We start from the raw sequence: 144,179 nt of genomic DNA on the forward strand, positions 1-144,179 counted from the left end.
CATTGTTCAAGTGAAATTGAAATCCAAGTCTCCCCTACCTTACTTTCATCAATTTTGTAAAAATCTTAATTCCCCTAAACTTGCGTAAATCTCACTTTATTCTCTTGTTACTACATTCTTCACTAGATCCACATATTAGTCCTTAAACGAGACTTCCCACACATTCAAGTTAAAAGAAATTGATTAACACTCAAAATGCATTTTAAAACTCAGATTTTAAGTATGAAAATAATTCAATTTTGAATGTTAATCAAGTTCTATACCAAATCTCAAATATACCATCATAGTTCATCCCTAAAAATTTTAGTATGCCCTAAACTCATTTATACACATCTTAATAAGCCCCTTTGATCCCTATGGAAAAATATTTTAGAGTCATGCTTCAACTATTCTTGTTTATGAATATATTGCAATAGAGGTACAACTTAGACTAGTTTAACCCAACTTTACCTAACCTAACCCGATTTTAGACTAGGGCAGACCCTTTTATAATCTAGGTTTAGGTGAAAAAAGAAAAAGTAAAAACTAACTCTAATTGAATTCATATAGGGTTTGGGTTAGGACATTGAGCAACCCAAACCCAAATTAATTATTTTAAATTTTTAATTAGATATTATATTTTATTATATATTATTGATGTATTAGGCGTAATTGACCATTTTATTCCATTTCATATGGATTAGGATGCAAAATAGTCCCCTAGGTCTTACAAGGTTCAAGACAACTTTAGCTTCATCCGAATTGAGTTTGGATTACTTTAAAGTCATCATTTTCAAGATAAGTAGGCATTCAAGGTTGGTAAAGCCTATGGAATGGATAAAATAAGAAATTGGTATAGAGATTATGAAGAATATATATATATATATATATATATATATATATATATATATATATATATATATATATATATATATATATATATATAAATGCAAAGTCCAAAATGGAGAATGGGGTGAGGGTCAAAATGTCCACCAAGATGTTCGAGCATTCCTTAGGGATATTTAAACATCCTCTCCTAAACATTTAAAAGTCCACTATGGGGTGTTCAAGCATTTGGTTTTGAAAATTTAGTTTCCAAATCATTTTAATTACAAAATTGTTTTGATAAGTTTTTTAAAATTGAGAAACAAAGTAAAGATTCATTACATTAACCTATTATTAAAAATGAAGCAAGACCTATTTTGTTAAAAATTTGTAACCCTAAAAAGAACGTCATTCATTAACCTTGAGCTTCCATCTCTTAGAATTTTCAAGATCCTTCTTAATAGTACCTATTCGCTAAAACAAAAAACCGAGACTCACATCACATAAACTTTGATAAGGGTTTCAAGTGATTTGTTAGGGAGCATAGGGTTAATTTCTATCGAGGATGTGGAAAAAGACTATAAGTTCTATTGATATAAGACTCTAAAATATAGACACATTCAATCAAGTAATTTTGTGTATCTTTTTCTTAAAATTAGTCAATTATTTAGTAATCAAGACACCAATATGGTTTTTTTTTATACCTAAGGGTTTTCTAGGTGGTTTTTCCACGTTAAATCTTATGTCACTTTATGCCATTGATTTTTATATGCATAGGATTGATGCATACTTGCTTATAAATTGATCATAAGAAACAAACAAATAAGTGGAATAAAAATTTGAAATTTAGGGTTATATATATGATATTTAAACTTTAATTAGCTTTAAGAGTTTAATTAATACTCAAACAATTTATCTTATATAAAAATAAATATATCAATTTCTTATCTATTAAAATTAAATAGTTTATCTTATACCAAATTGTTAAATTAGATTGATGGATCATATATTGATGAGAATAATTAAATAAAAAATAAATGAAAGATATAGGAACTCAAATTCGTTCTAAAACTTAAAATCAATTGAACTTATATTGAAATTAAAATGAAAATTATACTACAATAAACTTAAAATGAACAAAGAGAATCAAGACTGAAAGAGAAATTACAATTAAAATTGCTTCAAAAATAAAGAAATTCTAATTTAAATATAGATCCTAAAACTAAGAAATACTTACAACTAAAAAATGAAACTGTTCAATAACTTGTTTGTTACTCTTTATTGTGTCTTCTCTTATTACTACTAAAAATTACTACTATTGTAGTTGTTCTTGCTTTTCCATTCAAGTTCTCATTACGCCTTCTTTTTTTTTTCCCTCTTCTTTGATATGATCCTTTGAATACTCCCCTCTCCAACTATCTAATCCTCTTCTTACCTTGGATTTCTATTTGCATAATAGAATTCCAATTCTCCTTCCCCATATTATCCCACATCCTAATTGGTTGCAACTAACTTCGACTAGCATTCCTTGTGGTATGAGATCTATAACGATCTTAACTACTTTTCATAGCCAGATGGCTATCTTGTGGAGAGGACGATGGTGCTTTAAGGCCATGTGGAAAGTATGGAGTCACCCATGTGCCTCAAAAATAGTGTCTAGAATCTGCAAAAAGACTATACCAATTTTGCTTTTCTGTGTAGAAGATTGTGGTGCCTTTGGTGTTACGGAAAATTGCATGTGGAATTTACCCAATGATGCCTACGCAAATTCATGATACTCCATACGTTTAGAAGACTCGCATAGGAACTTGCTTAAGGGTTGCACTCTATGTAGAGCGTGTTATGTAGGAGTACTTATGTGTATTTGAATGTTGATCTAAGGCTTGACGACTTGTGTAGGCAACTTATGCCCTTTATACACAATTTCAATATTGCTCAAGTCTACCCATGGTTGCTCAATAATTTTCTAAGCAAATTCTCTACTCAAGCCTAAGTAGATTGCCTATAGAAATCCTTCTATTCTTCTTAACTTGAACTTTTAAGCTTTTTCCTAGCTTATATCCTCCCATTAATCTTGTTAAAACCTCAAGTACTCCCTTTTATTTAAATTGGAACATAGATTGCACGTGAAACCCTATGAAAAAAAATACAAATTAAACTATCAAATGCAAATGACTAAAGTACTAACAACAAGAGTCGGCAATGAATGAGTTTTAAGCCCCTCAAACCCATAAAAATAGGTTGCTTAACATATAAATAACCTAATAGAAAAGGTCTTACCCAACCTATCCTTATGGGAAGTTCACATCTATTGAGTAGTTTGATACCCCTAAATAAACTAATCAAATTATTGTTGGAATAGCCTTGTAAGGCAATGGAGACTTGATTATTTTAATTTTTTTTTTTGTCATATATAAGTTTTCATGGATGTTTTGATTAAATTATCATTATGAATATTCACACTAATCAACCACATTATGCATAGTATAAATATAGGTAGATACATAGAGGATATAACTATGGAGTCCTTGTGGTTTGATAAGTACATTTATATTAATCATAAATTTGGGTGAATCAATGGTGGTTATAGTACATCAACTTCCTAATTGGTGGAATAACCTATCTTAGTTATTAAAGTGGGATTCTAAGGTAGATGTGCTACTGTGCTTGTGTTGCACATTGAACAAATCCTATTGAGATAATATCCCTTATGCTATAAGGTTGACATATTAAATCTCTAATGAAAAACCAAAGTCTAGTAGGGTAACACCTAGAGGGGGGATGAATAGGTGTAACCAAAAAAATTAAATAAATATTTCTATATTATACCTAATTTTTCCCTAGAAGTAGTTAAGGCTAATCAATTCTTTCCACAATAGGCAATACAAACAAGATAATAAAGATATGCAATGAGGCACAAGGATTTTTATGTGGAAAATCCTCACACTAATTGTGGAGATAAAAAAAAACTATGAAGTTTAAGACCGCTAATCTAAATCCACTATATGAGATCAAGTTATACAAATTTACTTGACTGCTTTACCTTAAAGACTTACTCTCCAATACCTACAACTTGATCCACTTCTATGACGCAATAACCTTTGATTACTCTAATGAATCTTTAGCCTCGTTAAAGGGATGTAGGTCTTCAACCCAAGATTTAATGCTTGAATCCTTCAAATAAGAGATGAGGAATGGTGTGGCTCTTTAGGTTTCCTCCTCAATGAAATTAACCCTTTCAAAAATTTTAAAATCTTTAACCTTAGAAGGGTTGTAAAGAGGTATTTATAGGAAAATATGTCGAAGAGGTTTAGTAGCATAATGTTTCGAAATAAGATTTGTGTGAAAATTTTAAAAATATCTTCCAAATCTCGGTAGAAAAGGCATGAGCACTCGAGTGCATTTAACCACTACTTGAGTGCCTCAAGTGCTTGAGTGGTGCTAAGTGCTTGAGTAGTCCTAACGCTAGCTTGAGTGTTGCTGCCCGCTTGAGAGTCCTTTGTTTCTTTTAACATTTATAAAATATCAATTTTTATTTATTTAAAAAAAGTACCATTCCTCTTTATACCTATTAGGAGCTTAACTTGCCACAAGCCAAACCTTCTTAGATGTACTTATGACTTCCCGATTGGACAAACAACAACCTTTGATCTTCAATAAAGAGTAAGATACTATCTAAAAAACCTTCTAAAGCCAAACATTAACTAAAACAAATTTTCCAACTTACAAAAAAGACTCAATGTCCTAATATATATATATTTTTTTTGACAATTTTGTGACAAAACATAGTTACATAAACCCACCCGAACTCTCATAAAGAAGTTTACATAACACACATTAACGCTCAATTAAAAATAACTTAAAGGAATGTTATGCATCATCTTGTAGTACTTATCTTTCAATCTTATAACCTGCACATATAAAGAAAACTATACCTAAGGTAAAACAATGTGTGGGATAAAGTAATGTCAAGAAAGCAAAACAAGATAGTTGGAGATTTTGCTTGATACATTGTATAAGAATGAAAGAGAAATCAATACTTGTAGTGACACCAATGTACAAAGCAGAACTCGAGAGGAATACAGATGCATGCAAATTAACCAAACATAAAAAAAGCTTGATAAGACATAATAGATCAACAGTAAAGCACAATGATATATGTAGTGAATAACATGGGAAGAAGCTTCTATGACTTATAATAGTTTTAGAAAGATAGGCAAATCTAAAAGAAACATTTGCTAAGAAACATCCATGTCATGTATATCTCTTAAACTTCTAAGATATGTTTTCAATAGTTGATTTGGTTTTCTTCAATGTCTTAGGATTAATTTCCTCCAATATTTCAATTAATTTCCCTTAAGAATTTAATTTATATAAAAATGAATTAAATATATATAACAAAAAAATGAATTCAACCATTCAAATGAAATAAGCAATTTAAAAAGAATATCTCAAAAAGAATATCTCCCCCTAAAGAATGTCTTTATTTTTCTCAAAGAAAGTCTCCCATTTTGTCAAGAATGATCTCAAATATCTCCTTTCAAATGACTTTTAATAGTTTTGTTTGTTTTAAGTGTATCAAATGCCTTGTCAATTATGAAATGATCTTCCTCTTTTTGTCACAAAATGACAAAGGATATAATATATGAATTGGAAAGCACACAAGAGAAAAGAGAGAAAGATAAAACATCAACATCATATATATATATATATATATAATAAAAACCGATTCTAGATACAAGAGATATACAAAGTAAAACAATCTAGATCAAAATATACAAATATAATTAATCTAAGCAATAGGAAGAGGTGGGAGAAGAGTTGAGCTTGAGGCGCCTAAGAGTAGATCCATGAGATGATATGAGTAAGATGACCTTGGATCTCATGGAACTGAGAGTTTTGTAAGTCCATCCTCAAGTAAAGAGGGGTCATCGAATCCTAATATCTTGGGAAGTTCAATCGATTGATGTTGATGCAACATGAGAAGCTCAGGATGAACTAGTACGATCATGACTAGAGCAAGTCCTCAAAGTAGACTCTGGAAAGTTGGCATCTAGAACTAGAACATCCTACTCCATCGCTTGGATCTCATCCTCCTTTGCGATAGCCTCCTATGCTACCTGTTGAGCTAGAGTGACATCCTGAAGACCATTGGAAGCATAGGGTGTCATGGAATCGTACACATGACTATAGTGCTTGACCTAAAAGCTTCCATCCAAAAAGACATGAGAACCTTAGACCCTTAGAGCAGGATCGGTCTCAAATTCGACATCTTCCAAGATCCAAGAAATAGGAAGGACAAATGGAAGACCATTGTCTCGATAAGAAAGATCATGGTAAAAGGTCATAACATCTAATATAACCTAGCTCATGTTAAACTATTGGTCAGTGAGAATGATATGAATGAGCTTAGCAGGCGAGCAACGGATTTAGGTAAGGTGAGTGGAAAGGTGAAGGTATAAGTGAAGAAGGTAGCGAGGAGCCATGTTAGCTTGGAGAAGCCAGCATGGAATATAGGAAGAAAAATGGCAAGAATCATCATAAAAGGAAGTTGGAATGACATCAAGCTCCCCTCGAGTAAGAGATTGTACTTCCAAAAAGAAAGAATGAGCGTGTGCATCAAGTCGAGACATGCTAATCACATGCCTAATAGATTAGGAAGAGATGATGAAATACTGGTCGTACATCGTCACTTTAAATATGACATTGGCAACGATAGAGTGCATGTTCATGTAGAACATCTACACCAAGTGGGGGTAATAGGCCCCTTAAAGAGAAAAAAAAAGAAGTCTCCCACATTTTCTCACAAATAATGGTAGGGAGAGGAGTATCTTGGAATGCAAAGGGGTCAATAAGACACTCGAACTCAATATGATGATCATGGAAGAAGGCATAGAAATTATCTTGAGCCTCTTAACAATGGAAACACTCCACTAAGAGGTCTCCTAAGTCGAAAGGACTAGGAGAGTGATGCCTTGAGTGGGCTTAAGTGACCTAGTAGGGATCATCTCACACTGGTGCCTATGACTAGTCATAGAAGTGCTATGGAATGTGAAAAGACATAAAAACCAAGAAAAATTGAGAAAAATATGAAAGAAAACCAAACCTCTATAATAGATCTAAAAGATGTACTGAACAATACTATGTGAACGAAAATGTGAAAAACAAAGCAAATTGACCTCAAATATTGAAGAAACGAAAACCCAAAGTGCTCGAACTAGCTAGGATGGACGAAAAATGAATATGACATGTTGGAAAGGCCTTTTATACTCTACAAGAGCACTTGATGTAGATTAACACTTGAGTGTTGTGGGAGATGGAAGCGACATTGGAAATGACTTATAGCACTTGAGCAGTTAGACTGCTCGAAGCAGTGCTGGATACAACTTATAGAGCTTGAGCACTTAAAGTGCTAGAAAGGAGCGCTTGATGCATAAACTTAGCACCAAGAAAGAAAGAAACACATACCAAAAACTTGAAACTAAATTGATTTACAAAAGAATTGAAAGAATGTCAAGAAAAACATCTTTGGGATAGAATCGTAATGCTCTTAAACTATCAAAATTGGATTGATCAATAATATGCTAAGTGAATTTCCTAGATAGTATACATCAATCCGTCAAGAATGAAGTTTCAAGTCAAAGATCAGAGTTAATTGTAATTTTGATTTAGAAACCTAATGTATAACTATTAGTGTATAAGAGGGCCAACATAGAAACATGAGCATTGATGTCCAAGGGAATACAACTTATTGTCTAGTTCTATATTTTGAAATTAATTACTTAGAAGAAATCCAATCATGCCTTTGGTCAAATTAAAGTACACATCCAATCAATTTGTTCTGAGATCACTAGATTTTTGTTTATCACGATCTCATTGATCTACATACAACACTACTTGACTTTCCCTTAATTTGATATCATGTTTTTCTTTTTCTTTTTCTTTTGAAAGTGGATGTATTGTACACCATGATCTCTTTTGATTTTTTATTTTATTTTCATTCATGGCTGCCTTTGTATCCACTTTGGGGGTGTTTCCAAATGTTGCAAGTGAGCAACTTATATGTAAGAGCATGAATCTTGGCAAGTGTATAAGAGTTTTGCTTAACCAAAAATTCAAGTATTTACTAACTCACCTTGAGAAACAATTATAATGATCTTAGTCAAACAAGGCATGTGGATAATAAGATTTGAGCATGACACATGATCCTTCCAAAGAGTTCTATGAATTAAACTTAAGAAGTCTACCTCTTGATCAATCACAAGATGTAACTAAGGTTGAAATTCCACTATACAAAGACATTCAATTATTAGGAATCAGGTATGTCAATAGTGATTAATAAATATCCAAGAATCAATCCACATCAAGTCTTGTAGACATAGCATATTTCTTCAGTTCACAAACTCTAGATATTATGAATAATGTTAATCTATCAAATAGATAAACAAAAATTGTATGCCCAAAGTAAACCAAAAGAAGGTAAAAGAAAAGCAAACAATGAAACAATTAATCTTAACACCTTTTAGGCCTAAAGTCAATATGATTTAATTGATTAGGCATATGTATAGGGATTTCCTAAGGAACTCAAGTCTAAGAGAATCTAAGGGCTTTGTAAAGATATCTACCAGTTGATGTTTAGTAGGGACAAACTGTAGAGAGACAACCTTTTCTTCAACAAGATCCCTAATAAAGTGATAACGAATTTCAATGTGTTTAGTACAGGAATGAAGAACACAATTCTTTGATATATTAATAGCACTAGAGTTGTTATAGTGTATGTTCATGATCCCTTAATCTCATAGTCTTTCAACATTTTTTTTCATCCATAAAAGTTGCGTATAACAACTTCCAACAACAATGTATTCATTTTCGGTAGTAGATAAAGATACAAAATTTTGTTTCTTACTAAGCCAAGCCATAAGACAATCACCAACGAGAAAATAAGCACCAAATGTGTTTTTTCTATCCTCAACATTTCCGACCCTGTCAGCATTGGAATAACCAACAATAACAAGAAATGAATCATAAGGATACCATAAACCATAGTCTAGAGTCCCATTAATATAATGAATAATTCTTTTAACATAAACTAAGCGTGACTCTATGGGGTTTGCTTGGTACTTAGCACAAGCTCCAACACTAAAAGATATGTCAAAAGGACTTGCAGTAAGGTATAACAAGCTTCCTATCATACTTCTATAGAGATTTTGCTCAACAACTTTTCTAAATGTATCCTTGCTAAGCTTAGTGGTAGTGCTCATAGGTGTCCTAGAGTGTTTAGTGGATTCTAGACTGAATTTCATAACTAACTTCCTAGCATATTTAGATTGTGAGAGAAAGATTCCATCTTTAAGTTGCCTAATTTGCAAACCTAGGAGGAAAGTTAGTTCACCAACCATACTCATCTTAAATTCAGTCTTCATTTCCTAAAAAAAAAACTAAAGGTAAGGTTGCTAGAGGTGGCTCTAAAAACAATATCATCAACATAAATTTGGGCTACTAATAACTCATCCTTAAACCTATGTATAACAAGGTTCTATCTACTCCCATTTTCTCAAACTTTTTCTCCAAAAGGTAGGTTGTGAGCCTTTCATTACAAGCTCTAGGAGATTGCTTTAATCCATAGAAGGCTTTCTTTAACTTATAGACATGATTGGGGATTTTCAAATCCTTGAAACCCTTAGGTTGTTCAACATAAACTTCTTTGCCTAGAATCCCATTTAGGAAAGCACTTTTGGCATCCATTTGATAAAACTTCTTTCTTAAGGAGCATGCTATGGCCAAAAGTATCCTAATTGATTCTAATCTGGCTATGGGTGCAAATGTCTTTTCATAATCAATCCTCTTTATCTGTGAGTATCCTTGGGCTACTAGTCTTGCTTTGTTCCTCACAATGACCCTATTTTCATCTTGTTTATTTTTGAAGATCCATATAGAACCTATGATATGTTTATCTTTAGGCCTAGAGACTAAATACCACACATCACTCTTAATGAATTGATTTAACTCTTCCTAGAGTGCGGTAGTCCAAAACTCATCTCTTAAAGCTTCTTCCACATTCTTTGGCTATAATTGGGAGGTATAGCATGCAAGATCCATCTCATTTAATCTTGATTGTCTCCTAGTAACCACACATTCATTCATGTTACCTATAAAATTTGAGATAGGGTGGTTCTTGGGTCCTCTGGACTTATGTTTACTCCTTATTTCTTTAGATGTGTCTTCTTGAGGTATATTTTCATCCTTATTAGGGTCAATATTACTTTCAAGGACACCATTAGGGTTATCTTTTACACTTTTCACATTTTTTAGAGTTCTCACCGTCTAAATCCTAGGTTGAAATTTGATTTTCTATTATATCCTTATCATACCTAGTGTCATTTATAGCCATATTAGAGGATTCCTGGACAACTTGTGAATTTTGATTATAAAATGTATGGGCTTTACTCTTAGTAAAATAGCCCAAGATGATACCTAGATTAGATTTTGCATCAAATTTCCCTAGGTTCTCCCTATCTCTAAGTATGTAGCACTCACTGCCAAAAGTCCTAAAGTACTTAAGGTTAGGTTTTCTCCCAGTTTATAATTCATTAGATGTTTTATTTATTATAGGCCTAGGAAAAATCCTATTGGCAGTATAACATGCTATATTTATAGCTTCAACCCAAAATTGCATAGGTGTATTATGCATATGAATCATCACTCTAGCCATTTCTTATAACACTCTATTTTTCTTTTCAGCCACTCCATTCCATTGAGGAGTTCTAAGGGTTGAAAATTCATGTTTGATATATTTTGACTCACAAAAGTGGTCAACATCCACATTGTTAATCTCTCCTTCCATCATTCCTAATTCTTGCAATTAAATAGCCTATCTCCACTTGTATTCTAGTGAACAAGGACTTCAAGTGCATTATGGTTTTTGACTTCTCTCTAAGAAAACGCACAAAGGAGAATCTTGAAAAGTCATCTACAACAACTAGGACATATCTCTTACCACCTCTACTCTTAGTACGTATGAGACCCATAAGATCCATATGAAAAAAGTCTAAAGGTCTAGTGGTCCTAATTTCCTTCACCTTTTTGTGTGAACATTTTGTTTGTTTACCTTTCATATAGTAACCAGAAATGGGTTTAAGTTCACCACTTAGTTTAGGGATGTCTCTAACTCTTTCATTATTCACGAAGTGCACAGGATCCTTATAGTTTATGTGACCTAACCTTCTATGCCATAGCTCAATATGGCCTAGCTTTTCCATACCGCACACAAAAGTGTTTTAGAGTTAGGATTTATTGCATAATAATTATCAGTTGTCCTATGTCCTATGATCATGATTTTTCTTTCTTGGTTGATTACTTCACATAAGTCTTGGCAAAAGTTTACCCTATGTTCATTGTCACATATTTAACTAATACTTAGGAGGTTTGCCTTGAGTCCATCCACATAGAGAACACTATCTAATTTAGGACAACCGAATATAGATATACTTCTCTTGCCTTTCACACAAGCTAAGCTTTCATCTCCAAAGGCAACTGTACCACCATTATAGTCCTTAAGAGATGTGAAAAAGGACTTGTCTCTTGTCATGTGTCTAGAGTAGCCACTATCAAAGTACTACCCACAAGAAGATCTAACTTTAAGAGTAGTAAAGATAACTTGACATTTAACCCTATCTTTTTTCATCTAAACTTGTTTAATCCTAGGTGATGACTTAAAGAGCTTTGTTGATTTCTAAGCTTTTGATTAGGTTTATTCTCTTTCCCATTATTCAAGATGTTATTTTTAAGAGAATTAAAGTCATTCATTAACCTACTCATTCGAGATTCAAATCTCTTTAGGAACTTAGTATAAGACCTATACTAAGTGTGTCCTATTTTCTTGTAATGTGTGTATAATGATGGAGTGCTAGAAGATGCTACATGGTTAGGGATTTCTTATTTTCCTTTTACAAAAATAGTTTTTCCACTTGAAGGAGTTTCATTTTTATTAATGTACCCCAAACCTCTTTTGTTACCATGGGTTTTGCATTTATCAAGTATTTCATTAAACACTTTAGTTCCAAGGTGAAAAAACTCACTCATAGATGAAGAGGACTTATTACTTTTCATTTCCTGAGAGAGCATTATTCTTCTCAAGAAGAGAATGATGTTTAGACTCAAGAAATCTAACTTTTTCAAAAAGATTGGTTATCTTGTCTTTTAACACATCAATCTTGGTTTTGTGATTTTCAATAATATCATGGTCTCTTAAATAATTCTTAATTATTTTTTCATGCTCAACAACAAGATTATTCAGAAAAACAACTTTTTGATCATCAATAAATTCATTATATTTATCACTATCATGCACAAATTCTATAGATGCAACAAACGTTAAAAAGTCATTATGATCATACATTTAATCTTCAGAAGTTGTGGAACTACTTTCTTCAGAATTTGTGTTACTCCATGTAGCCTACAAAGACTTTTTAATATCTTTATGACAATTAAAGCATTCTATTTTCTTAGCCTTAGAGGAACTTTTATTCTTTACTTTGGATGATTGTTTAGGTCTTTTTCCTTTTCCACATTCTAGATTTTTGTAAAATTTTCTATTAAATTTCATGACCTTTTTAATCATTTTAACCATAAGAGCCAATTTATCCCTAGTTATATTATATAACTTTTTAGTATCTTTTTTCTCATTCTCAAAATCCTTAAAGGTAGAATATTTAGGCTTTTGAGAATTAGGTAAGGTAATTTCATATGTTTGTATGGAGCCAACAAGTTCATCAATTCTCATTGAATTAGTGTCCTTGCTCTCCTCTATGGTAATAGCTTTGGGTCTAAATCTCTTTAATAGAGATCTCAAAATTTTCCTTACTACCTTTGAATTTGGAATATGTTCTCTAAGGTTAAATAAAGAATTAACTATATCACTCAATTCAGAATAAAAAAAAAAGAAAAGTTCTAATTTCCATGTATCCTAATATTCTCAAACTTAGTAGTAAGCATTTTCAATTTAGAAACTTTAACAACAAATGTACCTTTGTGAGTGACTTGAAGTATATCTCATGCTTCCTTAACATGAGTTTAGTGTGCTATTTTGTGAAAATTATTTGGACAAACTCCATTAAAGACACTAAATAAAGCCCTAGCATTGATTTCACTCATTTTATCATCGGCTTTGTCCCAATCTTGTTTAGGTTTTAATTCTTCAGTTGATTTTCCATGGACGTTAACAATCAATGGGGGTCCTTATCCATTTTCCATTGAATTTCATACTCGTTCACCTTACATTTCAAGAAAGAATTTCATCTAGGCTTTTCAATGGGGATAATTACTCCCATCGAAGTAAGGTGGACTATTCAGAGAAGCCTTAGTTTTTTATTGTTTCATATTAGACTCACAGGATCAATAAAAATTTGATTTTTATCCCGCTTTGATACCAATTGAAAAACCAAAGTCCAGTAAGTTAACACTCCGAGGGAAGATTGGGGGGAGGGGGGCGGGACACTTGATATTATTAGAAAAGCCCAGAAAATATCATATTCGTAAAGCAGAAACATAGAAGCACTCCTATGAATGTGGAAAATATACTGGATTAGCCGACTCAAATTGGAATTGTCAAGTCATCCATAACTGTTTAGTCAAAACAAGAATTCATTTTATTTTGATCGAACCGACTAGTTTCGTTTGTTTGCTGTGGTACGTATCTCCTTTGAAGATTCATTGACTTGATGTAAATGGGTGTAACAAAAAAATAAATAAATAACTATTTCTATATTATACCCAATTTTCCCCTATGAGAAGTTGGGGATAATAAATTCTTTCCACAATAGGCAATACAAATGAGATAATAAAGATATGTAATGAGGCACAAGGATTTTTACTTGGAAAACCCCCATACTAATTGTGGAGATAAAAAAACCATAAGGTCTAAGACTGCTAATTTAAATCCATTATATGAGATCATGTTACATAAATTTACCTGGTCACTTTACCTTAAAGACTTATTGTCCAATACCTACAACTTGATCCACGTCCGTGAAGTAGCAACCTCTAATTGCTCCAATGAATAATCTTCAGCCTCATTGAAGGGATTTAAGTCTTTATCCCAAGATTCAATGCTTAAATCTTTTAAATGAGTGATCGAGAATAGTGTGGCTTGTTAGGTTTCTTCCTCAATGAAACCCTTTAAAAAATATTAAGATTTCTTACCCTAGAAGGGTTATAAAGAGGTATTTATAGGCAAATATGTTGAAAAGGTTCGGTATCATAAGGTTTCCAAACAAGATTTTCATGAAATTCTCAAAAATATCTTCCAAATCTCGGAAGAAAAGACATGAGTGCTCAAGTGCACTTAACCACTACTTGAGCTATCCTATCACTTGAGTGTTGTTGTATGCTTGAGTGTTCCCTATTTCTTTTAACATTTATAAAATATCAATTTTCATTTATTAGAAAAATAGGTATTGTTCCTTTTTATACCTCTTAGGAGTTTAACTTGCCATTAGCCAAGCCTTCTTAGACGTACCTATGACTTCTCGGTTGGATGAACAAGAACCCTTAATCTTCAATGGAGAGTAATTCACTATCTAAAAAGACTTCTAAGGCCAAACATTAACTGGAACAAAATTGTAACTTACAAACAAGACCCAATGTCTTAGCATCTAACCTATTATCTTGTATGAATTCCTAAACCTAAGAGATATTGAAGCTAATGCTTGAATTGGTAATCACTTTAAGCCTTAGACAAGTGAGACTCATTTATGGTTATATTTGCTTATGATCTTGGGTGATTGTTTGATTCATCATGTAGTGAGATTACACTCAAGATGAGTATCAAGATATCCCAATAGGATAATAATATCCTCTTTGAGTATCCTAAAGTGTATGATCAAACTTGAATCTTTAGCTAGGGTAATTCTATTAAATTTGAAGTGATATTAATATCCTTGTATGATATTGTACCTATTAGGATATAACCCTTAAAAGCTTGACATGATGTGATAAATTTGGAATTCATTATTTATTTAATGATATTGCAATTTTGTTTTTATCTATTCTTATTCCATGTATTATACTTTATGAGCTTTTTTGTTTGCATCTTTTGCATTGTACTTGACTTGGGTGGATTAGAAGTTGTAAAGAAGATCCAAGTCATGGGTTCCTTACAAATAAATGACTTGTTCACAACTAGCTCATAGGTCTAGGAAACCCATTAAAGGTTGTAGTGCACCACCTCCTAATTGAAAGGATGACTAGTCTTGGGTATCGAGATGGGTTTCCCATGGTGAGTGCACTAATATGTATGGTTACACATTGGACAAGACCTACGGTGAGTCATGACTTAAGGCTATCAAGAAGTCATGACCTCATCAAGTTGCTTCATTATGTTGTCTCTCAAGCTTGAGAGAATATTGAGTTTGTGTTAAAGTTAGCAATGGCTTTGACCTACGGGTAAGATCGTAAGCTGATCATATATTCCCTATGGATTATGTCATTGTTGATGAACGCCGATAGCAATAGGCATTTTCAATAAAGGCAGTATGATATCTCATGGGATTGAGATAGTGTGTCCCCTTAGGTGATCCTAAGAAGGTGTGTTCATGGAAATTATGGGCATAGTAGTTCTTTAAGTGGAACTTGACATAAACTCTTTGAGAGCTAAGACATGTTAGTTGAATACACAATAGAAGGATTTGTAACTTAAGGATAGTAAAGGTCTTGAAAGGTTGATAGCTTTCACCTTATTAGACCACAGACATCAGTTCATGGGGAGATTGAACGCAATGGATAGTAAGTCATGGACCCAAGTACATAATGTCTTATTGTTATTTATATAGGATACTAGAGTTCAGTTGATTCTCTACAGTAGGATGTTGAATTAACTTCAAAATTGAATTCTAAGGGAGCCAATACTCCTATAGGTCCAAGTGGTCCCTGTTTTGAGCTCATATACCTTGTTGGCACGGATTGTGAGGATCAGATTGGTTTTAAGTTCACTTTTGTGCATAAAGGCGTTTTGGTAACTACATAAGGTTGCATAAGGGTAAGTAAACAAGGTCTTTGGATTGGGTAATTGATTAATTAGCCTACCCTATTAGGTTATTTAATCAATTAGGACCTATGTGGGTTTAAGTTACTTAAGCCCAATTAGGAACCCTATAAATATCCTCTCGAGGTTAGAGTTTTCATCACTTTTTGTCTTACACCATCCAAAGAGAAAAATAGTCATAGCCTCCACCTTCATTTCCTCCCTACTAGAAGTGTGCCAAAAACAAAGTTGAATCATTGGGCGGAAGATCGTGGGTTTACAAGACTTCCAACAACTTTAAGGTTGTCTTCAACACTTGGAATTTAAGGTTTAGGAACATCCAAACATAAAGGTTAGTGCTTTAACCCTTAAAAAAAAAATCAATTTTTTAAAAATTGGTATTGCTTCCATTACTTAGATCTAAGATGCCAACAGTACCATCAATTAAAATAACAAAGTTTGATTTGTAACTCAAATAAACAAGATATAATTTACTTGGATGAAAGATTAATTGTAATTAAGTTATGGATACCAACTCATGGGGAACATGTGCCAGGAAATAGTAGGACATGAGACGAGATTTATTTACCTTCATTTAATTTGCCTAAAGTGGTAGAGTGACTCGAAACTTGTTTTGGCTTATTTCAACTTGTGTTGGTGGTTCAACCAATTTCTCGATTGATTGATTGGGTTGTCTCTTTTGGCTCCATTTTAGCCTCTTTTTCAGTTTTTTTTTTTTTTTTTGTTCTACTTTGGGGTTTCCTAAGGATATTTTTGGTTTTTATAGGCTTTGACCTTAAGTTAAAGGCTCCTTTGGGTTAGGTTTTATTTGAGAGATTTTTAAGTGAAATTAAGCTTTGGTGGAGATTATGATTAGTGTCAAGATTCCAATCATTCCTTACCCTATAAAAGGGTTTCTTGGGACCTCGGTTTTAGGAGGACTTCTTTATTAGTTTTTTAGGGGAATTCTACCCATTATTCTATAGGAGGAGAAATTCTTAGAGATTTGAAGAAACCTTACTTGGAGGTGGGATTTTAACTTGCAAGAAGCTAACTGCTTGCACTTGTGAGGAGATTTCTTGGTAACTTCAATTTGATTTCATTTTTTTTTTCTTCTTATTTTCAGTTTATTTTCATTCTCTTTTACTTCTTAAAATGATATGTGTATTGGGTGTGGATATTGGAAATCACACACTTGATTGTTAGATATTTATTCTTCATCTATGTAGTTTATTCTTTTTTTTTTTTTCACTTTATTCATCTTGATTGCTTGATGGTATTGGAAACCCTGGATTACTCCACTTCCAAACCTTGGATCTAGTATGGTGCATGCATTTATCTCTAAGCACCTCTAAATCTATCGTAATGGAATAAAATGGAAATAAAAACCATTATTAATTATATATTTAGAGATATGGTACTCATACCTGTGATCTGGATACTCCCATATTAAAATCCATCTGATGAAGATGAAGCCTATAGTCTGGAAGGTCTTGTACACCTAAAGTCTTCTACCCAATGACTTTAGCCACAACCTTGGCACTCCAAAGTGCAAACTTTGGAAGAGAAAATGTTTTTACTATCTCTATTTCTAGAGGTGGAAGATGATTTTCTAAAGCCATGGAAACCTAACCCCAACTCCTAAGAGGCATTTATAGGGTCTTCTTATTAGGCTTAAGTGACTCGAGCCTACCAAGGCTTTGGTCACTTAATCTAGCCCAAAATGGGTTTTAATTAATTAATTAACCCAACAGGTTTGTCTAATTAATCAATTAGCCTAATCTAGAGACCTTGTTCACTATCCCCTATGCAACGTTGCATAATTACCAAAACACACTTATGCACAAGAGTGAACCTAAAGGCAATCCAACATCATAAACCATGCCAACATGGTATATGAGCTTAAAGTAGGGACCATTGGAACCCATAGGAGTACTAGGGTCCTTTTAATCAAATTCTGAAGTTGATTCAATATCTTACTATAGGGATCAATTGTACTCTAATACTCTATAAATAACAACAAGATAAAGCTTGGGTCTATGATCTACTATCTACTTCATGTAGACTCTCCATGAACTAGTGTCCATAATCTAACAAGGTAGTGCTATCACATGTCAAGATTACCTATCCAATCCCTGAGTTATAGATCTCACTTATTATGTAATCAATTAAAATACTCTAATTCTAAGGAGTATATATCAAATTCTACTAAAGAATTTTCATAGCCATAGATTTCATGATTGCATGTCCTTTGGATCACCCAAGGGGATACGCTATCTCAATTTCATGAGATGTCATGGTGCCTTATTTGAGAATACCTGTTGCCATCAGCCTCCATCAACAGTGACCCAATCCTTAGAGATATATGACCAATTTAGGGTCGCACTTAAGTCTCCTATTGATTTTAGCGCAAACTCAATATTCTTTTAAGGTTGAGATTCCATGCAACATAGTAGCTTAGTGAATCATGAAAACTCAATAGCCTTATGTCATGATTCACTATAGGTTCTGTCCATTGTGTAAGCATACACACTAGTGCACTCGCCATGGGAAACTCATCCCAATGACCAAGACAAGTCATCCCTTCAATTAGGAGGTAGTGGACTACAACCTCTACTGGATTGCCTAAATCCATAAATTTACTATAAACTACTTAGCATGTTGCAAGGAACCCATGACTTGTATCTTTTGTACAATTTTTAATGCATCCAAGTCATGTACAATTAAAATTATGAGATTGAATATTCAAATCAATATTAATGCATATAAAGGATAAATAAGTAGAAACTCAAGTCTAACTTTGTTACATCATATCTTGCTTTTAAGAGCTCTATCCCAACAACCTATGTTATCCTTATGTCCATCAATGATTCTACTAGATAAAGATTTAGTGAAAGGATTCGTCAGGTTCTCTGCACCAAATATTTTCTCCATAATGACACTTCCTCTCATTACTCTCTCAAGTATCAATTGATACTTCCTTTCTATGTGTTTACCCATTTAGTGGTTTCCTTATTTATGCTTAACATGTTTTCTAGTAAATATTTTATGGATAACATAATTAAATTGGTATTTTTGGTATTTCTTTTGGAAATAAATTTTCATGAAAGTATTTTTCAAATAACAATATTTATTTAAGTTGGAAAGTGCTTAAAATAAGGAAATATTTTATGGAAGAATTTTTTTAAAAAGGTTTAGAGTATCTACTTTCCTTTTAAAAATATCCTTAAAAATTATTTTCCATAATCTTCTCAATTTTTTTAGATCTTTAAGGATCAATTTTTTTCAATTTAGGTAAGTGTTCTTATTTTCTAAATCTTTATAAAATGGTATTTTACTTATAAAAAATGAGATTCCAATTTAGGAAAATAAGTATTATTTTGGAAATTTCATTATAGATAACTTATCTTAAGAAAGTTAGAAACTTGCTAATAAAGCTATTTTTTCTAGAATATTAAGTGGAAGAGGGCCCTTGGCAAGCCCGTAACCTCTAAAATCAAGCCCATCTTGATTTGGCCCATCACCATCTTAGAGATGGGTTGGGACAATGGATCAAGTGGTATGGACTTTCCTTTTTAGGACTAGACTATATATGTTAATAAAGGGAGTGGTCAATTCTAAAGATGAAACTCCTTACTTGGTAACATTGTGCTCAAGTTACTTTTGTCACTTAGATATAAAGGATCTTGGTTATACACTTAATTAATTAATTGGAGCCCAAAAGTTGATCATATATTTCCTATGAATTGGGTTACTATTGATAGAAGTCGGTAGCAATAGGCATTCTCAATAAAGAAACCATGATAGAGTGTGTCCCCTTGGGTGATCTTAAGGAGGTGTGTTCATGAAAACTATGGTCATAGTAGTTCCTTAAGTGGAACATAACTTAGCTCTTGGAGCATTAAGACATGTCAGTTGAACACACAATAGTAGAATCTATAACTCAAAGATAATAGAATTCATCTTGAAAGGCTGATAGCTTTCACCTTGTTAGACTATGGACATTAGTTTATGGGGAGACTAAATTCAATGAATAGTAGGTCATGGACCTGAGCACATGATGTCTCGTTGTTATTTACATAAGATACTGGAGTTCGGTTGATTTTTTGTTGTGGAATGTTGAATTAACTTCAAAATGGGATTCTAAGGCAGCTAGTACTCCTATGAGTCTTAGTAGTCCCTACTCAGAGCTCATATACCTTGTTGGCAAGGGTTAGGAGGGTTGAATTGACTTTAGGTTTAGTTTTGTACATAAGGAGGTGTTTTGGTAATTACATAAGGTTGCATAAGGATAAGTGAGCAAGGTATCTAAATTGGGCTAATTGATTAATTACTAGGCTCTGTTGGCTTAATTAGTCAATTAGAACTCGTTTTGGGCTATATTAAGTGACTTAAGCCTTAGTAGGCTCAAGTCACTTAAGCCTAGTGGGGAACCCTATAAATACCCCCTTAGGAGTTATTCCATTTTTTTTTTTTCTAGAGAGTCATCTTCTACCTCCAAAAAAAAGATAGGCATAGCCTCCACCATCTCTTTGATTCCCATTAGAAGTGTGTCAAGATCAAGGTTTGAGTCATTAGGTGAAAGACTCCAGATTTATAGGACTTCTACGACTTTGTTCTTCATTTTCACCGTATGAATTTGATTTGGGAACATTCGAATCTGAGGTATGTTTTTCATTAGCACCTTATAAATCCATTTTATGTTTAAAAATGCAACTTTTCTATCATGCGCATAGGATTTAGAAAAGCCTAGGATAGTCAAGCATGTTCCATAGTTGATATGGGCTTGGGAAATATAAATATATGGGTTTTTCCCATCAATATCAAGCAATCTTTTATTGTTGATTCAACTATGGAAGTCAAGTATGTGGTAACTTTTGAAGCTACTAAGAAAGTTGTTTGCCTTAGGAAGTTCCTTATGAAACTTATGGTAATACCCCATGGTTGCATTACCCATGATACTATATTAAGTTAATAGTGGGCCGGTGGCACATTCTAAAGAACCAAAAAAACACTAGAAAGGAAAACACATTGAAAGAAAGTATTATCTTATACATAAGATAGCATAGAGAGGAGATGTCACTATGGAGAAGATAACATCTAAGGATAACTTGACATATCCTTTTACTAAGACCTTGTTAGGTCGAGTATTTGATACTCATAGGCATGGTTTTGGTGAAGATACACTCCTAGTTTGCTTTAAAGCTAGTGGGAGACTATTGGAATAACCTTGAACAAGACTTTTTAAGACTTAATCATTTTAATTGATAACTTATTTTAGTCTTTTTTTTCCACGCATACATTTTAATGGATGTTTGTTTGCATTATCTCATGATACTTAGCCTAATCAATCACATTGTTCATATTATAGGTATAGTTGGATACATAGAGGACACAAATTTGGGGTCCTTATGGTTATTTCATGAGTTTGAGAAACTTTGTAGTGGATGTAGTAAATCACCTCCATAACTAGTAGGATGACTTATCTTAATCATTAGAGTAAGACTCTGAGGTGGATGTGATAGTGTGCATGCGTTGTACATTGAACAGAACTTAAGAGGATAATATTCTCTATGTTATAGGTCTACATATGAAATCTCCAAATTATTATTTTGCATGAATTCTTAACTTTGAAAGTTATTGAAGCTAATGCTTGAATTGGTAGTCACTATAAGTCATAGATGAATGAGACTTTTCAGTTATATATATGCTCATAATCTTAGATGATTACTTGATCTAACATGTCATGGGATTAAAACCAACATGGGGATTATGATATCTTAATGGGATAGTAATATCCATTTTGAGTAATCCCAAAACATATGATAATGTGGAAGGGTCCATTTTGACCATATTCAAAATCATTACCTAACAAATGGGCAACTCTGATATTACCTCAGGTAAACCAAATAATTTGTTAACCCCGACCTGACAAATTATAACTACTCCTTTGAATAACGGACAACGAACTACTCAAAAGCTAGAAACTCCTATAGGACGCCCTTACGAAAGTTGAGCACTACTAAAAAGGATCCTGCTACTAAACAACAAGAGACATGTGAACATCAAACTCTATAAATAGGAACCCTTCTACTCAAGCATATTTATTCAACTCCTTCCATTACAACTCAACCACCTATAGCAAAATCCCTAAGGAGCATTTATGCATCTTCACCTTGATTATAGGAAAGTTAGATTTGTAGCTCAAAAGAAAAAGAGATTTTAATTGGATGATATCTTATTCTCAATTAAATTATGGAAATTAGTTCATGGAGAACAAGTGCGATAAAATAATACGTCATGGGACAAGCTTCATTTGGCTTCATTTAATTTGCCTAAAATGATGGAGTGAAATCAATACTCTTTAGTGGAAAGAGTAATTGATTTATGGAATCATGTATGATTAATTCCATGGAAGCCACACACTTTTAGGTTTTAGTAGTCCCACTTGAACTATCAAATGGTTTATGCAATATTGGAAGAAATTGGATGAGAGGTGGGTGTGCCTTGTGAGATCCATTTAGAAGAAAGGTGGTTGCTAAAATTAATGGGCCAATTTAACATCTTGAGGGTATTTTAGGTTTTTTCTTTCTTTTATTTTTTTACCTCAAGGCTAATTTCTATATAAAGTACTTAATGCTTCATTTATATGATATGAACTATTCATATTTTAAAATTAATTGTCTCTTCTCAATAAGCTATGACAAGGACTTGTGGCATGAGGACTTTGCAAGATTGTACATTTCTAATAAGTTTATTCAAAAAGAAGTTGTTAATTACGATTATATTTAAAACAAATTATAATTTTGCCTAAAAAATAAGAGATGCAAGTAAGTTCCCTACTTACATTCCATTATAAGTGTCACCTCTTATAAATAGTCTTTTGAAAAGCAAGTTAAAAAATTATAATGTGCAATATACTATAGATATATATACTTTGCAAAAGATTCTTGAAAATAATTTCTAAATTGATTAGCCAATACTTGAGTCCAATTTTTATGTGACATGCATAATCTTGAATATTTTCTTGTATCATAGAATTAATAGATCCTTTATCAAATATACAATAGTTTTTATATATTATTTATAAAACTTAATATATTCATATATCAAAGCTATATATAAAACTTGGTCACATCCTTAAGTCAAAAGACTTTATGTAATATTAATTAGACAAAGTCTTAACATGATAATAAGGTGCCCAAGAATAATCTTTTAGAGGTCCAGTTTAGTGACTGTCACTTTATAATCACCCTAAAAGTTTAAGTACTACAACTCATAATAAATTTTAATAAGCATATTGTTTATGACAAATTTTAAGATTATAAGAGAAATAAAAATCATCTCTTCATTAATAATCTCCATTATCAATATAATTTCTACATACAATTCTTTCACTATATTTACATGCCTTGTTACTCCCTCCGTTGGTTTTTGACAAAATGGGGAGGCACAATGTGGTTTGATCTATTTGGGTAATGAACGAGTGATAGATTGGCCCTTGGGGATTGATTTATGGCTCGATTGTCAGAATCTACTTTAGCTTTTAAAAGACATGGACCTTTCAAAACAATGGGAGATGTGAATGAAATTAACCTCTATCATGAAGCATTCCGAATAATAATTTGATGTTTTATTCTTTTACTAGAAAGAGTTACTTTAATTCAACTTTAAAACAGAACACTGGAAATAATAACCACTTAGCATTGCATTGCAATTTGAATGTTCAATATTTGAACAGACAAGGTCTGAAATGCAGCAGAAGTCATGTCATCAAAGTCTTTGCAATGAAGTCTTATCTATACCAGGGAACCAGAAAAAAGGAATATCCACTGTTGCTAAAATATTAAGTTGTTGATCATATGTACAAACACAAAGGAATTTCACAATCCTTTATTATCAGCATTTATTTGGCCCCCTCATTTTCAATTTCCCTTCTCATCTCATCAGTATGGAATAACCACACTCTGTATGAAGCTTGAGAGATGGTGTTTTCAAATTTTATTTAAAAAAAAAAAAAATTGCCACCTTTAATCTTTTCCACTGTTGCAGACCGGAACAAGATTGGAACACTTCCTTCTACTATACCCAAATGCAGCAAAAGATGGAACCTGAACGTCAGGCCGTGGGCTATGGAATTGTCACAAGCCTTGGATTGCATCTTTCCTACAAAAGCTTTAGAATCAGACCTCATCTCAAGGGCAGACCCCCATTATTTCTCTCATCTCCCAAATGAATATAATTGTTTTAAAGAGGAAACTCCTTCTGCAGAATATCAAGATTCCGAGCATCACAAGCTTCCATCATGTCATTTCGGGACGCGCAGCTGAAAAGGATGAAGAATATGAGAGGAGCACAAATTAAACAACAGGCAATAAAGTTTATTTTTCCATCAACATACCTAAGAGAAATTCTCAAATATTGCCAGGCATTATCTGCCTTTGGATTCATCGCAAGTGCCCGGACATAGTAACGAATAGAATCCTCATGCATACCCTGAATAGAAAAAATATGCTTACACTTCCATTAGTTTAAAATCCTGATACCCTGCATGATAATAAATGGCATTAAGCTTGGAACATTGAAAATGTTGGGGATGAATTTGTTTGTATATAGGGGTTGAAAATCTCCAACACATAAGATGTTCCACGCTCAGATAAAAAAGGGATATTTATCAAATTTACCCAGAATTAGAACAAGACAGTTGATTAGAGTAGTTAAATTAGTTAATAACTTGACATATATAATATAAATTAAAACCTAAATACCATAAGCAATGTCTTTTAATCCTTTTGAATTTCAACACTAAGTTAATTGAGAAGCAATGCTTCATGCTCAAGGAAAAATAAATAAATAAATAATAGCACAGTAAAGTATGTCCTGTTTGTACATCTTAGATTTTCAATCAATGACTGTCTTCAAATTTTACTGTTGTCTTCTTGGTGATTAAAGACTGCATTTGATAAACTTGTATGCTCTTGTATCATCAGCACATCAGATCTCCCGTTCATTTTTAATGCACATCAACATTTAACACCTAACTATTGTTTACATCAAAATATCAGCTATTATGCTATCTGAGTGTTGTGAGGAATCTGCCTGCTTATATAAATGAATCATTGAAACCTCACGTTACTCTGATTCACATACCACAGGAACCACAAAGAACATAAAACATGTTGCAAATTGTAAATTCAACTTCTATGTAATGAAAGCCAAAGCTGGAAAACAGTATGAAGGATCTAGTGTAGGAACAAACCTGGTTGGCATAACTGATACCCATGTTCGCCCATGCACGGACATAATTAGGCTTCAAATCCAGTGCCTGGGAATCAGAGATAGAACAAGAAACGTTAGTTTAAAGTTGAAAATGATACACCTCAGAAAAGAAATAAGGAAACTTGATTATAGAAGTACAAGAATGCATGAAAGAAATGAAAGGTTATTATGCCAGTAGGAAATCTAATCACTGGTATGCTTATGCACATAAAATAAGGGCTAATGTCACTAATCTACCCTGAGGCTTGTGTCAAACACCTCTAAAAACCATTAGTTCGAAAATTTTGTAAAATACCTTTCTTACCCTTCGCATTTATTATTTTTACTCACCTCCCCTTTAATTTAAAATAAGGTAGGTATTTAACGAAATTTCATACTAATCATAGCTAAGTGTATTTAGTCCAAACCTGAAGGGAGGTGAATGAAATTTACCCTGTAAAATAAATACATGTGCTTAGCCCATTCAACATATATATCACAAATTAAATGGTGTTTGATTCTTCAAAATGCCAAGCTTTTTGAGGAGTTTCATACGCAGAATTCCATGACTCGTAGCCTTAATGCAGCATTTTTAGTTCTCATCCCTAAAAAAGGAGGGGCAGGTGACGTGAAGGACTTTAGACCAATCAGCCTGCTGGGGAGCCTTTATAAACCTCTTGCAAAAGTCCTAGTTAATAGATTGAAAAGGCTGATTGGCAAGGTGGTGTCAAACGGTCAGAATGCTTGTGTGGGAGGTAGACAGATCTTGGATGCTACTTTGATTGCAAATGAGGTGATTGATTCGAGGAAGCGTAATTCCACTGCAAGCTTAGTTTGCAAACTGGATATAGAAAAGGCTTACGATCATGTAAGCTGGAAGTTCCTTTTTTCAGCCTTAGAAAAAATGGGGTTCAACCCCAAATGGAGACAATGGATCCACTTTTGCATTTCATCTATGAGAATGGCATTTCTTGTTAATGGCAACCCCACAAATTTTTTATCGATCTCTAGATGATTGAGGCAAGGGAACCCTCCTTCACAGTATCGCTTTGTGTTGGTAATGGAAGCCCTCAGCAGCCTAATTGCAAAGGCTGAACAGGGAGGATTCATTAGGAGTTTCAAGATTGAGGGAAATGGGAAGAGTAGACTCAAGTTTCACACATTTTGTTTGCTAATGATACCCTTCTTTTTTGCAATGATTATGTAGAGCAACTGAAATATTGGAAATGGGTTGTCATTTGTTTCAGATTGGTGTCAAGTTTGAAAATAAATTTGCAAAAAAAAAAGTGAAATTATTCTAGTAGAGGAGACAGAGGATGTAAATAGAGTAGCTTCTCTTTTTGGATGCAAAGTAGGAAAGCTTCCTACTTCTAATCTAGGTTTACCCCTTGGGGCCCTAAGAAGCATTGTGGTGTATGGAACTCAATTGAGTAGAGATTTAAAAGGAAATTAGCTGCTTGGAAAAAAATAATACTTATCCAAAGGAGGAAGACTAGTCCTTATTAAGAGCACTCTTTCAAATCTCCCTATCTATTTTATATCCCTCTATGTAATTCCTAGAAAAATGAGAATTAGATTAGAGAGAATTTAAGGAGACTTTTTCTGGGGAGATTTGGAAGATGGGAGAAAGATCCACTTAGTAAAATGGCCTGCTGTGTGTAAGGCTAAAGATTTTGGAGGGTTGAGGCTAAGAAGATTTGACAGTCTCAATCAAACTTTGCTAGGCAAATGGTTACGGAGGTTCTTTGTTGAGCATGACAGCTTGTGGAGGAAGATCATTTGCGGAAAATTCAAGGAGATGGAGGGGGGTTGGACTACTAGAGGGAGGAGGGATTCCTTTAGGATGAGCCTTTGGAGGGACACTAGAAAAGCGTGAGAAAAATTCAGTGTCAAATCTTCTATCCATATAGGAAATGGTAGTCGTATAAGTTTTTGGTGGGACATTTAGGCGGGGGATTTTAAGCTGAAAGATGTTTACCCTACTCTTTTTAGGATAGCATCCCATAAAAATGCTACAGTTGCAGATTTATGGAAAAGAGAAGGGGACAAAGGGGGATGTTGGGAGGTCCAATTTAGAAGACCCTTCCAAGATTGGAAGGTAGAGGAGGTGACCCACTTTTTGGTATTTCTTTACCCGTTAAAAGTGCAAGAAGGTGAGGACACTTTATGTTGGAAAGAAGATAGGAAGGGAATCTTCAGTGTCAAGTCTTGTTATTGTTCTCTAAGGATGGAGAATAGTGTAGTTTTTCCTGGCAAGGTGATTTGGGGATCCTGTGCTCATCTTAGAACTTGTTTTTTTGCTTGGGAAGTTGTTTGGGGGAAGATCTTAATTGTAGATACTTTAATGAAGAGGGGATGGCAAATGGTCAACAGATCTAATCTTTGTAAAGATAGTGAACAATCAGCCGATCACATTTTGATTCATTGTGCCAAGACAAGAGAGCTATGGACCTTTTTGTTAGCCCTTTTTGGATTTGTTTGGGCATTTCCAGACTCAATGAGAAGTCTCCTTCTACAATGGAAAGTTAAGGGGTTTCAAAAGAAAAAAAAAAGAGCAGTTTGGCGTTTGGCTCCCATTTGCTTATTTTGGTGTATTTGGAAGAAGCGCAATCAAAGGACCTTCAAAGATGAAAAGCTTTCCGACCAAAGATTAAAAGATCTCTTCATTCAGACACTTTTTGAACAGTCTAGGGATTCTTTGGAGTTAGAGCTCCTCTCTATTTTGAATTTCCTAGATACTCTTTATTGTGGTTAGCTTTGCTTTGCTTTGCTTTGTTTGTTAGTGTAGTCCATCTTTGTTTGAGGTGTGCCTTGGGCTGTTTCTGTGTATACTGCCAGTATACGTAAGGCACGCCCCCTCCTTTTTGGCACTTCTTAATACATGATCTTGTTGTCTATCAAAAAATAAATAAATAAAAAATACAAGTGGCAGGCATAATGGCCAATAACATATGAAGGCCACAATTGAAAGTTTCCTGGAAGCATAATTGAATTCAATATACTGCAAGGGAGAATTCCTGAAAGACCATATCCAGACTTGAAAAGGTGTTCCAAATAATTCCAGATGGAGAATAAAGAAACTGAATAGATGGGGCCACAGCGTTCCCCAAGGAACACAGGAACTTGAAAAAGGTTCTAATTTGATTGCTTTAGAAATGGAAGTAACTTCTTGAAATTTACCAATGTTCAACAAAATTTTTAAAACTAATTCTGTGTATATGCATAAAAGGTTCACTCTTTGGGCTAAACTTTTGGTATGAAAAAGTGGCAACCACCTGTAAGAGTTAAGGCATCAAAGATTAGACTCTAAGGCCCAAATTCTGATTTGGCATACTTTGGATGATAATTGGCCTAGTTGAGATTTTATATAATGCAAGGTGAATATACTTGGGCAGAAATCTACCTTGAATTATATAAAATCTCAACTAGGCCCATTATCATCCAAAGTATTCCAAATCATAGTTTGGGCCTTAGAGTCTAATCTTCTATATATATAAGTCCAGTCAAAGAGCCAGAAGCATTCTTACTTTCAAAGCCATTAATGTTTTACATTTTCAGGAGTCTTTTAACTTTGTTTATCAGTTCATGCTAATTTTTTAGTTTTATTACTGTGATTACTTCCAAGGAATCTTAAGAGTTTAGGTTTGTAGCATATAAAGTTGGTCAGTCTATCTTCTAATAAATTGATGGCCGAAAAACACAAAACTTTCCAGCTTTTATTGATTCCATTGTGGAAAAGAAAATATGTTCAAAAACAGAAAAGTTATGCTGAAGCTAATGATTGATTCTGAAATGGACGAATATCGAGTGGCAAAGCTAACAACAGTTGCAGATAACATGAAGAATTCACCTCACATTCTTACTAAGAAGTTTTTCAATCAGAAAGCAAGCAAAATGGGGTTATATATTCTGTAATAATGAGAGAAGTGAAGAAGACAGCTGCTCATAGTGTTTCTTTTCTACATACAGAGGGGAATGGCCGAAGAACTTTTCAGATGTTGCTCCCAAAGAGCTACCTAATGAACATCCCCTACTGTGCACATTGCAACATTTAACATGCTATAGGGCAGCGGTGGACAAGTATAGCAAGTGGGCAGCTTTGGAAGAAACTAAGTGAAGACAAAAATCATGGGGAATTCTGGTTAAAGGAGAGGGGGATAGAAACACTAGGTTCTTCCATAAAATGGCCTCTGCATGCAATAGAAGGAATTACTTTACAAGGGTAAGAATAAATGGAGAGTAGTTTTCTGAGGAGGTAGCTATTAAGGGAGAAGGAATACAAAGCCTTTTATCCAAAGTAGGGGGTTAGAGACCTGATATCAGTGGTTTAAGTTTTGCAGCACTGGGGAGTGCAGGAGCTTGGAGCATCCATTAGTAGAGAGGAGGGGGGATTCCTTGTTTAACTTGTGCAGGCACAAGCCTCCAGATCCAAACGGCTCCTCCATGGCTTTCTGGCAATTGAGTAGGGATTTTGTTAAGCAAGAGGTGATGGGTTTCTTTTGGGATCTTTTTCATAACAGCTCCTTAGAAAGAAGTCTTAATGCCACTTTTTTGGTCTTGATCCCTAAGAAAGGTGGAGCAAAGGATTTGAAGGATTTCAAACCCATCAGTCTAGTAGGGGGTTACATTAGCGAAGGTCCTGACAAATAGGCTTAAAAAGGTAGTTGGAAAAGTGGTGTCTAACCAAGGATGAAATATCGATTTTTACGGATATATTGGTAGTCGGATTTTATGAATATAGGGGGATATATTGGGAAATATCGGTGGATATTTTGACAAAAAATATCGACAAACAAAAATTTAATCAAAACCCCAAAAAATGAGAGAAAAACATTACTATGTATGTTGAAGTTGTTTTAAGAAAGAAATTGAAGTTGTTTTAAAGAATAAATTGATATATTTATGATAAATTTATAACATTAGACAATAATATATTAAATTTGAAAACACATTAATATTAAAATGAGAATGTATTTAGTATTTTTTTTATTTTAATATTTATAAATGTATATTTTTCTTGTATTTAATTATTGTATAAAATACATAATAATATAATTTTTTTTTTATATATAAGCACAAAATATAATAAGGGGCAGAAAGCCACAAAGCATACAGGGAGTATACATAGTAGCCTAAACCAAAAAACACAAAAAACAAACAACCTCACCAGCCCTTAAGTAGCCGCTAGCCACTCCAAAAAGCCTAAGAGCGAAGAGGACTCCTCTTCCATATACACCCTAGCCCAACTCCACAAATTACAAATAAAAGAATTTTTGAGTTTCTGTATAGCTAAAAAACCCCCCCTAAAAGCTAATCGATTCATTTCCCTCCATACCGTCCAAAAAAATACACAACGGAATGGAATTCTAAATCTTTTTCCTCTTTTTCCCCACAAAAGGGCCCCTCCAACTAAGTAACACCTCTTTGACCATCTCTGGGAACACCCACTGAACCCCAAACAAGGCAAGGACGATCTCCCAAAGGACCCTAACCATTATATAGTGTAAAAGAATATGATTTACATTTTCCTCTTCACAACCACACAAAAAACAACGATTAGGGAGCTGTCACCCCCGTTTTTTAAGCCTATCTAAGGTGAGAATCTTCCCCCACGTGGCTTCCCAAGCAAAAAAAAGCAACTTTGGTTGGGACCTTATCCACCCAAATGCACTTTTTCGGGAAGGTGGGGCCATTGGGAGCAACCAGCAAGTTATAAGCATCCCTAACCCCAAAAGTGCCATGACCCCCTCCTTTCCATAACACTGAGTCCTCTTCTGAAGAAATCCTGAAGTCCCTTAGCATATTAAACAAATCTCCAATCAAATCCAGCTCCCAATCATTAAAATCTCTTGAAAATCTGAGATTCCAACCTCCTTGACCAAGGCTTGAGTCCCACACTTCATTGACCGTTGCATTCCTATGGACCGCCAAGGCACATAACTGGGGAAAATTTTGGGACAACGCCACATGGCCACACCAATGATCAGTCCAGAACTTGACTTTAGTCCCCTTACCCACCTTGAACTCTATGTTATCCCAACACCAATTAGCCTCCTTCAGCATCATCGCCTCGTCCTTCTGGCTTTCCTTTCCTCCAAAAGCAACACCCAAGCGCCGTAACGTCTCCGCCATTGAAGCCTAGCCACCCTTTACTCCTATTCCTCTCGGGATAAAGATGTTAAACCTTTTCTTCTCCAGCTCCACAACTCCTAGCCGAAGGAAGCACCCCCCCTTGTTTTCATCGCACACCAGCGAATAGGCCCTCCCTTTTTCCTTCCATTTTCTTTCCCATTTTCCAGTTCTCGTGTCCTTAATGCATAGAACCAGACATTCTACAAAGAGCCCTAGGCTCTCCAGTCCTAGCTTGATCCACGAAGAAATCCCTCTTTTCCTCTCCACAATCGTGGCTTGCAGTTTGCCTTTCTTCTCCTCTACCTCGACCTTGAAAGTCTTCGACTCCACTCCGAAGCTACTCTTCCTCAAGCTCTTCCAAGACCCCGAGAGGACATCGCCCTCTATACCCTCGCTCGCACACAGAAGCACTCGCTCTCCTCCGTCGCTCTCGCTCTCTCTGGCCCTCTCTCTCTTGCTCTCCTCCATTTATACATAATAATATAATTAAAATAATTTAAATTAACTTATACATGAAGATAAGTTAATTTTAATTATATTAAAATTAACTTATCTTCATGTATATATATGTGTGTGTGCATGTGTGTGCACATGAATATAAAATATATTATTTATATATACATATAAATTACATGCGCATTTTTTGTATCAAAAGCACACTTGGTTCAGTGGCAAGGGCTCACATGCTTCACACCCGAGGACCAGGTTCAAGTGTGACCAGCTTCAAAACTTGGCCTTGCAGATTTTTGTGCCTTTCTTTCTTTAAGAAACAATCCCACATCAAATTCTCAAAGGAAACAAATGCCTTATTTAATAGGGCTGAGCATCAGCAGAGATCATCAGGCCACAATTGGGCCCTAATATTACATATTGTAGGACTTTTGAACTAGGCTGGGTTGTATCCTGCACCCCACAGCCCAATTAATTTTGCCATTAAATGGAAAAATGGTGCTGACACTGAAAAATCAGCGATAATGCCAAGATGTTGCTAAAATATTGGGATATCGCCAAATTATCAGTGATGAATGGGGAAAAAATCAAAAACATTGGGCAAACAGTATCTCCACCCCATATCTCGTGTCGAGACCATCTGATACATGATTTTTCGGCAATATTTCACCAAAAAATTTCAACATGTTCGTCCATGTGTCTAACTACCAACACACGCTTGTGGAAGGTAGACAAATCTTGGATGTCCTCATCTCAAATGAGGTCATTGACTCAAAGGATGAAGGGCAGCATCAATGGTATACTTTGTGAAATGGATATCAAAAAACCATATGATCATGTTAATTGAGACTTTTTAAAGTTGGTTTTAGAGAAGATGGGATTAAAGTAGAGATGGATCAGATGGTGCAACTCCATTGGAAAATTTTTAGCACTCATAAATGGGACTCCAACAGGCTTATTCCAAAGTTCTCAAGGGCTAAGGAAGGCCCATTTCCTTATTTGTTTATTTTGGCCATGGAGGCACTTAGCCAAATTTTGTTGAGGGTAAGAGAAGGGGGTTTCATTTCAGGTTTTAAGGTGAGTGGTGGAGGCAGCAATGGGCAAGAAATGACCCACTTGTTATATACTAACGACACTCTTGTTTCTATGACACTAGGCAAGATCATTTGGAAGATCTAAGTTGGTCATTAATTTTATGAGTTTGAAAATTAATATGGAAAAGCACGAGCTCATTTCAATTGGGGTTGATAGCAATATGGAGATGTTAGCTGCTTTGCTGGTTTGCAGGGTAAGCTCCCTTATCTAGGCCTTTCATTGGATCATTCGTTTAAGCCATCTATGACACAAGACTTGGAGAGGTTTTCAAAAGAGCCTCACTTTGTGGAAGGCAATATTAATCTAAAGGTCATAGAGTCACTTTGATTGGAAGAACACTTTCTAGTCTCCCAATTTACTTTATGTTCATTATCCCGAAAAAGGTGAGTCGAAGGCTCAAGCAAATCCAAAGAAACTTCCTTTAGTGTGGGGCATAGCTTGCAAAAAAACCACATCTTGTTTAGTGACCTATAGCTTTCTAGATATTAGAAACCTCGTTGTTCCAAACAAGGCTCTTCTCAGTAAGTGGTGTTGGATATTTGCAACTGAGAGGCATTCTCTTTAGAAGCAAGTTATTTCTCAAAAATTTAGGGAAGGGGGATAGTGCTCAAGAGGGGAGAGATAATTATGAGGTGGGTGTGTTGAAAGCAATCAAAAAAGAATGAGAATCCATGAAGGGTAGAGTTCGCTTCAATGGAAGGGTCAAGTTTTGGAAAGATAAATGATATGATGACTCATTTTTGGAAGAATCTTTTCCATCGTCTTTCTCTTTTTTTCTTTTACCACAGACAAAAATGCATGGATTATGGATGTATCGAAGCAATATGGGGAAAGTGGTTGGTAGAGCCTCTATTTTCTAGCCAGTTTCATGATTGGGAGCTTGAAGTCTTGACAAACTTTTTCCAAAAACTCCAGGCTTGCTCAGTTCAGAGAGAGGAGGACGATGGTTCGGAGTGAAAGGAATCCAAGGATGGCAAGCTCTCCATTAAATCCTTCTACCTCTCTTTAATTAAAGGAAGAAGTAAGCCTTTCACCACTAGCTACGTTTGGAATTCTTGGGTTCCCACGAAAGTTAATATTTTTTTGCTTGGGAAACATCATGGGGCAGAATATTGACAATTGAGCAACATAAAAGGAGAGAATGGAGTATTCCAAATAAGTGCTACATGTGTAAAAAGGACAAGGAATCGGCTAATCATTTGCTCCTCCATTGCCCTACATTTATTATTCTGTGGCAATTGATTTTTTTATGTTTGGTATGGTTTGTGTGATGGATACCTCAATGAGAACTTTGTTAAGCCAGCATGGCTCTTATGTAGGCAAGAAGGAAAAAAAAAAAGGTAGGAGGGCAACTCCAGTGTGCTTCTTCTAAATGCTCCGAATGGAAAGAAACAGAAGGACCTTTGAAGATTAACAAAGAAACAAAACAAGCAATTAAACTATCATCTTGAATACTTTCGTGTAATGGATTAAATTGTTATGTTAGTCCCATGTCAGATTGGATTAGTTTTGAGTAAGGGGTGGCGGAGAGGGGATATTCCTTTTTGTTCCTCGATCTTCTTCTTGCCTATCCTTCGACACCATTTGTATATTTTGTGTGTACTATGTTACACCTCTAGTGCAAGCATTGTATGTTTTTCTTTATACATATTTATAGTCTTTCTTGTTGTCGATAAATAAAAATAAAAATAAAATAAAATAAAATAAAAAGCATTCGACATGCTATATATTTTATGGCAAGGTCTTAGATGCCTAATCTTCCTGCCTAAAGCATGAATCCAAGTGAGCATGCAAAGCGTAAAAGGTAAGTGGAGGAGCTGCTGTCTCATTTGTGAAAGTTTAAGCCTCATGCTGTTCCTGCCTTGCTAAAACCAAAAAGCAATGGCAGTTGGCACCTGTGTTGTGACATGGAAGTGACTACTGATGGTTGATTTGGTTGATCTAAAGTCACAGATATCTGTCTTGCAATCTGCCTAGATAAATTTTTGGAGGTCCTGGCCGTTGGGCAACCCTTTAGCAAATGCACCCCCCCACTCCCCAATTATTGCCCTAAGCAGGCATACCGAACACAAACTTAGAAGGTTTCTAAAATTTGATTGCTTTAGAAGCAGAAACAACTTCTTGAAGTTTACAAATGTTTAACAGAATTTAAAACTACTTCAGAATATATTTATAGAAGGTTTTGAACTTTTGCACTAAACTTCCTGTCATACTGGATCCTAGTTATTCTTATGCATGAAAGTGACTATTATTAATTGAGATTTTTTTTTTTTTTTGTTTGATAGGTATAGTTAGTTGATTTATTTACTTGATATAGGTTTATATCTATATATACCCAGCCATATACCTTTACCAATTCTTGGAGGCCTTCAAAATTACTGCCCCAAGCAGGATATAAAACAGCAAGTAAAATAAGTAAATAATTAACAATCCAGTGCCCACTCTCAAATTATTTCCCCAAGTAAATAAAATAATTAACTATCTAACCATCTTCCCACTTGCCTGCCTACATATCTACCTATCTAATTATCTGTCTCTAAAAAAAGAGAACAACTTTTGGGGGTCCCAGCTGTTGGTGACCCTCGAGCAACCCAGTCCCTGCTCCCCAATTGTTAACCCAAGCAGGCATACAGAACTAACAAGTAAAACAAATAAGGTAAAATAATATCTAAACAGCAATCAATTTTTGGAGGACCTGGCTGTTGGTGACTCTTTAGAAACCCAGACCCAGCTCCCCAGTTGTGGCCCCAAGCAGTCAAGCAGAACTATCAGTAAAACAAATAAGGTCAAATTCCTTGAATGCTATTACATACATCAATTTCCTTTCATTATACTAATCCAAACTGCAAAGAATTTTATAATTACTAAGCCTTGCTTACTGGATGCCTGCTAATTAGGGAAGCCACTAAGAAGTTTAATGTGCTATCCTAGCATTTAGATAATTCCATTTGCTTTTCCTAATGCTTCTTTAATAGATTTAGGATTTTGATTAATGGCTTTTATTATGTTCTAATCATTCTAGAGGCTAACCTTTGTGTTCAGACTCCAAATGTTCTATAAATACAATAGATTTAATTAAGTTTAATGTGTTTATCAACAAGACCAATTGGAGTACAAAAGTAATTGTGTGAGGCCTACCTGTTGATAAGCTAATATTGCATCTGCGCTCTGAACACTGTTAGCTTGTGTTGCACCAAGCTTGTTCCAAAGGGAGTAATCACGTGGCTTGAGTTTCAAAGCCGTCTGAAAGGATGCAATAGCTTTGTCATATTCTCTGGATAAATTATACAGGACACCAAGTACTATGTGGACGTCAGCATCCTCAGGTGACATTTGAGCAGCATCATTGAATAATCTGACAACCTAATACCAAAAAAGAGAGGATGGGAAAGGTGTTAAAAGAGTGATAAAAGCATTTAAAGTTGTCCCCAGCACAGCTGGCCTTGATACATATTTATCTTCTAAGATCCACAAAGAGTCATCACTACCAAATGCATACTGTCTAGATGGAAAATTAAGAGTGAGAGACAGATACTAATCTAGCTAATGGAGAATCAAATATTTTTTCATAGTTGTGAAGGTCACCTATATACTTGCACACACAAAAAGGAAACATAGGCCAATTTTCTTTGCATTTTTGCCTATCGAACCATCTAGTGGAATTTCTGCCTCCAAGATATACAAACATTCATAAAATAATAGAGACTTCCATAAAAGGCCCCATATCCACCCCCAAAATAATATTATTAAAAAGTCCAAGACAAATGTCTTCTAATCCTAAAGTTCCTTTTTAATAGACTAGACATGTGGAGGCTTCAATTTCCATACAAACTGCATGATCGGTTATATGCCAGGTTCTTGTTCTTTCAAAGATTTAGCCTTAATTTATTTTCAATATGGATTTTTAACAGATTCACAAAGGGTTAAAAATCATAACTTTTTTCCCTCTCCCTTCAAGTCTTCACTTTTTGGATTAACTGAAACAGCCAGACCACGGCAAGTCCAGTTGGAATTATTGGTTTTTTTTTTTTTATATAGGCAAGCAAAAATATTATTAAAAATGCTGAACAAAAAAAGGATGCAGCTAAGCATCCAAGGAATATACAAAGGGTGACAAATGACAAAGAAATAGAACAGAGAAACAAAAAAGAAAGGAAAAAAAAGAAAAGAAAAAACTCTCCCTTCCATTAACTAGTACTCAACCAATCAACAAGACAAACAAAGACATGAAAGCCTCATCTACGAACTTTCTAGTCCAAAGCAAAGATGAAAGCAATAAGATTTCGAGAGCCTGATCCCGTTGTTCCACATTTTCAAATGATCTGCAATTTCTCTTCTTCCATATGGTCCAGAATGAGCACATCGAAGCAACTCCCCATCCCTCCAACATTTCTTCCTCACAAAAGTCTCATCCTAACTTAACAGAGTCTCTTACTGAAGAAGGCAGCATCCACTTTACATCAAATGAAGAAAAAAATAGATTCCACAAGATCCTTGTTTTAGGGTGATGAAGAAAGATGTGATCAGCTGATTCTACTTCCCCCTTGCAAAAATAACATCCATTTTGCAAAATCCATCCTCTCTTTCTAATTGATCCAAAGTCAAAATCCTTCCCCAAGCTACTTCTCGAGCAACCCAGTTTTGTTGAACCTTTGAGTCCCAAACTACTTTTACAAGAGAAGTTCCTCCACTCTCATGCGCCATATAACAAATAGAAGGGTTTTTTAATTGAGAATTTTTCATCCTCGGAATCCAACCAAAAACAGCCTATCCACCCCATCTCTCTTCACTGATCTCTCTTGAAGCCTCACAAGAAATGCCTCAGCACTTTTCAACATTTTCTGTCTTTCATTGTTGTTGTCATTGCCAATTGCCCTATGCATATGCTTTTCTTTTCTCTTTTTTCTGTCTGTTGTTGTATTGTACATTTGTGACTTGTGTGTGTGTGAATGCATCCAAACTGGGCTGCTAGACAGTCTCCAAATTTTAAGCCTTGTTTGGAACAGCTTGCTGTGGGCTTCAACAAGAAGTTGAAGCTGAAGTCATGATTGCAAAGGGACCACCTTAGTATTATGAAAAATTCATTAAACATGAAACTTCTTACCACATAAAAGAGTTTCAATGAGAAGGAACATTAACCTTGCCTTTGGGTCAAACTCGTTTTCAAGCCAAAAGTTCTTGTGCTAAAATGATTTAAAAACATGCTTTTATTGAGCTTAAAAAAGAGCTTTTAGCCTCAAAAAAGAAAATCCAAATAGGGCCTTATATTTTTCCAACATAGTGATTCCTCTCTATTGTGTATCCCAGATTCCTAGAAATACTAATAGAACTTAAACAAGTGTAAATCATGAAAGAGGACAAATCTCAATGAAGACTATTGATGCAGGATCATTCAAGAAGTATGCTAAAGGTCAGACCATCTAATGTAATAAAGATAGAATTGGTTTAGAATTAGGAATTCAATTTAGATTGTATTACCATGCATTTAAGCTCCCTATTCTGCTTATGCTGTATATATGTTTTGATTGGGATATGATTATAATAGTTTCCTACTTTATTTAGGCTTCTGGTTTGTTTTCTTGAGTTTATTCCAAGCATAATTTTTTATTCCTTTCTTTATCCCCCTCTTTCCCATTTCATTGCACATATTCACTAACATTATGATTTGAGACAAGCCAAATAATTAACAATAGTTTTTTTTTTTTTTTTTCTTATCAAAAACAAACATATGTATTAATTAAAAAAACATTAGAAGGATGAGAAGTCCTCCCCAGGATGTACATACCTGATCAAAAGAGCTAAGAAAACCACCGCTAAATAAAGAAGGCTATACAAAAAAGACAAAAGGCCTATACAAGTATAACCACTTTAGACCCTATATACCCAAGCCTATGGTGTACAAATTGAAAGCCAACTAAGCTGAATAACACTCAAAGGATAGGGTTTAAAAATGTTTGTACAATAAGTCCAAAAAGAAACATAAAAGTGAAGGAAATCCCACGACTCTAGCATCCTCCAAGTGTCCTAAAAAATCCTTGCATTCCTCTCTCTCCACACAATCCACAACAAAGAGAAACACGCGATCCTCCAAAGAGCCCTACCTCTAAAAGCATTCCAAAATACTTTAAGGAGATCACCACCATATCACAAATATTGTCTAGCGGAACCCACTTCATCCCAACTTGTGTAAATATCCTATGCCATAATCCCAAAGTAATCGGATAATGCAAGAATAGATTATCAATCATCTCACTACTCCCCCCAAAAAGGATGCATCAATCAAGGTTAAGGGCTTTGAAAGGCCTTCTCAACGGTAGCATGTCGTTGGTATTTACCTTCCTATGTGCCACTAACCATGCAAAGGCTCTGACCTTAGAAGGGACTCTTGATCTTCACAAAAAATTAGTTGGGCAAAACATAACAGAATATGACAAAACGGATAAGGCTCAAAAAAACAATTTTACTGAAAAAAACTCCGAAAGAAGACGACACCTAAGCTTTTGCATCTGGAATAGAAGGAGTTAAGTGAATATTGGAGAGTAAGGACATTAATCTTTCAAAATCCACAATCTCTGCATTAGTTAGATTGCAACAAAAAGAAAAATCCCAAGACAAAGAGGTGTTATTACCCAGGATGGCTGAAATATGACAGTTTTTAGTAGTGGTGACTTTGAAAAGACTTAGAAATTGTAAACACAAAGATTGGTCTCCCCCACCACAAATCTTCTCAAAAACGGATTCTAGACCCATCACCCACCACAAAGCGAGTGTGTAGAAAACACTTAGCATATTTGCCTTCCCACCTGACCAAATGATCCTTTTTACCTTCCCCACAACCTAACCATAAAAAATCTTTTTGTAATTTCTCAATCCTCAAAGCTATTGAAGTTGGGGTCTTGAAAAGAGATAGGAAGTAGCTTAGGATATGCGACAAATAAGATTGAATTAGGGTGATTCTACCGCCAAAAGATAAGAAAGCTTTTTTCCAACCATCCAACCTCCTAGAGACTATATCTAGCATGGGGTCCCAAAAGGAAAACGATTTTGAGTTCCCCCTTAAAGGGAGACCCAAATACGATAAAGGCCAATTAGAAACTGCACAATCAAGCAAAGAGGCTAACCTACTAATTTAGTCTTAACTAATGTTGATTCCAGAGAGAGTGCTTTTATCAAGATTAATCCGAAGCCTTGACAGACACCCAAACACCAACAAAATTAACTTAAGCAATTGCAACTCTTCCAAGGATGCTCTAGAAAAAAATATGGTGTCGTCCGTGAATTGTAAATGAGACACCCTGGTCCTATTTTTGCCCACCAAGAATCCTTCAAATAAACCTCTCTTCTCCGCTCTCACAACCAACCTACTTAAAACATCAACCACAATGGTGAAAAGGAAAGGAGAAAATGGATCTCCTTGTCTTAGGCCTTTGTAAGCCTTAACCCACCCCTTGGCGTTTCCATTCACTAAGATTGCAAACATCGCCAAAGGTAAATCCCCTCATCCAGAACCTCCATCTTGAACTAAACCCTTTTCTTTCAATTACATGACCCAAAAAATCCCAATCAACATGATCATAGGCCTTTTCGAAATCAATTTTGAAGACTACCCCTTCCTCTCTTGATCTTCTCTTCTCATCCACCACCTCATTAGTAATCAAGACAGCATCCAAAATCTGTCTTCCCTCAAGAAAAGCACCTTGAGTAAAAAAAAATAGTGTCTTGGAGAACTTTACTGAAACACCCTGAAAGTACCTAGGCTATGATTTTGTACAAGCTAGTAACTAAACTGATGGGTCTACAATTTGAGATCCTATTTGTTTGACTCTTTTTTGGGACTAGAGTGATGAAGGTAGCATTTGTGTTTTGATTAATTATCCCGTTATTGTGAAACTCTAAGAACGCTACTAAGAGATCATCCTTAATTGTCTCCCAACACTCCTGATAAAAACCAATTGTGAAACCATCTGGACCAATGGCCTTTTCCTTATTTAAAAGCATCACAGCATTATGAATCTCGTCCTTTGAAAAAGGGCAATCCATCCACTCAACATTCTCTGCTGAAATAGGAGACCAATCCAAACCTTCAATCCTCCAAGACCCACTTGAAAGCTTGGAAAATAACTTCCCAAAATAGTGCTTAATCTCCTCTAAAATGCTTTCAACATTATCTAAAATTACCCCATCTTCTGACACCAAGGATTTAAAGAACTTCCAATTCCTCCTCCCATTAGCCATCCTATGACAAAATTTAGAATTACAGTCCCCTTCTTTTATTCATTTGACTCTTGATTTTTACCTCTTAATGGGTCCCTTATATGCAAAACAAGGGCCAGGAAATGGTCTATGACTGGTATCAATGGAAACTTCTGAATCTAATGTCTCTTTCATGTGTGGGAGTTCATTTGATGAATAGAAAGAGGGGCCCCTTAATGCTGAAGGTAGGTGCCTCATCATAGAAAGCCATATATATGTATGTTAATATACATGTGTTATGCAAATATGTGCATAAAAGTATTGCATGTTTATTTTTAAATGCTTATGCTGCTCTGTGGCTGGCCCTTTGAGCTTTCACAGTTCTATAGCTATTCAGGGCGTGCTCTGTCAAAGAATTTGGCTGCCTCATTTTCAGACTCCTTCATGTTTTATTTAACCCAGAACCCAAATTTATCATCAGTCTGGTTTGTTTTGGTTTGATTCTGGATTCTGTTTTCAAGAACTGATTTAGGTCAGTCCAGTCTGGGTAAGACCACACGAACCTGGACCAAGGTGGAACCCCATGTCAAACCACTTCTACCAAGCACAAACACGCAAAGAAACAAGAGGAAGAAGATAACTTAAAAGGGTTTACAAGCCTAGCGTGCTTGTTGGTGCACAAGCTTCAAAAACTTCAACTGAGAGAAAAGGGGGGAAAAAAATCTGCCTTAAACTGTAAACCTTTTTTCAGCCTAAAGAGGATCAAACAAGAGCTAGAAAAGAACTACACTACCTTCCCCAAAAACCTAGTGAGGGGTATAAATGGCAAGCTAATAATACAAATCCCAACATACTCTATAAACAATTGCAAATTACAAAAAGAGCAGTGGAAGCCAAACACCAAATATCTGTTAAAAGGAAAATAATAATAACAGTAATAATGATAGTAGTAAATAAAAATAATAATAAAAGATGCATCCAAACTGTGTGGGAGAAATTTTTAATGGGTCCCCTACAGGCAAAACAGGGGCCAGGAAATGGTATATGACACTGGTATCAATGGAAACTTCTGAATCTAATGTCTCTTTCATGTATGGGAGTTCATTTGATGAATAGAAAGAAGGGCCCCTTAATGCTGAAGATAGGTACCGCATCATAAAAAGCTCTGTATATATACATGTATGTTATGCAAATATGTGCATAAAAGTATCACATATTTATTTTTTTTAAATGCCATTTATTGAATAAATTGGCAAGAAAAAAAATGGCATAAAAATAAATTATTTATCAAATGATGTCAACATTTCAGAGGCTGGTGATAGATCAAAAGAACAAGAAAGCATCCATGAAGCATCACTGATTGAAAAGTATCCCTGGTTTCATACCAATACTCTTTCCTTCCTATCATAAAAGGGGAAAAAGTGTGGTGTCCAATTTTATCACGCACTTCAAAACCTTTCCAAGTTTATTTTTGTTGGTATCCTCTAAAATCTCATTAAATAAGCTCTCCAACAGTCCTAAGGGTGTGGATGGGACATGGTTTGAGGAAGCTGTGAATGTGCAATCTATGATAGCACTAATAATTCATGTTTCTACTATGAAATTTTGATGCATCAACGCATTTTAAAATGAAGTTACAAATGTAGAGGTAGATTTGTTTGGAGCCAACCAAAACTCTATACAAATCGTTGAAATTCTTCCATAGGAAATCTCTCTAATCTTAGGAGAGATTTCATTATCTCCATGATTTTGTATCTTTCCTTGTATGTATTCTATCCTCAATGGTAGTGATCTTGTAAACATATAGGCTGTCATTGACCCTAGAATTATGCCTAGACAGAATATACAGTTTCCTATAATATAATCCCTACTTTGTATATTTCCCCATGTAATCTCAGTTATTCATCATCAAGGAAAATCAGTTTTCTCCACACAGACCACAGACTAATACTAGTGGCAGTGCATGATAATGAAAATAAAAATTACAGTGACAAATAGGCATGTGAGCATGGTAGTAAATTTATTTATTTATTTTTATAGGTAAGAAAAGATCTATTAAGAAGAGGCGCCAAAAGAGCGACTCAAGGTATACAATAACTATACACTTACCGCCAAACCAACCAAAAAAGTACAAATAAACAAGCGCCCAGTTGGGTCAAAAAACAACCTTAGCTAGAGCCCAACCAACCAACCAATAAAACTGACTATAGTTAGAGGGCAATCAACCATAAACAACTTGGCTTCTGACCAATGGAAAAAAACAAAAAAGTATTTGAGTCTCTGTATTGACAACACATCATCATTGAAGGTCAATCTATTTCTCACCTTCCAAACCGTCCAAAATATATAAAGAGGAGTTGTTCTCCACACCTTCTTACACTTTTTGCCCACAAATGAACCATGCCAACTAAGAAGAGTCTCTCTAACTGAGGAAGGTAGCACCCATGACACCCCAAAGTAAATAGCAAATCCCATAAGACCCTTGTTTTTGTAAATGAAGAAGAAGACGGTCTACAGTCTCTTCCTTCTCATGACACAAAAACCATCTATTTGCCAAGGCCCACCCTCTTTTTTGAATTAAATCCAAGGTTAAAGCTTTGCCCCAAGTAGCCTCCCAAGCAAAGAAGCTAATCTTGGACTGCACCCACACGTTTCAAATGCAACTTGAAGGAAAAAGAGAAGGGCTGCCTGGCTCAAGAGCATAGTAAAGGGATTTGACTGAGAACTTCCACTCTTTGTTTTGGTCCAAAACACCATGTCTTCCACATCTCCGCGGACTCTTCCCATGCAGCCGCTCCATGAAGCTTTCCACCTCCTCCACCTCCCAATCATTAAAGGCCCTTGAGAAACAAAGGTTCCATCCCCCCCAACCCCTTAGCCAAGGGGTCTCAAATATTCGTTACCCACGCTTCCTTATCATCAGTTAAAGCAAACAAGGAAGGGAAGGACACACACAATGAAGAATCCCCGCACCACCTATCCCTCCAAAATCTCACCCTCCTTCTGTTCCCTACTAGGAAGGAAATCCTAGAACCCACAAAGTCCCAATCCATCCTTATCCCTTTCCAAAGCCCCACACCATACGTCTCTCTCACTTCTCAAGAACACCATCCCCCTCTTTCTTCCCTATACTTCCCTCTAATCACTAAATTCCACAAAGCCTCTCTCATTTGCAAAACGCCAATTCCATTTACAGAGAAGAGGCTTATTGAGAGTAAAAAGACATTTGACCCCCAAACCCCCTTTCTTCTTGCTTAAGCACACCAATTCTCATCTTACTAAATGAAGTTTACGCTCCAAATTTCCGTCTCCCCAAAGGAAATCCCTTTGAATTTGTTCTAGTCTCTGTCTAACTGAGCTTGGCATGAGCATCAAAGACATAAAATAGATGGGTAAATATGACAACGTACTTCGAATTAGAGTCGCCCTCCCTCCTTTGGATATGTATTGTCTCTTCCACATAGCCAACCTTCTACAGAACTACTCTTCCACACCATCCCAAACTGTCACTGACTTAAACGATGCACCCAAAGGAAGGCCCAAATAAGTGGACGAGAGGCTACCCACTCTACAACCAAAATCCATAGCAAGATCATCAATATTCTCCACCCTACCTACTGAAATTAGTTCACTCTTTTCCAAGTTTATTCTCAACCCCGACACGGCCTCAAACCACATAAGCAACAAACTAAGATAGATCATTTGATCTTGGGACGCTTGGCAAAACACCAAGATATCGTCAACAAACAACAAACGGGAAATCTGAACCCCTTCTTCACTCCTACCCTTCACCCTCCAACCCGACAAAAAACCTCCATCTATTGCCTTCTTAATGAGACAACTAAACACTTCCATAGCAATCACAAATAAATAAGGCGAAAGCGGATCCCCTTGCCTCAAACCCCTTAAGCTTTGAAAGATACCTGTGAAAAGAGAGAAAAGGGAGAATCCCTAATTTTTGTTATTAAAAACTGTTAATAATACACATTGGACTTAGGTATGTATATACATGTTAGTGGGACCCATAATACAATAAGGAAAGAAAAAGAAAAGTAAATAACTGAAATAACTATACACTATCTAACACTCCCCCTCAAGATGGAGCATGTATGTTATATGCACCAAGCTTGTTACAAATGTATTTAATTCTAAGACCTTTGAGAGATTTAATAAAAATATCTGCTAGTTGATCATTTGAATCGACAAAATTAGTCGCCACACATCCTGATGCGATCTTCTTTCTAATGAAGTGACAGTCAACTTCAATGTGTTTGGTCCTTTCATGGAAGACTGGATTAGATGCAATATGCAAAGCGGCTTGGCTGTCACAGATGAGCTTCATCTGTTCATCCTTTCCAAATCTCAACTCCCGAAGAAGATGTTTCAGCCATATGAGTTCACATGTTGCCAGAGTCATAGCTCGATACTCCGCTTCAACACTAGATCTGGCCACTACATCTTGCTTCTTACTCTTCCAGGATATTAGGTTACCTCCAATAAAAACACAATACCCGGAAGTGGAACGTCTATCTGTGGGTGAGTCAGCCCAATCTGCATCAGTGTAACCAACAACCTGGCTATGACCTCTGTTCTCATACAACACACCTTGGCCTGGTGTGCTTTTGATATATCGAAGAATGCGGATTACAGCATCCCAATGGCTATCACATGGTGATAGTAGGAATTGACTAACAACACTTACAAGAAAAGAAATGTCTGAACAAGTAATGGTGAGGTAGTTCAATTTACCTACAAGTCGCCGATATCTCCCAGGATCTCCTAAAGGCTCCCCTTATCCTGGTATAAGTCCGACATTTGGATCCATAGGAGTGTTTACCGGTTTACAATCTAACATATCGGTTTCTTCCAAGATGTCTAAAGCATACTTCCTTTGGGAAAAAACCACACCGGAACTGGATTGAGCTATCTCAATCCCTAATAAATACTTGAGTTTCCCCAAGTCTTTAGTCTGAAAGTGGGTGAAAAGGTGTTGCTTTAGTTTCTGAATACCATTTTGATCACTGCCTATAATGACAATGTCGTCCACATAAACTACCAGATAAATACACTACCCCGAAGAGTTATGATGATAGAAAACGGAATGGTCTGTTGTACTGCGTAACATGCCAAACTCCTGAACAACAGAACTAAAATTGCTAAACCATGCTCGAGGAGATTGTTTCAAGCCATATAGAGAACGACGTAACCTGCACACTAAACCAGACTCCCCCGGAGCAATAAAACCAAGTGGTTGCTCCATATAAACTTCCTCAACAAGATCCCCATGAAGGAAAACATTTTTAATATCTAACTGATAAAGAGGCCAAGAACGCATAGCAGCCATGGAGAGCAATAGACGAACAGAAGCTATCTTGGCAACAGGAGAGAAAGTGTCACCATAATCAGAACCATAAACCTGAGTATAGCCTTTAGCAACTAAGCGGGCCTTAAGGCGATCAACCTGACCATCAGGGTCAACCTTAACTGTGTAGACCCAACAACAATCAACTGTAGATTTACCAGAGGGTAAAACAACAAGATCTCAAGTGTCATTGGAGTGTAAAGCAACTATTTCATCTACCATTGTCTGTCGCCAGCCTGGATGGGAAAAAGCCTCAGGGGTGCTCTTGGGAAGAGAAACAGAAGATATAGCATAAACAAATGCAGAATAGGGTGAAGATAATCGATGGTAACTCAAAAAATTGTAAATGGAACGAGGATTACGAGTAGATCGATTACTTTACCGAAGAGCAATGGGTAAGTCAGCAGAAGGAGGCAGAGCCGGGGCAGGAGAAACCAAAGGGATAGGAAATAAGTCAGCAGGTACCTCGGCCAAAGAAGGAGAAACAGCGACACGATGTCGGCGATGATAAACCTGAAGTGGGCCAGAAGGCACTGCATCAAGTGGGGAGATAATGGGAAGGGATAAGACTTTAGGAACCGGAAGAGACTCAGAGATGGAGAAGAATGGTGAGTCCTCAAAGAAAGTGACACCAGCGGAGAGACAGTAGCGATGAGTCTCGGAGGAATAACAATGATAACCCTTTTGAAGTCTGGAGTATCCCAAGAAGATGCATTTTGTGGCTTTGACAGAAAGTTTGTCCTGTCCAGGAGTGAGAATATGAACAAAGCAAGTACAACAAAAAACACGAGGAGGAAGGAAATAAAGTGGTTGGTCAGGGAAAAGAAGGGAATGAGGAATCTGATCGTGTAATACACATGAGGGCATACGATTAATCAAATAACATGCTGTAAGAACAACGTCCCCCCAAAAACGAAAAGGAACATTACTATGGAGAAGGAGAGTACGAGCTGTCTCAACAAGATGTCGATTCTTACGTTCAGTTACCCCATTTTGTTGAGGAGTATGAGCACAAGAAGACTGATGAAGGATCCCATGTTGGGACATAAATGAAGTAAATGGTGCAGAAAAATATTCCCTGACATTGTCACTGCGTAACACACGAATAGAAATATTGAACCGAGTTTGGATTTCAGCATAAAATTTCTGGAAAATAGAGAATTACTCAGCTCGATTTTTCATTAAAAATAACCAAGTACACTGAGAATAGTCATCAATGAAAGTGACAAAATACTGAAATCCTAAAGTAGACGCGGTTCGACAAGGACCCCAAACATCAGTGTGGACAAATTCAAAAGGAGACTTTGCCCAATTATTCAAACGCTTTAGGAACGAGACACGAATATGTTTCCCAAGCTGACAAGACTCACACGCAAGCGACAACAAAGATGAAAAACGAAGGACCATTTTTTGGAACTTGGATAGACTAGGGTGGCCCAAGCGACTGTGGATGAGGAGGGGAGCATCAGTGGAAATGCAAACTGCAGGAGTTGAAGGCGAGGTGTGGTGATAGAGGCTTTGAGACTCACGTCCTATGCCAATCGTTTTCCCCGTACTCCGGTCCTGCAAAGTCACAAATTTATCAGAAAAAGTAATAGAGCGGTTAAGAGTACGAGTGATTTTGCTGATGAAGATAAGATTAAAGGAACACTCAGGAGTATAAAGGACAGAAGTGAGAGGTAGAGAAGGGAGAGGATGTGCCAAACCAATGCCTTTAGCCACAGTTTGAGAACTATTAGCTGAGGTAACAGTAGGTAAGGTAGAGGTAGTAGTAATAGAAGAGAAAAGATCCTTATTACCAGATATGTGATCAGAAGCGCCAAAATCTAGAATTCAAGGTCCAAGAGAAGATGTGTGGGTAAGACAAGCAAAAGCATTACCAGTTTGGGCAACAGAAGTAATAGTAGCTGACTTGGTGGCCTGATAGCGGAGATAGTCATCATACTCACTGTCAGTGAGGGAAATACCCTGAGATGTGGAGGAGCTTGGAGGCTGAGGCGGTTGAGGATCAGATGACTGGGCCACGTGGGCAGTGCGGGGAGGCCGCCCATGTAACTGATAACACCGATCACGAGTGTGGCCAAGCTTATTACAATAGGTGCAATGAGGACGTTGACCTCTACCTCGGTTACCACTGCGTCCTCCTCGAGAGTTAGTTTGAGAAACTAACACAGAAGAATCTGAAGTGTTATCAGATGGCAAAGTCTGAGTGGAGGAGATACAGAGGAGGCGAGCAAACACATCATCCAAGGATGAAATGGAGGAACTGCCAAGAATCTGATCGCGGACGGTCTCAAGATCTGGACGGAGGCCAATAAGGGTAAGAACCATGAAGAACTTGTCAATCTGTGTTCGTTGATCCCCAACATTAGTAGTAAGAGGCATCACGGTCAAGAATTCCTCCTTAAAAGAGGCAATCTAGCCAATATAAGTAGATAAATCCATGTCTTGTTGTTTGACATTGACAATAGAAGAAGTCACCTTACAAAGACGTTGGATATCATTCATGTATAGCCCTTTCGCCTGATTCCAAAATTTAAAGCATGTTTTGTAGGCCCGAAGATGAAGCAGAATCTTAGGATCAACTGATTGTCATAACACACTACATAACTGTGCATCTATCTTCCTCCATTATACTCTATCAACCTCAGGGATATCCGCCTCCTGCGTAACAAGGTGATCCTCATAACCTTGACCCATAAACCAAAGTTCCACAGAGGCAGACCAAGACAAATAATTTTCACTGCCAACCAATTTCTCCGAAGTAATCATAGGAGATCCATATCTACTTATCTGGAGAACGAAATATGTTTGGATCAAAGAGAGCCCTAATACGACTTCAGATCACGACTGAAAGAAGAAAAACCGAGGATCTGCGGCTGTGAGAGACCAAATAATAAAGAAAAACAAATGTGGTACTACTGGAAGGGTAGAAGAACACTTCCTAAGACACGTGTAAGGCTCGGGGTGGAGAGAAAGTCATCGGAGGTCGCCGAAAAGGCTGTTTGGAGGGCCGGCGAAGAAAAAAAAACCCAAAAAATGCACTTGCAGGGCTCGGATGGCACAAGCACAGATGGAGAGTGGCTAGACGGCGTTAGGCGAGGCTGGAGGGGGAAGCGCATTGCCGGAAAGTGCTCCACGCGCCCTCACGCACCAGCGCAGGAGGTTTAGGCCGCCGGAGAAGAAACGCGCGTGGTCGGCGCGTGACTGAGATTCTCCCTCCGGTGCTTTGACAAAACTTGAAGATCTCCTCCTTGTGCACCTAATGGTATGGTCGGTGTCAGAAAAGGACTTCGCCGAGAAAAGTCGTCGGCGGTGAGGGTTTTCTGACGGCAATACAGTTGACCGGAAAGCTTTAGGAGATGGGAAAGGTGACCGGAATGAAACACGATCATTGAAAGGTTTCCCAAAATTGATTCACGGATAAACCAGAAATAATTACATTTTTTTCTCCCTAGGCTCTGATACCATGTGAAAAGAAAGAAAATGGAGAATCCCTAATTTTTATTATTAAAAATTGTTAATCTGACGGCGATATAGTTGAACGGAAAGCTTTAGGAGATGGGAAAGATAACCGAAATGAAACACGGTCACTAAAAGGTTTCCGAGAATTGATTCACTGATAAACCGAAAATAATTAGGTTTTTTTTTTTCTCCCTAGGCTTTTGATACCATGTGAAAAGAAAGAAAAGGGAGAATCCTTAATTTTTGTTATTAAAAACTATTAATAATACACATTGGACTTAGGTATATATATACATGTTAGTGGGACCCACAATACAATAAGGAAAGAAAAGGAAGAGTAAATAACTGAAATAACTGTACACTATCTAACAAAACCCATAGAGGTGCCATTAACCAACACAGAGAAACTTGCAGTGGAAATGCACCACTTGATCCACCCAACCCATTTCTCCCCAAAACCCATTTTCTGCATAACTGTGAGAAGAAATGACCAATCCACATGGTCATATGCCTTCTATATGTCAAGTTTGCACTAAATACCATATTCATTATTCTTCAAGAGCGAATCAATGGCTTCATTAACTATCAGCACCGCATCTAGGATTTGTCTTCCCTCCACAAAAGCCCCTTGGGCCTTAGAAACCACCTTTCTTAGCCTATTGGCTAAAACCTTAGCCAACCACTTGAACAAACCCATCAAACTTAAATCTTTAGCACCCGCTTTTTTTAGGACTAAAAACAGAAAGGTTGCATTCAGGCTTTTAACAAAGTTACCATGTTCATAGAATTCCCTGAAGAAACTCATTATATAGGAAAAAAATGTCCCTGATTAAGATAGGATTCACAAAATAATCAATTAATAAATCCATAAAGATGTGTGTGACAATAAATCTATAGAAATGTGTGGCAAAAATTGGCATATTGTAATATCTATGCAGCCATAGCCTAGAATATATTTTTATTATTTGGAACTATATGCTTATATCATATGCAAAATTAAATTTTACAATAGGAGAAAATAACTTTTTATGTTAATATAGCTGTTATAACTTAGGCGAAGTTTGATCAAACTAAAAATCAAGTACTAAATTATAAGCACAGAAAGATATAAATGCTGAAAGTATTTTCTAAAATTTAAGTCTTGGAAAACGAAAAACAAATTAAGGACTAAAAACAGTTTGCTTTACAAATCTTTCCTTATCTAACAACAAGAATTTTTAACATTATTTACAAACATGACTTGTTCAAGACTCATAAATATCTCATTTAAATAATCTATTTAAATATTGCACTATGTTTGAGTAATAATAAGTCAACTAGTCCATTATGCAATTGTATAAGTTTTTTTTTTCCTTTTTATAAACAAGAGCTCTTATTAATAAAAAGTCTAGTCTCTTATTAATAAAAAGTTCTAGTGCTTACATGATGTCCTTTTTATAAACAAGGGCTCTTATCGATTTTTTATTTTTTACAATTATTTTTCAATTAAGGTTATTACGATGACCAAGTATCAAAAGAAAACAGTTACCAGGGTTTGTAATACATGCTTAGTCAAGACCTGATTACTTAATGGATTAAATGATTTTCCAAGAAGAATTCAAACATCCGTGGTAATTCAATATTATTTTCATACATACTGAACAAGTGGTACCCGCCTATAAAGTGGTTTTTCAGCACCTATGAATTACCCACTACAAAATTCAAATTCTCCCCAAGAACATAAAAACCTCTGGTAAGTGCAGAGTACAAGGAGCAGGGGATAGGAAAAAGAAAACATATACACAAAAGTTGCTGAAAGTGAAACTTACATCAGCATAATACAGAGAATCAGACTGTTCCATAGGGGCAAGGGTCCCATACTTTGGATGATGGCGTAGCCAACTATATAGATATTTCAATGCAGCTGCCTGCTCCAATTCTGCAATTTTGTAATGATGATTAACTATTTTGACCGTTCATCAGTGAGTCAATGCTGCAAATTGCAGAATCAATCTTCCCCACAACTCCAGTGACCATTATTTCTTAAATAATACTTCATTCCATTAAACTCAAAACATATAAAATAGCAAATTGCAGAATCCATAATGAACTAGAAAAATGTTTACTTGTCTATAAGCATAATGGTTACTACTAATCATCATTCAAATGTATTTGTAATTATATTTTCACTTCTTGTGAATAAATGGAAAGCAAACACTAACCATTTGTATGACTCACGCCAAGCGCAAGAAGCACTTCCAGGTTTGTTGGCTCAACTTCTTGTGCACGCATCATGGATGCAATAGCCTGCAGCAGGAGCAAGTTTCTTCACCATAAAAATGAAAGAGCAACAGTCATACCAAAACTTAGTTGTAACAAAATGCAAACATCTACATGATCAGTATGAGGAACTAAGTTAGGAAAGCAAGCAAACTCCATTATAAACACTAATAAGGGTGAAAGAGGTGCATTAAGTCAATGTAGGAATCCTAGTCCTCTACTCTTGAGTTAGCCAAACGTAATTTGCCTGAGGGTATTATTCCTAGTTAAAGGCAAAATTGGCCAAAAGGTATTATGCCTGGTTAGCAGTTTAGGACATGCTTCATGGAGATTGATCACAGTTTAGGATGATTCATGGAGATAGAGCACAATTTGGAAATTGATCAATTTGAAATTGAAGTCCCTTTACCACCTCAATGAAAGAGAATAACTGAGGTGGATGATCCAGAGCAGTGCAGTAGTCAGATGCTCTTATCAATATCCCTTCTAAGCAGGTAACCATGTCTCATGGGCAACTAAGAAGCTTGAACCTCCACCCAAGGAATGAGCTTGCGTCTTATAGCAATGACACTACCCATTCTTGAAGTAGGAAGGAGACAAATCCATGAAGTCATCAGAGGATGCAAGTCACATTCTAGTGGCTGCAATTCTATGGAGCTTATGGCACAGGGCACAAAAGGACTAGTGTCCATGTTGTAGGACTTACAGGTTATGCTATTCTAAGTGGTGGTCATGTATTAGTTCATGTTGCTGCCAAAATGAGATACCACAGGTTCTTCACAAAACTAGGATCAGGTAGAAAACAGTCAAACCAACAGAAATTCAACATGAGAAAGACAACTAATGACTATGAGATCCTTCGATAAGGTGGAAAGTCAAAATACACTAAATAGAAAATTTAGCATTAAAAGGAAGTTCAAGAAATATAGGTAAGCAGCTCCAGATAACAACCACTGTTCTTATGCTTACATTGCAATGAGACTTTGTCATCTCTCTCTGTTTTTTCTCTCTTTTTTTTCCTCTCTTTTCCTTTCTAATTTAATTTTATTTTATTGGGAATTCTTTACTTTCATGTGTTTTACATGGTATATAAGCTTGTATTAATCAAGAACACATTACAGTCAAAGGTATTAATCAAGCTTTTACAGAATAATAATCAATTGGTTTTCCCTCCTCTCAGAAATCTACAAGACTGCATTGGAGAGCTTACTGAACTTCCCTTCACCTGGCAAGGACAAGATGAACTTGATTGAGCAAGACATGTCTTCAGTCAAATCATAATTATCCTTCTCTAGCTCAAATTGGTAGTTACTCATTTTTCTTAAAGATACTTTACAAACTATTACTCCCATCCACAGTGATTCTTTGTTTGATTAGAAACTGCTCTCAAATATATGGTGGATGATTAAAACCTGTACATTGGCCAGTCACCAACTAGTGTTCATTGTAAATATAGCACAATAAATTCCTAATCTTGGTGTAAAATTTGGATTTAATTGAATCTAAATCGATCGCTAATTTTACTCTACCTTCCACCAGATACAATCACAACAAATGGGGACAATATGAAGACTATAAAGAAATTACTATTAAAAAAAAAAAGATTCTTAGAACCCTAAGCCATGACTTCACCAAATAGTCTAAAGGGGCGGATGATCATTTTTGTGAAAGTAAATTTCCCTAGTTTTTCAGCAAATCAAATTTCACTCAGTTAAAGACATCAGATGGAGCTGATACAAAAAAGTTAAAATCTTTTCTAACAATTAGAGAAGTTTGATTTTTTAATTGGTTGAACAACTTGATGCAATTGATTTACAAGCTAATATGCCTTTGACCAAATTACTTTCATTTTCAATTAATTGAAGCAAAAGCTTCTGCTTCAATTGACTGAATCTAGCTATGATTGATCTACAAGTTTCAAACTGTTTCTGACAGGTATTTTACTATTTCAAAAGTTAATTTTAGACAGGCATATAAGAGAATATCATCATTAAAGACCCTAACCAAAAAAGTGGGTGCAACCCAATTACACAAGATGTACACAAAAATCACAAAAGGTGAAAAAGAAAAAGGGAAAATTGAGAGAAAAGAATCCTCAAAGCCTATGCAACCCCATTAATAAAAATCAAACAAAGAGAGATTGCCATTTCCAAACAGAACCCTAGACCGATCAAAAAGGGACTTGAGGAACTACTTCACCTCCAATCCAATTGTTCCACTTTCTCAAAAATTACTTCAATGTGCTCTCTCCAACTATATTGAAACAAGCGATGAGGAGTCAACTTCCACACCTTTGTACGCCTCTTAGCCAAACAAACTTACAGTGGTGAAGCTGAATATAGAGCCATGGCTAAAAAATGAAGTGAATTGATTTGGCTTTGAAAATGGGTAGCTGAGTTGGGTTTTCCAGCTTCGTCTACTCACCCCATGCATTGAATCGAGCAGTCATTCACACTGCATCTAATCATGTTTTCTGTGAACTCATGAAAAACATTGCATCTAGTCATTTTGTTCATGAAAAAGCACTAGCTCGAGAAATTCCTACTTCTTATCTCCACTCTATAGATCAGTTGGATGATGTTTCTACAAAATCTCTTTCTAGAATTGTGTTGCAAAGTGTTTTATCCAAGCTAGGCTTAATTAATATCTACAAATCAGCTTGAAGGTAAGTATTGAAGATATTGGTTGTTATTATCATTGATTATCTTGTCATATGTTTCAAGAACCCATTTTTTATTTTATTTATAGATAAAGTTATCAGATAGAGAAAGTTTTATGAAGTCTAGAACTTCATAAGTTATTAGATAGATGGGGATGTCTTTTATGTAATCTAAAACTCTATATTCTCTTATAGATATATGGAGTTTCCAGCCAACTAAAAAATAGTAGACTGGACTTTTTTCATCACAACCATGATTAACAACACAGAAAATATGTCATGGAAAAGAAGGTAAAGAATGCCTTAAAATCAGCAAATTTGCACAACCTGTTGATCATCATCATTCTCTGCATGTGCTATTCCAAGTAACCTCCAACCTTCAGCATTGTCTGGGTTTTTTAGAACTTCAGCCTCTAATGCAAGTACTGCTTCACTCAGAAGCCCTTTGCGAAACAGCTCCTGACCTTCTTTCAAGGGATTGGGATGACCAACATATGGATTCATATCGGAAAAGACATAAACACCCCTTGACTTGTCTGACTGCTGCTTAGAAGCTTCTTGCTCATTTAGGTACCTATACATTAGGGTGACAAATAGATTCATACAATCACAAAGAAGAAAGGTTTAAAAAAAAGAAAGAAAGATATGTAGCTCAGGTAACAGCTCTAAGAGTTCCATAAACAAGCAATGAAATTGAAAATGTTCCCTCTGACAATTGAACCAGCATCAACCTGATGGCCTTATTTAAGCCCTCAGTGGATATTCATAGAATCCATGATGACGGAAGGTAAAATTATTAGAGGAAAAATGAAAGAAACATTCTACATTATTTTTTTAAAGAGCCAAAGATGAAATATATAAAGAAAACGGACAGCTGTTAGCATCTGATTTACTTTTGCTACAAGAGGCTATCCATTAGACAAACATCATAACAAGTTGGCAACAGAGAGGAGAAAAGAGAGGATTCCTGAAGCCACAATCTCCAACAGAAAATGCAGCAGCATTTTGTGATTGATATATATTTTCAAAAATTTCAAAGGGGATCAACTGAACTTACTCATCATATGCAGTTGCCCAGTTATCAGCAGCCCCTTCATCCTGCTGCCCAAATTCTTCCACCCAATCCTGAATATGCAACTTAGAGAATTCATCCACCCATGGGTCATCAACTGATCCACGCTGCTTAGCTTCTGTAGTAAACTCATTCACCCATCTCTCAGGTCCCTGAAAAGGTGAAAAAACACTAGAATTAGGATCTTTGTAACTGGAGGCAAATTTATCACCACCTGCAGTTCATTTCAAATTCCAGAACAGATCAGACAATAAAATAAATCATGCTTGATCAATATTACTTAGATAAAATTGGGATATCCCTTCCTTTTATATACTTATATATATATATATATTTTATAACCAAGAAACCTTCCATGGCCAAGCCCTTAGGACTCTCCATGGAGACCCAAACCTCAGGGTGCTGACCACCCCGCAACAACCAGCACCTGGTAGATTCAGGATATCATCAGTGGCAAAATTCCAACCCATTATATATATATAGATAATAAGAGATGCATATCTAATGCAGCCAAAAGGAAGGATGCGAAGAGCCCTAGTAAAAGGGAAAGATCTATATATAGGACAACTCAAAGAGTACATAAAGAAAATAAGAGAAAGTAAAAATGATAGAAAAGAGGAGATTCAATGAATTTACTCTTCCAGCTAGCTACAAGTGGATATATTACTCTTCCTTGTACTAATAGGATCATCTAACTAGCTACAAGTGGGACGTGCAGTCAATTAACATTTGTGTCAATGTAAGTTGCTATGTTTCTCCAGAGGACATGGTCAGAAATAGAGCAGAAAGGTAGACCAATTCACATAAAAATAAAAAATAATAAATAATAAATTAAAAAAAAAAAAAAACTCAAAAAGAGTTGCAAGAAGATCTAATTGAGTAGAATTGGGTTGAATTGCCACTTGAAATTTCAATGAAGCACCTAGTTGATAGCGACTTGTGTAGAAAATTGCCACCAAAGGTTAAAGTTAAACCTTGACACACTAAATATTTAAATTTGTATTAAAAGACATGAGATAAAACATGGGTAATCAACTCAATTCAACTCAAGGCCCCATCCCAACAAAATGGGTTGGATACATAAAGCCTTGGATGCTATTAAGTATCCACGGCAACATATTACTTTTCTGTCAATGCTACCAATGCTAAGCTTGGTCTACCAGATCAAATAACAATTTCAGGATGGGCTCTTAGAATACGATTCTTGACCATGGTTCATGTTGCTAGCAGCACCAAACCCTATCATCAATTTTCTTAGAAAATAAAAAATATACTTAATAAAGAACATATTCCATCAAAGGTGACACTGGATCTTAAAATTCCAACAATATAGAAGTTGTTACATCCATGTTCCTAGACAATCATACCTAAGATTTCCTAGACAATCACAATTAGAAAAAAGACGATCACACCCTCAAAGGAAGATAATAGATTCTGAAAACTTTTATTAAAAATTTTTATTCTCCACTTTGAAATCCTAAAAGGAGCTTAAATCATCATTAGTGTCCCAAATTAAGGTTTGTGCATTGGAACCAATCTTTCTCCTTCTCTTGCAAGTCCTGAGAGGATATTTCCAACATTGTTCCTCCATAAAAATGATCATGGCACCAAAGGAAAGAAGGAAAAGTACTAAGCCAAAATTCCCATCAAAGGCCTAAATCATGAAGAATAAAAATGCCTCCTACCTGCTCCCCATGCAAATAATGCCTCAGGAATGATAACCTTCTTAGTTATTCTGAACTTCTCCTTGCATTCCTCATCCTTCCCATTGTACTCCTTTTCACTATTCATCACTAATACATTTTCATCAGTCCCTTAAAAAAAGAATTCTATTCTAGAATTCTCAACATTAAGCTAAGAACAAGAGGAGCCCCTCCAAATTGCTGCCCTCAACATTCTTATTCATTTACCAGCTTATTGAGATCCCAACCACTGAAAATGGGATAAGCCAACTAAGCGCATGATAAGAATAGATCAAACTCAGAAATCCTTCGCAATCAAACAAGCATTTTTATATATATAGTGGTAAACAGGAATTACTATTAAGAAGAGAGAAAAGATAATGAATCATATTCTTCTTTTCTTTTGCACATAAAACAGCAATTAGGGTGCCTTCAACGCTACTAACTTGATGATCAGTGGTCAAAAACTATTTGTCTGTGAAAAACAAAAACCTTCAAGAGGAACAAATGATTACACACTATTTAACAGGAAAACAACCCTCATCTTCTGTTGTCAGAATCTTATCACTTAAAAACAATTGCTCTTACTTCCCTGCTACACTAGATTATCCTCCATGTCTCATCCACCTAGACCTGTTAAATCCAGTATACCCTTTTGCAAATGTGTATCTAAGGGGTGATACTCCTTTTTCCATTAGCCATCCTGGACTTCTTTTACTCTCTAGAACTCACTCTCAACCAAGCTTATGAGAATAAAAAAAAACCCCTCACTCTCAACCCATTGTGAGCTTTTGGCTTTCATCTCTAAGCTAGTCTCAGAATTTTAATACCAACTGTAATATTTAAGATGCTAAGTTTGAACTTCAGTTTTTCCTCTTCGCTCTTCTAACAATTTTTTTTTTTTTTTTTTTGATAGGCAAATAAAGTGAGAATTTTTATTAAAAGCACCAAAAGAAATAGCGCACTAGAGTATACAAGACATAGACAACGGGAGCCAAAAGGCAAAGCCACAAAAAGACAGAACACAATAAACCACTCCTTCCTTAACAAGAACCCAACTAATCTACAAAATCAGTTAGAAGCATAGAACCTTCATCTATGTACAACTTGATCCACAAGAAAAGATAGACATGAAAATTGCTTTCAAGGCTTTGGTCAAACTTCTCATTTTCAAGTCATCTTCAATTTCTTTCCTTCCATATTGTTCAAAAAATGCATAAGAAAGAGGTTTTTCATGCCTTCTTTCGAATTTTTCCATCGAATGAGTCATGCCAACCTAAAAGAGTCTCCCTAATCATGAAAGAAAGAATTTATCATACACCAAACAAAGACAAAAACCACCACAAAACCCTTATCTTGAGACAATAAAGAAGAATCTGATTAATGGATTTTTCCTCCGCTTTACAAAGAAAGCATCCATTAACCAATGCCCACCCCCTTCTTTAGAGCTGATCTAAAGTCAACACCTTACCCCAACTGGCCTCCCAAGCAAAAAAGCTCACCTTAGATGGAACACAGTAGTTCCAAGTTATCGCCAATGAAAAAGTAGTCAAACAACCTAGCTCCAAGGCAGAATAAAGAGCTTTGACGAAGAAAATTCTATTACTAGAATCCATCCAAACCACCTACCTTCCCCTTCCCTATTAATTGACTTCCCTTACAGTCTATAGATAAATTATTCTACATTATGCAACCCACAAGTTTGATATCATAATTCTGCCACCCACACCTCTTTCGAAGCAACTAAGGTATATAGAGTGAAGAAGAAAACATACAAAGGCTCCTCACCTCACCACCTGTCCTTTCAAAACTTCACCCTCCTCCCATTACCCACAAAAAATGAGGCTTTATTTTTTTTATAAGCAACCAATAATAAGATACGTATATATCAATGAAAGGAGCTATACAATAAGGTACATTGGTTACATACAAAGGGAAAATCAAAAGGTGTAACCCAACAGAGGGAGAACACAAAAAGGAGCTCAATCCCTCACATAGATCTCACCTAATCAACAAAATCAATTAAAGGCATTGTTCTTTCTGCTATGCATATCATAACCCAAAATGAAAACTTTTAACAAAGGTGCTCTTCAGTGACTAAGCCAATTGCTCCCCATTTTCAAAGGCTCTTTGGTTTCTTTCCTTCCACAAAGTCCAAAAAATACACACAACAGTCTAGTTATCCAGACCTTTCACTTTCTTCCCACAATCAAATCAAGCAAACTTAAGAGTCTCCTTAACCAAAAAAAGGAAGGACCCAAATGACCTTGAATGAAGAAAATAGCAAGTGCCATAACTTCCTAGCTTTAGAGAAAGGAAGAAGGATATGGCCAATAGATTCCACTTCCCTTTTGAATGCATCTCTCACTTCTCACTCTCCCAATAATTTTTACTTTTTACTTGTTCTCGTCCAATTATTGATGCCAGCTGCTGGTCCTTTTACCATTAGCCATCTTGGACTCCTTGCACTCTCTAGAACTCACCATCAACCTATTGTGAGTTTTTTGCTTTCATCTCCTCCAAACTAATCTCAAATTTTCAATGTTAATTGTAATATTTCATGATTCTGAGTTTGAACTTTAGGTTTCCCTCTTCAGTCTCCCACTGACTTGTAAACTTTCCCTGGTCAAGCCCAATTACTGTGCCAGTTGCTGGTCCTTTGTTCCAAACAGGACTTTCACTCCAAGTCCTTTTACCTAATCATTGATCCTTCTACCTAATCTTATTTTTTGATAGGTTGGTCCTTTTACCTAATCATTGATCCTTCAACCACTCATTTCCGTTCCATTTTTTTCACTTCATTAGTGAAAGGGCATCATATGGTGCAAGTTCTTACCATCAGCCACCCACAACAACCTGAAATAAATGAGAATTCAGGGAAAAAAAAGAAAAAAAAAAAAAGGACCATCTTGTCATTGCAGACTGAGTATAGTATGTGAAGGATAAAGAAACTACTGATTGTTTTCTTGTTCATGTCAGTGTTTTACACTTGTAGCAGCCTCTGCTCTCTTCCACAGATCATAGCTGGTCGGCTCATTTAAACTTTTGTACCTCATTGGAAATTTGATCCACAACATAGGGATGAAAATGAGAAAACATTTGTGATGGTAAGCTACCACGTCAATCATTTGGTCCATTTAGGTGGGACAGATATAGCAAATTTCTAGGGTGATTCTGCATTATGAAGGAGTTGGAGGGAAGTCCTTCATTTCTGTTATTAGTCAAGATTGAAACAACACTTCTTTTTTTATATCAAAAACAAAATATATATTGATAATAATAATAATAAAAGTACAAGAGAAGGATGAGAGGTCCTTCCCTCAAAACACAAAATCTGATCAAAGTAAGACTAGACACCTCCACTACACAAGAACCTATACACAAGGCATCCACCACATATCTCAAAGTTCAAATTGCACAAAATATGTCAAAAGTCAACTCCTCTCACTATTATCCACCCATTTTAAATCACAAACAGAAAACCAACTGAGTTAAATAACATTAAGTGGCACTCTTCTAAAAGTGATAGTACAAGAGGCCCAAAGAGAGGAGTAGAAGTGAAGTAAGTCCCACAACATCCCTTCCGTTCTCCACTTTTCCACAAAAATCCTAACATTTCTCTCTTACCACACAATCCACAGTAACTATTGAAACACCTCTTATTTTTAACAGCAGCTATTGAAATCCTACCATTTCTTTATGAATGGCTCCTACAGTTGCGGTTCAGTGTAACTTTACTAGGTGTTCTGTCAGAAATAAAGGTAGTTTTCTTTAGAAATTGGGCTGAGATGTCATTTCTAATCTCTCTTTGCATGATGGTTGATGGAAAGCATTGATCTAAGATGGAAAAAGACTTTGGTAGAGAATGTTACATTACTATAATATCATTGGTTATATTTTTATTTTTTTTGATAGGAAACAACATAATATGGTTGGTTTTATTGGAAGGAAAAAAAAAAACTCCTCATAGCCCTTAGAATTACTTGCATGACATTCTTGATGTTGTCCCAAGGGGATTGGGGGTGTCACTGCCATCAGTAGATTGTGAGACAAGGAAGCAGACTTTATAGCTCAAAAGAGTTTCTAATTTGCAAGAGTAATTTAAACAAACACTCCAACCCCTAAACTTCTCTTTTTGTTGTTGCCTTCAGTTATATCCTCACTTAGTTCTTTTTGTTTTCTTTTTTCTTCTTCTTTGATCAAATACTACATATAAATATTACATATACAAGCCTTCTCTTCTTCTGTTTTCCTTTTTCCTTTTTTCCTTTTTTCCTTTTTTTCTTCCTTTTTTTTTTCTTCCTTTCTTTTTCTGAGTCGTTTGATTAGATGCTATAATATTGGCAGCAATACCGAATTATAAAAAATGAGTTCTGTTAGAAAAGACTTTTTGGCGGCAAAAATCTAGGGAAGCGTGGTTGAAAGAGGGAGACAAAAATACCGGATTCTTTCATAAGATGGCCAATGTGCACAGAAGGAGGAATTATGTGGACAGAATTAAGATTAATGTTGTTTGGCTTTCGGAGGAGAATGAAATCAAGGAAAGGGTGGTTAGAGCCGGTTAGATAATGTACAGTTATTTCAGTTATTTACTTTTCCTTTTTTTTCCTTATTGTATTGTGGGTCCCACTAGCATGTATATATATACCCAAGTCCAATGTGTATTATTAATAGTTTTTTTAATAATAAAAATTAGGGATTCTCCCTTTTTTCTCTTTTCACATGGTATCAGAGCCTAGGGAGAAAAAAAAAACCTAATTATTTCTGGTTTATCCGTGAATCAATTCTGGGAAACCTTTCAGTGACCGTGTTTCATTCCAATCACCTTCCCTATCTCATAAAGCTTTCCGGTCAACCGTATCGTCGTCAGAAAACCCTCACTACCATCAGAAAACCCTCATTGCCAGCGACTTTTCCGGCGAAGTCCTTTTCTGACACCGACCATACCATCAAGTGCGCAAGGAGGAGATCTTCAAGTTTTATCAAAGCACCAGAGGGAGAATCTTAGTCACGCGCCGGCCATGCACGTTTCTTCTCCGGCAGCCTGAACCTCACGTGCTGGCGCGTGAGGGCACGTGGAGCACTTTCCGGCAACGCGCTTCCACCTCCAGCCTCGCCTGACGCCGTCTAGCCACTCTTCATCTGTGCTTGTGTCACCCCAAGCCCTGCACGTGTCTTAGGAAGTGTTCTTCTACCCTTCCAGTAGTGCCACATTTGTTTTTCTTTACTATTTGGTCTCTCACAGCCGCAGATCCTCGGTTTTTCTTCTTTCAGTCGCAATCTGAAGCCGTATTAGGGCTCTATTCGATCCAAACATATTTCGTTCTCCAGATAAGTAGATATGGCTACTAAAAGTTCCATTTTTTCCTCTGTTATATCTGGATCTCCTATGATTACTTCGGAGAAATTGGTTGGCAATGAAAATTATTTGTCCCGGTTTGCCTCTGTGGAACTTTGGTTTATGGGTCAAGGTTATGAGGATCACCTTGTTACGTAGGAGGCGGATATCCCTGAGGTTGAAAGAGTACAATGGAGGAAGATAGATGCACAGTTATGTAGTGTGTTATGGCAATCAGTTGATCCTAAGATTCTACTTCATCTTCGGGCCTACAAAACATGCTTTAAATTTTGGAATCAGGCGAAAGGGCTATACACGAATGATATCCAACGTCTTTATAAGGTGGCTTCTTCTATTGTCAATGTCAAACAACAAGACATGGATTTATCTACTTATATTGGCCAAATTGCCTCTTTTAAGGAGGAATTCTTGACTGTGATGCCTCTTACTACTAATGTTGGGGATCAACGAACACAGATTAACGAGTTCTTCATGGTTCTTATGCTTATTGGCCTCCGTCCGCGATCAAATTCTTGGCAGTTCCTCAGTTCCATCCTTAGATGATGTGTTTGCTCATCTCCTCCGTATCTCCTCCACTCAGACTTTGTCATCTGATAACACTTTAGATTCTTCTGTGTTAGTTTCTCAAACTAACTCTCGAGGATAACGCAGTGGTAACCGAGGTAGAGGCCAACGTCCTCATTGCACCTATTGCAATAAGCTTGGCCACACTTGTGATCGGTGTTATCAGTTACATGGGCGGCCTCCCCGCACCGCCCACGTGGCCCAGTCATCTAATCCTCAGTCGCCTCAGCCTCCAAGCTCCTCCACAACTCAGGGTGTTTCCCTCACTAAAAGTGAGTATGATGACTATCTCCGCTATCGGGACACCAAGTCAGCTTCTGTTACTTCTATTGCCCAAACTGGTAATGCTTTTGCTTGTCTTACCCACACATCTTCTCTTGGACCTTGGATTCTAGATTCTGGCGCTTCTGATCACATATTTGGTAATAAGGATCTTTTCTCTTCTATTACTACTACCTCTGCCTTACCTACTGTTACCTTAGCTAATGGTTCTCAAACTGTGGCTAAAGGCATTGGTTTGGCACATCCTCTCCCTTCTCTACCTCTCACTTCTGTCATTAAACTCCTGAGTGTTCCTTTAATCTTATCTCCATCAGCAAAATCACTCGTACTCTTAACTGCTCTATTACTTTTTCTGATAAATTTGTGACCTTGCAGGATCGGAGTATGGGGAAGACGATTGGCATAGGACGTGAGTCTCAAGGCCTCTATCACCACACCTCGCCTTCAACTCCTGCAATTTGCATTTCTACTGATGCTCCCCTCCTCATCCACAGTCGCCTGGGTCATCCTAATCTATCCAAGTTCCAAAAAATGGTCTCTCGTTTTTCATCTTTATTGTCGCTTGCGTGTGTCTTGTCAGCTTGGGAAACATACTCGTGTCTCGTTCCCAAAGCGTTTGAATAATCGGGCAAAGTCTCCTTTTGAACTTGCCACACTGATGTTTGGGGTCCTTGTCGGACCACGTCTACTTTAGGACTTCAGTATTTTGTCACTTTCATTGATGACTATTCTCAATGTACTTGGTTATTTTTAATGAAAAATCGAGCTGAGTAAGTCTCTATTTTCCAGAAATTTATGCTGAAATTCAAACTCAGTTCAATATTTCTATTCGTGTGTTACGCAGTGACAATGCCAGGGAATATTTTTCTGCACCATTTACTTCATTTATGTCCCAACATGGGATCCTTCATCAGTCTTCTTGTGCTCATACTCCTCAACAAAATGGGGTAGCTGAACGTAAGAATCGACATCTTGTTGAGACAGCTCGTACTCTCCTTCTCTGTAGTAATGTTCCTTTTCGTTTTTGGGGGGACGCTATTCTTACAGCATGTTATTTGATTAATCGTATGCCCTCATGTGTATTACACGATCAAATTCCTCATCCCCTTCTTTCCCTGACCAACCACTTTATTTCCTTCCTCCTCGTGTTTTTGGTTGTACTTGTTTTGTTCATATTCTCACTCCTGGATAGGACAAACTTTCTACCAAAGCCACAAAATGCATCTTCTTGGGATACTCCAGACTTCAAAAGGGTTATCGTTGTTATTCCTCCGAGACTCATCGCTACTTTCTCTCCACTGATGTCACCTTCTTTGAGGACTCACCATTCTTCTCCACCTCTGAGTCTCTTCCTGTTCTTGAAGTCTTATCCCTTTCCATTATCTCCCCACCTGATGCAGTGCCTTCTCGCCCACTTTAGGTTTATCATCGCCGTCATCGTGTCGTTGTCCCTCCTTCTTTGGCCGAGGTACCTGCTGACTCATTTCCTATCCCTTCGGTTTCTCCTGCCCCGGATCTGTCTCCTTCTGCTGACTTACCCATTGCTCTTTGAAAAGGTAATCAATCTACTCGTAATCCTCATCCCATTTACAATTTTTTGAGTTACCATCGATTATCTTCACCCTATTCTGCATTTGTTTATGCTATATCTTCTGTTTCTCTTCCCAAGAGCACCCCTGAGGCTCTTTCCCATCCAGGTTGGCGACAGACAATGGTAGATGAAATAGTTGTTTTACACTCCAATGGCACTTGGGATCTTGTTGTTTTACCCTCTGGTAAATCTACAGTTGATTGTCGTTGGGTCTACACAGTTAAGGTTGGCCCTAATGGTCAGGTTGATTGCCTTAAGGCCCGCTTAGTTGCTAAAGGCTATACTGAAGTTTATGGTTCTGATTATGGTGACACTTTCTCTCCTGTTGCCAAGATAGCTTTTATTTGTCTATTGCTCTCCATGGCTGCTATGCGTTCTTGGCCTCTTTATCAGTTAGATATTAAAAATGTTTTCTTTCATGGGGATCTTGCTGAGGAAGTTTATATGGAGCAACCACCTGGTTTTGTTGCTCAGGGGGAGTCTGGTTTAGTGTGCAGGTTACGTCGTTCTCTATATGGCTTGAAACAATCTCCTCGAGCATGGTTTAGTCGTTTTAGTTCTGTTGTTCAGGAGTTTGGCATGTTTCGCAGTACAGCAGACCATTCCGTTTTTTATCATCATAACTCTTCGGGGCAATGTATTTATCTGGTAGTTTATGTGGACGACATCGTCATTACAGGCAGTGATCAAAATGGTATTCAGAAACTAAAGCAACACCTTTTCACCCACTTTCAAATTAAAGATTTGGGGAAACTCAAGTATTTCTTAGGGATTGAGAAAGTTCAATCCAGTTCCGGTGTGGTTCTTTCCCAAAGGAAGTATGCTTTAGACATCTTGGAAGAAACCGGTATGTTAGACTATAAACCGGTAGACACTCATATGGATCCAAATGTTAAACTTATACCAGGACAGGGGGAGCCTTTAGGAGATCCTGGGAGATATCGGCGACTTGTAGGTAAACTGAACTACCTCACCATTACTCGTCCAAACATTTCTTTTCCTGTAAGTGTTGTTAGTCAATTCCTACTGTCACCATGTGATAGCCATTGGGATGCTGTAATCCGCATTCTTCAATATATCAAAAGCACACCAGGCCAAGGTATGTTGTACGAGAACAGAGGTCATACCCACGTTGTTGGTTACACAGATGCAGATTGGGCTGGCTCACCCACAGATAGACGTTCCACTTCCAGGTATTATGTTTTTATTGGAGGTAACCTAATATCTTGGAAGAGTAAGAAACAAGATATAGTGGCCAGATCTAATGCTGAAGCCAAGTATCGAGTTATGGCTTTGGCAACATGTGAACTCATATGGCTGAAACATCTTCTTCAGGAGTTGAGATTTGGAAAGGATGAACAGATGAAGCTCATCTGTGACAACCAAGCCGCTTTGCATATTGCATCCAATCCAGTCTTCCATGAAAGGACCAAATACATTGAAGTTGACTGTCACTTCATTAGAGAGAAGATCGCATCAGGATGTGTGGCGACTAGTTTTGTCAATTCAAATGATCAACTAGTAGATATTTTTACTAAATCTCTCAAAGGTCCTAGAATTAAATACATTTGTAACAAGCTTGGTACATATAACATATATGCTCCAGCTTGAGGGAGAGTGTTAGATAATGTACAGTTATTTCAGTTATTTACTTTTCCTTTTTTTTCCTTATTGTATTGTGGGTCCTACTAGCATGTATATATATACCCAAGTCCAATGTGTATTATTAATAGTTTTTTTAATAACAAAAATTAGGGATTCTCCCTTTTCTCTCTTTTCACAGAGCCTTTAGGTCTCTATTGTCCAATCCGGGGGACTAGCGCCCTTCTTTATCTGAGTTGCAATTTGAGACACTAAAGACTTTGGACGCTTTAGGGTTAGAGGAGTCTTTCTCGGAAGATGAGGTTCTTGGTGCTCTGTTGGGATGCAGTTGGGACAAAGCACTAGGGCTAACGGGTTTTCTATGGCATTTTGGCATTTCTCTTAGGACTTTGTGAAGGATGATGTGATGAGATTCTTTAGGGAATTCTATGAACATGGCAACTTTGTAAAAGCTTGAATGCAACATTTCTAGTTTTAATCCCAAAAAAAGTGGGTGTTGAAGATTTAAAGAATTTTAGGCCTATTAGTTTGGTGGGGGGGTTGTACAAGTTGCTAGCCAAGGTTTTAGCTAATAGGCTAAGGAAGGTGGTAGGAAAGGTGGTTTCTAAGGCCCAAGGAGCGTTTGTGGAGGGTAGACAAATCCTAGATGCAGTGTTGATCACTAATGAAGCCATTGATTCGATCTTGAAGAATAACAAGTGCGGTATCTTGTGCAAGCTTGACATAGAGAAAGCATATGACCATGTGGATTGGTCTTTTCTTCTCATGGTAATGCATAAAATGGGTTTTGGGGAGAAGTGGATCAAATGGTGCATTACCACTGCAAGTTTCTTTGTGTTGGTTAATGGCACCTCTACTAGTTTCTTTCAATGCTCGAGGGGTTTGAGGCAAAGAGATCCGTTATTGCATTATTTATTCGTGATTGCTATGGAGGTGTTTAGTTGTCTCCTAAAGAGGGTAGTGGATGGAGGTTTTTTGTAGGGCTGCATAGTGAAGGAATGGAGTGGAGAAGGGGTTTAGATATCCCACTTGTTATTTGCTGATGATACCTTGGTGTTTTGCCAAGCTAACCAAGATCAGATGACCTATCTTAGCTGGTTGCTTATGTGGTTTGAGGTCGTGTTAGGGTTAAGAATAAATTTGGAGAAAAGTGAATTAATCCTAGTGGGTAGTGTGGTGAATATTGATAACCTTGCTATGGATTTCGATTGTAGAGTGGGCAGCCTCCCTTCCACTTACTTGAGTCTTCCCTTAGGTGCACCGTTTAAGTCTGTGATAGTTTGGGATGAAGTGGAAGAGCGGTTCCATGGAAGGTTGGCTATGTGGAAGAGACAATACATTTCCAAAGGAGGGAGGACAACCCTAATTTGAAGCACGTTGTCAAATTTACCCATTTATTTGATGTCTTTGTTGTGTATGTTAGGCTCAATTAGACAAAGACTAGAGCTTATTCAAAAAGATTTTCTTTGGGGAGGTGGAAACTTGGAGCAAAAGCCTCATTTAGTGATATGGGAGTTGGTGTGCTTAAGTAAGAAGAAAGGGAGTTTGGGAATCAAGAGTCTTTCCACTCTCACTAAGGCTCTTCTTTGTAAATGGAATTGGTGGTTTGCGAATGAGAGAGAGGCTATGTGAAATCAAGTGATTAAAGGGAAGCATGGGGAAGAGGGAGGGTGATGGGGGAAAGCCTTTTAAAGTTTATTCAAGGAAGAAAGTGAAGACCTAAGTAAACTTTAAGTATGATTAATATTAATTAGAATTGAATTGGGATTAGTATTTGTTGGAGTTCAATTAGGATTAGCTAGTTGAGTTATAATATAATTAGAATTTGAGTCATGATAGGTTATTAGAGTCCTAATAGACTTTGGATGTTATAATTAGAATTAGAATCATAATAGGTTATTAGAGTCCTAGTAGACTTTAGATTTCTTAGAGAAAGCCTATAAATAGGCTAATCAATGTAAATCAAAGGAATGAATTTGATAAATAATATTATACTTTCTTTCATTACAAAGTTGCAACCCTCAATGGTGAGACTCCATTGATTTTCTTCTAGGTGAGACTCCTAGAAGGCCTTAGTGAGACTCTAAGGTTTTCCATCTTTTCTTCATTGTTTCTTCTTTCTCTCTATTTCTTATCTTATAATTTTCTCTACCATAAAATTTATTCTTTGTTCCTCTCCTTACACCCTAAAAATAAAACCCTAGCCCACCTACCCTTGAGTGTAGGCAACCATCCTAGGGTTGTCCTACATCAGAGGGGGTTGGTGTTCTCGGGAAGTGAGAGATGCATATGGTGTTGGGTTATAGAAAGGGATAAGGATGGATTGGGACATTGTGGGTACTAGGATTTCCTTCTCTATTGGTAATGGGCGGAGGGTGAATTTTTGGAGGGATAGGTGGTGTGGGGATTCTCCTTTGAGTGTGTCCTTCCCAACTTTGTTTGCTTTAGCTATTGATTAGAAGGCGTGGGTGGTGGATATTTAGGACCCCTTGGCTAAGGGGGGTCGGGGGGATGGAACCCTTGTTTCTCAAGATCCTTTAATGATTGGGAGGTGGAGGAGGCAGAATGCTTCTTGAGGCGACTGCATGGGAAGAAAGCGTGCAGTGATGTGGAAGACATGGTTTTTTAGACCAAAACAAAGTGTAGGAAATTCTCGGTCAAATCCCTCTACAATGCTCTAGAGTCGGACAGCCATTCCTTGTTTCCCTTAAGTTGCATTTGGAACGTGTGGGTGTGGGTGCAGCCCAAGATTAGCTTCTTTGCTTGGGAGGCTATGTGGGACAAAGCTTTAACTATGGATTTAATTCAAAAAAGAGGGTGGGCCTTAGCAAATAGATGTTTTTTGTGCCATAAGAAGGAAGAGACTATAGACCACCTTCTTCTTCGTTGCTCTAAAACAAGGGTATTGTGGGATTTGTTCTTTACATTGATTGGGGTGTCATGGGTGCTACCTTCTTCAGTTAGAGTGACTCTCCTTAGTTGGCATGGTTCTTTTGTGGGCAAAGAGCGTAAGAAGGTGTGGAGAGCAGCTCCTCTATACATCTTTTGGACGATTTCGAAGGCGAGAAATAGATTGGCATTCAATGATGATGTCCTTTCGATCCAGAGACTCAAATACTTTTTTATTTTTTCCCTTTGGTCAGAGGCAAAGTTGTTTATAACTGATCGCCCTCTAACTTTAGTTGGTTTTTTTTTATTGGTTAGGCTCTAGTTAAGGTTGTTTGTTGACCCGACTGGGCGATATTTTTCTTGTTCCTTTTGGCCGTTTTGGCAGTGGGTGTATAGGTATTGTATACCTTGAGTCACTCTTTTGGCTTCTCTTTTCAATAGATCTTTTCTTTACCTATCAAAAAAATAATATTGGCAGCCATAAATCTTCAAACAGGAAGAATCCACCTAAAAACAAAGAAGCAAAGAAAGAAAGGCGGCAAGGAACCTAAGGACCTCAAGGGGTCTAAAAGTTACCAACCAAATCAATGAAGTCAAAAAAAGAAAATATGAATGGAGGTAAGTAACACCTCCTTTCGGCCAACTTATCAACTTAATTTTTTCTGATATAAGATTTTCTGCTTTCGTCAGGACTTGGAGAGAGAGAAGGAAAGAGAGAGGAAGGGAGACTTCATTTTTTACCAAGTTGATACTTACCGCATCATGCACAAATTGGTCAGCCCAATTAAGACCCCCACTATATTGCTGTTGAAATTCTCCTGCCCAATCCCCAGATGAAGATGATGCACCTGGCTTGACTTGATTATCATCAATGATAAGTTCACCTCGACTCATCTTTGACACAAATTGGAGAAACTTTGAATTCTGCAAGTCCCAAAATTTAAAATGAATTTTTAAACTAGAGACAACTGAAAAAAATAAAAAATAAATAAAAAGACAAAGGATTATATGATAGACAAGTAAACAACACACAGGCTGCTAAAAATAAATTTCTTTTGCGCCCAGAATACAGTAACTACATCAATCTCGTATGGCATCAGTAGAATTTGATGAACATAAATGTCAAGATTGGTGATGAATGCAATAGTAAGCCTGAATGCTTAAATGCTGGCCAGTCATGTGGTACAACATTTCTGAGTAACAACTTCAGACATGCCCATACAAGCATTGATCCTGGACAGCTTGCGCGCACCATTTATTGCAGAAGTAAGCACTTTATATCTTAGAAAAGCAGATGACAAACAAAAACAAAACAATTCTTGAACACTTGAGGCACATCTATCTACACAGGCAGATTATTTCTTATTTATTTATTATTATTTTTTATTTATTTTTAAAGGAAAATAAGATTAATATATTATTGGGGACCAATGAAGAGAGGGTGGAACCCAATTATATGGGAAGAACACAAAAAGCACAAAAGAAGTGAAAAAGTACAAAAGCAAACAAAAAGGGATCACTAGCAAGCCTATCCATGCCTAAATTATCAACAAAATCTAAGAAATATACATTAGGAAGCTTCAAACCTGAATGCAGCACAGCATCAAAGACTCTAGAATTTGTTTCTTTCCACAAACATCAAAACAGACAACTGAGGACATCCACTATGCAGATATTTTAAGTAAAGCATATTACTCCTGATGCAGAATATGAACCTGAAATTTAGGGTCATTGTTTTGAGCTAATGTGTGTGCAAGCATTCGAGTCTGCTCCATTGCAGCTAAGTTTGAGATATTTGCACCTCTCATTTGTGCAATCTGAGTTTGTTCCTGTAAACAACAAAATTAGAATCAACCAAGTGTTGTATGACTTATATAGTGAAGCAAAAGGTGCACCGAACAGGGATGCAATAATTGAAAGTTATCCACTATGCATGTCCAAATAAATGAAAGAATAAAAGACTTCATGATAGTATAAGCAGGCACTAGGAGAAAAATGAGAATAACTACTCCAAGCACATGAATGAGGGACCAAATAGAGCAAGCATCTGGCTTAAACCTAAACATTTGATTACATGGGAAAGGAGAATGACAAGTAATTGGGGAAAGGAGAACAGAAAGATGCCATACTGATTTTGAGAAACAATACAAGATTTAGTAGACTTAGCATCAAATTTTCAATAAATCTAGTTGCAAAAAATCACCCTCAACAGGTCTAGTTATTATAATGCTCCAAGATTGTCCAATAGAATGTAATAATCAGATTTCTATGTCTGACAGCCAAGATATCTACACATGCAAATGATGCATAACAATTACAATACATTCCTACCTGCTCAAATTCAGAAGCCCAACCATTAGCACCGTGTTGTTGCACAAATGAGTGAGCCCAAGCATCAGGACCACCATGCTCTGCTCTGTGTTGTCCAAATTCAGCAATCCATCCATCTGCAGCATGAGGCCCAGGTCCCAGGGCACCCTGAGATTCATTCCAATACTCCTCCAGCTCCCGAAATCTTCCAGGGGGAGGCCCCTTAGCCTGGATATCACTATCAATTTCTAAAGAACATAATAAAGCATTCACCTGAAAAAATAACAGTTCAAATGAATTCACAAGGATCAAACAATTGAGAAAATAAACAGGTATAAAAATAGAGGAAAATAAAACCAAACAGTAAGTCAAAAACAAGTTCCCAAAGCAGATTCAAGTGATCACAAGGAAATAAATATAATGCAAATAAGGTTTTGATTTGGGTGTCAAATTAACCAAAATGCATAAGAAGTGGTTTTCAGATCCATGAAAAGTGAGCTTAAGGTATGGCATTTGGAAGAAATGGCTCTAAAATACTGGAAACACAAAACAACTCTGATAACCTGAAAAAGCTCATAGCCAGGAAAAGGAACTGGTGATAAAGATGATGATTTCTCTTTTGTAGTTGGCTCAACTAATGACAGTAAAAAAGCAAGTGAACAATCTGAATAGGAACTTTACAAGACGTCAACAATAATGTGCAGTTCTCTTTGAACAAAAAGGCACCAAACCTGCGCATTAATAAAGTCTTCACTCTTATCAGCAAAAAAGTGTCGGGCCATGATGCTGCTACGATCACGAATGCACTGTTTGTCACCTTCTGACAATCCTAATAGGGGAAGGGGAGTGGGACGGAAAGGAATACCACCACGGCTACTGTCAACAAATGTGTGCAGAAAGCTTGACAATACTCGTTGTGGAGTCCCTGCAATATACAAAGTAGGGGAAAAAATGAGACATTCATGGACCTATTTTTCAAATTTAATGGCATTGTGCACTTCCATTTTCCAACTGCTCTGCATCTCATCATCCCATAAACCTGGTTTAAAATTTCCATCCAGTTTCAACTGCTAGCTGCACTTACAAAAACAACTGACCTCTGTTGATGCCTTTGGGCTAGCATTAATTAGTTTTTTTTCCAATAAAAAGGTTCTCTCAAGGTCTGAATCCATGAAAGAATAGAAGCTTCAGAAACATTAAAAAACAAAAAACCAAAAAAAAAAAAAAAAACCAACATACGAAAACAAAAAACAAAAACAAAAGAAAACAAAAGGCTAAACTAAATTCCAACTAGGACTCCAATGGTTATTAATATCAATATAAAATTCCAGAGCCCCTAAACATCCACCACCCTATTACATGCCCTTGAATACAATTTTTTCAGGGACTGGGGTGTTTCTAACAGTCAAATCCATTTAATCCCAGACCTTAGGACATGGAGACAGGGCTACTAATTTAATTTCCTTCTTTCTCATTCCATCCCAAAGGCCAGAATTTGTCTATAACTAAGACAGAACAACCATCTGAACTTAATATTACTGATAATGAAATAAGAACATAATCTTTTCCTTTGTTTTTTCTATGTTGAATGCACCTGTTGGATCTGTGGCCAACCAGTGGATATGTCAAACACAAAACTCATACCCAAAGCCTCATCAAGTCATGTAATTCACATATCTAGAACTGTTCCTTCAAAATAAAGCCACCTAGTAAAACTGCTAAATCCTCAAATTGCCTTCTTACAATTGAAAGCATACTATAATTACATTATCAAAGTGGGCCATGTCCAACCCTCTTGGTGGTAGATGTTTCCAAGATATTCAAGATGAAGATACAATTTGAAACTCAATCAACAGCCTTTTTGATAGAGAGCTAATAGTACTAGATTTGTTTTGTCAGGATGAAATGCTTGCTTAGTTTCTGGTCAAAAAGAAAGGAAAATGAATATAATATACTGCCTCTTTGTCCCTTTTAGCATTGCCAAATCATCTTTTTTGGAATTTATTCCATATTAATGCTACGGAATTTCTCTATCACTATCCATATCACTACCATATATTGTTTCTATTACTGAAAAGAGAGAGTGGTTTCTGACCCTTGCAATCAGAAGAAAAGAAAACCACTTTAGAAGAAAAATGTGAGATGAATTATTAACATTCGCATCCCAAATTCACTCCAAATCAAAAGGTTTCAGTATTACCATCCAAAGTTGGTTGAAGCTGGGTGCGAACTCCTCCATCATGTATGCGCCCTAGCTCTGGATGGGCAGGGACTGGAGGATGGTGTATCTCATTCCATGCATCAGCAAGGTCACTCTGACCTGCAGAGTGGAATCCACGGAGGAATTCCGAGCCCTAGCATAAGTGAAGAATGTGTTAACAGAGACTCCAAAAAAATCCAGCAAGAAAGATTGTACAGACAAATCAGATCAAACCGATGCATTAGGTTGCAGAAATTGTTGCTGATCAAACTCGGACCCCGGCAATGTCGCCAAACGATCATTTGTCTCTGAGTAGAATTGACCATCAGAACTTGTGGGTATTGCAGTAGGAATCTCATTCAGCCGTTCCTGCTTGGATAAAATCGAGCTACCAAATAAATTGATTGTCCGTAATTATACATACTAACTGCAGACCAAATGACGAAAACCCGAAACCACAACCAGAGTACGAAACAATTCTTGTACAATTACAGGCCTATGTTTCAAAAACCCTACTGCATGCGGCTAAACTGCCATACCCTCACAAACAGATCAAACCACAAGGAACTTTCCTTTCTTTTGGCTTTTCCTTATCAAAACGAAGCAAAAAAGAGAGAAATCAAGACAAACGAACAAAAAGAACACCCAAAAAAGAAAAAGAAGAAGAAGAAAACAGTCCTACCTTTTGAAGAAGCACAATCACAGTTGAGTGGCAACAGAAAAAAGTTCATAAATCCATAAACCAGAAATCAAGTAATTAAAAGAAAAAAAAAAAGAAATTGGAGAGGAAAAAGCACCTGTGTCTTTGAAGAGGAGCCAATAAGGGCGTTGGCCAGAGCACCGAGAGGATTCGAAGAAGAAGAAGACCCTGGAACGGCACAAGCCGCTCCACCCGTAACTAGCTCTCGCATCGCCATATTCTCTCTCGTTCCCCGATTTTCGATCCTCCCCACACTTCCCTATAAATCCTTGGCCTTTCTGTCTCTTGCGACTATAATAATGGATACACAGCCCTTACCCTTTTTCCGTTTTGCTTTTGGTTTTCGTTTCTTTTTAGTTTCCACCTTGTTATTTATTTATTTATTTATTTTCCTTTTTTTTAATTTAATTTCGGTACGATAAAGCACTAGCGCTTTGGGATCCGCCGATAGGTGATAGCCTCTACTCTCTGTTTGTTTCCCGGGTTACGCTATCCCCCGCTGGAGTGAAATTATTTTCTGACGTAATCAAGCCACCGGTCCACCATCATCTACCCTGTATCATCCCGCTGTCAGGCTGACGAGGCAAATTAACATAAAAGAAAGGGGAAACCATGTAACCATAAGTCAATTAAAAAAAATAAGATTTTAGAATTTTACTTTTTTTTCTTTTTCGATTTTAGAATTTTTTTGTTTTCAATTTTAATGTAAAATAAGAAAAAATATTATCTAATTGTGCTTTCAAATTTGTTTCATAATTACCCTCAAAAGTAAAAAATTACACATCAATTTAATAGTGTACATGTTTTATTTATTTTTATTATTTTATTTTTATCACATCAATATATCTCTCTTATCACGCACGTTCCTATTTTTTTCTTTTTCCTTTTTTTTTTCTCTCGTATCACCATAATTCATTGTCACCTATTATAGTTTTTATTATTATTATTCTCTTTTTCTTTTCATGGACCCACAGTTTTCACGTGTGTTCTCACCTGAATGGCGAGACTCGCTTTTTATTTATTATAATTTTGATTTTAAAAAAAAAATTGAAGTCGTTATTTATTTTTGTTTTATTTTTAAAAGGAACAAGTCATTATTTATTTTTGTTTTATTTTTAAAAGGAAAAACAAAATAAAAAATAAAAAAAAAACATAAGCGTGACTCCTGAAGGAAAAATAGGTCTGTGAAAAACCAAAGTCGAGTCCGGGGTCAAGTTACCTATTGAGAAGGTACGGTGGTGAATCGTAACACCCCTCTTAATCTGTATACGTACGACCTCTACTAAACAAATTAAGGGAATTATGACAATTAATTAATTAATTATGAATACCAGGAAAAAATAATCATGCAAATTAGTATGTATAAATTATGGTGAAAATCAATATATATAAAAATAATGATTAAATCTAATTACAAAAATACACAAAATAAATAAAAGCAATTATGTAAAATGATTTATTAAATTGAATAATAAAAAATATATATATTAAAAAAATTCAAGAAATTTCAAAGGATTTTATTAAAAACAATTTTGAATGAGTGATTTTAATTTATTTATTTACAAAATATTTTTTCAAGTGATTTGATTTAATTTAATTTGTATTTAATTTAAAAAAAAAACTACTTACACTGTATCAAAAGAATTTATTACAAAATTTAAATTTAACAACAAAAAATATTTTTACTTACTTTTACAAAAAAATGAATGAATTTTTAAATTTTATTTATAAAAGTATTTTGGTTCATTTTCATTTAAAAAAAGTGATTTGTACAAATAATTAAAACAAAAAAAAAACATAACTTTATTTGCAAAAGAATTTTTAATTAAAAAAAAATCCTCTATTTCTAAAAAATTACTTTTAACCCCATTTTAAATAAGGAAAAAAGAATTTATTTTAAAAAACATTTTTTGAACAATTTTATTAAAAAAATAATTTTTGAGACAACTTCATTCACAAAACAATTATTGGACAATTTTTATTAAACAAAGAAAATTTTGGACAATTTTATAAAAAAAATCCAAATTCTACTAAAAACAATTTTTTTTTACTTTTCTAAAAGCATTTTTCTAGTTTTTATTAATAAAAAACTCCTTTATTAAGAAGAATATTTTAAAATTATTATTTTATTAAAATATATTTACTGAATTATTCCTTTTATTTAAACAAAATTTTTAGTTTGTTCGATGTTTAAATTTGTACATAACAAGTAAAAAATACATAAACAAATATTTACAGAAATCAATTAAATAAAATCAAATATAAGTGGGAAATCAAATATGTACCCAAATAAGCTTACAACAAGCTTAATGTTTTCCAACAACTTTTTCAATTTCACTTTCTTTCATAAAATTCCATATTCCACGTGTCATAAATTTGTACTCAACCAACAAAATTGTAGAATGGGTCCATGTAAAAATAAGAATAGCTCAAATATAAATATAAAAAAATGTATAAAGTCCAAAACAAATATTCAAACCTAAATTCAAACTTCAAATTAGTCCGATAAATTTCACCAATTAAAAATGGGCCCAAATTAGCAAATATAACCCAACAAAAATATCTCACATGTCATGGGCCCTAATCTAAAATTTTCAAATTAATAGCCAAAATTTAAGCTCAATTAATCAAACCCAAAACACAATAAATTAAAATAAATCATATTAGGCCTAAATTTAATATCCCATAATCCAAACATAATTTAATATGCAAACCGAAATTCACAACCAAAATCAACCCAATTTAATATAAAACTCACATCCAAAATATACCACAATATTATATCATATCTAAATTAAATAATTCAAATGAGTACAATCATATAAAAATTATCAATTAATCTAACCCAAATTAATAAATTCCAAATTAATTCACCAACAATAAATCATCCCAAATTTCATATTAATTCTCCAACAACAAATTAACCTCAATTCCATATTAATTAACAAAAGTCAAATTTCATATTAATTCAATAATTCAAATCTCACAAACAACAATTACTATTAAAATCAAATAAAAAATTAATAATAATAATAATAATAATAATAATAATAATAAAAATGAATATAATAAGAAAATAGGAGAAAATTTTGGATTGAGGGGCGTTAGAAATGGCGTTGGCATCACGCCACCGACAGTGGCAACGAAGACCGTCGAAGATGGGAAGTGGTTGTTCGGGTGGAGATGTGGGTGTGTTGGAAGAGAGGAAGAAAATTAAAAAAAAAAAAAAAAAAAAAAAGGGCTGTGGAGTTGGTCTCGTGGGTGGCAGTGTGTGGGTAGGAAGAAAAGAAATGGAATAAGCAAAAAAAAAAAATGGAGGAAAAGAAATGGGTTGTGTGTGGGGGGTGTTGTGGTCGTGCTGCTGGAAGAGAGCTATGGTGGAGTGTCTGGGAAAAAGAAAAAAGAAAAATGGGGAAGCCAAAGAAAAAATGGGGGTCGGTTGTTCCCTAAAAAATGGAAGAATAAAAGAAAGGGAGAAGAGTGAATAGATGAGGGGGAATGGTGTTTGCACGAAGGGGGTATGGGCGTGGTATGGGGGTAGGTGAGGGTAGGTGGAGGAGAGATGAGAGAAAGTGGAGAAAGAAGAGAGAGAAGAAGAAAAAAAATATATATATATATAATAATAATAATAATAATAATAATAATAAAACAATATACAAAATAATAAAAACTAAGAATTAATAGGTGAGTGAGCCAAAAAAATCAAATGTAATCAGGTTTGAAATTTATTGATAAAATTTAGTTCAAAATTAATGTAAAAATAAATTTTGGACAAATTTTGAGGTCTACAAATATGTCCATCTTCGGTAAAGTTCACGAGTAAAGTGAGTGTATACACAAACAAAATAAAGTGGGCTCTGCTGAAGAAAAAGAAAGACCACCAAATTTGTCCCAGTATGACACGAGCTCTCTTAAAACAAAACAAGAACAAAGATGCTCTAAAACCTTACAAAAATGAAAAGACAAGAATGGAAACTCCTAAGGTGCCTCTAAAGTTACACTATGGATCCAGACTACCCTTGAAAAGTCTCCAAAAGTGACTCGAAAATTGATATCAAAGTTGAGTAACAGTCGAACCACCAAAAAGCATAGGAACAAATGCGTACAAATGGAAAAACCATGTGTACCATGCGAGGACACAAAGCATAGGGTATCCAACATTATGACCGAAACACATGTTATGAGCTAAAAAGACTATGTTGTGTGCCATGGAGGAGGGAAAACTCTATGATATCATGATAAAGAAATGATAAGCACAATGTAACGAAGTGAGGAAAAGAGCAACGAGTGCAAAGTTGTGAGGATAAGGTGCACATTGCTAATCGATATGAAATGAACAACACCGAGCTATTATGCAATGAACAACTCAGGACTGTAGCATAATTAACAAGTCAAGGATGTGGGCACTGAATGCCTAAAGGTCGGCCAAAAGAGAGAATGCCATACGCAACCTCTAGGTTAAATAACTCAAGAATGTCTAAAGATGATGAACAACTCAGGGTTGTAATGAAATGAACAGCTCAAGGCTGTAGATGTAATGAACAACTCAGGATTGTGGATGCAATAAACAACTCAGGGTTGTTGATGCAATGAACAACTCAGGGTTGTTGATGCAATGAACAACTCAGGGTTGTTGATGCAATGAACAACTCAGGGTTGTGGATGCAATGAACAACTCAAGGTTGTGGATGTCATGAACAACTCAAGAAGAGTGGCACTGTAAACCCAAAAGGGGATATCGCGGTATGTGACTCCAAGTCAAACCACTAAAAGATGACCAAGATGAGGGTGATCAACTCATTAAAAATGGGGATCTAAATGCCTCAAGAGAGGGGGATGCCTCATATGAAACTTAAAGGAAACGAGTAGCGCTAATGAAACTAAAAAAATGAAAAGACGTCACAACTAAAACTAAAAGATAACAAACTCAAAACTAAAGTGCAATGAACAGCTCTAGGTTGTGGATGCAATGAACAACACCGGGCTATAATGAAATGAACAACTCTAAGATATGGGTACTATACGCCCAAAGAGGGAGATCGTGGTTTGCGACTCTAAGTCAAACCACTCAAGGGTGACTAAGATCAGGATGATCAATTCACTAAAAACGAGAACACAACTATCTCTGGAAATGGGGTATGCCCTAGATGACACTCAACAATAAAAGGATGACATAAATGAAACTAAGACGAGAAAATGCCATAAATAAAACTGAAATGATAACAAACTCATAATTAATGTGCAATGAATAGCTCTGGGTTATGGATGCAATGAGTCCAATTTTTTCCTGATTATGTTTCCTAGAGTTGCACCCTGACTATTCGACTTTTCCTTTATGTTTCATTTAGTGTTGTGCCATGACTGTTTGACTTATTTCATGTATTCTTAGAGTCGCACCCTGATTTCCTTTCTTTTTTTTCCCCTTATCTTGTTTACCCATTCATTCCCTCATTTGATGGCATGGTTCCTAGTTTCACATAGACATCGTCACTGTCTCATTTAGCAAATCCTTCCTTGAGGTCTACGTGGATGTTACATGTTTCCTTACTAACATATCAATGAGCACGTTTCGTAACTTTAGAGAGTCTGCACAGTATTGAGACAAATTTAGTGGTATTTTTTATTCTTTGACAGAGCCCACTTCATCTCACTTGTGTATACACATACTTTACTCGTGGACTCTATCGAAGAAGGGTATATTTGTAGACCCCAAAATTTGTTCAAAGTCTTTTTTATTTTTATATTTTCGTTTTATTTTCTTGTTATTTTATTTCTTTTCATTATTATTATTATTATTATTATTACTATTGTTATTATTATTATTATTATTATTATTATTATCATTCATTTTCTTTCCCCTATTCACACCCACCTTCCTCATCATTTTTTTCTTTCCTCTTTCTCTTTCATTTTCTCTCTATTACTTCCTCACCAACACCATACCCATGACTCCTATCCTCACCGTTGTCACTCCTCTCACCATCGACCACTAATTCTACCATGCCACCCTAACCCCTGTCTATTTCTCTCATTCTCTTTCTCTAAACCCACCATCACTCAACTCACCTATCTCCATCTCTAACACTAATCTCCCTACTTTCTCTCTCTCTCCTTCTTGATCCCTTCCTATGCTTCGACAATGAATTGGAGAATTAGAGTATCATCCTCCAAATGGGATGAGACTTCTCATTGACACCTAGTTCGACTCTCACAAGACCATCACCACCATTCGTACCACATCCATTGCTTAGTTTTTCCTCTAGGGTTCTTCAAAACTTCGTAAATTTTCCTCTTCTGATTTCTACAATAATTTTTTTATGGATTTGGGCCCCTTTTTGGGCTTAGCTTTGGGTTTTAGGTATAAGATTTGGACCCTTGTTTAGTTTAGCCATCCATTTGAGTTAGGTTGTTGATTTGGATTAAGATTATTGGATTATTGAGTTTTGTTTTTGGGCCATAATTTGTTTATACATTTCATTTGGGCTCTTTTTGTTGAATTTTTGAATTGTGCTATTGGTTTGGATTTGGGCTCAAGCCTTTGTTTACTTATTGGGCTATTACCATCTTTGGTACATGGGCTGTCACCCCCTTTTCTCTCTCTCTTTGGTTTTGTATGGCTTGAATGATTAATATGTGACAATTGGAGGCGATGAGATAGATAGAGGTGATAGATTGACAGGACGACTTGATGGGAAGAAAAAAAAAACAGCTCTGCAAGTTTTCATGATGATTTTTGTTTTGGGGCTTTTGGGGTATTTATTTGGGATGAGAGTCAAAATGTAAAAGAGGGGAGATGGTTTTCTCTTAAGGGGTCTGGTTTTTAGTTATTTATTTATTTATTATTATTGATAGAGAGTACTAAGAATACTGGGGATTTCACCTTGAAGCCGTTTGGGATTATCTTGCTGTGCTTGGGTACATCTCGACCTGTTCCATATATTTATTTTAATTTATTTGTTTTAGTTTTGTAAACTCAATTTGTATATATTGATTTTTGATTAGTTGGTTTTGTTTGATTCATTTCCATTCATATGTACTAAGTTACAGAGTTATTCATTTGTCTATCTATTGTTTGTTGTTTATTGTTTATTATTATTGTTATTATTACTATTTTTTTATTGGCGTGACTATCTTTTTTTCATTGTTTATTATTATCATTATCATTATTATTATAAAAATTTGAAATAATTTTCCTTTTTTAGGTAAAGATAAAACTTGAAACATTTTTATTAAATAGAAAATGATTTCCTATTTGACATATTGTGGACCTGCGAAATTTGCATGATGCGCTCCTAATCAATGGCGAGACTTGCTTTTCATTTATTGAAAAATTTTGATTTTTAGAAAAAAACTTGAGTCGCCACTTATTTTTGTTTTATTTTTTAAAGGAAAAACAAAATGAGAAAGAAAAACCCTAAGTGTGACTTCTGAAGGAAAAACAGGTATGTGAAAAACCAAGTTTGGGTCTGGGGGTCAGGTTATTTATTTGGAAGGTACGGTGGTGAGCTGTACCACTCCTCTAAGCCCGTATACATACGACCTCTACTAAACGAATTAAGGGAATTATGATAATTAATTAATTAATTATGGATACCAAGAAAAATAATCATGCAAATGAGTATGTACAAGTTATGGTGAAAATCAATATAGACAAAAATAATGATGAAATCTTATTACAAGAATACACAAAATAAATTACAAGAGGATTATGCAAATTCATTTATTGAACTAATTTTTTTTTTAAAAAAAGATGTTTGAAAAAAAATTAGTTTCCCAAAAATTTCAAAGGATTTTATTAAAAACAATTTTGAATGAGTGATTTCAATTTATTTATTTACAAAATATTTTCTTCAAGTGATTTGATTCAATTTCATTTGTATTTAATTTTCAAAAAAAGTTATTTACACTTATTGTATCAAAAGAATTTATTACAAAATTTCAATTTGGCAACAAAAATTATTTTAATTGCTTTTACAAAAAATGAATGAATTTTTACAATTTTATTTACAAAAGTATTTCAATTTATTTTTATTTAAGAAAAGTGATTTATACAAAATTTTTAAAAAGACATAGCTTATTTGTAAAAAGAATTTTAATTAAAAAGAAAAAAAAATTTTAAATCATCTATTTCTAAAAAAATACTTTTAATCCCATTTTAATTAAGGAAAAAGAATTCATTTAAAAAAAAAAAACATTTTTTGGACAATTTTATTAAAAATTAAATTTTTGTGGCAACTTTATTTACAAAACAATTTTTGGACAATTTTTATTAAACAAGGAAATTTTTGGATAATTTTATTAAAAGCAATTTTTCAAATTCTATTAAAAACAATGTTTTTTTTTTTTTGGATTTTTCTAAAAACATTTTTTTGAATTTTTATTAATAATAAAAAATTTTCTTTTATTAAGAAGAATATTTTAAAATCATTATTTCATTAAAACATATTTACTGAATTATTTCTCTTATTTAAACAAAATTTTTGATTTGTTCGATATCCAATTCTGTACACAACAAATAAACATATACAAACAAATATTTACAGAACTAATAAAATTAAAACCAAATAAAAGTGAAAAATAAAATATGTACCCAAATAAACTTATAACAAGTTCAATATCTTTTTATAACTTTTTTATTCTCACTTTCTTTCATGAAATTTCGTACTCCACGTGTCATAAATCCGTACCCACCTCATAGAATGACAAAATAGGCCGATGCAAAAACAAAAATAGCCTAAATTTAAATATTCAAAGATGTACAAAGTCCCAAAACAAATATTCAGGCCTAAATTAGTAAACTTAACCCAATATAAATATCCCCATGCCAATAGCCATAGTGCAAAATTTTCCAATTAATTATCAAAATACAAGCAAAATTAGTCAACCCCAAATACAATAAATCAAAATAAATCAAATTAGGCTTAAATTTAATATCTCAAAATTCAAACCTAAGCAGCTCAAATCATAATCAAAACCAAACTCAATTTAATAAATAAATTAAACCTAAAATCACAAACCATCACTGCACATAATGAGAGAAAAGAAGAAGAGGTAGCCAACCAATAGTGGCTCGCCAGTGGTGACCGACTGATGGTCCTGTAGGCGGGCTGTTCGTAAGAGGTAATGGAGCCAAGGTCGGAGATTTCACTTTCATGCTTGGCCGGTGGCCCCGACCATGTGGGAGTTGGGTTGTGAGTGGAAAGAGCTGCTGATGGGAAGGAAAAAGGCCTAAAGAAAAAAAGAAAAAAAAAAAAAAAAAAAGAAAAGAGCTAAGAAGAGATGGGGGTAGCCGACCACTTTGGGTGTTTGGGTGTGTCTTGGGGGAAAGTAGAGGATGGAGAAAAGTTGGAGAGAAAAGAAAAATGGGGGGCTCCGATCGTGTGGGAGTGAGTAAGGAGAGAGAGAGGAGAAAAACTGAAGCAAAAAATTCGGGCCTATGTGGGAGATATTTTTTAGGGGTAGAGAAAGGAAAAAAATGGAGAAAAAATTAGTCCCGACCACTTGGGAATGAGGGAAAAAAACTAAAAAAGAAAGAGGGAGAATGAGAAGAAAGAGAAGATGGAAGAAGAGGAGAGAGATGAGAGGTGACGTAGGGATATGAGGGGAGGTATGGGAGGAGAGAGAAAAAGTGGGTGGGGTAGGTGGGGAATGTAAGAAGAGAGAGAAGAGAGAAAAGAAAGAAAAAAGAAAAGGAATAAAAGAAAAATAAAAAAAATAAAATAAAATATAAAATAATAAAAACTAATAATTAAATAGTGAGTGGACCAAAAACATCATATGTAATTGGGATTTAAAATTTATTGATAAAATTGAGCTCAAAATTAATGTAAAAATAAAAATGTGACAAATTTTGGGGTCTACAAATATGTCTCTCTTCAGTAGAGTTCACGAGTAAAGTGAGTGTATACATAAACGAAACAAAGTGGGCTCTACCGAAGAAAAAGAAAGACCACCAAATTTGTCATAGTATGACACGAACTCTCTTAAACCAAAATAAGAACAAAGAGGCTCTAAAACCCTACAAAAATGAGCAAGAACGGATCAAGTAAGAAAAAAAAAAAAAAAACTCCTAAGGTGCCTATAAAGTTACACTATGGATCCAAAACTCCTGAAAAGTCTCCAAAGGTGACTCAAAAATTGATACCAAAGTCGAGCAGCAGTCGAACCACCAAAGAGTATAGGAATGAGTACAAAAGGAAAAACCATATGTGTACCATATGAGAACATAAGGTGTAGAGTATCTAACAATACAATCAAGACAAATACTACGAGCTCACAGAGTTATATCTTGCACAAAAGATGAGAAGAAACTCTAGAATATCATAATGAAGTGAGAAGCACATATGCAACAAAGATAGAAGTAAGATGGAATGTGAAAACTGTGAGAACAAAGCATGTAATGCTAGTGATTATGAATATCAAGAGTTGTGGCTCTGACTAACAAGAATGACTCTAAACGCTAAACTGAGAGAAAAAAAAAGGCTCTAGAAGCCAAACCAAAAAGCGAACTCTAAACACCGAACTAGAAGGCCCATAGGTGAAGACCTACTGTGGTGATACAATTGAAATGCCCATAGATGTCAATCTATGGTGATGAAACTCTTAAAGGCCCACAGATAAAAATCTATGGTGGTGATAATCTCAAAGGGCCAAAAATAAAAATTTGTTGTAGTGAATCAACTGAAATGCCCATAGATGTCCAATATATGGTGGTGAGATAACTAAAAGAAATGCTCATAGATGAAAATCTATGATGGTGAGATAACTGTAACAAATGCATACACAATCCATGGTTGTGAATTTGAAATGCTCATAGATGTCCGATCCATGGTGGTAATAAATTAATCAAGGCTCATAGATAAAAATCTATGTTGGTGAATCTAAAATGCCCATAGATGTTTGATTTATGGTGGTGAAAACTGATCAAGACCCATAGATGAAAATCTATGGTGGTGAATCTGAAATGCCCATAGATGTTTGATCCATGGTGGTGATAAACTGATTAAGGCCCATAGAAAAAAATCTATGGTGGTGAGAACTGATCAAGGCCCATAGATGAAAATCTATGGTGGTGAATCTGAAATGCCCATAGATGTCTAATCTATGGTGGTGAGAACTGATCAAGGCCCATAGATGAAAATCTATGGTGATGAATCTAAAATGCCCATAGATGTCTAATATATGGTGGTGAGTCTAAAATGCCCATAGATGTCTGATCTATGGTGGTGAGAAAACTGAAACAAATGCTCATAGATGAAAATCTATGATAGTGAGAGCTGATCGAGGCCCATAGATAAAAATCTATGGTGGCAAATTTGAAATGCCCATAGATGCTTGATCTATGGTGGTGAATATGAAATGCCCATAGATGTCTAATCTATGGTGGTGAATTTGAAATGCCCATAGATGTTTGATCTATGGTGGTGAATTTGAAATGCCTATAGATGTCTAATCTATGGTGGTGAAAAATGAAATGTCCATAGATGTTTGATTCATGGTGGTGAGAATCACTGAAAAAATAGGGATGCCTAAACAAACCGATGAAAGAGGAATGCCCTAAAAAACTGAAAGAAGGGGGGGATGCCCCAGACAAACTGACAGTAGGAGAATATCCTAAACAAACTGATGAAAGAAGAATGCCTTAAAAAACTAAAAAAAGGGGATGCCCCAGACAAACTGACAATAGGAGGATATCTGAAACAAACTGATGAAAGATGAATGCCTTAAAAAACTGAAGGAAGGGGGATACCCTAGACAAACTAACAGTAGGAGGATATCCTAAACAAATTGATAAAAGAGGATTGCCCTAAAAAAACTGAAGGAAATGGGATGCCCTAAACAACCTAACAGTAGGGTGATGCCCCAGACAAACTAACAGTAAGGGGATGCCCTAAATAAATTGAGAGAAATGGAAATGTCCCAAACAAACTAACAATAAGTGGATGTTGCATACAAAATGACAGTAGGGTAATACCCTAAATAAGATGAAGGAAAGAGGATGCCCTAAACAAGCTGATAGTAGAGGGTTCCCCAGACAAATTAATAGTAAGGGGATGTCCTAAATAAACCGAAGGAAATAGGAAATGACTTAAACAAACTAGAAGAAATGGGGATGCCCCAAACAAACTGATGGTAGTGATTACTACTCAAAAAGTGTTATTTCATAGCTTGTAATAAACTCTTTTAAAACACTTTTGAGTAGTAGTTATCACCTTTTAACCCAATTAACATATTAAGGACCCTTGCAATAAATTCTAATCAAATTGTGTTAAGTTTTGGTGTTTTGATAGCTTTTTGAGCACCAAAGCAATCCAAGATTGAGGAGAGTTATTTGGAATCCATGGCAAAGATGTCAGAACAGGGCGTCCGGACACACCATCGGATGGCGGCGAAACATGATCCGGATAGGATATGCTATTGTCCGGGTGTGAGGTTCATGAGTGCCGTGTGCTTCTTCTTGAGGGAGTCCGGATAGGAGAGCACGCCACATGTTCTCTGGGGGAATCCGGATGGAGTTGATCCGGATAGCCATGCACATGTAGACGGCCCCCCTTTGTGCAGCATAGCTCAGTCCACCCGGGGAGGAATTTCGTGCGCCGACATTTCACATCTGGACAACTTTCCGTGCGCCAACATTTTACATCCGGATATTTCATAGCTGGATAGAAGAGGAGGACGTTTCAACTTCTCTGGTCAGACATATCCGGATCCACTGGTAGCACCTACCCGGTCAGACATGCACAACTAAGGTGTTCTCCTGAAACTTCCTGATATTTCCGACCGACTTCTTGAGATATTTCAGACCGACATGTTGAGATATTTTGGGATATTTTGCTTTAGATATTTGTTATCTAAATTCCCAAAGTCTCCTTGTAATCCACCTATCATAGGATTCCTTAGTCTTTAAGCAAGGAAAAGGGTGAATAACCTCATATTTATAGTTTGTAATTTTCTTTACAAAGACATCATCTATGATATCATCTATTATGTAATGAGTTGAAGGAAGAAGTATATTTTAGAGAGCACTTGCTCTGTTTTTCCTTCATATATTTGTTTTCTCGTTAGTTTTCTTTCTAGCCAAACAAGCTCTGAGGAAGTTTCCTCAAAGAATGAGTGGCTAGACTTTTAGTTCCTTGGAGTTAAGGTAGCCGAGAAAGGTTCCAAGCGCATGAATTAGTAGCTTTGTGGTTTCAATCATTAATGAAGAGAAAGTGTCATCCTTTAATGATTTCTATGTTTTTAGTTAACTTAAAACACCTTCAAGTCACTTGAGCCAACACTTGGTAAGGCACGTGATCTCCGTCCATGGAGATGCACTTGTTTATCTCTTGCGAGCTTTTGGGAAGTGACTTGGAGGTAGGATTTTCTAGAATTGCCAACACTTGGTAAGCTTTTGGACTCCAAGGAGACATCCATTAGTTATCTCTTTCGAGCTTGAGAAGGGAAGTCCAAAGTTAAAGATCACCTTGAATGGCAAATGCTAGGTGAGAGGCACGAGCCATTGCAAGTTGCATCAATGAGAGGGAATTAAAGCTGAAATCCATTTAAAGGATACATCTGTACAGCACTGGTTAGAGAATTGACTATATGTTAATTCTCTAATGTGAGGAAATGAACCAAATGACCGGAGCTTTGTTTTTGCATAAGGAATCTCTCCTGTGAACCTAAACCTCCAAGGAATGTTTTTCTTCATAAGTAATTTCCATTACTTTCTTTTTGGTTAGTTTAAGACTAAACCCTTTTTCACTCAAACATCTTTATGTTTTCTTTTAAAGCTAACCTTGAAATGAAAAAGCACCAATTTACCTTGAATTGGTATCAGTTGAGAGTTGAAAACCCTTCCCAGTGAACGATCCTAGAGCCACTATGCTATATTAGCTAAGCTATCGTAATGCATGGTGATATAGGTTATAAATTTTGTTGATTACTCTCTCAATCGAAGAGCACCAGCTGGACATGAATCAGCTGAGACACCAATTGGGAACGAATCAAATGGCGTCGCTGCCGGGGAAGGTGCCAACTTCATATTGATATTATTTCAGGGTACTTGTGGTCTTCATCACAAGTTTGGTGAGTTTTTCCTTCATTTTGCTAACTCTTTTAGTTGTTTCTTTTACTTGCTTATATTCTAGCATAGTTTTTAATTTAGTTTTAGTTAAGTGAAATCTTTTTGGTAGTTTTGTTTTTTGTTTTTGTTTTCCCCTGTTCTTGTTTTTTTTAGTTATAGTTGATACTAGTTGTGTATGCCAAAGTGGATACGAGATTGTGGAGGAAGGCTTGTTAAACTTGAAACACCTCATAACAACCAGTTGGAAGTAATCTTGAACATCATGGAAACTACACCTGAGGATCAGCATAGTCACCATGATCATCAGGACAATCCTAATGAATTCAGATCAATGAGGGACTGTATGCATCCACCTCGTATGAGTGCACCATCATGTATAGTGCCCCCTACAAAGCAGCTAGTGATCAGACCCCATATTGTGCCACTTCTGCCAACTTTCCATGGAATGGAAAGTGAGAATCCTTATGCCCATATCAAGGAATTTGAAGATGTTTGTAATCATTCCGAAAGGGAGGAACTTCTATCGACCTGATGAGGCTTAAACTATTTCCTTTTACTTTAAAGGATAAGGCTAAAATTTGGCTTAATTCTTTAAGGCCAAGGAGTATCCGTTCTTGGACTGATTTACAAGCTGAATTCCTCAAGAAGTTTTTTCCTACTCACATAACAAATAGCTTGAAAAGGCAAATTTCAAACTTCTCAGCTAAAGAGAATGAGAAATTCTATGAGTGTTGGGAAAGATACATGGAAGCCATTAATGCTTGTCCTCACCATGACTTTGATACATGGCTGTTGGTGAGTTATTTTTATGATGGGATGTCTTCTTCAATGAAGCAACTCATCGAAACAATGTGTGGAGGGGATTTCATGAGTAAGAATCCTAAGGAAACTATGGATTTCTTGAGTTATGTAGCTGAAGTCTCAAGGGGATGGGATGAACCGAACATAGGAGAAGTGGGAAAGATGAAGTCTCAACCAAATGCTCTTCATGCTAAGGCTGGGATGTACACCTTGAATGAAGATGTTGATATGAAAGCAAAATTTGCAGCTATGACAAGAAGAGTGGAAGAGCTAGAACTGAAAAAGATGAATGAAGTGCAAGCTGTTGCTCAAACACCAGTGCAAACAAAGCCATGTTCGATTTGCCAATCTTATGAACACTTGGTGGAGGAGTGCCCGACAATTCCAGTTGCTAGAGAAATGTTTGGAGAACAAGCAAATGTCATTGGACAATTCAAGCCCAATAGCAATGCTTCGTATGGTAATACTTACAACTCAAGTTGGAAGAATCATCCAATTTTTTCATGGAAGCCAAGAGCACCTCAGTACCAACAGCTGGCTCAATCATCTCAACCATCTTAACAAGCTTCAAGTTTGGAACAGGCAATAGTGAATCTCAGCAAGGTTGTGGGAGATTTTTTTGGAGAACAAAAATCCATCAATTCTCAACTCAGTAAAATAATTGACAGTGTAGAGAATACTGTAAATAAAAGGATTGGTGGGCTGCAAAATGATTTATCTCAGAAGATAGATAATCTTCAATACTCAATTTCAAGGCTCACTAATTTGAACACAGTGTAGGAGAAGGGTAGATTTCCTTCTCAACCTCACCAAAACCCCAAGGGTATCCACGAAGTGGAAACTCATCAGGGAGAATCTTCACAAGTGAGAGATGTTAAAGCCTTGATCACTCTAAGGAGTGGTAAAAAGGTTGAGTCACCAACACCCAAGCCACATGCGGAAGAGAAGGAAAAAGAAGAGACAAAGAAGAGGGAGGAAATGAAAGGAAAGAAGAAAGATACCAGTGAAGAGAAGAAGGACCGTGATTCAACAATGAATGCAAATCCGGAGAAAGAGCTTATTAAGGAAGAATTAATGAAGAAAAGCACATCTCCACCTTTTCCTCAAGTTTTGCAGGGGAAAAAGGGGATTAAAAATGCATCAGAAATCCTTGAAGTATTGAGCCAAGTGAAGGTCAACATTCCATTGCTGAACATGATTAAGCAAGTTCCATCATATGCAAAGTTCCTAAAGGACCTGTGTACTATCAAAAGAGGGTTGAATGTGAATAAGAAAGCCTTCTTGACTGAACAAGTAAGTGCCGTCATACAATGCAAATCTCCTTTGAAGTACAAAGATCCGGGATGTCCTACCATTTCAGTTATGATTGGAGGAAAGGTAGTGGAAAAAACTTTGCTAGATTTGGGAGCAAGTGTGAATCTGCTGCCATACTCTATTTATAAGCAATTGGGACTTGGTGAATTAAAGCCAACATCAATCACCCTATCTTTAGCTAATAGGTCAGTGAAAATTCCAAGGGGGAAAATTGAAGATGTTTTAGTTCAAGTTGATAATTTCTACTATCCAGTAGATTTTGTTGTTCTTGATACTAATCCTTTAGTTAAGGAAGCTAATTCTGTTCCTATCATCATTGGAAGACCATTCCTTGCTACTTCAAATGCAATCATAAATTGTAGGAATGGACTGATGCAACTCACTTTTGGCAACATGACACTTGAGTTTAATATCTTTCATATGTCAAAGAAGCTGATTACTCCAGAAGAAGAAGAAGGTCCAGAAGAGGTATGCATTATTGACACTCTAGTGGAGGAGCATTGTGATCAGAATATCTAAGACAAGTTGAATGAAAGTCTTGAGGATCTTGAAGAAGGGTTGTCTGAACCCGCTGATGTGCTTGCTACTTTACAAGGCTGGAGGAGGAAAGAAGAGATCCTGCCTTTATTCAATAAAGAGGAGGGACAAGATGATGTAACAGAAGAATTCCCGAAGCTCAATTTGAAACCTCTGCCCATGGAGTTAAAATATACATACCTGGAAGAAAACAACCAATGTCCTGTTGTTATATCTTCATCTCTTACCAATCATCAGGAAATTTCTTTACTTGAAGTTCTTAAGAGATGCAAGAAAGCAATAGGATGACAAATATCTGACTTGAAAGGAATCAATCCTTTGGTTTGTACACATCACATATATATGGAGGAAGAAGTTAAACCAATTCGTCAACCTCAAAGAAGATTGAATCCTCATCTACAAGAAGTGGTGCGAACTGAGGTACTGAAGCTACTCCAAGTGGGTATTATTTATCCCATATCTGACAGCCCTTGGGTGAGTCCTACTCAAGTGGTACCAAAGAAGTCAGGGATTACTGTGATTCAGAATGAAAAGGGAGAAGAAATTGCTACACGCCTCACTTTAGGCTGGAGGGTGTGTATTGACTACAGGAAATTGAATGCTGTGATAAGGAAAGATCATTTTTCACTCCCGTTTATTGATCAGGTTCTGGAGAGAGTCTCTGGGCATCCTTTCTATTGTTTCTTGGATGGGTACTCAGGGTATTTCCAAATTGAAATTGATGTTGAAGATTAGGAGAAGATAACTTTCACATGTTCGTTTGGAACATACGCCTACAGAAGAATGTCGTTTGGTTTATGCAATGCACCTGCAACATTCCAAAGATGTATGCTTAGTATCTTCAGTGATATGGTGGAGCGAATTATGGAGGTTTTCATGGATGATATCATCGTATATGGAAGTACATTTGAAGAATGCTTAGTAAATTTGGAAGCGGCTCTTAAAAGATGCATTGAAAAAGACTTGGTGCTCAATTGGGAGAAATGCCATTTTATGGTACATCAAAGAATTGTCCTTGGCCATATCATCTTCGAGAAAGGCATTGAGGTTGATAAAGCAAAGGTGGAACTTATTGCCAAATTGCCATCCCCAACCACTGTAAAAGGAGTAAGGCAATTCCTTGGCCATGTAGGGTTCTACAGGAGGTTTATATAGGATTTCTCTAAGCTGTCAAGGCCTCTTTGTGAACTTTTGGCTAAGAATGCTAAGTTTGTCTGGGATGAGAGATGTCAAAAGAGTTTTGATCAACTGAAGCAATTTTTGACAATCGCTCCAATAGTAAGGGCTCCTAACTGTCAATTACCCTTTGAAGTAATGTGTGATGCCAGTGACTTTGCTATAGGAGCTGTACTTGGCCAAAGAGAAGATGGGAAGCCCTATGTGATCTACTATGCAAGCAAAACATTGAATGAGACTCAAAGAAACTACACAACTACAAAGAAAGAATTGTTAGCTGTGGTGTTTGCCTTAGACAAGTTTCGTGCTTATTTGGTAGGGTCTTTCATCATTGTTTTCACTGACAATTCAGCCTTAAAGTATTTATTGATGAAGCAAGATGCAAAAGCAAGGTTGATTAGATGGATTCTTTTGTTACAAGAGTTTGATCTCTAAATCAGAGATAAGAAAGGGGTGGAGAATGTGGTAGCTGACCATCTTTCAAGGTTGGCTATAACACATAATTCCCATGTATTACCTATTAATGATGACTTTCCTGAGGAATCACTTATGTTGCTAGAGAAAGCTCCTTGGTATGCTCATATTGCTAACTATTTGGTTACTGGTGAAGTTCCAAGTGAGTGGAAAGCACAAGACAGGAAGCACTTCTTTGCAAAGATTCATGCTTATTATTGGGAAGATCACCAGCTGGACATGAATCAGCTGAGACACCAACTGGGAAGAGCGCTTTCTTTTTAAGTATTGTGCAGATCAGATTATAAGGAAGTGTGTCCCTGAAGAAGAGCAACAAGGGATCCTCAGCCACTGCCATGAGAATGCCTGTGGAGGCCACTTTGCCTATCAGAAAACAGCCATGAAGGTTTTACAATCAGGGTTTACTTGGCCATCGCTTTTCAAAGATTCTCACATCATGTGAAGGAGTTGTGATAGATGTCAAAGACTCAGGAAGCTTACAAAAAGAAACCAAATGCCCATGAACCCCATCCTTATAGTTGATCTTTTTGATGTTTGGGGTATTGACTTCATGGGACCTTTCCCAATGTCTTTTGGTAACTCTTATATATTGGTGGGGGTGGACTATGTTTCCAAATGGGTGGAGGCAATCCCCTGTAAACAGAATGATCACAGGGTGGTTCTCAAATTTCTTAAGGAGAACATCTTCTCAAGATTTGGGGTGCCTAAGGCCATAATCAGTGATGGAGGTACTCATTTTTGCAACAAACCTTTTGAAGCCTTATTAGCCAAGTATGGAGTGAAGCATAAGGTAGCTACACCTTATCATCCTCAAACTTCCGAGCAAGTAGAGCTAGCAAACAGGGAAATAAAGAACATATTGATGAAAGTGGTGAGTACAAGTAGAAAAGATTGGTCTATTAAGCTGTATGATTCATTATGGGCATATAGAACAACTTATAAGACTATTCTTGGCATGTCTCCCTATCGTCTCTTCTATGGCAAAGCATGCCATCTCCCTGTGGAAGTTGAATATAAGGCTTGGTGGGCAATCAAGAGATTGAATATGGACTTGATTAGAGTTGGGGTAAAGAGATGCTTAGACCTTAATGAGATGGAGGAATTAAGAAATGATGCTTACATCAATTCCAAAGTTGCAAAACAGAGGATGAAGAAGTGGCATGATCAACTAATCTCCAACAAAGAATTGCAGAAAGGACAAAGAGTCCTACTCTATGACTCAAGGCTCCATATCTTTCCAGGGAAGCTCAAGTCAAGGTGGATAGGTCCTTTCATTATTCACCAAGTACATCTCAATGGAGTGGTGGAATTACTAAATTCCAATGGCATAGACACCTTCAGAGTCAATGGTCATCGCCTCAAGCCATTCATTGAGTCGTTCAAGCCTGAAAATGAGGAAATCAACCTCCTTGAGCCACAAAAATCCTGAACAGAGAAGGGTTAGATGGACTTGGTTTCACCAAAGTCCATAATTTTGTTAAATATGTTAATTTTTAAGTTTTGTAAATTATTTCATTGTAATTTTGGTTTTGAAATTATGTGAATTGTAACTAACTTAATCTTTTTGAATGATTAAAATCAAGAGCAGATTCTTGCCACTCAAGCCCAGCACACTGCCATCCTGAGGCAGATTCAGCATCATCTTGACAGTACATCAGCTCCTGAGTATACCATTCCCACCTCATCTGGAGCCTCCTATAGGAGAGACAGCTGAGCCATTATTTTCACAGCATCACTTCATGTCTCTAAGGCGGTACCACTTCCTCCTTATTTTTCAATCGCTTTTGTCACATTGAGGACAATGTTTAGCTTGGTTGGGGGGAGAGTTGAGGAAGGAAGTTTTTGTTATTAATGCTAAGTTATTTTGGTAATTTAGTTGCTTTTTGCTTAATTTTAAAATTTTATAAGTTTTTTTTAGTCTACTCTCCATGGTTATTAAGGAAAAATTTTCAAAATGAAAAGGGAGAAATTGAATTTTTGTCTTTTTACTTGACTTAGAATTTGTATTATGCTTACTAAAGTTGATGAATTGTTGAAACTTCTATTGAATTCAACCTTATTTCTTCCACTTTAAGCTATTCACACACTGTGCAAAATAGATTCCGATTATAAGATGAAGAACTATTTCCCTCTTGACTTAGGAAAATTTTAGACTTGGTACCTTTGACCTCATTTAAAAGTGTTGGGACACCTTATAAAAGGCCAATGAGCCTTTGAAAAAGAAAGAAAGAAAAAAGTTTACTTGCCTTGAAACCCGAGCAAAGTCTGAGGGGTATATGGTGAAAATCTTTAAAACCTGGTGCCCTAAGCCTTAATTGGTTGGGAGTTACCGACCTCAATGCTCGTTACAAGGGTGGATAGGTGGAGTTTAACATACTGTAGGTGCTTGGGTATTAAAATTTATTCTCAAAAGTCCGGGGCAAAATCCGAGGAGTTAGTGGTTGAAAGATCCTTTAAACTTGATGCCTTAAACCTTAATTGGTTGGGAGTCATCGATGGACCCCCGTTACATGGACAATTTAGAAAAGAATACCTTTAACCTTGTACTCCTACAATGAAAAAATTGTGAAAAAAGAGGTACGTTCTTAGCCTATTGGAGGTTGATCAGTTTGTTGAGCTTTGAAAAAGAACTAGGTTGGGGAGAGAAATTAGTTCAACATACTATATTCGGAAGCTAATAAATAACACTTAGATTTTTGTGGAAGAGTAAGGTTTGGACCTTTGGGAGTGGAAACTCTTTTAAAGCTTAAATTTGCATAATGCCTTCTCTTTAAGAATTGTAATTAGACAAGTTATTTGATAACTCTTGTTGAAGTTTGAGTTTTATTTCTTTAATGTTCCATGTGAGAGTTAGATCATCATGCCACTTGAAAATTGTTTTTTGATCAGCATGATATTGTAAATTATAGTACTGTTTATTTTTATTTTTCTCTCCTTCATTGCTAAGGGACTAGCAATATGTTGGTTGGGAGGAGTGATTACTACTTAAAAAGTGCTATTTCATAGCTTGTAATAAACTCTTTAAAAACACTTTTGAGTAGTAGTTATCACCTTTTAACCCAATTAACATATTAAAGACCCTTGCAATCAATTCTAATCAAATTGTGTTAAGTTTTGGTGTTTTGATAGTTTTTTGAGCACCAAAGCAATCCAAGATTGAGGAGAGTTCTTTGGAATCCATGGCAAAGATGTCCGGACAGGGCGTCCGGACACACCGTCGGATGGCGGCGGAACATGATCCGGACAACATATCCGGATAGGATATGCTATTGTCCGGGTGTGAGGTTCACGAGTGCCGTGTGCTTCTCCTTGAGGGAGTCTGGATAGGAGAGCGCGCCACATGTCCTTTGGGGGAATCCGGATGGAGTTGATCCGGATAGCCTTGCACACGCAGATGGCCCCCCTTTGCGTAGCATAGCTCAGTCCACCCGGGGAGGAATTCCGTGCGCCGACATTTTACATCCAGACAACTTTCCGTGCGCCGACATTTTACATCCGGATATCTCATTGCCGGATAGAAGAGGAGGATGTTTCAACTTCTCCGGTCAGACATATCCGGATCCACTGGTAGCACCTACCCGGTCAAACATGCACAACTAAGGTGTTCTCCTGAAGCTTCCTGATATTTTCGAGCGACTTCTTGAGATATTTCAGACTGACATGTTGAGATATTTTGGGATATTTTGCTTTAGATATTTGTTATCTAAATTCCCAATGTCTCCTTGTAATCCACCTATCATAGGATTCCTTAGTCTTTAAGCAAGGAAAAGGGTGAATAACCTCATATTTATAGTTTGTAATTTTCTTTACAAAGACATCATCTATGATATCATCTATTATGTAATGAGTTGAAGGAAGAAATATATTTTAGAGAGCACTTGCTCTGTTTTTCCTTCATATATTTGTTTTCTCGTTAGTTTTCTTTCTAGCCAAACAAGCTCTGAGAAAGTTTCCTCAGAGAATGAGTGGCTAGACTTTTAGTTCTTTGGAGTTAAAGTAGCCAGGAAAGGTTCCAAGCGCATGAATTAGTAGCTTTGTGGTTTCAATCATTAATGAAGAGAAAATGTCATCCTTTAATGATTTCTATGTTTTTAGTTAACTTAAAACACCTTCAAGTCACTTGAGCCAACACTTGGTAAGGCACGTGATCTCCGTCCATGGAGATGCACTTGTTTATCTCTTGCGAGCTTTTGGGAAGTGACTTGGAGGTAGGATTTTCTAGAATTGCCAACACTTGGTAAGCTTTTGGACTCCAAGGAGACATCCATTAGTTATCTCTTGCGAGCTTGAGAAGGGAAGTCCAAAGTTAAAGATCATCTTGAATGGAAAATGCTAGGTGAGAGGCATGAGCCATTGCAAGTTGCATCAGTGAGAGGGAATTAAAGTTGAAATCCATTTAAAGGATACATCTGTACAACACTGGTTAGAGAATTGACTATATGTTAATTCTCTAATGCGAGGAAATGAACCAAATGACCGGAGCTCTGTTTTTGCATAAGAAATCTCCCCTGTGAACCTAAACCTCCAAGGAATGTTTTTCTTCATAAGTAATTTCCATTACTTTCTTTTTGGTTAGTTTAAGACTAAACCCTTTTTCACTCAAACATCTTTATGTTTTCTTTTAAAGCTAACCTTGAAATGAAAAAACACCAATTTACCTTGAATTGGTATCAGTTAAGAGTTGAAAACCCTTCCCAATGAACGATCCTAGAGCCACTATGCTATATTAGCTAAGCTATCGTAATGCATGGTGATATAGGTTATAAATTTTGTTGATTACTCTCTCAATCGAAGAGCACCAGCTGGACATGAATCAGCTGAGACACCAATTGGGAATGAATCAGGTAGAGGGATGCCCTAAACAAACTGACAGTAGGGGGATGCCCTAAACAAATTGACAAAAGAGGAATGCCCTAAAAAACTGAAGGAATGGGGATGCCTTAAACAAGTTAAAGGAAAGGGGATGCCCTAAACAAGTTGAAGGAAGGGGGGTGCCTTAAACAAACTAACGGTAAGGGGATGCCTTAAACAAACTGACAGTAGGGGGATGCCCTAAACAAACTGATAGTAGGAGATGCCCTAAACAAACTAGAAGAAAAGGATATGCCCTAAACAAATTGACGAAAGAATAATGCCCTAAAAAATGAAGGAAGATGGATGCCTTAAACAAACTGACAGTAGGAGAATGCCCTAAACAAATTGACGGTAGGGGGATGCCTTAGGTGATAACTCGTAAAGATAAAGTCTAACAATCATGAAATGAATATGAGATGTGATAAACCCAAAGAGGGGGGTATGCTCCTGTAGAAGAGCGCTAAAACGGGTATGTCCCAATATGACGACTCATAAAGATAAAAAAAAATAAATCAAGTAATGGGAAAATCTACAAAAGACTTGATGAACTCAAGGGTGGGGGTATGCCCAAGTGTAAGATAGTAACCAACATAAGACACATAATGTCACCATACAAGACACTTTAGGATATGCTCAACGATGATGCAATGAAAAAGTCTAACATCAATGAATAAATGTGTAGACCCTCCATTTTATCCTCCTAGCACATGTCCTATTAGGTATTTGTTTCATATTTTACAACAATTCCCTGGTGGCCCATTACTACTCGTGTAGTCTATATTTTCTAAGCCACCTTGGGGACTTTGGTTGAGGGATCTATTTAACCCCGTTGTGACCCTTGGCAGCCTTAATTTAGACTTCGGCTCACTTAGATACTTTTCGCACCACCTTAGGCCCATTTAGGTGCCCTAGGCCTATTTAGGCACATTAGGCCCATTTAACCACTTTAGGCCCATTTAGGCACCCTATACCCATTTAGGAACTTTAGGCCTATTTAGAATTTTTTTTTTTTTTGCATGAATGCATGGTTGCATGGCTTTATGGCTTAGGTTTTTGCATGGTTAGCATGACTTTCCTTTTTTATTATTATCTATTTAGCCATTTTGTATATTACCATTTTATTCAATCAAATAATTTCGTAAAATACTTTTATTTACTTCAATCTAATAATTTCATCAAATACTTTTAGTTAATCTAACAATTGTATTATATATATATATATATTGTCAATCCAATAAATTTTACTCATTTTCTAAAACACGTTTTTTATTTTATTTTTAACCTATTAACTTTGGAATTTAGTAAGGAGATTTATCAATGGTCAAACTTCTTTAGGAAAGGAAACTTGGAGTTGTGATTGGAGAGATATTTAGTCCACGTTTAAAAAAATAAATAAAAAGAAGAAAGAGGGCCCACTTGAAATGGTAAGTTACAAAGCTGCATGGAATGTGAAAATGAGAGATTTATTATGTGTTTGAAAAAAATAAAAAAGAGGAAAGAGGGCCCACTTGAAATGGTAAGTTACAAAGTTGCATGGAATGTGCAAATGAGAGGTTTATTGTGTATGTGGACGAGGTGAAGGCTGTGTTAAAAAAGAAGTGATTGAGAAAAAAAAAGATTAAAAAAAAAAAAAGGAAATGAGCAAAGGTGGCTATTGTTCCTTCCATTACCGTGGTTAGAGAGATGAGTTGAATGGGGGATTGATAAGAGATTAAAAAGGAATAAAAAAATGAAGGAAAGACAAAAAGGAAAAAAAGAAAATTGGAGGGTGATGGGAGAAGGAGAAGGAAATCTTTTCTATCGTTTTTTTACATCACCGGGGTTACGGAGAAGAAAAGAAAGTGATAGAGAACAGATTAAGAAAGAGAGATGAGAGAGGAACACCATTGAGAAGGGATCACTGGGTTGTTGTTGATTTTTTTTCATCACTAAGCTGCCGTTTTGAGATTAAGAAATAGAGAGGAAAGAAAAGAATATGGGAGCACCATTGAGAAAGGATCACCGAGCTGCTGCTGATTTTTTTTATCACTAGGCTACCGTTTTGAGATTAAAAAAGAGAGAGGAAATAAGAGAAGAGAGGAGTACCACTGAGAAGGGATCATCGGGTTGTTGCTGATTTTATTTTTATTTTTATCACCGGGCTGCTACTGATTTGTTTTCATCACTAGGTTGCCATTTTGAGATTAAGAAAAAGGAAGAATAGGGGAGCAGAACTTTAGTTGAGAATCTGATTAGAAATTGTGAGGAAGAGGATGAGGAGAATTTGGAGGAGAATGCATCAAGGATGCTTTCATCTTGGTCTGATCCAAACGGTACTAGGTTTTCATCAAATGGCAAAGGTTCAACACCTTAATCAACAAATGGACCGTCCTTTTTTTATTATCTCCTGATCAGGATTGTTTGAGTCACGTGATGAATTCTCTTGGTGGTTATGAATCTGTACCTATTGACACTGCTGGCAGAGTATTACAACCACAAAAATAGCACAAGAAAAAGGGTCTCTCAAGGAAAAGGCGTCATTTCTACAAAATTTTCTCCAGGAACTTGGATGCTTATTGGGTATTGAACAAAAGGATCATAGTCTTTTGGCCATTGGACCAAAATTGGAATTTTGGTCTTGTTAAAGACTATGACCCAGAAAGAAAACTTCATAATGTGAAGTATGATGACCATGATGAAGAATAGATTGACCTGCGACATGAGAGATTCAAGTTCTTGCTACTTCCTAGTGAGGTTCCTAATAAGGCTCACATGAAAAAATGGAAAAGGGAAATTTTGAGCGAGAAATGAGATTCGGGGTGGGGTTGATGATATGCAGATGATGAGTAGATTGGGCACGATCAACAACACCAGAACTGGGAAGGGGGCATGATCGTGAACATGAAGACAGTTTTAAGGCATCACGAATGTGGCCATTTCCAATGGCACAAGCTGGTGGTGTTTTGGGAGGATAGAAGATTGAGAGAGAGGAACCATTTTTTTTAGAAAAGGAAGGTCAACACAGGTTAAGATTTTGGTGAGGTTTTTTTGGGTATTTTTAGAAGAAGATTCAACAAGTTTTTTTTTTTTTTTTTTTTTTTTGTGGGAGATGAACACCATTTGGAAGAGGGACAAACTGGTGATTTTGAAGAAGCGTTCTTGAAATTTTTGGAGAAAAAATTCAGAATGTTTTGGGATATTGGTAATATGTTTCCAAAAGCTTTCGGACTAAGGCACAACTTTGTGAGGAATTGAAGGGTTGCGACTTTGAGATAAATGATTTTTTTTGGAGACTTCCATGTATACAATTAGATCATTGAAGTTTGATTTAATTGTGCATCATTTTTTTTTTATTGAAACCACCAGCAGAACGTGGAGTGGAGGAATATCAACACGCACTCCACAGGAGTTTTGGGAGCATCATAGCCATTTTGGGAGGACAATTCTAGTGCTGCAAAAGTTTTCAAAAAACTTTTCTTTTCCTTGTTGCCAATTTTCATGCCCATTGACCCTTTAGTGTTAAAATTTGGTACAACAAGTTTAGAATATTTTTAAAAAATTTCTAAAACTTTTATGACTTTTCTTACTCCTTAAACTTGAATTTAAAGTTTTGTTTGAGTTAGAAAACAATTCCATAACATAAAATATAAATGAGTCTTTAGGGGGGCTCTACTTTCACTAGGTTCTGGAAACCCGAAGACTTTCTATAAAAATAAAATAACATATGACTTTTTAAATTTGATTCAATATTTTTTTCTCAATTCTAAGCTTCTTGAAATTGATATTAGACACATAAAATATAAAAAAATATGCCTTCTTGAGGGGGATATGATTTTTCAAAGTCGTACCTATTGTGCATGATGGAATTTGGACATCTGATTAGTTGGAGCGTTTCAAAAAATATTTTTAAGTACTATTCAATCCCAAATTCATTTTTTTATTTGATATAGACACTTTGAAAGATGTATGTGATTTTTTGTACGAATTTATGTGATGTCTTAATATTTTTTTAAAAAAATTTGTTTATGCATGTTGTTTTTTTACCTAATCTGGACATTCTGGAACTTTTAGGCTTCTTGGCTGCAATTTGTCATTCAAATGAGTGTTTGGATTTTGGTATCTTGTTCTACATATGTAGGAGTTGCTTCCTGAAATTGTTTGTGATTAAATTCCACTCCAAGCCATTCTTTAGAAATTGTTTTTTTGATGCTCCCTTTTCTAATTGCATGCTGATAATCTTGTACATTACTTGAATTGGTTATTTATTTTTGAAGTCATTTGACTTACCTTGGCTTAATTTTGGCTTTGGTACTATGTATTAGACATAATGAATATGTTATATAATTCATACTTGTCCTAATCACTTTAGCATTTTTGGAGGAATCATATAATTTATGCATGCTTTCCAAGTATGCTCTCTATCACTTACTTTTCAAAATTTTATGAACATGAATGTTGTTGTGAATTTCATTTATGCTTGATGTGATCTTTAAGTGCTTAGATGTATGCTTAATTTGATAGTATAAAATACATGTTGTGTGCTATGTTTCCAAACTAACCATTGATGTCTTGTGATAGCGCTTAAGAAGTAGACCAGGTACGCACCTAAATCTTTTTTGTGATTGTGATTGGCTTTCTTGTTTGACATGCTTTTTTTTTTAAAAAAAATCACCTTGTCTACCTAGGTATCCATAATCAAACAAATTAATTGTCATATTTCCCTCAACTTAGTCAGTAGAGACCTCTTTAGAGCATAGAGGGGTGATACCTTTTAAAAGTACCTTCCCAATAGGTAACCTGATCCCCGGACCTAGACTCAAGTTTTTCAAAGGCACGCTTTTCCAAAAACTATGGAGTCACTTTTTTTAGGGTTTTCTTTCTTGTTTTATTTTCCCTTTAAAATTAATATAAAATAAGTGGCAACTTCGACTTATCCAAAACCAAATTTTCAACAAATAAAAGCGAGTCTCGCCGATCGAATGAGGGCGAATGTGAAAAATGCAGGTCCACAAATTGGCGACTTTGTTGGGTATCTTGAGAATCAAGCTTGAACACTAGTTGAGGAAAATGTGGCGTTTAATTGATCAATTAGAGGGTACCATTTTTTTTTAGGCAAGGTGATTTGGTCTGCTTGCTTGATTGGTTTGCCATCTCAACATGTTTGATTGCCTTGAATGATCACTTGCCTACTTTTGTTCACTCTAGCATGATTCACTCTCACATATGTTAGATAGGACTTTGATTGTTTGATATTTATCTATTTCGCATGACTGCTTGTTGTATGACAACCATTTCTCTTGCATGATTGTATGATTGCTTGTCTTTGTTCACTATCTCACTTGAGATTTTAGGTTTTTCAGATGCACCCACATCCTTCACTGTGCACTTTAGATTATCCTTGAGTGTTGAGACATGAGAGAGCCTTCACCGTTAGGAAACCTCATAGGAAAGCGAGGACGTGCATGTGTGGAGGTGATGACCACCTTGCATGGAAGCACCCCATCTTTTTGGAGGCGTGCAGAGGGTTGCATACCACTGGAGGGTACAATCGCTTCTGTTAGGGATCATTTAACCCACCCATTATATCTTATAGTGTCATCTTAACCTTGTAGGTTAACCTAGGCCCAATTAAGATATCATTCCTACATGTGGGTGCATCTGTGGACTTTCAAAGTTGCCTTGGTCACAATTGAGTTTAGTTATCCTCTTCATGGTCTCCTTTTGGTGTGCTAAGAGATTGGTATATGTTTAAGTTTTAGTTGGGCCACCTTTCTACATTGTGATTAGTGCGTTTCCACCTTTTTTGAGCTTCCTTCATGTCATTTCTCTTTTTGTGCCTTTGTAGCTTATAAGATTGTTATTCGTTTCAGTTTAGATTCAACTTCTTAGATTAGAGTTGGAGATAGGTTGATTAAGGTTTCAAAGCAGCCGGGTATGGATCCTCAACATGTTACAGTTGATCGACTAACAGTCACCATGACTCTATTCGGGAGGCATTAGTAGGTTTAAGCTAGATGATTGATGGATAGTGAGATAGATAACCTTTAGTTCAAGATGAGATGTTGTGTGATTCATTACCTCCCACCCCCACCACCCAGTTAGCTAGTGACATTGTTGAGGGTGACATCATACATATAATGAGTTTAGCGAATTATGGGTTAAAGTTTATCAGATGAGACTTCTTAAAGAGGATGTTAGTTTTTTTTATAAGATGGGAGATTTAGTTGACATGGTTCTCTTCATGACGAGCATGAGATGGACGTATTGGATGATAGTTGGATGGTTAGCATAGATTAGCCAGAGATAGTTCACTCTCTTGATATGCTTGAGATCTCTGTCATTGAAAGTTCAGAAGAGATTCAGTTTATTTATGTTGGGGTATCCCGCTTATGTTGATGATGTGTTTGAGGACGTTGTTAACCCAGTTATGGTCATGGAGATCCATCTATTCTAGGAGACCCTAGGGACTTACTTGGAATACACCGCTTGTCATTAGAGAGTTGACCCCAGAGAGGAAATATGATTGACATATTGTAGACCCTCAATTTTGTCCCTTTAGCACATGTCTTTAAGTTCACTTCCAGTGTTCCACAATGTTTATTTGATGGCCCATTACTACTCGTGTAACTTACCTTTTCTGAGCCACTTTGGAGACTCTGGTTGAGGGATTATCTGACCCCTTATTGTGACCCTTGGCAACCCTAATCTAGACTTAGGCATTGTCCTAAACATCTTAGGCACCTTCTAGATTGTACACACTCACTCAAGGTAACCTAGGAACCTTCCAAATGACACACACTCACTTTAGGTCACTTAGGCACATTACACTTCACCTAGATTCACTTAGATACCTTTTTATTGCCTTGGGGCACTTTTTAGATCACCCTAGGTCACTTCTGCACTTATCAGGCTCACCTAGGTTCATCCTAGCTCATTTAGGCACATCTTGGCCCACTTAGGTCACCTTTCAAGTATGGTTGAATGGCTTGTATGACTAGCATGTGGTTGATTTATTTTATTTTATTTTTATTTTTATTATTAATTTTATTCATTTTTTAGAAAATTGTATGAGAATTGAGATTTTAGTTTTTCCTAACTGCATGAATTGATATCTCATATATATTTATACATTTATTTCACTTTATTCATTAATTTATTTTTGTAGGAAATTGCTTGAGCTTCATGATTTTATTTCTTTTAATGCGGTTGATATTTTAGTTTTAATTACATAATTTTAATTTTTAATTTTCAATTACAAGAATTTTTTTTTATCCTACTTTTTAAGATTTTCAAATTTTACTATTTTATTATTATTATTTTTTTGATAGATAAATTTTACTATTTTATTATTAATATATGGTTACTTTCTATTTTCTTTTGTTTTATAGAGAAGAAGGCAGACGGAGGCAAGTAGTGGGGTTTAACATGAGAAGCATAGGAGGGTTTTTGAATCAAATTGGAACTCTTTACGCATCCTATACAACTTATCAAATTCAAAATGGATTTCTTCATTCGACTATGGCCAAAATCCCTTTCTCCTTCATCTGCCCATACTACACTGAATTGCAACCTCAACTGTCCACTGATCTTATTGGGATTATGGAACAAAGGTTGTCAGCGATTGAACACAGGAGTGCTTATCTTCAAGATTTTATAAACCAGGCAGCTAAAAGCCTCACCAGTGGAGTATGCTAAAGTTAATAAGGAGCTTCGGAAACTCAGAAGTTCAATCGAACATATAATTGAGTTGATGGTTTGAAGTCGCTCATGGCCGAATGTTCAGAAGATAAAGACATGTTTAACATGGCAGCTGAGGAATTGGGTCAGGCCACAAAGGAAGAGAAAAGGCTGCAGAATCTACTGCTAAAATCATTACTTCCCAATAATGAAGTTGATGAAAGGGACTGCATTTTGGAGGGACCGGAGGAGATGAGGCTTCTTTGTTTGCAATGGACGTATTTAAAATGTATGAGAAATACTCACAGAAGAACGGTTGGAAGTTTGAAGTGGTAGATATAACTGAATCTGATCTTAAAGGATATAAGGAAGTTAGTGGAGCGATCTCAGGATTTGGTGTATATGGGAAGCTTAAATTTGAGAGTGGAATTCATTGAGTTCAGCGAGTTCTAGTGACAGATAAGTCAGGGCGTGTTCACACCAGTGCTATGTCAGTTGCTATCCTCCCTTAGGCTGATGAGGTAGATGTCCAGTTGATGAATGAAGATTTGAGAATTGATACCTACAGATCTGGTGGTTCAAGTGGTCAGCATGCGAATACTACAAACAGTGCTGTTAGGATAACTCATATTCCATTTGGGATGACAGTCGCCATACAAAATGAACGATCCCAGCATATGATCCACCACGCAACCTAGAAAGGGTACACAACATCTTGAGATTTGAAGAGAGATGGGTTGCCACTCATAGAATGATTTTTTTAAAGACAAAAAGATTGTAGACACTCTGAGCAAAAAGGACAGGGTGACAGTCTACTATCTGTTCAGTTCCCTGTTACGGTTTCCACTTCCTCAACTGGTCACTGCTCGAAATTTAATTGTTTTCTATTTTGATTCCGCTCTGAGATTCTCGCTTTCTTTGTCATTTTCATTCTCTTCCCCATTTTTCTTTTTCTTTTAATTTCACACTTGCATTGAGGATTGAGGAGGAGGAATAGCACACAGATTACCATTCCACGCTCATCTATAACCCAAAATGCAGTCTCCCTCGCCAGTTTCAACAAGAGTACTTGTCATCCTATTAATTATTATTCTGAATTTCATGAATGTATCAGTTGCTGATGAAAGGCTTTGTTCAGCGCCTTCGAATTCTGACAGTTATTTGAACTCAAGACCTATGTACTGGAAAGTCACGAATCCTATGTTGGCTCATTCTCATCTTCGAGACTTGTCAGGCTCTACTCGCAGTGTGTACTAAAAAAAAATTATGCCTTGATCATGCCTGAAAGTCATGTATTCAGCTCTTTACCTAAGTGGACCAATACACCAAGAGAGTAGTTAATCACACCAGCTATGGGATCACACTTTGTAATGTACTTAGCAAATATGCATGGAAATTCAAGGTCAAGGCTTCCTTCATATGATGTTAAGAGATTGTTGGTTCAACTGTCAAGAAGCCGCTTCTTGAAACTCCTGTGCTGCATTGAACAGGTTTTGAATAGAGATCCATGGGTGCTTTCCATCTTTGGTGGTCGGATTTTTTTATGGAGAATTCATAAGAATCCATGGCTAAATTGAGAAGCTTTAATCTTTGTTCTTTTAATAGAAAAATGTTATTTCCACATTAAAATTAAGTGGGTGGCCCACTAACCTAGTATTTAGCCAATTAAAAGAATACCCAATATCTTTAAATTGTTATAAAGATATTTACCCTTGATGGAGTGGGTAAATTATAATAATTATAATATTATTATTTGAAATAATAATAGTTATTCGAATAACACGTTCAGAACGGTTTTTGAACGTGTATTCTTGGCCCTCTTCTCCTATCAATAAGAGATATATACAGAAACCCCTTCATGTGCGGTGAGTGCTCTCTTCCATCAATTACAGAAAACAATTCTGTGTATTAAGGTTTGATAAGGAGAAGAAGAGATCAAGGATTTAAGATTTATAAACTGAAGGGAAATCTCTCATGGCTGTGTGTTCTTCAAACGGTATGTAATCTATTTTTTAATTAATGTTTTTATTATTTTATTATCAGAGATGAGTTTGAATTCAATGATCTGGATTGTGTGTTAATTTCCGTATTAAATCTCAACAATTGGTATCAGAGCAAGGTTGAATTTAAATATTCAGAATCATTGTTTTATAAAGATTAAATTTTGAGATTTATCTTTGATTAATTCATCTCACTAGAATGAATAATAATAATAAAAAAAATTAAATTAATTAAACAAGGTAAAGACCAGCCTCAACACTGACTGGATCAATGCCGGTGAGGGGCGCTGGTTTGGCGTCAGTCCGGTGGCCGTTTTCAGGCGCCATTGCTGGTCGTTTGGTTTGTCAGCCCCTTAGGCCTCATGGGTAGACCTTGCACCCTTGAGAGCCTAGGCGGAAAACAAGGAAAGCCTAGGGGTTTGGTGGTTCAAACCCTAGGAGCTAAGTGTAGGGATCCGGACATGTCTGCCCAGGGAAGTTGAATCGTCCTCCTCTCTCATCCGGCGACAGGGGTGCTGGATGTGAGGCTGGAATGAGATATTCTCGTCCGGGTGGAATGAGGGATTCCCGTCCGGGTGGAATGAGGGATTCCCGTCCGGGTGGAATGAGGGATTCCCCGTCCGAGTAGAATGAGAGATTCCTGTCCGGGTGGAATGAGGGATTCCCGTCCGGCTAGAATGAGGGATTCCCCGTCCGAGTAGAATGAGGGATTCCCGTCCGGGTGGAATAAGGGATTCCCGTCCGGGTAGAATGAGGGATTTCATCTTGTGAAATTTTATCCAAATGACAATTTATAAATGTAAGGTTAACTAATTTAGATAGTTGCCAAAGTAACCTAAATTAGTGAGCCTTGTATTTATTGAATTGCATAAAAGAATAAAGGGAGACTTGTAAAATTCTTAATAATTCTCTTTATAATTAGGAGAATGAGACTAACCCAAAGGAGAGTCAATTTCTGCTAATTATTAATTAATGTTTTTATTTTGTGTTGCTTAGAAAGGTAAAATGGATACCCAAAGGTAACATATAAATGACACAAAATAGTAAAGTGTTTTAAGCTCCCTCCAAGTGAACACTAGATATGTTAAAATTTACCCAAAGGAGAATTTTAATGATATCAATAGTTCATTGCTATTTATTTCATTACACTCTCTTGCATCTGGAATGACTGTTTTTGATGGGTCGAACTTTTCTGAATGGTATGAAAGGGTTCAATTCTCACTAGGCGTATTGGATCTTGACCTGGCTTTAATAACGGATAAACCTCCTGAAGCTACGGATGACAGTACTCTGGAGCAAGTGGAACAATCAAAAGCCTGGGCAAGATCCAACAGACTCAGTCTGATGTTTATGAGAATGACTATTGCCAATAATATCAAGACCTCTCTCCCCCAAACCGAGTTTGCCTCGAAATTTCTGAAATCTGTTGAGGAGCGCTTCAAACGCGCTGATAAGTCCCTTACAGGCACATTGATGGCTGAATTGACCCCCATGAAATATGATGGTCAAAAAGGTATTCAACAACATATTTTAAACATGACTGAAAAGGCTGCAAAGCTTAAGGCACTAGGCATGGGTATGGATGAGTCTTTCTTGGTACAGTTTGTCCTTAACTCACTTCCATCACAGTTTGCTCCATTCAAAATCCACTATAATACTAACAGTGATCAGTGGAACTTGAATGAGCTCACCAGTAAATGTATACAAGAGGAAGTGAGATTAAGACAAGAAGGACATAATCTTGCTCTTGCTGTAACTCATGGAGTCACAAAGAAGAAAGGAAAATTCAAAAAGGGAAAGAACTTTCCACTTAAGAAAAGCGGACCTGGGGAAGGTACCCAGAGTCATGATGGAAAATTCACGGTAAGTTGCTACTTTTGTGGCAAGAAAGGGCATGTGAAGAAGGACTGTATCAAGCGCAAGGCTTGGTTCGAAAAGAGAGGGATTCCTTACAACCAGGAAACCAAAGGAAAGTGAAAAGTTCCTCTATATGGGAAACCGTCTCAAGGTTAAAGTGGTAGCTATTGGTACCTATCGCTTACTATTAGAGACAGGTCATCAGATGGATCTTTTAAACACTTTTTATGTACATTCTATCTCTAGGAATTTAGTTTCCTTGTCTAAATTAGATGCTATTGGATATTCTGTTTTATTCAGTTCTGGACAATTAAGTTTGATGTTAAATTCTGTTACAGTTGGTTCTAGTATTTTATGTGATGGTTTATATAAAATTTCCTTGAATAATGAATTTGCACAAGCTTTGATAACCCTGCATTCAAATGTTGGTTCAAAACGTGGCTTAATTAATGAAAATTCTTCAATCTTGTGGCACAGAAGACTAGGGCACATCTCTAGGGAAAGAATTGAGAGATTAGTGAAGGAAGGAATTTTACAAAATCTTGACTTCACTGATTTTCATGTATGCGTGGATTGCATAAAGGGAAAGCAAACTAAACATACAAAGAAAGGTGCCACAAGAACTAATGAGCTCCTTGAGATAATTCATACAAATATTTGTGGACCACTCTCTGTTCCATGTTTTACAGGAGAGAAATATTTTATCACCTTTATAGATGATTTATCTCGTTATGGTTATGTTTATCTAATGCATGAAAAGTCTCAGGCCATTGACATCTTCGAGATGTTCATAACAGAGGTCGAGAGACAATTAGATAAAAAGATTAAAATTGTGAGATCAGATCGAGGCGGTGAATATTATGGCAGATATGATGAATCGGGACAAAATCCTGGTCATTTTGCCAAATTCCTTGAAAAACGTGGCATTCGTTCTCAGTACACAATGCCTGGTACACCACAACAGAATGGTGTTGCTGAAAGGCGTAATCGCACATTAATGAAAATGGTTAGGAGTATGATGAGTTACTCTTCTGTACCTATTTCATTATGGGGTGAAGCCTTAAAAACCGCAATGTATATCTTGAACAGAGTTCCTAGTAAGCCAGTTCCAAAAACTCCTTTCGAGTTATGGACTGGTAGGAAACCTAGCTTGAGACATATACATATATGGGGTTGTCCAACGGAGGCAAGAATCTATAACCCACATGAGAAAAAGCTTGATTCAAGAACAATATCTGGATATTTCATTGGCTATCCAAATAAATCGAAAGGGTACAAATTTTATTGTCCTAACCACAGACTGAGAATAGTTGAAACCGGTAATGCCAGATTCTTAGAGAATGACGAAATCAGTGGGAGTAATGAACCAAGAAAGGTAGATATTGAGGAGATAAGAGTGGATATCCCACCACCTTTTTTACCTCAAGAAATTATTGTCCCTCAACCTGTTCAACAAGTTGAGGAAAATGAGCAACATAATAGAGATGGTTCATTACCACCAGAAAATATTGCCATTGAAAATGCTGTAGAGCCACCACAACCGGCACCTTTGAGGAGATCTCAAAGAGAAAGGAGACCTGCCATTACAGATGATTATGTGGTGTATCTACAGGAATCTGATTTTGATATTGGGATAAGGAAGGATCCGATTTCGTTTTCACAAGCCATGGAAAGTAATGATTCTAGTAAATGGACGGAAGCTATGAATGAAGAGTTGAAATCTATGGCCCATAACGGTGTCTGGGATCTCATTGAATTGCCTAATAGTTGTAAACCCGTCGGCTGTAAATGGGTCTTTAAGACAAAGCGCGACGCTAAAGGCAATATCGAATGATTTAAGGCCAGACTTGTGGCCAAAGGTTTCACTCAAAAGGAAGGTATCGATTACAAAGATACCTTCTCTCCGGTTTCCAAGAAAGATTCGCTTGGAATCATCATGGCACTTGTAGCTCATTTTGATTTAGAGTTACATCAAATGGATGTGAAAACTGCATTCTTAAATGGGAATTTGGATGAAGATAATATCTACATGGAACAACCTGAAGGGTTCGCAAAGAAAGGAAATGAACACCTAGTTTGCAAATTAAAGAAATCCATTTACGGTCTTAAACAAGCTTCCAGACAATGGTATATTAAGTTCAATAATACCATTACATATTTCGGACTTAAAGAGAACATTGTTGATCAGTGTATATATCTGAAAGTTAGTGGGAGCAAGTTTATATTTCTGATACTGTATGTGGATGATATTTTGCTTACTAGCACTGATCTTGGTTTATTACGTGAAACCAAGGAATATCTCTATAAAAACTTTCATATGGTTGATATGGGTGAGACAAACTATGTTATTGGCATCGAGATATTTAGGGATCGATCTCGAGGAGTGCTAGGTTTATCTCAGAAAGGATATATTGATCGGGTTTTAGAGAGATTTAATATGTAGTCATGTTCATCAGGTATTGCACCTATATTGAAAGGTGACAAATTAAGTAAAATGCAGTGCCCAAGGAATAACATGGAAAGGGAGCAAATGAAGAAAATTCCTTATGCATCAGCTGTGGGGAGTTTGATGTACGCTCAAACATGTACAAGACCGGATATCAGCTTTGCTGTAGGTATGTTAGGAAGATACCAAAGTGATCCAGGATTCGAACACTAGAAAGCTGCAAAGAAGGTGATGAGGTACTTACAAGGGACAAAGGATTATATGCTCACATATAAAAGATCAGAACAATTAGAGGTTGTCGGTTACTCGGATTCTGATTATGGTGGTTGTCTCGATAGCTTAAAGTCAACTTCAGGATTTGTCTTTATGCTAGCAAATGGGGCAATCTCGTGGAAGAGTGAAAAGAAATCAATTACTGCTTCATCCACGATGGAGGCCGAGTTTGTTGCTTGTTTTGAAGCTTCAAGTCATGCTTTATGGTTGCAAAATTTTATCTCAGGGCTTGGTGTTGTCGACTCTATTGCTAAACCTTTGAGAATATATTGTGATAACACCGCAACTGTTTTCTTCTCTAAGAATGACAAATTTTCTAGTGGATCGAAACACATGGATTTAAAGTATTTAGTTGTTAAAGAAAGAGTCCAGAAACAACAAGTGTCAATTGAAAATATTAGGACCACACTTATGGTTGCTGATCCATTAACTAAAGGATTACTTCCAAAGGCATATTTGGAACATGTTATGAGGATGGGCCTTTTGAGTAATCCATAATATGTATGATCATGAATGGTGGTTATGTAATTGACAATTTGCGCATTAAAATTGTTTCTGTTTATTCTTGTTTTCAATTATGGGTGCACGTTTTATTGTTTGATAAACAAGAATTGTCCTGACAAGACAAATTACAGGGGCTATTTGGCATTAAGGACTGGGTTAGTAAGGGTTATTGATGTGTGGTGCATGGAAGGAAACATGACATTATGGTCATGTGACCGCCATGACTCGCATTTATGATCTAAACTGATTCAGTATTATGGTATATGATTTTGGACGTATTGGCTAAGTTTATTGAAATCGTGATCACGTGTCAAATTTATTTTCCAGTATATATTTTATATATAAACTAAATATTATAGTTTTCATAATCGGTTTAGTGGGCCAAGTGGGAGAATGTTATTTCCACATGAAAATTAAGTGGGTGGCCCACTAACCTAGTATTTAGCCAATTAAAATAATACCCAATATCTTTAAACTGTTATAAAGATATTTACCCTTGATGGAGTGGGTAAATTATAATAATTATAATATTATTATTTGAAATAATAACAGTTATTCGAATAACACGTTCAGAACGATTTTTGAACGTGTATTCTTGGCCCTCTTCTCTTATCAATAAGAGATATATACAGAAACCCCTTCATGTGCGGTGAGTGTTCTCTTCCATCAATTACAGAAAACAATTCTGTGTATTAAGGTTTGATAAGGAGAAGAAGAGATCAAGGATTTAAGATCTATAAAATGAAGGGAAATTTCTCATGGCTGCGTGTTCTTCAAACGGTATGTAATCTATTTTTTAATTAATGTTTTTATTATTTTATTATCAGAGATGAGTTTGAATTCAATGATCTGGATTATTGTGTGTTAATTTCCGTATTAAATCTCAACAAAAAATCCTTGATGGCAGATGGGTAGTAGAAGATGGATTGATTGATTTATGGAAGATTATGTGGCTATCATATTTAGATAAGGAAGTAGAATATTGTGTCAAGGACATCATGATTATATTCGTTTTAAAAGGAAACAGGCAGTCGCGCATTGGGGAAAGTGGGGGCTGCAAATTTGATTCTAAAAAAATGCAACCATACCATGGCATTGCATATAGAGATAACCGACATCTAAAAAAGGGAAGATTAAAGATGGTGGGGATTTTTGTAGGCTTCAGTGGAGGATGTAAAGAAAAAAAGGCAGCCACATATGGAAGGATGAGGCCACTTTCCAAATAGGGACATGCCAATGCACTCTTGCCATAAAAATATAAGAACAGAGGAGAAAAAAAAAAAGGATTTTTTGGAAAGGGGATTTTAACACGCGAAGGATTTTATTTTCTTTGGTAGAGAGAACCTACGGAATTTTTTTCCAGAGGGGATTTTTTTGAGAGATCAAAGCATAAAGCAGAATTTTTTTTAGAGGAGAATACACTGAAAGAATTTTTTTAAAGAGAGCACACAGAATTTTGGAGGAGAACAAGGGACTTCGGACGGAGATCGGGTTGCCATTTAATCACCAAAAGAGGATTTTCTCTTTCACTTCACAAGTTAGTTTTCTATGTAGTACTTTTATTTAGCCTAGATTTTTTTTTGAAATTTTGATTTTTGATTAATTATTTGTGTTAAAGTTTATGTTATTTTCTTTTTAAATCCCCAATTAGTTTAGTTCCAATCTACCTTTTATTTTAAGTTTTTTAGTGATTTTAATTTATTAGTTTAATTGATCATGTCGAATAAAGTTTGCGTCTTTAACTCCAATTAGTTTAATTTTAGCTTATATTTTAGTTTGAATGCATTAGTTGATCTTAATTATTTAGTTTAAATAATCCGCTAAATAAAGTTTGTGTTTTTAATTCTAATTAGTTTGATTTTAATTCATTTTTAGTTTAAATGCATTAGTTGATCTTAATTCTTTAGTTTAAATAATTACGTTAAATAAAGTTTGTGTTTTTAATTCCAATTAGTTTGATTTTAATTTGTTTTTAGTTTAAATGCATTTGTTGATCTTAATTCTTAGTTTAAATAATCACGTCAAATAAAGTTTGTGTTTTTAATTCCTAGTTAGTTTGGTTTTAATATATTTTTAGTTTAAACGCATTTGTTCATCTTAATTCTTTAGTTCAAATAATCATGACTAATAAAGTTTGTGTTTTTAATTCTAGTTAGTTTGGTTTTAATCTGTTGTTAGTTTAAATGCATTTGTTGTTCTTAATTCTTTAGTTTAAATGATCGTATCAAATAAAGTTTGTGTTTTTAATTCCAATAATCTTATTAAATAGAATTTAATTTCAATTTAGTGTGATTTTAATTTATTTTATAATTTGAATGCATTCATGACTTTAATTCAATTGTTTGATTAACCCTCTTAGACAAATTCCATATTTTTAATTTCGATTTTAGTTTAATTTTATTTTGTTAATTTATTTGTTTGTTTAAATATATTTGCAATTTCAATTTGATAGTTTAGCCGATCTTATTAGATGATGTTGATGTTTTTAATTTAATCTAGTATTAATTGTTTTTAGTATTGAATGTGTTTGTGTGTTTCTGAATTCGCTAATTTTGATTTTAATCCGCTATATCCAATTTTGTAGTTGATTATAATTTTAGTTAATTAATTTAGTTAATCACGTGTTATTATTTTCATGTCTTAAATATGGTAATTTCAATTTTGATCCATCAATATTTAGTTTTAGTGTTTTTAGAGTTTTGGTTAATTAATTTAGTCAATCCCGTGTTATTATTTTCATGTTCTAAGTATGGTAATTTTGGCTTTGATCTATTGACATTTAGTATGAGCTTTAGGAATTTTGGATAGTCAATCTAGTTAATTGCATGTTATTGTTTTCATATCTTCAAGATTGTTGAACTTTGGTCTTTGATTTATCATATTTTGTTAGAATGCTAATTTACCTTAATTGATCCCATATTATTATCTCCATATGCTAAGTTTGTTGACTTTAAGCCTTGATTGGTTTTTTTCTTATCTTAATTCATGTGTTTCTTGAAATCTAGATGTTAGTCTTGGATGATACTTTTGTTAGTTTGTTTGACTAGGAAGCCATTGGTTTGTTGCCTTAGTAATCGTTAGTCAAATTCTTTTTTTTTGAAGGCCACTGGAAACCCATGAAGGTTGGCCTTACTCTCACCACTTTAATTGACATGATTGTCTAAATCTTTATTTTGTGATTTTTGTTTTCTTTGTTTTGATTAGTATTTTGTTCTCTTTTGTTTTTGCTTGATATTTCCTTCCTTATGTCTCATTGTTTTCAAATTAATTTCTTTTATTTTAGAATAAAACACTTTTCTTAAAAGATCCCTTTAAAAATCTATTTTAAAAAAATTCATCTAGAGTTTGTAGAATCAAAATCTCGTCTTCTTAAATAACATGCAACCATGTCTTGGTCGATTCGCATCTTTCTTGGTTTTCAATGAAAATTTTGGTTTTAAATAAAACACGAATCAAAGCTTGTGGTCCCAAATAAATGGGATAATTCTAGGCTAAATTCGTGCATATTAATTGGGGAATTGGTGAAACCCTTACATAAGAAAATCTTTTCAAAACTTATTTTTGCTACTACCCTTGCCATTTGTCGTAATCATATCTATCTTTTTTTTAGGAATTGTATCTAAAATGTGTGTGATACTTGATTATTTCGTATATTCTGAATCATTTTTGTTATGCTAATTAAATAACATGCATGTTAGGATTTCTTATTTCATTATTTATTATCTAACCCCCCATGTCTTGAGGAAGTGTATCATGAGTTATCTATGCTATCCAGGTACGCTCCCTAACACCCACTTTCTAAATTTTGTAAATATGATTGTCATTGTGAGCTATGCCTATGTTTGATAGTGCTTGGATGTCTTGATATTCGTTACATTGTTTGATCATTTATGATAAAGCGCATGTTGGGTGATATATTATCTAAACTAACTTTGATTTTTTATGATAGCACTTGAGAAGCAGTTCAGGTATGCACCCTAACTCTCTTTTATTGTGATTTGATCTTGTTTAGCATGTAATTTTTCAAAATCACCTAGCCTACCTAGGTATCTATAATTAATCAATTAATTACCACATTTCCCTCAACTTAGTCAGTAGAGACCTTTATAGGACTTAGAGGGGTGCTACCTTTTAAAGGTACCTTCCCAATAAGTAACCTGATCCCCGGACCTAGACTCAGGTTTTTCAAATACATGCTTTTCCAAAAAACTATGGAGTAATTTTTTAAGGGTTTTATTTCTTGTTTTATTTTCCCTATAAAATAAAATAAAATAAGTGGCGACTCCGACTTTTCCAAAAATATAATTTTTCACAAATAAAAGCGAGTCTCGCCGATCGAGTGGGGATGCACGTGAAAAATGCGGGTCCACACATATCTAGATAGAGACAAGTTCTCAGACCCTATTAATGTGGATCAGCTGAAGAAGTATTATATTTGAGACCATGGTCGCAGGATGGGTGGCCATCATTTCAGTTAGCCTTACACTCTATCACCTATCTATATATTAAACTATTGCTAGCCTATTGAGCCTCACGTGGTACATTAAAGCTTTTTTTTTCTTTCTTATAGCCTTGATTACCATTTCTACATGGGTTGGGACCCTTTGATGTATATGCATGCTTTTCTAGGAAAGTCTCATGAGCTTAGAATTATAAGCCTATCTTCTCATTCTTGTTACCATCTCTTTATCACCCCGTTTGTTCTATTTTACTATCATAAAATTTTCATTCACTTTCTTGCTTTTATCATTATTTGCTTCATCTTATCTCTCCTCTTCCCTGGATTGATGATTCTTCACACCTTGGTGCAAAGAGGGCAGCCATGTCGCTTCATTCATCCCATCATTTGGCATTGATTCGAGGATTTTAGTTTGAGAGGTTGTCTCATGGGATGGGGTTCATGTATTCATCAGTGATTTGAGAGAGTTTGTTCATTCCTTACTTCTTTCCCATTGGAGTTTGATTTATTGATGATCAGAGCATGCACACTAAAAAAAAAAACAAAACAAAACAAAACAAAAACAAAAAACAAAAAAAAACCAAATAATAAAATAAAAAGAGCAATGATATGTTTGTGTATGGTACCCCATTCCATTGAGCACTTATGTCACCTTTTTAGGTTTGTTTATTGGGTATATTTGTCATTGTGGATTCTTGTGAGATTTTATATGGGTTTTCCCTCCTTGAGCCACTCTTTTTATGCATTTAGAGTGTCGAGGGTTCATGTGAGAGTCCTATGAGATCCTATGCTTCTTGGATCATGGTTGATATGTATTAGGTATGAGAGATGAGTGATGTTTTACTAAGGTCTCCGAATCATTGTCTTATCCACCATTTTATCATTGGTGATATGACTTTCCTTTGTTGCACTAATATGCGTTGATCATCATTCATTCCACTTTCTCATTGCCTTCTCTTGTGTGTCATCACCTTTTTCCAAATCTTTGTTCCACCTTTTATCCATTTCCTACATATTGATACACATTTCTGATTTGATACCTTCTTCACATCATTCACATGTTTCATGGATGGTTTGACCACTTATCCTTTCTCTTATTTCTCCATATACATTTCCTTTGGTTACTTTTAGGTCCACGACTCATGAGATTTTTCTATGCATTACATCTTGTACACCAGGGTATGGGTTTGATCATTGGGTATTTGAGCCTAGTTTTTCTTCATTTCTTTTACCTTATCACCTTGACCTATGTTATGTCCCGTGTCTTAAAACCACCCTAAGGCCATGAGATTAAATGTCGTCTTCGACAACCCCTACTTGGACAAGTGTTTGAGATTTAGATATCATCATGCTTCTTCTTCCGGGAGACACCTTTTGATGTTTGAACTTGATTTAGTTGTTGATATGGATGATTAGGATTGCATATTTGATGATGAATGATCCGATGTTGTCTGATTTATTTATTTTTACCTACCATACATTTGATGCCATACTGGGGAATATTTCCTTTTCGGTTGAGATTTATAAATCTTCATGGAGTTGCATGATCATCTCCACTTACGAGATACACATCAAGACAATGACCTACTTGTTATCTTATCATGATCCCTTAATGAAGCCTCTTTTGGGTCATTCAGTCAAGCCCACACTTTTTGATATTTAGATATCACCATGCTTCTTCTTCTAGGAGACACCTTTTGATGTTTGGACTTGATTCAATTGTGGATATGGATGATTAATATTGCATATTTTATGATGGATGATCCGATGTTGTCTGATTTTTTTGGATCTACCATACATCTTATGCCATACTAGGGCATATTTCTTTTCGGTTGAGATTTATAGATCTTCATGGAGTTGCATGATCATCTCCACTTACGAGATACACACCGAGATGATGACCTATGTGTTATCTTACCATCATCCCCTAGTGGAGCCTCTTTTGGGCCATTCAGTCAAGCCCACATTTTTTTATATTTAGATGTTCTCATGCTTCTTCTTTTGGGAGACATTTCTCTATGTTTGAACCCGATTCAGTTGTGGATATGGATGAGTGGGATTGCATATTTGATGATGGATGATCCGATATTGTCTGATTTTTTTTATCTACCATACATCTGATGCCATACTGGCATATTTCTCTTTCAGTTGAGATTTTTAGATCTTCATGGAGTTGCATGATCATCTCCACTTACGAGATACACATTGAGACGATGACTTGTTTGTTATCTTATCATGATCCCCTAGTGGAGCCTCTTTTAGGCCATTCAATCAGGCCCATACTTTTTGATATTTAGATGTCCCCATGCTTCTTCTTCTGGGAAACATCTCTCTGATGTTTGCCTGATTCACCTATGGACATGAATGACTAGGATTACGCACTTGGTGATGGATGATTGGGTGTCATCTGATTTTTTTCGACCTATCACACATCTGATGTCATACTGGGGCATATTTCCCTTTCGGTTAAGATTTGTAGATCTCCGTTGTTTTACATGATCATCCTTATTTATAAGATACATGTCGAGTTCATGATCTGTTTTTATTTCACGATGATTCCCTAATGGAGTCTTTCTTGAGTCATTCAATCAGTATCATACTTTATGATATTGTCATGATTCTTTGATGGAGTTGTCTCGAGTGCATAGACTCCGATATAATCATTTCACTGGAGCACATGTCAGATCTCTTATACATTCCCATTGAGTTATTCTCGAATCATTAGGACAGACCAGATGTACTAGTTGCTATACTGGGGCATATTCCCCTTCTCTATTGTGGAGATGATTGTCTTCTCACGAAGCTATTACTGTTTTCTTTATTCAGTCGAGGGATATTTATTCGCATTACTGGTTACAATATTGATGATTTATGTCGAGATGAGCCTTCAGAGGAGCCTGACCTTTGGGTTTTGACCGTCTCATTACCTATGATTCTTCAGTAGATCGTTATGTTGGGGCAGTGACAATTGCCCCAGTGGACCATTTTTCTTGAGACCCGCCAGTGGATCATTCCGTTTAGATGATGACAGATTCCTCTAACAGGGTATCTCAAGTTAGAGATATCCGGATTATTATGACACTTTGTCAAGCCTCATGATTTAGTCAGATGGGTTGTGAGACTTTATTTTATAGTTGATTTGAACATTCTGACTCATCGACGGAGCATCTTTTGAGACTTATGGAGTCTTTTTTAGACCTTTTCAGTGGATCAAGATTTGTGATGACACACCACACTGAGGCTTTTTTTTCCTTCATCATTCCCTCGCGGCTTGGCATTCAGAGCCACCATCATATCTTCAGTTTGGCATTCAGAGCCATCATTTTCTTGGGCGTTTAGAGCCACCATTTTCATAGGCGTTCAGAGCCATCATCTTCATAGGCGTTCAAAGCCACCATTTTCATGGGCGTTCAAAGCCACCATTTTCATAGGTGTTCAGAGCCACCATTTTCATAGGCGTTCAGAGCCACCATTTTCATAGGCGTTCAAAGCCACCATTTTTCATAAGCGTTCACAGCAATAATTTTCATAGGCATTTAGAGCCACCTTTTTCATAAGCGTTCAGAACCACCACCATTTTTAGAGGCGTTTAAAGCCATCATCATTTTCATAGGTGTTCAGAGCCACCATTTTCATAGGTGTTTAGAGCCACCATTTTTATAGACATTCAGAGCCACCATTTTCATAGGCGTTCAGAGTCATCATGATTTTCATAGACGTTCAAAGCCACCATTTTCATAGGCATTTATAGTCGCCATTTTCATAGGTGTTCAAAGCCACCATTTTCATAAGCGTTCAGAGCCAACATTCTCATAGGCATTCAGAGCCATCCTTTTCATAGGCGTTCAAAGCCACTATTTTCATAGGAGTTCAAAGCCACCATTTTCATAGGCATTCAAAGTCATCACCATTTTCCTAGGCATTAAAAGCCACCATTTTCGTAGGCGTTCAGAGCCATCATTTTCATAGGCGTTCACAGCCACCATTTTCATAGGCGTTCACAGCCACCATTTTCATAGGTGTTCATAGCCATCACCATTTTCATAGGCGTTCACAACCACCATTTTCATAGGCGTTCAGAGCCATCATTTTCATAGGCGTTCAGAGCCACCATTTTCATAGGCATTCATAGCCACCATTTTCATAGGCGTTCAGAGCCACCATTTTCATAGGCGTTCAAAGCCACCATTTTCATAGGCATTCAGAGCCATCATTTTCATAAGCGTTCAGAGCCACCACCATTTTCATGGGCGTTCAGAGACATCATTTTCATAGGCATTCAAAGCTATCATTTTCATATGCGTTTAGAGCCACCATTATTTTCATAGGCATTCTGAGTCATTTCTTTTCCATTTAGAGCCCAGAGCTCTCGACCCAAAGTCGATTTTTTTTTTCATTTATGACCCAGAGTCTTTTCTTTTCCATTTAGAGCCCAGAGCTCTCGAAACAAAGTCGTTTTTCATTCATGACCCAAAGTTATTTCTTTTCCATGTTGAGCCCAGAGCTCTTGACCTAGAGTCATTTTTTCATTTATGACCCAAAGTCATTTCTTTTCCATTTAGAGCTCAAAGCTCTCAACATAGAGTTGTTCCATTTTTGTGATTACAGCCCCGTGTTTCGAGCTTACTCTCGTCATGTGTTAGAACAAAATCTTTGGTTTTTTTCTTTTAGTTCTTCGGTATAGTTGACTTCGTTCCACTCATTATTCGTATTTTTACTCACATTCTCTACACTCATGATCTCTATAAAAGAGGGGCATATTTGTAGACCTTCCATTTTGTCTTACTAGCACATTTCCTATTAGGTATTTGTTCCATATTTTACAGCAATTCCCTGGTAGCCCATTACTACTCGTCTAGTTTATATTTTCGAAGCCATCTTAGGGACTTTGGTTGAGGGATCTAACCCCGTTGTTACCCTTGGCAGCCTTAATTTAAACTTAGGCTCACTTAGATACTCTTGGCACCACCTTAGGTCCATTTAGGTACCCTAGGGCCATTTAGACACCTTAGGTCCATTTAGGCATCCTAGGCCCATTTAGATTTTTTTTTTTTTTTGCATGAATGCATGGTTGCATGGTTTCATGGCTCACGTTTCTGCATGGTTCGCATGACTTTCCTTTTTATTATTATTATCTATTTAGCCATTTTGTATATTACTTTGTGTATTTTTTTATCATTTCATAAAATACTTTTATTCAATCAAATAATTTCGTAAAATACTTTTATTTACTTCAATCTAATAATTTCATCAAATATTTTTAGTTAATCTAATAATTGTACAATATATATATATATATATATATATATATATATATATATATATATATATATATATATATATATATATATATATATATATTATTTTTGTCAATCCAATAAATTTTACTCATTTTCTAAAACACGTTTTTTATTTTATTTTTAACCTATTAACTTTGGAATTTTGCAGGGAGATTTATCAATGGAGAGTTTGGATTCTTTAGGAAAGGAAACTTGGAGTTGTGATTAGAGAGATATTTAGTCCATGTTTAAAAAAAAAAAAAAAAAAAAAAAAAAAAAAGAGGAAAGAGGGCCCACTTGAAATGGTAAGTTACAAAGCTGCATGGAATGTGAAAATGAGAGATTTATTGTGTGTTTGAAAAAAACTAAAAAAGAGGAAAGAGGGCCCACTTGAAATGGTAAGTTACAAAGTTGCATGGAATGTGAAAATGAGAGGTTTATTGTGTATGTGGACGGGATGAAGGTTGTATTCAAGAAGAAGTGATTGAGAAAAAAAAAGATTAAAAAGAAAGAAAGGAAAGAAACAGAGGTGGTTGTTGTTCCTTCCATTACTGTGGCTGGAGAGAGAAGTTGAATGAGGGGATTGATAAGAGATTAAAAAAGAAAAAAAAAAAAAAGGAAAGGCAAAAAGGAAAAAGGAAAATTGGAAGGTGATGGGAGGAGGAGAAGAAAATCTTTTCTACCATTTTTTTTACATCACCGGGGCTACAGAGAAGAAAAGAAAGTGACAAAGAACAGATTAAGAAAGAGATAGGAAAGAAGAGGAGAGGGGAGCACCATTGAGAAGGGATCATCGAGCTGCTGCTAATTTTTCAGGATCACCAGGTTGCTGCTGATTTTTTTTCATTACTAGGCTGTCGTTTTGAGATTAAGAAAGAGAGAGGAAAGAAGAGAAGAGGAGAGCACCATTGAGAAAGGATCACCGGGCTGCTGCTGATTTTTTTCATCACTAGGCTGCTATTTTGAGATTAAGAGAGAGAGAAAGAGGAAATAAGAGAAGAGGGGAGCACCATTGAGAAGGGATCACTGGGCTGCTGCTGATTTTTTATTTATCACCGGGCTGCTATTGATTTGTTTTCATCACTAGGCTGCCATTTTGAGATTAAGAAAGAAAAAGGAAGAATAGGGAAGGCGAAGCCTTTAGCTAAGAATCCAATTAGAAATTGTAAGGAAGAGGATGGGGAGAATGCATCAAGGATGCTTTCATCTCGGTCTGATCCAAATGGTACTGGGTTTTCATCAAATGGCAAAGGTTCAACACCTCAATCAACAAATGGACCGTCCTTTTTTTATTATCTCCTTATCAGGATTGTTTGAGTCACATGATGAATTCTCTTGGTGGTTTTGAATCTACACCTAAGGAGTCACACTTAGGTTTTTTTTCTTATTTTGTTTTTCTTTAAAAAAAATAAAACAAAAATAAGTGACGATTCCAAGTCTTTTCTAAAAATCATATTTTCATTGAATAAATTAAAAAGCGAGTTTCGCCATCGAGTAGGAACGCATCAAGCGAAATGCGGGGTCCATAAAAATATTCAAATATACTTTTTTTTTTGTTTCAAATTTTCTTTAAAATTACAAGACTCATTAATAAGTTCTTTTATCTAGTTGTAGAATTCATAAATTTATAGTTTTGTGTGGAGGAAAAAATACAACATAATTATTTATGACTAGTTTTAGTTTTTGAAATTTTAACGGTGACTATGTTGTATTTTGAATCCCAAATTACTTTGAAAAATTAATAAATTTGTTAATGAATTTAATATAAATTCTAAAAATTATAATTCTATATAGAAGAGAAACAATGTGGTTGATGGCTTCTCAATTTTTACTAACTAAGCTTAAAAAAATAATGAAAAATAGAATTTCACATAATGTTATTATTAGAGAAGGAAAAACTTTAAAATACATTTCCTTCTTAATATTTGAGAAGAATAATAAGTTACTTCTGAAAGGAATAACTACTAAAGAAAATTTATTTAAATCAATTATTTCGAAATGGTTATCATTAAGACTCCTCATGATTTTATAGGTCATAGTCCTTTAATTTTCTATTTTTTATTTTAAAATGTTTTAATACGTTATAGGTACCTGCCATAACCACTAATATTTATTAATTAAGTTGCTAAAAAATTAAAATTTCTTAAATTTCATCATTATAAAAAAGAAACAATCAAACTATATATCAATGGTTGATCTGTGAGACTATGCTTAGTTCGCTCAACATAGCATGAGATAAAATAAGAAAGCAGATATTATAGTTTATTCTATTTTAAATTGTTAGTAAGATAAGATAAGTTATCTTATTATTTATCATATCGTATATTCAACTAAATATGAGATTCGATCACACCATAGATTTTTTTTTTTTTATTGACTTATTTTTTATTATGTTACTTATTTTACAAAATAACTTTTTTATTATAAAATTAAATTTGTAGTTAAAAAAGAATTTAAAAAAATATTTTATGAAATATATAGTAAAATAATATTAATATACTAGAAATCATATGTTAAAATATACATTTCCTATTTAATGAGATATGTATATCATATCATATTTGGTAAACCAAACATAGCATAAATATACTTATACCAAAGAGATTCATTGAGAATGAGAAACATAAGGAGAGAGGAGAAAATATGAAATGTAAGAAGTTAGCGTATCAATTGTAATGTTTCTGGTAATGAAATATTATTTTAGGTATAATTGAAATAATTAGATGAATGTGTAAATAATGTGGTTGTGTGCCTTATTTAAGTAAATACAAATATAAATTATCTTTAAAAAATGTTTTTTTTTTAAATATCACATGTTCCTGTGATATTTATTAATGAATTAATTAAAATTTTAAATTTTTGATCTATAAGTGTATAAATTTAAATTAAAATAAGTGAAAAAAATAGAATTTCGTATAATTTTCCCATCATGTTAGACAGGTTAATTAGGACAAACATTGAGAAGTGTAATTTCAATAAGTGACACATGATCTTGGGTTCAAATTCTATCATTAATAATACCTTAAATTGACCTGATAATGGTTATTATGAGACAATCAACATCCTAGGTTTGAATCTCAATGAAAAGTCCTAAGGACTTAGCCATGAAAGATTATAGGTTATAAAATAAAATAAAATAAAATCATGTAATTTTATTATTATAAGAAAATAAAGTCCAAAAATGTATAATCACTATATTATTTAAATGGAAGGAAAGTTTACAATAAAACTCTAATTAAAGGTGTACCAGTAAGCTCTACATCTTTACAAAATGTGCCTATAATTTTAAAACATTTCATTTTATTTTTTTCTTTCACATTCGAAAAACATGTTTATTTACACTACAATAACATCTAATTATTAATTAAGTGATTATTAATGAAAAAATTATATATACATATATGCTATGGCAGTCTCCAGGGTCAAGCGGGACAGGGATTTTCCTTAATAGTGGGGAGAATCGCAATCGAGGGTGTTAAGGTATATGATGTTTAAGAAACCAAAGGCTGATGAGCAACAAGAGTTAACCATCCTCTTGTGCTTTCCAGCTTCTTCAGTGCCTGGGGGAGTTTCTGTAGCTATGAACCATCTCATGGCAAGTTGCCTTCAGATAAAAATTGCACCGTGTAGCATTAGTACAATGGACAGTGGAAATGCTAGTAGCTTGTAGAGCATGACCGTTTAAATCTTATCTTTCCTCTACAAGAAATTTTTGAATAATATGAAAGGGGAATATGCCAAACACAAACCATTAAAGGGGAAAAAATAAAGGACTTTAGATTTCTATTTTTTTTTTTTTTTCTCAGTCATTCAGGTCCAGATCATATAATTCCTAAATTCCTATGTGCTATGCACAAAAAAAAAGAAGAGTTGATGCCACCACAGTGTTCTCCGGCAAGCGCTACTGCCAGCTAAAAAGTAAGCAGTTTTCAGATAAAAAGCACTTACTTTCAGATAAAAGCAGTTCGTCCACCCCTTCGACTGTGCCTGTCATATGCTGTGTTGAATTTGTCGACCAGCTCATTCATTGTACTAAAAGAGAAGAGCCAAAAACTAATGTCAAAACATGCTTGGAGGTTAAACCCTGTGACATCAAGTAAAAATAATAATTTAATCTCCATCTACACCATTGTTTGTTGTTTTTCCCCATGTCTCTCTGATACAAATGCCACATGCTTGCCATTGACATCAACAAAGCCTTTTAGGGAAGTAGATGTATTATGTAGAATCCAAACTGAACCCAACTGGATCTAAAGTATTTATTACTCAAACTCGATGCTTGAATTGGGTAAGGACTAAGAAAATACCCAACAAAGTTACATGACATTAGAGGTTTCGGCATCTTTTTTATGATTAGGAAAGGGGCATCTCAATTACTTTCTAAAAGAAACTTTTGATAACATGCACGATGTTAACCTAACAGACCGAAACAGCTTTTTTCACTTCTTTCTCAAATGCATATGGCTATTATATAACTTGAACAAATTGATCTACAAACTACCTGCACTGCATCATGCAGGAAAGATTCTGAGCACAATATCAGTATAGAATTCATTATGACCACAACATCCTGTGCTTTAACCAAAATGAATGCCAGCCCTAGTATAGTATAACGTTTTTTTTTTTCCCTTTTGTTTTATTAACTAACTTCTTTCTTGGTCAATATAAAGAAATAGGTACAAAACGTAGATGCCTGGTGAAGAGCACAGAGATAGCATATACCTTGAGCAATTGGTGAACATGGCAAGGTAACTAATCAATAGTGTATCATTGTATTCCTGCAAAAAAGAAGGGGAGGAATGAAACCGATCATAGGACAGCGATAACAGTTCCACCACTACAAGACCTAATTAAATATTTCCCAATTCATATAAAGATATGAAAGACAAATGAAAAATCATTAGGCAAAAGCGCACAGATGAGGGACCAAGTGCAGTTATCTGGCATTTTCTTATCCTATTAATTTTCAACTACTTCTAAGGAAACTACAAAGTTGGTGAAAGAAATGATTTGCTTAAAAAGAAATCAAATGCTCTTACCATCAAAAAATCATCTTGAAACTTCCCTGATTCAATGGCTGGCAATCTCCGTAAAAGACTTGATACTTGTCTCAGCAGTGAATTTTCACAAGGAATATCCCCTACATCAAAAGACACAAATACAGTAAGGACCTCTTAATCCACACTGCCCCCAAGCAAGTAATGGATTTTATTTTGCTTCAAAAGCAAAAATATACAATGCTAAGCTAAATTAGCATGTATTAAGAAGATAGTTTCCCATCATCATCAAGTTTATTAAAAATGAAGGTGGAGGTACTTCCAGACTGTCCCAACTTCTGTAAGAAGCAGAATAGATTTTTCTTGAGTTGGTGTCTAAGCCTGTTAAAATTCAAAACCTGGAAAAACTAGTTTCTGTGAATTTGGAGGACATTCTTGGGAATGTTTTGAGCCTCTTAGATATTTGGTTTACTGGTATCCTTCAGGTTCCCCTCTTCCCTGAGGATTTGGTTCTTTCCTGTGTGCCTTCTTTTAAGGGAAAATCCCATCCTCTCTCCCACTACTTTGAACAAATTCAGATTTCTAGCCCCTGTCCTCAAGTTTATTAAAAATGATGGGAGGAACTTCCAGACTGTCCCAACTTCTGTAAGAAGCAGAAAATATTTTTCTTTTGAGTTGGTGCCTAAACCTGCTAAGAGTCTGAAACCTGGCAAAAATAGTTTCTGTGAATTTGGAGGATGTTCTTGGGAATGTTTGCAGCCTCCTTTGATATTTGATTTACCAGTATCCTTTGGGTTCCCCTCTCCCCCGAGGATTTAGTTCTTTCCTCTATGCTTTTTCTTAGAGAAAATCCTATCCTCTCTTCCACTACTTTGAACAAATTCAAATTTCTAAATAAACAAAAAAGACATACACCTTTTTGCATAGCAAGCAGATAATGATGAAGAACACGGATTCTGCTATTTAGCATCTTGATGGCACTATGTATCCCCGTGAGGTGGGCAGCCACTGCACAAACATAGCCACAGTTGTAAAGCCATTAACAAGATTTTTTTTCTTAAAAAAATGCATAATATGTATTGAAAAGGATAAAAACTTGTGTAGAACTAGTTTATAATTTTTGGCAAAAATGGTAAGAGACGAGACAAGAAAAGATGGTGGAGATAAGGGCTCACATTGAGTTGCAGCAGAACCTCCATCAGATGGTTTAAGATGAGCAACATGATCAACTGAGATCCTTTCTGCTTCTACCGTCTTTGAAACAAGAAAGAATAATTCAGTTAACCCAGTTGGTGATAGGTGAAATATGATTAAAAAAAAAAAGAAGAGCAAGTCGAACCTCAATAGTATAGTTTGCACGAACAAAAATAAGCTGTGGAATCCCATCTATGACATGCAGCTCTTGTATCGCAATAATTAATGCCCATAGGTACAGAAGGTCAGCACATCACCTCAGTGCAATAAAGGTTAAATTTTTCTTTACAAAAAAATAATAAAAAAATAAAGGAGGAAAAAAAAGGTGAGACTACTAAAAGATGCCATGAGACTCTCTGAAATACATAATTCTCATGTATAAAATGACTGGAAAACTTAGTAGCCTCCAAAACTCAAAAACACATCCTTCAACAGAAGGTTCACTCAGGAAGCCATGGCTCACTTCTCTAGCAGATCATTTGATCTTAATGCAGAACAATGTGAAACAACATCTCCAGAGACTGATCGGAAAAAGGTCAGTCTCTCCACATCACCACTATAAAGTTTTGTACCATGAAATATTGAGTACACATCTTGCTAAAAGCAACCAAAATGCAGATTTGGCTTAGTTATGAAGTGAAATACTCCACACAATATATTAGGGGGGAAAAGATCACAAAACGTGTGCACAACCATTCTTCTAAAGATATATAAAGGACAAGAATGGCCAGCACCTGCTGCAGACCATTCTCATCATACTTTCTCAGAGTATCTCCAGCACCACTAAAGGACAAATTTGCAATACCATAGGCCAAAGGAACAACAAGGACATCAGTAAGAAAAGAACTCATAATGCAAGAAGGAAACTATACAGAAGATATCTAAGATGTCATGCTTTTACTGAAGATGCAAATTTCCACTAGGCTGAAGTGGGACATGATCACACTTGCTGATGCACAAAGTCAAATAATGTTGGATTTAGGCTCCGGCCAATGAGTGATAAGACTATAAACAACCAAATACCAGATTTCATAGTTGCTTCACACAAATAAAATTGGAGTGGCTTCAATAAGAAAGGCAAACTTGCAATTGTAAAGTTCATAAAAAGGTCAGAATTTGAGGAATCAGACCATGATGGGTCCATATGAGGCATAGCATCTGGTTTTCCAGAAAACCAACACCAAGCTGGTTTAAAAAGGCACTCGCACACCTCATTTTCATCATAAGGTGAACTGCAGCAATATGTGCAAAAATTGACCAAACAAAGAAATTCAAACCATTGAGCTTATCCTACACTAACCGAATTTTGGGGTTCACTTAACAAAACATATAGGATCAACTTTACAGAATCACTTATAAGGGAGTTAAATGAAGAAGATAAAAATGAAGGGTTACATACCACTTTCATAGATAGTCACAGGGAGATCCTTTTGTGCATGATTGATTGACGGATTGAGAAGAACATAGACAGGGCTTTCATTAATATCCATCAACTGTTACAAAAGTGACGTTTGTTATAATGGTTTTGGAAAATAGTACATCATTGGCCATATAGACACTCAAAATAAGGCAGTGTAACCACTGAACACACGCTAGAATAAGGTTTGATAAGAAAAAATGAAAACTTATGGACCTGAACAAGGGATTAATTGCTAAAGATAAACAGCAACACAGAAAAGACTATGCACATGTATTTAAAGTATAAACTGTAGAGAACAGTTCTTACCTTAATCTCAAAAAAAAAAAATCTATGAAAGAATTAGGTGCATGGTGATTGAAAAACATATTGCTAGCAAGGCCTCCTAAATTGGAGCATAACCATCCCATATTAGGACTATAGATACATGAAAGTCAGCACTAAAGCAATAAAAATTGACACAGCTCTAAGTGGTTGATTCACAGCAGACACATATCATATGCGGTACAAATGAATGAACATAGGCATGCATACAGCCATCCAAACACTACCACTTGCAAGGTATATCATCTGATCTGGCAGAAGACGCTTATCAGCTGGGATTCATTCATCCTGCATACAATGACCTCATTCAACTGGAACTTGTTTCCTGGCATAGTACACAGGCAGAATCCAGGTTTGGACAAATTATTTTGTCCAATATAAATTCTAGGTCAGTTATGGGTTCTATAATCCAAAGTCCCAGTAATTGTGCCCCATATAAATATTTCAAAGATGTGGCCTTCTATACAATCTAAGAATATTTAGTGATCTCAGATTCTCAAGGTACTTCATTTCTCTTCAAGTTAAATGTTTATAGTTGAAGGACAGGAGAGAGCTGCTTCTCTCAAAGAACCTATTACATGTTCACGCCACCTAAAAACCTCTGAGATAGTTTTTTTTTTTTTTTCTTTTCTTTTTTTTCCTTTTGTGATATGTAAGGAGGTTACAAAGCCAATAAGGAAGTGGAACGTAGCATACAGAAATATATAAAAAGAACACACAAAATAAAAAAGGAAATAAAAGTAAAAGAGAATCAAACAAGTGAACTCTTAGGTCTAGCAGAGAAAAAAACTTCAAGATTTTCATTTTTTAAAAAAATAAAATTGTAATATAAACCCGTGAGGAAGACCCACAAAGAAGCAAACCATCCTAGTACAAGGGAAGCATACAATAAAAACACAAAATGAGACCAATAAAGAAGCATCTCCAGGAGGGAGGGAGGGGAAGGAGGGAAGGGGAGGGGAGAGAGAGAGAGAGAGAGAGCTTAGTTCTAGTAGGAGAATATGTAGGTCTAAACAAGAATCTCTTTCTCTCTTAGTCTTTACTTCTACCCTTCCTTGACCTCAACCTCTTGATATCTCTCCAAGTCTGTTTCTCACCTCCTTGACCTCTCTTGAACCCTTTCTTCCTCATCCTCAACCTCAACCTCTCTTGACCTCGATCTAAGGCTCTCCCAACTGACTTTTCAATGTCTCTCAAAACTGGTTGTAGGGCAAATAGGTTGGAAGTTCCATATTTAATCAACCAATATCCAGCAAGATTTCAAACCCAGCAAAGGTCCAACAATAAAGTGAATTCAAGGATCATAGCTTTGTAAAGCCCTAAACAGGAAACCTAAGTGTCACAAAAATCGCATGGCACTCTCAATTAGCTCTCTATTGAACAAGAGTAATTTATTTGGAAGTGATGAAACATAAATCCTGTAGGAAAAATACAAGAATTATTAAAAGTAAGCAAAGTTACAACCAAGTCTAATAAAAAATTCAAAGAATTTGATTGCTATGTTATGTATCACTTGTAATATCTAAACTTAGTAAACATGATGTATAGTGTGGAACAATGATTAAAATATTGGAAATTGACAAAAATATTGGTGTGTGGATTTTACAAAAATTTTGGAACATATTGGAGAGAGCAATGGGACATAAATTGATCAAAACTTATAAAAAAAAATGTTGGGAAAAACCTTAAAAAAGATAAAATACACAATAACACACATATTTAAGTTGTTTTTATTGAAGAAAATAATATATGTCTGATAACATTTGTCAGATTCAACAATAATATGTAGAACTTGAAAACACATTGAATAGATCTATCTAGTTTGGATGTGTTCAATGATAAAAAATAAAAAAAAAAATGGTAGATTCTATATAAGATAATTAAAATTAATTTATATTCACTGAACTTTTGTTTTAATATTTCATTTTTTGTATAAATATATTAAAAAATTTAAGAGATAAAAGGGAAGCCAGCAAAGCTCTCTTTTGCCTCTTTACTAGGTAGAACCTATTCCATTTTAGCAATATTGGCCTAATTGAAGAGTGCATCACCTACTGTAACTTGAACATAGAAAAAAACCAATTTTCACAAAATTCTTGTTGAAGCGCAATGAAAAAGCATGTGATTAATGGATTCGTCTTCCCTTTTACACATATAACATCTATTCCCTAAAGACACTCCTTTCCCTTTTAATTAGTTTAATGTCAATATCCTTCCCTATGTTGTTTCCATGTAAAAAACTCACTCTTGCCAGAATCATGAGTTCCAAATAACTTAATATGCAAAAACCTCTAAACCCCTTAACGCCAAAAAGGAGTAGAAAGCTTTAACTGAGAACTTATCGCTCCTTGAGTTCGACCAAGCCATCCTATCCTTTATACCCCATTTTACTATTTGCTTTTGAAGTTTTCACAAGGCATCCACCACCTCTGACTCCTAATCATGAAATTGTTTTAAGAAGTAAGGACTCTAGCGTCCCTCATCTCCATCCTGCTTCCACATATTTGCCACCCACAAATCTTTTAAGCTAGTACTAGCACATAGGGCAACGAAAGAGACTTTTAGCAAAGCGTCACAATACTACTTATCCAACCAAAATTTTACTCTCCTCCCATTTTCTATTGTAAAGTGAACTTTGCTTTTAAGAACACCACACTTTTCTTGCATAATCCAACTTAACAAGCCTCCCTAAGCAACCTAGAACACCAACCTTCCCTTCCTTCCCTAAACTTCTCAACAATCACTCACTTCCACATTGACTCCCTTTCCAAGACAGATCTCCAACTCCACTTATTGAAAAAAGCAATATTGAGAACAAAAAGTTTTTTTTTTTTTTTTTGATAAGTAAGAACAAAAAGATTCTTAATGCCAAACCCCCCTTTTTCTTAGCCATGCACAATGTAGCCTCGTCCACCATCGGAAGTTTTTTTCTCTACAACTTTGCCTCCCCACAAGCAATCTCTTTAGATCTTCTCGAGTATAAAGCTAACCCTTCTTGGAATCACTAATAATAACATGCATCCAAATCATCTACCTTCCCAATAGGAATATTTTTTTTTTTTTTTTTTTTTTTTGATCAGTAAGTGATATATGTATTGAAAAAGAGACGCTAAAGAAGCGACTCAAATAGATACAGTATAGAAAAAAACGACTCACCCCCTTACAAAAGAACCCACCCCTCTATGAAAGCACAAAAAACTCTCTTCCTTAATACATGCACACCCAATCTATAAAATCTAATAAGGTCGAAGGACCATCTTTTATCCACACTTTGGTTTCCGACCATAGCAAATACACAAAGGAAATTTTCAGCTTTTGTATAGATAGCACCCCGTCCTCAAAAGCAATTGAATTTCTAGCCTTCCAAATGACCCAAAACAAGCATAACGGTCCCAAAAGCCACGTCACCTTCCTCTTCTTGCCCATAAGGGAACCCCTCCAACCTATTAGAGTTTCCTTAACCGAACGCGGAAAAACCCAAGAGACTCCAAAAAAAGAGAGGAGCAAGGTCCACACCTCCCTTGTTCTATCACAATGAAGGAGGAGGTGGTCAATCGATTCCCCGCACTTTTGGCAAAGAAAGCACCTATTTGCCAAAGCCCAACCCCTCTTTTGCAGACGGTCCAAAGTTAGGACTCTACCCCACCCCACGACGCCTCCCACGCAAAGAAGCTTATCTTGGGTTGAGCATAAGACATCCAAATAATCTTTGAAGGAAACCAAGCTGACGACACCGGCTGCATTGTCCTATACAAGGACTTTACCGAAAAAACTCCATCCTTTGATTCCACCCATCTCACCCTGTCCTCCTCATCCACCCTCACCATCTTTCCTTCCAAACACCCAAGTAACCTTCCCACTTCTTCCAATTCCCAATCATTAAACGGCCTATTGAAAGTAGGAGTCCAACTTCCCCTCCTATCCCCCTCGGCTGTCCACACTTCATTTACCCATGCCTCTTTTGACGTTGCTATGGAAAATAAAGAAGGGAAAGCCTCGCTTAAAGGGCTGGTACCACACCACTTATCTTTCCAAAACCTCACATTCTTACCATCCCCCACCTCATAGCCAAAAAAAGGGTTACAAATTGTCCCACCTTATTTATAGCTTTCCACAAACCAACCCCATAAGCCTCCCTAATCTCACAAGATCTCCATCCTCCTTTCTCCTCCCCATACTTCCTTCTAATCACCTGATTCCATAAGGCCGTTTTCTCGTTAGCAAAACGCCATGCCCACTTTCCCAGGAGAGCCTTATTGAACAACCCAAGACTCTTTACCCCCAAACCTCCTTTACCTTTATCATCACACACAATCGACCACCTTACTAAGTGAGGTTTCTGCTCAAGAGCGCCTCCTCCCCACAGAAAATCTCTTTGTATCTTTTCCAGTCTTATCCTAACCGCCCTTGGAATTTGGAAGATGGACATGAAATAGATTGGCAAGTTGGACAAAGTACTCCGAATTAAGGTAATCCTTCCTCCTTTTGAAATGTATTGTCGCTTCCACATAGCCAATCTCCTTTTGAACCTTTCCTCTATTCCATCCCAAACACCACTAGATTTAAAAGGAGCACCTAAAGGCATTCCTAGGTAGGTGGATGGTAAGTTTCCCACCTTATAACCAAATTCATCAGCTAACTCTCCCACATTTTCAACTCTACCAACTGGAATCAATTCACTCTTTTCCATATTCACTTTTAACCCTGACAAAGCCTCAAACCACATTAGTAGCCAGCATAGGTGTGTCAACTGATCCTCTTTAGCTTCACAAAAGACCAACGTGTCATCAGCAAACAACAAATGTGTAATTTGGACCCCTTCGCCCCTTCTTCCCCGAACCAAACAAGGCGTCAAAAAACCACCATCAACTGCTCTTTTCATCAAACAACTAAAAGCCTCCATCACTATTACGAATAAATAAGGCGAGAGGGGGTCTCCTTGCCTTATGCCCCTCGAGCTCTGGAAAAAACCCGTTGGACTGCCATTCACCAGAACTGAAAATCTGACAGTGGATAAGCACCATTTTATCCAATTACACCACCTACCTCCAAATCCCATTTTCCCCATTACCGCTATCAAAAATTTCCAATCCACATGGTCATAAGCTTTCTCTATATCTAATTTGCACATTATTGCCCCTCTATTATTTTTCAGGATGGAATCTATTGCCTCATTAGCGATCAGAACTGCGTCCATAATCTGCCGCCCCTCCACAAAAGCATTTTGAGATAAAGATATCACTTTAGCTAACACTCCTTTTAACCTGTTAGCCAACACCTTAGCTAACCATTTGTAAAGCCCTCCCACCAAACTTATTGGCCTAAAGTCCTTTAAGTCCTCAGCCCCCCCTTTCTTGGGAATCAAAACTAAGAAGGTTGCATTCATGCTTCTAACAAATCTCCCCGTCTCATGAAATTGTCTGAACAAATTCAAGACCTCCACCTTCACAAAATCCCAAGCAAACTGCCAAAAGGCCATTGAGAAGCCGTCCGGCCCTGGTGCTTTCTCACCGCAACAGCCTTTCAGCGCTTCAAAGACCTCCTCCTCTGAAAATGGCTGCTCCAGCCTCTCTGCCTCCCTCTCTTCCAGCCTCTCAAAATTTAGCCCTTCAATACTAGGCTTCCAATCACCCGGGTCTGTCAACAGTTCTTGGAAGTTTCTGCCAACCTCCTCTTTGATTTCACTCTCCTCAGTAAAACACCTCTCATTCACCTTTATTCTATTCAGTTGCTTCCTCCTTCTATGAGCATTTGCCATTTTATGAAAAAACTTGGTGTTTCTGTCATTATCTATCCTCCCAACTAGAATAAGCTCACTCTTCTTCATATTGACTTTCCACTCAAAAATCACCTCAAACCACATGATAGTCCAATTTGGATACATTAGCAACACTTCGCTAACTACATAAATAATGATACTATCATTAACATATAAAAGATAAGTCACCTCAACTCCCCCTTAACCATCCTTTCCCACCTTGAAGCTTGAAATAAACCCCTGATGAGAACCAACAAGCATTCAAGGATCTACTGCATGTTCCAGTTGGGCCTATTACTACAGCAAGATCTTGTTTGTTGGGTCTCAAAGCGTGTCGATTGAGGTTCACATCAACCCCTCTTCCCTTGCCTTCATTAATAGGTAATTGAAAGCCTCCTAAGCCAACATAAATAAATAAATAAGGTGAGAGGGAATCTCCTTGCCTTAGGCCCCTCGAACTTCAGTAGGAGTCTCATTCACTACAAGCGAAAAGGTGGTCAAAGGCATTCAATACTTCATCCATCCAACCCACTTTCTACTCGAAGCTCATTTTTTCCATGTCTGCTAGTTGCAAACTCCAATTAACATGATTGTAAGCCTCCTCTATGTCAAGTTTACAAATGACTCCAAGAATGGCACTCTTTAACCTTGAATCAATGACCTCATTTGCAATAAAGGTCATGTCTAAAATTTCTCTCCTCCACAAATGCAAGCTGAAAATTGGAACAACATCACCTATGACCCTCTTCAATAGCTTATACAACCCTCCTACCAAGCTTATGGGTTTGGAGACTTTCAAGTATTCAACTCCTTTCTTTGGAATCAAAACTAAGAATGTAGCATTTAGGCTTATTACAAAAGAGCTTTGCTCGAAGAACTCTTTGAAGAAGTTCATCACCTCATACTTTATAAAGTCATGATAGTGCTGCCAAAAAGCCATAATGAATCTATTCGGCCTCAGAGCTTTATACCCACTTAAGCAAGACAAGGCATAGAAAACCTCCCCCTCTGAGACATGAGCCTTTAAGCCCCTTAAGTTTTCATACTCTAAACAAGAAAAAGCCATTCTATTTTGCTCTCTAAAAACGGGTAATATTGCCCTAGTGGCAAGGGCCACCGAAATCATGTGGGAGGGACCAAGTTGGAGCAAAACCCCACACCCTCATCCCGCACATTTCAATTTTTTAAAGCTAGCTGACATGGAACTCAATCAATTAGAGAGTGGCACGATAAAATGTCGATAAATTGGCCATTGAGTTGGAAAATGGGGAAAGTGGCAAGATGAAATGCCAATAAATCAACAATTAAATTGGGAAATTGCGAGAAAATAACAAAAAATATACACTTTTCTACTTAGTCAAATATCCTTTGCATATTTTGTTTAAGCCTACCTAATAACTGAAATTTCGATGAAATTAGGGGAAATTTTAATCCAAGGCTTGTAAGCCTTCTTTTTTGAAAGGTCTCACACTTTTCTTTGTAAAATTCTTCCCTTTTAGATACCATTCTTCTTGTTTCTAATTAAAAATAAAGAACGAAAAAGAAAAAGAAGAAGGCATAGCAACAAACTAAGAAAAAAAAAAGGAAAACAAAAGCTCCCCACCTCCTCCAATCCCCGATCACAAAATCTTTTTATGGACATTAGATTTCAATAACCAATTGCCCATGCTCCCTCATCAACTACCAATACCAAAGAAAGTTCTACTTTGTGTAAAAGAATCCCAATCCTTGCTAATGGATTTCCAAGGCTCCAAATCATTGAACCCCCAAATTCCACCTTGCAACTCTCCATTAAACCCTAAACTAACTAATAATTACATCACAGATTAATAGTTTCCATTTCTTAGGCAACAATTGCAAAATCATAAACCCCCTAGCTTTCCTATCCCAATCCTCTAGAACTAAGAAAGATTTTTTTTTTTTTTAATAGGGTTAGAGCTGAGAAAGAATTGCATCATACCATATTTACTAAAATTGAAAGTTTTTCCATGAATATAGAAAATTTGCCCTCCTATATCCACTTTTACCTAGAATCCATCCCATATAAAGAAGACAACACATTGTTGTTAATATGTTTATACATTTTCTTATATACCATTTACACACTAACCCTTCCTTAAAGCTCCTCAATTTCAAGTTGAGTTTTTTAGTGACTAAGATTGTGTCAAGATTCAAGTATTAGACTACTCTCTATAGACACATTTCATGTTTGGCCACAACCCTCTCCACTACTTTTTCTAGTCTATTAATAACAATTTTGATCAAAATAAAATCAATTATCATACTAAAATTGGCCTAAAGTCCTAAATATTCTTCAACTCCTGTTTTGGGACTGAAACTAAGAAGGTAACATCCAGACATCTTGCAGAGGACCTAGAACAGTGGGACTTCCTGAGAAAGCATTAATTATTCCTTTTGAACTTTTCCTAATTATGCTGCCAACTATTGTATAGAAGCTATCAAAAACAAGAGCTTTATCTTAAATCCCAACACCATATGTCCCGATCCCCAACAAACATACACCATCTACCTTGAGTTTGCCAATATGATTTCTACTATTAGTATTGGCCACCCTATCACCTTCCTTAAGCTATAGGGCTCTCAATTTTTTTTCACCAAATATTTTCCTCAAAATGTGCAAAGCAGTAGAGCTCCTCACAACTTGATTTCTCAAACACAATTCTACTTTATATAAATTATCAAGACCTATTTATTCCACTTTTTAAGATATTCCTTCAAAGACTTAGAATAACTCACTCAACAAAACCCAAACAGAAGAGAACATATTTACCCACCAATGCTTGATTAACTCCCCAAACCATCATCCTCCAACCCAATATTTCAAACCTAAAAGAACATATTCCAAGACCCAAACCACAACTATGAAGCAAAATTTGAGAAAGTTCAGATACTGTTCCGGGCAAAATGTTCAATGATACATTAGAAAAATGCTCCTCTAAGACCAAAATGGCAAAATGTAGATCGCAAATAAACCACCAAACTATATAAAATACCCCATTATGTAGGAATATCTACCATATTAAAAATCCTCAATAAACTAATAAAGCTAACTCATTTTTGAATAAATCCTCAGCAATTATGCCTCTAGTGCAGCAACAAAATCCCCCCCAAACACCATAAATCATCCCATAACCCCCTCATAGTCCCCATCTCCTACCAAAACTCTCTTCCTTCAAAACCTTTTATAGGATGAAACCACCCATACAAAACATCATCAATACACCCGAACCCATAATAAATCGAATAAGACCTATTCTCTAACCCTAATAAAAGCCAACACTAAGTTGAAAAGAGTAACAACCTTTCACAAATCAATTGCTATTTCAAATCCACGTCTCCAAATAAATAAATAAATAAATAACCAAAAATAACATAAAAAATAAAAAAAATAAAAAAGCAGAGAAAGAAAATCCCAATATTTAAATACTCATCTCTAAATCCTAACCCCCGGAGGAAAAATAAAGCCTCAACATCATTCAGTTTTATCAATTTAAGCTTTGATAGGGCAATCTTTAACTACCCTTGGCTCATTTGCATCCCTTTAAAGAAAAAGGGAATATTAGTTCCCTATCAATTCATTTTTATGTTGCGATTTTATTTTTTGATAAGGGATATGAAAAGACCACTAACATGTGCATATCAAATCTGAAATTAAATACATAGATAAGAAATTAAATAAATATATAAGAACATTTTCATGTACACAAACAAACGTCCTGCTAGCTTGCTTAATTAGAGTACTATTGAAAGCATGATTATCATACTTGCAGACCACTAAAACAATTAGACATCATACACCATGGTTACAATTTCATTAAATAACTCAGTAACTTAGAATGACGATGGATAGCATATTATTATATTAGCATGAAAAACTTCATACAACTTCCCCTTGTCCCAATTTCACATGATTTATATTTGACATTGACTGCCGCATCTTTACCATGGTCATAAACACTTAATATTTTTTATTTTCCTTTGACTTTTCTTCTCTATTTTCTTTCCTTCAAATTTTCCGGAAACCAAATATAACCTTAATGCCCTTCTTGGGCCCATTTAGTGAAATCACTTCCCTCTCTATTTTTCTAACTACTCATAAAAGTTGTTAAGAAATAAGGCCCCATTTTGTGCAGTGCTTACGAGGTTTCCAAGAGCTTTTTGACAGTAAAATCTCTTTTATCCTGTATTTGATTGCTTGTAAGAAGTCATTAGAGTTAAAAAAAAAAAAAAATGACTTAAAACCAATTTTAGTAAAAGTTAAGAGCTGTGGAAGGCTAGTATATTTGAAAAGAACTTTTTTTACATAAACATTTATAACCTTATAAATTTTATAAACTTACAAAATATTTGATTCATCTATTTCTCAAAATTATCAATCCTAGCAGTCCTAAAAATGTTTTACCAAACATCAACAAATCTCTTTTGAATATACTGATCTTTTTGAAATAGACTGTATTAGAAGCCATGGTTGAACAGAACCACGCCCAAGTCATCTAAACACTTATTTTATCATTCCCATTGGTCTCCACCCATCTGAACCTAGATTCTCTTATGTCTGTCTCTCATCTTCCCCCAAGGTTATCAAATCGTTTAGTAGCACAGATTGCAAAATTCACCCTTTCAGTTAAGTCCATGCCTACATCCCTCCCACCACAAGTATCATCTTATTTATTATCATTAATAATCTAAACCAAAAAAAGAAAAAAACTTGGAACATGTTTAATCTTAAAACTATGAACGATGATGTGAACTTACAGCTTTATGAATATGCATATCTGATTCTTGGGCATCACTTCCGGTGGAGTACCATCCAAGTATATAAAAGTTCGGAAAGACCTTCTTATCTAATCCACATCAAGAGAATCACTCAGCGTAACATTCAAAGTTCACCAAACCCTAAAACCTAAACCACATGAAAAAAAAAAAAAAAACAAACAAACAAACAAGTAAAACCCTAACTTGAATCATGACTAAACACTGAGAGATATGTAGGGGAAGGGAGGTAGAGAAAGACTAACAGAGCTCTTGCTTCTTCTCAAGGAAGGATCTGTCGAGAGAATGAGTAGATGGATCATACAGAAGTTCAAAACTGTTAAAGATCTCAACAGTGCGTCCTCTCTGGACCCCAATCACGCAACCGAAGACCCTGGGTGGAGGAGGCGGAGGCGATGCGGCCGCCGCAGCTCCCTCGCCTCCATTGCTACTAAGATGAGGAGGTTGAGTCTGAGATTTCACTCTCGTGTAGTGATCCGATATGTTAACAATTACCAGCGGATGGAGCTTGAATGTGAGCCCACTGCTAGATGAAGACGCCATTTTCGCTCGATTTCACTGTTGCGTTCTGCTTTTTCTAGTATTTGGGTTTTGCAGAGGGAGAGGGATTCATAATTTGACATAAAAAAAAAAATCCTAGGTTTAATGGGTCTCTAGCCCATTCGCAACATGGCGTCAGGCCCATTTCGAACATGAAATACCCTTAAAAATTACATAATTTGTAAACAGAGGGCCACGGTTGGAGTTATCACGTAAACTTTAAATTAAGTGACTCTTCAATAGACTTCTTCAAAATAATTATATATGCAAATGAAGATATGATTTCTAAAAAAAATTATAAATTATAAATAATTTCTAATAAAAATATCAGTTGAATTAAAAAAAATTACAAACAAAAATCGTCATTATTTCTAAAAAATAAAAATAATAAGCAACTTCTGAAAAAATTAATTAAAAATTATTTCTTTAAAAGATGACTTCTTAAAAAAAGATTATAAGCAAATAAAAATATGATTTCCAAAAAAAATAAAAATTATAAGCAATTTTTAATAAAATTATGAGTTTAAATTGTCTATTGAAGAGACCAACTTCTAAAAAATAAAAATTATATGCAACTTTAAAAAAATATATATGTAAGCAAAAATTATCTTTTAAAGATACGATTTCTAAAACAATAAAAATTATAAGTAATTTATGAAAAAAAAATATAATAAAATCATCTTACGAAGAAATGATTGTGTAGACTCCCTCAGATGGGAGGCATGTCTTTTGTTTTTTTTTCTTTTTCTTTGTCTTTTTTCTTCTTCCCTACTTCTTCATCAACCTAAGAATGGGCTATGCGGGGTAGCTAGATGGGACTGATAGGTGAGTTTTTTGAGCAGGAAGGAGACACAGTCGCTTGAAAGGGGGCACGGCAGAGCAAAAAGGTGGCAGGTTACAGGTTGTGGCAGAGAGATATTTTTCGTTGGCTTGGGGAGTAAGCTAGGGAGGTTTTTTTTTTCTTTCTTTTTTGGCTTTTGAAAAGGAAGGGGGTTGGGAGACGAAGAAATCGAGATCAAGGAGATACCTCAGAGAGAACATAGGTGAGCTTGAGACGGAAGGAGAGGCGTTTTGGAGAGGAAAGCTGGAAGCTAACCCTCTTTTAGCTTGAAATGAGCATTCTAGGTGGCAGAAAGCTTCTCCGCCGGCTTCCATGGGTAAGCCGATACCGGGTCTGAGAGGTTTTCCGATGTTTAGGAGTATGAAGCTTATGGCCAGCCTTGCCCACCATCGGATTGTTGCGGTAGCGGAGGCCTATGGAGCCAAGTGGCTTATAGCTTTCAGCTTGGGCAAGACTCAGGTTATCGTTACTAACAATCCTGATGTTGTGAAAGACATTCTGAACAACTCTATGTTTGCTGATCGTCCGATGAAGGAGTCGACTTACAGTCTGATGTTCAACAAAGCAATTAGGTTCGCTGCCTACGGAGTTTACTAGCGAACCCTTCGGAGGATCGTTGACGCACATCTCTTCTGCTCGAAACAGATCAAAGCCTCGGATGCTCAGCGAGCGGAGATCACCGCTGAAATGGTGGCAATGTTTGGAGAAAACACAGAGCCTTTCTGCGTCTGAGATGTCTTAGAATAGGCTTCACTCAGCAACATGATGTGCTCTATTTTTGGACGAAAATACCAGCTCGATTCCTCCAACAATGAAGCTCACGAACTCAGGACTCTCGTTAACAAAGGTTACGACCTCTTGGGCACTCTCAACTGGTTCGACAACCTTTCCTTTCTCAGGGACTTTGACCCACAAAAGATCCTCATGAGATGCTCCAACCTTGTCCCCAAAGTCAACTGCTTCATAAACCAGAATCATCACCGAACACCGTGCCCAAACCACTAAAAAAAAATCTAAGATTTCGTCCACATTTTGCTCCCCCTTCAAGGGCTTGATAAATTATCCGACTCCGATATGATCGTCGTCCTTTGGGAAATGATATTTAGGGAGACTTGATTATGAGTGAGAAGCATGGCAAGCTCAATATTCCAGTGCACGCCCCAAGCATGCAAGACTTCAAGAGAGGTGGCAGTATGTGATGTAAAAAAATGGGTTTGTGGTGCTCTCTAGTAGTACATGGAGTGGGTTGTGAGTGTTAGCAGTACGTGGAATGATTTCAGTTGGGGTAATCTTCTTGTATGACATACATGGACATTTGGTGGAGCCACAGATGAAAAGTGCATGCTTGCAGGCACGTTGCATGGGTAGTAATTCTTTTCTTTTGTTTGTTTTGGGCTGTCATGATGTTCCAAGCCCATGAATTTTACTTAAAAGTCTTTCTCCACCTTGGGCCCACCACTAAGTGTGGTCATTTTGGCACACGTTCCCAATGGACACTTGACTTTTTTTTTTTTTTTGTTTGTTGATATTTTAATAACTTTTCCAAATTCCATTTTTTTCAAATACCTTTCATAATTCTACTTATCAAATAATATCAAAACTTTTATTTTAGAATAGTCTTTCTTAGTTCAAATTCTCAAATAATTTCAAATTTTCCATTTTTGAATAA

At 35.9% G+C, this 144,179-nt stretch overlaps 2 protein-coding genes, 1 non-coding gene and 2 pseudogenes across 3 annotated transcripts; 2 read left to right on the plus strand and 3 right to left on the minus strand.

Annotated features, from left to right (window-relative positions):
- Window positions 1–23,507: 23,507 nt before the first annotated feature.
- On the minus strand, window positions 23,508–75,264 carry LOC117908691 (peroxisome biogenesis protein 5). The gene is made up of 15 exons (XM_034822368.1): window positions 75,045–75,264; window positions 74,482–74,616; window positions 74,248–74,401; window positions 72,779–72,972; window positions 72,069–72,320; window positions 71,453–71,566; window positions 70,494–70,661; window positions 55,754–55,920; window positions 55,024–55,270; window positions 51,980–52,064; window positions 51,587–51,696; window positions 35,897–36,121; window positions 25,083–25,148; window positions 24,225–24,319; window positions 23,508–24,149 (listed from the first exon to the last, which is right to left on the minus strand). Exons 1-15 carry the CDS (start codon window positions 75,162–75,164, stop codon window positions 24,071–24,073), a joined length of 2,211 nt encoding a protein of 736 aa, XP_034678259.1. The 5' UTR covers window positions 75,165–75,264; the 3' UTR covers window positions 23,508–24,070.
- A 14,423-nt stretch (window positions 75,265–89,687) lies between these two features.
- LOC117909690 lies at window positions 89,688–89,794 on the minus strand. Its single transcript, XR_004650421.1, has one exon. It is a non-coding gene; the product is annotated as a small nucleolar RNA R71 (small nucleolar RNA).
- A 15,874-nt stretch (window positions 89,795–105,668) lies between these two features.
- On the plus strand, window positions 105,669–106,525 carry LOC117908191 (annotated as a pseudogene).
- Window positions 106,526–126,235: 19,710 nt separating this feature from the next.
- On the minus strand, window positions 126,236–141,733 carry LOC117909195 (COP9 signalosome complex subunit 6a-like). The gene is made up of 9 exons (XM_034823117.1): window positions 141,375–141,733; window positions 141,112–141,200; window positions 130,236–130,329; window positions 128,982–129,043; window positions 128,818–128,896; window positions 128,558–128,650; window positions 127,685–127,785; window positions 127,368–127,423; window positions 126,236–126,677 (listed from the first exon to the last, which is right to left on the minus strand). Exons 1-9 carry the CDS (start codon window positions 141,670–141,672, stop codon window positions 126,596–126,598), a joined length of 954 nt encoding a protein of 317 aa, XP_034679008.1. The 5' UTR covers window positions 141,673–141,733; the 3' UTR covers window positions 126,236–126,595.
- A 748-nt stretch (window positions 141,734–142,481) lies between these two features.
- Window positions 142,482–143,626, plus strand: LOC117908192 (annotated as a pseudogene).
- The last annotated feature ends 553 nt before the right edge of the window (window positions 143,627–144,179 follow it).

The sequence above is a fragment of the Vitis riparia genome, chromosome 19 (assembly GCF_004353265.1).
Source record: "Vitis riparia cultivar Riparia Gloire de Montpellier isolate 1030 chromosome 19, EGFV_Vit.rip_1.0, whole genome shotgun sequence".
Taxonomy (NCBI): domain Eukaryota; kingdom Viridiplantae; phylum Streptophyta; class Magnoliopsida; order Vitales; family Vitaceae; genus Vitis; species Vitis riparia.

Coding starts and splice junctions, on each gene's coding strand:
- LOC117908691 (XM_034822368.1), bottom strand. CDS start 75,164: ATGGCGATGCGAGAGCTAGTTACGGGTGGAGCGGCTTGTGCCGTTCCA. Junction 52,065..55,023: donor AGAATGATGATGATCAACAG/GTTGTGCAAATT, acceptor CTCCTGCTGCAG/GCTATTGCATCCATGATGCG. Junction 25,149..35,896: donor CAATATTAGCTTATCAACAG/GTAGGCCTCACA, acceptor TCTGATTCCCAG/GCACTGGATTTGAAGCCTAA.
- LOC117909195 (XM_034823117.1), bottom strand. CDS start 141,672: ATGGCGTCTTCATCTAGCAGTGGGCTCACATTCAAGCTCCATCCGCTG. Junction 141,201..141,374: donor TGAGAAGAAGCAAGAGCTCT/GTTAGTCTTTCT, acceptor GATGTGGATTAG/ATAAGAAGGTCTTTCCGAAC. Junction 127,424..127,684: donor TTCAAGATGATTTTTTGATG/GTAAGAGCATTT, acceptor TCTTTTTTGCAG/GAATACAATGATACACTATT.